The following is a 112,048-nucleotide window of genomic DNA, read 5'->3' as shown; positions in this document are numbered from 1 at the left end:
ACGCCATATTATTTCTTGATCTATGGGTAGACTACACCAAGGAATTACCAGAAAGTCAGAGGTGGCCCGCAGCTGGGACCTGGGATGCAGATTGCATTGTGAAAGTAGAGGAAGAATTATGGAAAAGGAAAGCTAGACAGTCACAGAAAGACGCCATTGAATTATGGCGTAAAGAATCGTATAGACGTACAGAAAAAGCACGTAGACAGGAAGAGAAGAGTAAGGAGAATTCAAATAAAGTTCGAGAAAGTGTATTAATTGAAGAAGGTACTCGAGTAAAGTCAGAACAAACAGACAGACAAAGAAATGCCCTTGTGAATGGTATGTATCCTCTTCTGGCCGAAGGACTACCTAAGGCTACTCCGGAAATACCAAAAGACTTGCCACCCCCATTGTTTCCGATAAAAGTACATCCCAAAGGGCATCCCAGAACCGCAGAAGATGTTTTTCTTTCCTCTTATTTAGACGACGCAGCTCCCGAGTATGCTATTGCTGCGCCACATAGACCGTCTGCCGAGGGGGTTCAACGCCAAGACCCTCCTTCGTCTGTGCCTCTACAACAGCACACCCCGACACAAGTTCCGGCAAGCACATCTGTTTCTACATCTGCATCCACACCTATGGTTGCTATATCACGTTCAACGAATCCTTTCACATCCAGCACCCCAGGTGGTGCTACCGGAGGTGCATCAAGCATTTTTTCTACGCCACCCAGAACAAATAAACTTTCCTTTCAAGAATTAGCCCACCAACGTACGCCCAAACTAGTAACTCCCAGCACGCTCAAGGAACTTCTAATAGACTGCAGATATGACCCTGTGCCCGGAAAAGGGGACGAAATGATGCTGGCATCATTACGTATCCGACGAGCTGCAATATATTTAGGGAAGCTACCAGGAATGACTGCCCATTTAGAAAATATATATCATTTTGTTCAGTCAGGGCGAGACCCTGAGAGTATTAACAGAGCCATGGAGTATCAAAAGGTGGAAATACAGGGGGAACTGTTACGTTTCCTCATAAACTGTGTGATCAGAAATCAAGATCAACCAGGGGTAAATCCGGACGAAATGCAGATCCTCACCACATGGGGTAAGAATATATCAGAGGGGAGACACGATAAACGATCATCTATAGTAGCTATGAGCCGAAAGATCAGCAAAGAAATAGAACGAATACACGAGGAAAGATTAGCAGTAGACGAACCAGAACAAAACGAGGACGAGGAAGAATTAGAACTGCCCACAGGACAGTTAGAAACTATGGCCTATGTAGGTAGAGGAAGATCTTGCAATAATACTAGATGCTTTACTGATCCGATATGTCCGATACGTCCTGATAATAACAGAAAATTCCAAACTCCTATAATAAATATAAGGTCCCCCGAACATTCATTCCAAGCCGCTGACAAATTACTCCGAGAACGAAGGGGTTATCATATACTCGATTCTATGGACGAACAAGAATTAGCCAGGTCAGCCGTTCACTGGGTTGATAGTCCTGGAAAATATGGTGATGATACACTAGCACATACGTTTTTGAACCTCGCCCCAGATGAACAGCGTTTAGCTGGTATCTATATGATTCAACAACTCCTTATATTGTATAAAAGCCAACACTCCGATCCTGGTCCCTTACCTGATATATTGACTGAATTACTCACGAATAAATGGAGAGGGTCCGGTACTAAGTTAATTAGAGAAATACTAGAATCTAGAAGGCAGTACATTCTTTTTGTATGTCCTGAACATGTCTCACTGCCCATCAAGGAAAGAACGACGTATTACATGGATAGACAGAATCCCTTACGCGAAGTGCATCCGATAAAGGGTGATGACAATGAGTTTAAACGTGTGTTTGTATACACACCCATATCTAAAATAGAACTATTAGAAATGAAGAAAGTGGTACCCAGTCATGATAAAGACCCAGCAGGTTTCCATCGTGAAATTAAAGATATGTTACTCATGGGAGAATATACCTACCCCGACATTATGACAATATTGAAGGTATTAATGCCCGCGGGCATTTACGAAAAACTCAAGGAAAAGGATTGGGAGGTGGGAGACCAGAAGATAGATTGGACAGCATTAGAAAACGAAGAAAAAGCTTGAGGTCCAGGTTCAGGGCTCGGGGACAAGATCAAAGCGCTACCAGGTCTACTAGTACAGGTACTGCCACGTTTATTAACTACGAAAAAGGAAGACTGGGGTGCAATCTCAGCCTGTAAACAAAAATCAGATGAAGACACTAGTGATTTCTACTCCCGATTTGAGAAATGTTTCGGTATAAATAGTGGAATAAAAGCAAGTAGCGAGTCGTATCCACATCTGTTTGTGACAAAGTTAGTTGAAAATGCCTTGCCCCAAGTTAAGAATAGAGTATTGAAGTTCGAGAGTACCTGGCAAGGTAACACTCCGTCACAAATGTTACAAATGCTACAGTACCATCACAATAGAATTAGAGAAGAACAAGAACATGAACATAGACGCATGAAAGACACGAAAATGAAAATGCTAGTTTCCCAGACAGTGCCAGTTGACGGTCATAAGAAGGGTATAACACAGTCCAGCGGTTCAACAGGTCCTGTGAAAGGGACGTGCAACTATTGTAAACAGCCAGGTCATTATGTACACGATTGTCCAGTTTTAAAACACAATATTGCCATAGGTAACGCAAAAGAAAGACCACGACCAATTAGACAGGATCAGAACCAACCAGGAGCTCCGCAGCATGCACAGGCCATGCCAGTTCCGCAACAGTCTATGCCAGCTCCGCCATCGCAGCCTATTGCTGCCACACAAACAACGACACGACAGATGTATCAGACCGCACAGTATGACTATCCTGATTATCAACGATACTCATGAAACAGCCTAGAGAGGGAAGTTGGCTTACCCCTTATTGAGGTCCCTGTAGATCAAGAAGGACCTTATGTACACAGTGAACTATTAGGCCAAGATAGAAAATTCTTACTTGATACAGGGGCAAGCCGAACAACAATAAAACGTAGTGAAGTTCCAGGGGCACCCCTCTCAGGCACACAGAATATTTCCCTTGGTTTTTCAGGAAAACCTATCATTAATGAAGTATCACAGCCTCTTCCACTTACGATCGGTCCCTTGACACGAACTACAGATTTGTTACTTACTAAATCATGTCCAGAAAACTTGTTAGGCATAAAAACTTTGAAAGCTCTAGGAGCTATTATATGTTGTTCTCCGGAAGGAGTAAGATTATTTTTACGTGATTTCAAAGGGCACTACGTGTCCCGAGACATGGATCACCGACTACAGACTTTACCGACACATTTATGGGCGCAAGGCCCTACAGATGTTGGTTGCATGAACATTACACCATATCGAGTCACACTAAAGGCAGGAGTGGTACTTCCACGAATGCGACAATACAAGTTACCCCCAGACGCTGTAGTGGCTTTACTACAAATCATTGACGAGCTTATTACCCAAGGAGTGGTTGTGGAAACTGACTCCAATGTATGTAATTCACCGATAATTCCGATTCTTAAACGAACCGATCCAACAGCCCCGCCAGTATATCGATTGGTTATTGATCTGCGCGAATTAAATAAATGCATAGTACCACAATACCCCGTAGTCCCAGATATTTCTTCATTACTGACAGCCATTGATTCCGAAGCAACATTCTTTACTGTAATTGATCTCAAGAATGCCTTTTTCAGCGTCCCAATAGATCCGGAAAGCCAATACTTGTTCGGATTTAGTTTAAATGGACGAAGCTTTAAATTCACACGCGCACCTCAAGGATTTACAGAAAGCCCCAGCATTTATAGCCAAGCACTGAAACGAGAACTCGACAGTATCCACATGCCAGTCAACACTGCCCTGCTTCAATATGTCGATGATCTGTTGATCACCGCTAGAAGCGAACCTGAATGTGAGAAAGCCTCACTGACGGTATTACAATTTTTGGCCGAAAAGGGGCACAAGGTGTCCCCTTCTAAGCTGCAATTCTGTGTCCAGCGAGTTGTTTACCTTGGTCACTCGCTGTCCAAGGAGGGAAGGCAGCTTACATCAGATCGCATCCAGCTAATTGCAAATATGCCGATACCCAAGACACAAAAGGAGGTGCGAGCTTTCATAGGCCTCACTTCATATTGTAGGCAGTGGATCCCTCAGTATGCATTTCTAGCAAAACCACTCATTCAATTGACAACACAGGAGGCAGCCACATCAACTGTTCTCCCTTGGACTCAGGAACATACACAAGCTTTTGAAAGCCTAAAGAAAGCCTTATGCCAAGCACCTGTTTTAGCAACACCATGTTACTATAAACAGTTTACACTCTTCGTTACAGAACGCGAAGGTACTGCCTTGTCAGTACTCACACAGGAACAAGCAGGATCACACAAACCATGTGCTTATTTTTCTAGTACATTAGATCCCGTAGCTCAGGCTTTGCCTGCGTGCCTGAAATCAGTGGCAGCAACAGCTTTAGCAATCAGACAAAGCGATGCCATAGTATTAGGACATCCATTAACAGTACAAGTACCACATGCAGTAGAGGTTCTCTTGAACCGCACACAAACACAACACTTGACTATAGCACGACTTACTGGTTACGAATTAACATTGTTTCAGCCACATATAGAAATCAGACGTTGTAGTACATTGAATCCTGCCACACTGTTACCTGTAAATGGAACAGACCCACTTGCACATGATTGTATTGAAGTTATCACTATCACGACGAAACCCAGACAAGACTTGACAGACGTCCCATTGTCAGACCCAGACCTGACGTTGTATGTAGATGGTTCATGTATGAGAACAGGTACAGGAGAGCTAGTGGCCGCTTACGCAGTCACAACAGACACTGAAATCATTGAAACAAATTGCATAAATACCTTGTCAGCTCAAGCCGCAGAGCTCATCGCTCTGACACAAGCCTGTATTCAAGCCACAAATAAAAAAGTCAACATATACACTGATTCACGTTATGCATTCGGAGTTGTACATGACTTCGGCGTGCTGTGGCGAGAGAGAGGTTATTTAACTTCTCACGGTGCCCACATTCAGCACGGACCCCTTATTCATGCCTTATTAGATGCAATACATCTACCCACTGCAATATCAATTATGAAATGTAAAGCTCATACGAAAGTTACTGATATCATTTCTCAAGGCAATGATCTAGCTGACAGAACAGCTAAACAGACTGCTCAAACTCAAACATCCGACATGACAAAGACAATAGTCCCGACACCAACACATTGCATGATGGTTAAGGATCCCGCTCTTGACGTAATTGACATACAGACACATGCTACACCAGACGAAATAAAGAAATGGACTGAGTTAGGAGGGATCCAAACGGATCAAGGATGGATGACGAAGGAAAAATCTGTGTGGTTCCTTCCTGATTCAATGGTCCAAGTCGTTATTAACACTGTACATAGTCCAGCACATCTAGGAGAAAAAGCTATGCTAGACAGCATTCAACACATTTGGTTCAACAAACATTTACGAGCAGCAGCTAAACAAAAAGTCCGTACCTGTATGATCTGTTGTCAGTTTAACCCAGGTAAAAGCATTCCCGTAGAACAGGGTGGATTTCAGCCTCCTGATCACCCTTTTGAAGTCCTCCAGATGGATTATATCCAGATGGAACGATGTCGGGGATTCAAATATGTTCTCGTAGTTGTCTGTGCTCTTTCCCGTTGGACAGAGGCATACCCGGTTTCAGATTACACTGCCCCGACTACTGCCAAACAGTTAGTTCGAGAATTCTTCCCACGATACGGTTTACCACGTGTTGTCTACTCAGATAACGGCCAGCCGTTCTCATCCGAACTAATGAAACACGTTTCACTTTTGTTAGGTTATCAGTGGAAGTTTCACTGTGTCCGACACCCCGAGGCAGCCGGTCTCGTGGAACGACATAACCAGACCCTGAAAATTAGATTGTCCAAAATTTGTAGAGAGAAAGGTGTCGACTGGGTAGTAGCCTTACCCGTTGCACTCTTTTACATGAGAATGGTAGCACACTCTCGAACAGGGCTATCCCCGTATGAGGTGATCTTCGGTAGACCACCAAATATGTGGGGGACGCCTATACCACGCAAAATAACTGATATTGACTGTAATATGCTGACAGATTACTTGGCTTCCTTGATGTCTGCACTACAATCTTGTCGTTCACAGGTAGCTGCAGCCTTTCCCGACAACACCGAGGTGAAACCCCATGACGTACTTCCAGGGGATTTAGTTCTAGTGAGGAACTTTGATCGGAAGTCTCAGCTGGATCCTAGGTGGAAGTCGCCTCAGCTCGTACTGCTAACGACGAGGACAGCCGTAAAGATCGAAGGACGGAAAGGCTGGATACATTCAAGTCATATCAAGAAATTTCATGGACTCCCGTCAGACGTAAACGACACACCTTGCGTGTCTTCCCCGATTGACTCAAAACTTCCTTTGGTTGAACTGAATAGCCATGAACTATATAAACTAAAACTTAGGTCTAACCAGTCAGGCAATTTGATTGTTTAAGTCCTCTCCAAGGTGAAGCGGTCGAATTTGTCTCTGACATGTATCCCTTAGACCTGTATAGAGAAAGAAACAAAAGGATAAAGTTGAAACGACATGCGTACTGTAAATCACTGCGTAGTCATTGCACAGTGACGTTATTAATTTTGTTTTTCTTAAGTCTTTTAGTAATTACTGCAAGTATATTGTTGCACACATATTATCCTATTTCTAGACATGTTTACAATGTTACTGCTGAACATTCTTTTAGTAAATTACCTCCGCATGAATTGTCTTATAGATTTGCGCTGCGCAATAACACTTTTATTAGTATGTTACATCATTCCCATCAGGTTAGCAATGCTACAAATTGTTGGATATGTGGTCGACTCCCTCCCTATCAGAACTATAAAGGAATTCTACCTCTCTTTCCATACCCGTTCACACACAACGGCTCCTGTGGAGCATGGTTTAGTTTAATTAATTCCCTAGATTCGAATTCTGCAGTTTACCAGAAAAACTGGGTATGGGGAAATCTGAACTTAGTTTTACTCAAAGTCTGCCACCCCAACAAGGAGGGACTTCCCAAAAGAACAGGAACTGATCTAGAAAATGAAGTGTATGGATTAGGTAATGTTACGCTCAATCTCATGATCTTGAATGTCGAATCCGAAGCTACTCCAATTTTGCCCGCCATGTCAGTATTTCCAGTTAAAGGTGAATTATGTGTAAGAAAGAATGGTTCCATACATATGGGCCATAGTAGATGCACCACTGTAATAGAATTTAGTGATCAAGGCAAGTCTACATTTAGAGCTTCCCGCCATTCCTACTTCATATGTGGTCAGACGGCATACATACGTTTGCCACTAGATTGGGATGGTACCTGCTACATCGGATTCCTTTTGCCACCTGTTTTCCTAGCTCCTCCTGATTATCACAGAAATACTCATTTAGTACACAATAGAGAAAGGAGAGATCTCCCAATAGTCGATTATACTGAGACCGCATGGGAAAAATACACAGATTTCAATAAAGGTCTCTTTCCCTATATAGGTACAGTTACCAATAGTAAGCTGATACGTAGATTAACTAGAACACTTGAAGCAGTAGTGAACGAAACTATTTCCGCCTTAGGCAATTTAACAGAAGAGCAGTCTGCTATGCGGATTGTTGTGCTTCAAAATCGTCTTGTCCTTGACGTCATCCTGGCCGATAGGGGCGGAGCTTGTAGGGTCATCGGATCAAGTTGTTGCATTTTCATACCAGAAAATTCGCCATCTGTATATAAAGCCATAACTCGCCTTCATAAGATTGTAAGCCAGATACACCAGAATCCAGGCACCTGGACTTGGTCCGGTTGGTTTTGGAGTGTATTATCTACCTTTGGATGGAAGGTCCTATCCTTCCTAGGTATTGGCTTCCTCATATTATTCAGTTGCTGTCTATGTCTACAATGTGGACCAGCGATCTGTGGTCTGTGTGCCACATCGTGTATTCCACCACCAAGATTTCATTCATCACGGAAGAAGAAAGAAGAACAAATGATGCTATATGAACAGATCGATGGATTAATGAAGATTGATATCTCTTGACGGGCAAGTAGGGGACAAGGAGGGAATGTGGAAATATGGATTTTTCTGGTCAGTTATGTCCCCTATCTTGGACCCCAACGGTTTCATGTATAAATCACAAGTACATGTATGTTCCCTCCAGTTCCAGTTATGAAGACGCAAACACATGTGCGTCCACCGCCAACATGTCCTCTTTCAGATCCGCCATAAATGGGCCGGATATTCCATTCCTAAGTATGAAAGGCCACCGGCTTTATATGGTTCACTTATGCCATTTTACAGTCCAGGCAAGTAGGCCCTGATTCTGCCATCAAGCTTTTCCTGCCTTCTGCCTCTGAAAGCTCCAGTCTGAGCTCGCATCTGTATCCATGAACTTTGTCCTCATTCTCTGCGCAGCTAACGGTGCCTGACATCAGCCTGTTGCCTGCCAAAAACTGTATTTCACCTTCGAAATTATCTGCTCCGCTCCCTACCCAATGCATTCCTGTCTAGTAGTTTAAGTAAACATTCTTCCAGCTGCCGAGCAAAGGGCCCGGCTTCTCTGTCTTTATGCAAGTAATTCATAGCCCTGTCACTATGGAAGATTCCTGCCCCCGCATCTAGTGTGGACACTTAGACGCTTGTACACGCACTAACAGTCAGTATAGTCAGTATAGAATAAGATTCTACTCCAAGAAGGCCTCTCTTTTGGATAACACAGTTCTTTAAACATAGGATGTTAGATATGATTTGGGATTAGGTTGACTTGACTCTCCAGACTTCTGTCGCCACATGTAGAGCTAAATGTCAAGTCCCCTTCACCCCCTAGTTGCACGTCAATCACACGTCATGCTGCTGCGCGCGCATTTCTGCCAAGTATTTCTGCTGACATTGCGAAATTCTTTCATGGAACCACCCTATTATGACATCATACCTGATGACGTTCTTTAGTTACGCCCAGTTACACCCACTTTTGCTACGCATGTATGTTTTATCTTTACTATCAATTGTTACGCCTCCTCCATTTGTTTCACTGTAATGCCTATTGTATAAATATGATTACCTATCAATAAAGTACGGTCTTCACTTCCTGAACCTTCGTGGTGATGGAATCTGGAGCTCATCGATTTAAATTGATTATGGAATAAAGCCCGTTCCGAACCTCTAATACCACGGATTCTGCCTCTTATTTTACTGAGCTATTGTTATAGATTTTCCGCATCAAATTAAGTCCCGGTAATTAAATTATTTACCAAATTATTTGAGTGAATATCCTTTTTAGGGGACAAGGTAGGTAGAATTTTTTTTTCTAAACTCTGAATTGACTTATACTCTGAAACACTGACCTATATGGCCAGGGTGTACAAGCTATGTCATCTGACTACTGACAGTTTTGTATAAGGGGAATTGGAGGCTGATGCAGGCAAAGCTTTACTTTAAAATAAAGCAAGAAGTTGCAAATACATGAGGCATAGTTGAATACAAGAGAGGTGGAAGCAAGTTTGAAAGGAAGACAGAAAGTAAATAATATGTTGAATTGATTGTGTTGTTGATCAGATTGATAAAAGGTTTTGATAAAGAAGAGCGTTGATTTAACTCCAAACAGCTTTTGTGACATGAAAAGCAGAAGTTGAAATTGTGCCGAAACCCAGGATTGAACAAGGGACCTTTAGATCTTCAGTCTAACGCTCTCCCAACTGAGCTATTTCGGCCTGCTGGTAGTTTGGGTCTTCATCCTTTCTTTTAAACTTCCCAAGAAAATAGATGCTCAACCTCATGCTAGAGCTATGTTTTAAGATGTCCTGTATCAATTATCAGTTAACGGGTGCAATAGGTAAATAGCATTTTTCGGATCCAGGTTAGGTAGCTTTTTTTTTTACTCTGAATGGACTAGCACCATATTACACAGAGGTATTTGGCCTGAGTAGGTAAGCTATGTCATCTGAATACTGAAATCTGTGTTCAAGGAGAAGTGGAAGCTGATGCAGACAAGAGTTTACTTTACAAAAAAGCATGAAATAGGAAACATTTGTAGTCGAAGCTGAATGCAAGAGAGGTGGAAGCAAATTTAGAAGGAGGACAGAAAGACAATCCTATGTTGAATTGATCATGTTGTCGATCAGTTGATCAAATATTTTGATAAATAAAGAAAGAAAAACTTGAGCTGATACCAAGAAATATTTTGTGAGAAGCAAGAAACCTCTCAGACTTTTCCGAAACCCAGCATTGAACAAGGGACTTTTAGATTTTCAATCTAACACTCTCCCAACTGAGCTATTTCATCCAGCTGGCCATTTTGGCTTTCTGTTGTATTTTTGATAATTGTTAAAGATAAATGCAGACCCTGGTCATTCTATCTGCATGTGCAGTTATGTGTTAAATTGTCCAATATTATTCAGCAGCTAAATTGGTCTGATGGGTGAATTTCCTTTTTAGGAGCCAAGTTAGTTAGAAGATGTTTGTAAACTATGAATGGACTTATACTCAGACACACAGACCTATATGGCGAGGGTAGGCAAACTAGGTCATCTGACTACTAACAGTTTTGTATAAGGGGAACTCGAGGCTGATGCAGGCAAAGCTTTACTTTCAATTAAAGGAAGAATTGGCAAATAAAGCAGGTAAAGTTGAATACAAGAGAGGTGGAAGCAAGTTTGACAGAAAGACAGAATGTAAAAAATATGTTGAAATGGTTGTCTTATCGATCAGCTTGATAAAAGGTTTTGATCATTATAAACAACGTCAATATGAGTTGACTCCAAATAGCATTTGTGGCATGCAAAGCAGAAGTTCAAAATGTGCCTAAACTCGGGATTGAACCAGGGACCTTTAGATCTTCAGTCTACTGCTCTCCCAACTGAGCTATTTCATCCAGCTGGCAATTTTGGCTTTCTGTTGTATTTTTTATAATTGTTAAAGATAAATGCAGAACCTTGTCACTCTATCTGCATGTGCAGTTATGTGTTAAATTGTCCAGTATTATTCAGTAGCTAAATTGGTCTGATGGGTGAATTTCCTTTTTAGGAGCCAAGTTAGTTAGATGATGTTTGTAAACTATGAATGGACTTGTACTCAGAAACACAGACCTATATGGCGAGGGTCGGCAAGCTAGGTCATCTGACTACTAACAGTTTTGTATAAGGGGAACTGGAGGCTGATGCAGGCAAAGCTTTACTTTCAATTAAAGGAAGAATTGGGAAATAAAGGAGGCAAAGTTGAATACAAGAGAGGTGGAAGCAAGTTTGAAAGAAAGACAGAAAGTAAATAATATGTTGAATTAATTGTATTGTTGATTATCTTGATAAAAGGTTTTGATCATTATAAACAAAGTCAATATGAGTTGACTCAAAATAGTCTTTGTGGCATGCAAAGCAGAAGTTCAAAATGTGCCGAAACCCGGGATCGAACCAGGGACCTTTAGATCTTCAGTCTAACGCTCTCCCAACTGAGCTATTTCGGACTGCCAGCAGCTATAGTATTCAGCCTCTTTTTTTGAACAATCCCAGAACAGAGATGCAGAACCTGGATTTTCAATCTGAGGTTAGAGCTGTGTTTTAATGTGTCCTGCATTGTTCAGCAGCTAACTGGTGAAATGGGTGAGTAGCATTTTTGGGATAAATGTTAGGTCGTTTTTCTTTTAAAACTCTGAGTGGACCAGCACTGTATTACACAGACGTATGTCGCCTGAGTAGGTAAGCTATGTCATCTGAATACTGACAACTTTGTTCAAGGAGAAGTGAAAGCTGATGCAGACAAGAGTTTACTTTGAAAAAAGTATAAAATGGGATAAATTTGTCATCAAAGCTGATGGCAAGAGAGGTGGGAGCAAGTTTAGAAGGAGGACAGAAAGACAACTTTTTGTTGAAGTTATCATGTTGTTGATCAGTTGATAAAATATTTTGAGAAATAAAGAAAAAAAAACTAGAGCTGATTTCAAGAAATATTTTTCAAGAATGTAGGATCCCCTCGCACTGTGCTGAAAGTCAGGATTGAATCAGGTACCTTAAGCTCTTCAGTCTAACGATCTCCCAACTGAGATATTTCAGCCAACAAGTCCCTGTGGCCTCCTGATGTATTATTAATAATTGTAGACGATACATACAGAACCTGGTCATTCTATTTTCGTTGATAGTTATGTGTTAAAGTGTCCAGTATCATTCAGCAGGTAACTTGGTCTGATGAGTGAATATCCTTTTTAGGGGACAAGGTAGGTAGAATTTTTTTTTCTAAACTCTGAATTGACTTATACTCTGAAACACAGACCTATATGGCCAGGGTGTACAAGCTATGTCATCTGACTACTGACAGTTTTGTATAAGGGGAATTGGAGGCTGATGCAGGTAAAGCTTTACTTTAAAATAAAGCAAGAAGTTGCAAATAAATGAGGCATAGTTGAATACAAGAGAGGTGGAAGCAAGTTTGAAAGGAAGACAGAAAGTAAATAATATGTTGAATTGATTGTGTTGTTGATCAGATTGATAAAAGGTTTTGATAAAGAAGAGCGTTGATTTAACTCCAAACAGCTTTTGTGACATGAAAAGCAGAAGTTGTGCCGAAACCCGGGATTGAACCAGGGACCTTTAGATCTTCAGTCTAACGCTCTCCCAACTGAGCTATTTCAGCCTGCTGGTAGTTTGGGTCTTCATTCTTTCTTTTAAACTTCCCAAGAAAATAGATGCTCAACCTCATGCTAGAGCTATGTTTTAAGATGTCCTGTATCATTCATCAGTTAACGGGTGCAATAGGTAAATAGCATTTTTCGGATCCAGGTTAGGTAGCTTTTTTTTTTACTCTGAATGGACTAGCACCATATTACACAGAGGTATTTGGCCTGAGTAGGTAAGCTATGTCATCTGAATACTGAAATCTGTGTTCAAGGAGAAGTGGAAGCTGATGCAGACAAGAGTTTACTTTACAAAAAAGCATGAAATAGGAAACATTTGATGTCGAAGCTGAATGCAAGAGAGGTGGAAGCAAATTTAGAAGGAGGACAGAAAGACAATTCTTTGTTGAATTGATCATGTTGTCGATCAGTTGATCAAATATTTTGATAAATAAAGAAAGAAAAACTTGAGCTGATACCAAGAAATATTTTGTGAGAAGCAAGAAACCTCTCAGACTTTTCCGAAACCCAGCATTGAACAAGGGACTTTTAGATTTTCAATCCAACACTCTCCCAACTGAGCTATTTCATCCAGCTGGCCATTTTGGCTTTCTGTTGTATTTTTGATAATTTTTAAAGATAAATGCAGACCCTGGCCATTCTATCTGCATGTGCAGTTATGTGTTAAATTGTCCAATATTATTCAGCAGCTAAATTGGTCTGATGGGTGAATTTCCTTTTTAGGAGCCAAGTTAGTTAGAAGATGTTTGTAAACTATGAATGGACTTATACTCAGACACACAGACCTATATGGCGAGGGTAGGCAAACTAGGTCATCTGACTACTAACAGTTTTGTATAAGGGGAACTCGAGGCTGATGCAGGCAAAGCTTTACTTTCAATTAAAGGAAGAATTGGCAAATAAAGCAGGTAAAGTTGAATACAAGAGAGGTGGAAGCAAGTTTGACAGAAAGACAGAATGTAAAAAATATGTTGAAATGGTTGTCTTATCGAATAGCTTGATAAAAGGTTTTGATCATTATAAACAACGTCAATATGAGTTGACTCCAAATAGCATTTGTGGCATGCAAAGCAGAAGTTCAAAATGTGCCTAAACCCGGGATTGAACCAGGGACCTTTAGATCTTCAGTCTACTGCTCTCCCAACTGAGCTATTTCATCCAGCTGGCAATTTCGGCTTTCTGTTGTATTTTTTATAATTGTTAAAGATAAATGCAGAACCTGGTCACTCTATCTGCATGTGCAGTTATGTGTTAAATTGTCCAGTATTATTCAGTAGCTAAATTGGTCTGATGGGTGAATTTCCTTTTTAGGAGCCAAGTTAGTTAGATGATGTTTGTAAACTATGAATGGACTTATACTCAGAAACACAGACCTATATGGCGAGGGTCGGCAAGCTAGGTCATCTGACTACTAACAGTTTTGTATAAGGGGAACTGGAGGCTGATGCAGGCAAAGCTTTACTTTCAATTAAAGGAAGAATTGGGAAATAAAGGAGGCAAAGTTGAATACCAGAGAGGTGGAAGCAAGTTTGAAAGAAAGACAGAAAGTAAATAATATGTTGAATTAATTGTATTGTCGATTATCTTGATAAAAGGTTTTGATCATTATAAACAAAGTCAATATGAGTTGACTCAAAATAGTCTTTGTGGCATGCAAAGCAGAAGTTCAAAATGTGCCGAAACCCGGGATCGAACCAGGTACCTTTAGATGTTCAGTCTAACGCTCTCTCAACTGAGCTATTTCGGCCTGCCAGCAGCTATAGTATTCAGCCTCTTTTTTTGAACAATCCCAGAACAGAGATGCAGAACCTGGATATTCAATCTGAGGTTAGAGCTGTGTTTTAATGTGTCCTGCATTGTTCAGCAGCTAACTGGTGAAATGGGTGAGTAGCGTTTTTGGGATAAATGTTAGGTCGTTTTTCTTTTAAAACTCTGAGTGGACCGGCACTGTATTACACAGACGTATGTCGCCTGAGTAGGTAAGCTATGTCATCTCAATACTGACAACTTTGTTTAAGGGGAAGTGAAAGCTGATGCAGACAAGAGTTTACTTTGAAAAAAGTATAAAAAAGGATAAATTCGTCATCAAAGCTGATGGCAAGAGAGGTGGAAGCAAGTTTAGAAGGAGGACAGAAAGACAACTTTTTGTTGAAGTTATCATGTTGTTGATCAGTTGATAAAATATTTTGACAAATAAAGAAAAAAAAACTAGAGCTGATTTCAAGAAATATTTTGCAAGAATGTAGGATCCCCTCGCACAGTGCCGAAACCCGGGATTGAACCAGGGACCTTAATCTCTTCAGTCTAACGATCTCCCAACTGAGATATTTCAGACAACATGTCCCTGTGGCCTCCTGATGTATTATTAATAATTGTAGACGATACATACAGAACCTGGTCATTCTATTTTCGTTTATAGTTATGTGTTAAAGTGTCCAGTATCATTCAGCAGGTAACTTGGTCTGATGAGTGAATATCCTTTTTAGGGGACAAGGTAGGTAGAATTTTTTTTCTAAACTCTGAATTGACTTATACTCTGAAACACAGACCTATATGGCCAGGGTGTACAAGCTATGTCATCTGACTACTGACAGTTTTGTATAAGGGGAATTGGAGGCTGATGCAGGCAAAGCTTTACTTTAAAATAAAGCAAGAAGTTGCAAATAAATGAGGCATAGTTGAATACAAGAGAGGTGGAAGCAAGTTTGAAAGGAATACAGAAAGTAAATAATATGTTGAATTGATTGTGTTGTTGATCAGATTGATGAAACGTTTTGATAAAGAAGAGCGTTGATTTAACTCCAAACAGCTTTTGTGACATGAAAAGCAGAAGTTGAAATTGTGCCGAAACCCGGGATTGAACCAGGGACCTTTAGATCTTCAGTCTAACGCTCTCCCAACTGAGCTATTTCGGCCTGCTGGTAGTTTGGGTCTTCATCCTTTCTTTTAAACTTCCCAAGAAAATAGATGCTCAACCTCATGCTAGAGCTATGTTTTAAGATGTCCTGTATCATTCATCAGTTAACGGGTGCAATAGGTAAATAGCATTTTTCGGATCCAGGTTAGGTAGCTTTTTTTTTTACTCTGAATGGACTAGCACCATATTACACAGAGGTATTTGGCCTGAGTAGGTGAGCTATGTCATCTGAATACTGAAATCTGTGTTCAAGGAGAAGTGGAAGCTGATGCAGACAAGAGTTTACTTTACAAAAAAGCATGAAATAGGAAACATTTGTAGTCGAAGCTGAATGCAAGAGAGGTGGAAGCAAATTTAGAAGGAGGACAGAAAGACAATTCTATGTTGAATTGATCATGTTGTCGTTCAGTTGATCAAATATTTTGATAAATAAAGAAAGAAAAACTTGAGCTGATACCAAGAAATATTTTGTGAGAAGCAAGAAACCTCTCAGACTTTTCCGAAACCCAGCATTGAACAAGGGACTTTTAGATTTTCAATCTAACACTCTCCCAACTGAGCTATTTCATCCAGCTGGCCATTTTGGCTTTCTGTTGTATTTTTGATAATTGTTAAAGATAAATGCAGACCCTGGTCATTCTATCTGCATGTGCAGTTATGTGTTAAATTGTCCAATATTATTCAGCAGCTAAATTGGTCTGATGGGTGAATTTCCTTTTTAGGAGCCAAGTTAGTTAGAAGATGTTTGTAAACTATGAATGGACTTATACTCAGACACACAGACCTATATGGCGAGGGTAGGCAAACTAGGTCATCTGACTACTAACAGTTTTGTATAAGGGGAACTCGAGGCTGATGCAGGCAAAGCTTTACTTTCAATTAAAGGAAGAATTGGCAAATAAAGCAGGTAAAGTTGAATACAAGAGAGGTGGAAGCAAGTTTGACAGAAAGACAGAATGTAAAAAATATGTTGAAATGGTTGTCTTATCGAATAGCTTGATAAAAGGTTTTGATCATTATAAACAACGTCAATATGAGTTGACTCCAAATAGCATTTGTGGCATGCAAAGCAGAAGTTCAAAATGTGCCTAAACCCGGGATTGAACCAGGGACCTTTAGATCTTCAGTCTACTGCTCTCCCAACTGAGCTATTTCATCCAGCTGGCAATTTGGGCTTTCTGTTGTATTTTTTATAATTGTTAAAGATAAATGCAGAACCTGGTCACTCTATCTGCATGTGCAGTTATGTGTTAAATTGTCCAGTATTATAGTATTATTCAGTAGCTAAATTGGTCTGATGGGTGAATTTCCTTATTAGGAGCCAAGTTAGTTAGATGATGTTTGTAAACTATGAATGGACGTATACTCAGAAACACAGACCTATATGGCGAGGGTCGGCAAGCTAGGTCATCTGACTACTAACAGTTTTGTATAAGGGGAACTGGAGGCTGATGCAGGCAAAGCTTTACTTTCAATTAAAGGAAGAATTGGGAAATAAAGGAGGCAAAGTTGAATACAAGAGAGGTGTAAGCAAGTTTGAAAGAAAGACAGAAAGTAAATAATATGTTGAATTAATTGTATTGTCGATTATCTTGATAAAAGGTTTTGATCATTATAAACAAAGTCAATATGAGTTGACTCAAAATAGTCTTTGTGGCATGCAAAGCAGAAGTTCAAAATGTGCCGAAACCCGGGATCGAACCAGGGACCTTTAGATCTTCAGTCTAACGCTCTCCCAACTGAGCTATTTCGGCCTGCCAGCAGCTATAGTATTCAGCCTCTTTTTTTGAACAATCCCAGAACAGAGATGCAGAACCTGGATTTTCAATCTGAGGTTAGAGCTGTGTTTTAATGTGTCCTGCATTGTTCAGCAGCTAACTGGTGAAATGGGTGAGTAGCGTTTTTGGGATAAATGTTAGGTCGTTTTTCTTTTAAAACTCTGAGTGGACTGGCACTGTATTACACAGACGTATGTCGCCTGAGTAGGTAAGCTATGTCATCTCAATACTGACAACTTTGTTTAAGGAGAAGTGAAAGCTGATGCAGACAAGAGTTTACTTTGAAAAAAGTATAAAAAAGGATAAATTCGTCATCAAAGCTGATGGCAAGAGAGGTGGAAGCAAGTTTAGAAGGAGGACAGAAAGACAACTTTTTGTTGAAGTTATCATGTTGTTGATCAGTTGATAAAATATTTTGACAAATAAGGAAAAAAAAACTAGAGCTGATTTCAAGAAATATTTTGCAAGAATGTAGGATCCCCTCGCACTGTGCCGAAACCCGGTATTGAACCAGCGACCTTAATCTCTTCAGTCTAACGATCTCCCAACTGAGATATTTCAGACAACAAGTCCCTGTGGCCTCCTGATGTATTATTAATAATTGTAGACGATACATACAGAACCTGGTCATTCTATATTCGGTTATAGTTATGTGTTAAAGTGTCCAGTATCATTCAGCAGGTAACTTGGTCTGATGAGTGAATATCCTTTTTAGGGGACAAGGTAGGTAGAATTTTTTTTTCTAAACTCTGAATTGACTTATACTCTGAAACACAGACCTATATGACCAGGGTGTACAAGCTATGTCATCTGACTACTGACAGTTTTGTATAAGGGGAATTGGAGGCTGATGCAGGCAAAGCTTTACTTTAAAATAAAGCAAGAAGTTGCAAATAAATGAGGCATAGTTGAATACAAGAGAGGTGGAATCAAGTTTGAAAGGAAGACAGAAAGTAAATAATATGTTGAATTGATTGTGTTGTTGATCAGATTGATGAAAGGTTTTGATAAAGAAGAGCGTTGATTTAACTCCAAACAGCTTTTGTGACATGAAAAGCAGAAGTTGTGCCGAAACCCAGAATTGAACCAGGGACCTTTAGATCTTCAGTCTAACGCTCTCCCAACTGAGCTATTTCGGCCTGCTGGTAGTTTGGGTCTTCATCCTTTCTTTTAAACTTCCCAAGAAAATAGATGCTCAACCTTATGCTAGAGCTATGTTTTAAGATGTCCTGTATCATTCATCAGTTAACGGGTGCAATAGGTAAATAGCATTTTTCGGATCCAGGTTAGGTAGCTTTTTTTTTTACTCTGAATGGACTAGCACCATATTACACAGAGGTATTTGGCCTGAGTAGGTAAGCTATGTCATCTGAATACTGAAATCTGTGTTCAAGGAGAAGTGGAAGCTGATGCAGACAAGAGTTTACTTTACAAAAAAGCATGAAATAGGAAACATTTGTAGTCGAAGCTGAATGCAAGAGAGGTGGAAGCAAATTTAGAAGGAGGACAGAAAGACAATTCTATGTTGAATTGATCATGTTGTCGATCAGTTGATCAAATATTTTGATAAATAAAGAAAGAAAAACTTGAGCTGATACCAAGAAATATTTTGTGAGAAGCAAGAAACCTCTCAGACTTTTCCGAAACCCAGCATTGAACAAGGGACTTTTAGATTTTCAATTTAACACTCTCCCAACTGAGCTATTTCATCCAGCTGGCCATTTTGGCTTTCTGTTGTATTTTTGATAATTGTTAAAGATAAATGCAGACCCTGGTCATTCTATCTGCATGTGCAGTTATGTGTTAAATTGTCCAATATTATTCAGCAGCTAAATTGGTCTGATGGGTGAATTTCCTTTTTAGGAGCCAAGTTAGTTAGAAGATGTTTGTAAACTATGAATGGACTTATACTCAGACACACAGACCTATATGGCGAGGGTAGGCAAACTAGGTCATCTGACTACTAACAGTTTTGTATAAGGGGAACTCGAGGCTGATGCAGGCAAAGCTTTACTTTCAATTAAAGGAAGAATTGGCAAATAAAGCAGGTAAAGTTGAATACAAGAGAGGTGGAAGCAAGTTTGGCAGAAAGACAGAATGTAAAAAATATGTTGAAATGGTTGTCTTATCGAATAGCTTGATAAAAGGTTTTGATCATTATAAACAAAGTCAATATGAGTTGACTCAAAATAGTCTTTGTGGCATGCAAAGCAGAAGTTCAAAATGTGCCGAAACCCGGGATCGAACCAGGGACCTTTAGATCTTCAGTCTAACGCTCTCCCAACTGAGCTATTTCGGCCTGCCACCAGCTATAGTATTCAGCCTCTTTTTTTGAACAATCCCAGAACAGAGATGCAGAACCTGGATTTTCAATCTGAGGTTAGAGCTGTGTTTTAATGTGTCCTGCATTGTTCAGCAGCTACCTGGTGAAATGGGTGAGTAGCGTTTTTGGGATAAATGTTAGGTCATTTTTCTTTTAAAACTCTGAGTGGACTAGCACTGTATTACACAGACGTATGTCGCCTGAGTAGGTAAGCTATGTCATCTCAATACTGACAACTTTGTTTAAGGAGAAGTGAAAGCTGATGCAGACAAGAGTTTACTTTGAAAAAAGTATAAAAAAGGATAAATTCGTCATCAAAGCTGATGGCAAGAGAGGTGGAAGCAAGTTTAGAAGGAGGACAGAAAGACAACTTTTTGTTGAAGTTATCATGTTGTTGATCAGTTGATAAAATATTTTGACAAATAAAGAAAAAAAAACTAGAGCTGATTTCAATAAATATTTTGCAAGAATGTAGGATCCCCTCGCACTGTGCCGAAACCCGGGATTGAACCAGGGACCTTAATCTCTTCAGTCTAACGATCTCCCAACTGAGATATTTCAGACAACAAGTCCCTGTGGCCTCCTGATGTATTATTAATAATTGTAGACGATACATACAGAACCTGGTCATTCTATTTTCGTTTATAGTTATGTGTTAAAGTGTCCAGTATCATTCAGCAGGTAACTTGGTCTGATGAGTGAATATCCTTTTTAGGGGACAAGGTAGGTAGAATTTTTTTTCTAAACTCTGAATTGACTTATACTCTGAAACACAGACCTATATGGCCAGGGTGTACAAGCTATGTCATCTGACTACTGACAGTTTTGTATAAGGGGAATTGGAGGCTGATGCAGGCAAAGCTTTACTTTAAAATAAAGCAAGAAGTTGCAAATAAATGAGGCATAGTTGAATACAAGAGAGGTGGAATCAAGTTTGAAAGGAAGACAGAAAGTAAATAATATGTTGAATTGATTGTGTTGTTGATCAGATTGATGAAAGGTTTTGATAAAGAAGAGCGTTGATTTAACTCCAAACAGCTTTTGTGACATGAAAAGCAGAAGTTGAAATTGTGCCGAAACCCGGGATTGAACCAGGGACCTTTAGATCTTCAGTCTAACGCTCTCCCAACTGAGCTATTTCTGCCTGCTGGTAGTTTGGGTCTTCATCCTTTCTTTTAAACTTCCCAAGAAAATAGATGCTCAACCTCATGCTAGAGCTATGTTTTAAGATGTCCTGTATCATTCATCAGTTAACGGGTGCAATAGGTAAATAGCATTTTTCGGATCCAGGTTAGGTAGATTTTTTTTTACTCTGAATGGACTAGCACCATATTACACAGAGGTATTTGGCCTGAGTAGGTAAGCTATGCCATCTGAATACTGAAATCTGTGTTCAAGGAGAAGTGGAAGCTGATGCAGACAAGAGTTTACTTTACAAAAAAGCATGAAATAGGAAACATTTGTAGTCGAAGCTGAATGCAAGAGAGGTGGAAGCAAATTTAGAAGGAGGACAGAAAGACAATTCTATGTTGAATTGATCATGTTGTCGATCAGTTGATCAAATATTTTGATAAATAAAGAAAGAAAAACTTGAGCTGATACCAAGAAATATTTTGTGAGAAGCAAGAAACCTCTCAGACTTTTCCGAAACCCAGCATTGAACAAGGGACTTTTAGATTTTCAATCTAACACTCTCCCAACTGAGCTATTTCATCCAGCTGGCCATTTTGGCTTTCTGTTGTATTTTTGATAATTGTTAAAGATAAATGCAGACCCTGGTCATTCTATCTGCATGTGCAGTTATGTGTTAAATTGTCCAATATTATTCAGCAGCTTAATTGGTCTGATGGGTGAATTTCCTTTTTAGGAGCCAAGTTAGTTAAAAGATGTTTGTAAACTATGAATGGACTTATACTCAGACACACAGACCTATATGGCGAGGGTAGTCAAACTAGGTCATCTGACTACTAACAGTTTTGTATAAGGGGAACTCGAGGCTGATGCAGGCAAAGCTTTACTTTCAATTAAAGGAAGAATTGGCAAATAAAGAAGGTAAAGTTGAATACAAGAGAGGTGGAAGCAAGTTTGACAGAAAGACAGAATGTAAAAAATATGTTGAAATGGTTGTCTTATCGAATAGCTTGATAAAAGGTTTTGATCATTATAAACAACGTCAATATGAGTTGACTCCAAATAGCATTTGTGGCATGCAAAGCAGAAGTTCAAAATGTGCCTAAACCCAGGATTGAACCAGGGACCTTTAGATCTTCAGTCTACTGCTCTCCCAACTGAGCTATTTCATACAGCTGGCAATTTCGGCTTTCTGTTGTATTTTTTATAATTGTTAAAGATAAATGCAGAACCTGGTCACTCTATCTGCATGTGCAGTTATGTGTTAAATTGTCCAGTATTATTCAGTAGCTAAATTGGTCTGATGGGTGAATTTCCTTTTTAGGAGCCAAGTTAGTTAGATGATGTTTGTAAACTATGAATGGACTTATACTCAGAAACACAGACCTATATGGCGAGGGTCGGCAAGCTAGGTCATCTGACTACTAACAGTTTTGTATAAGGGGAACTGGAGGCTGATGCAGGCAAAGCTGTACTTTCAATTAAAGGAAGAATTGGGAAATAAAGGAGGCAAAGTTGAATACAAGAGAGGTGGAAGCAAGTTTGAAAGAAAGACAGAAAGTAAATAATATGTTGAATTAATTGTATTGTCGATTATCTTGATAAAAGGTTTTGATCATTATAAACAAAGTCAATATGAGTTGACTCAAAATAGTCTTTGTGGCATGCAAAGCAGAAGTTCAAAATGTGCCGAAACCCGGGATCGAACCAGGGACCTTTAGATCTTCAGTCTAACGCTCTCCCAACTGAGCTATTTCGGCCTGTCAGCAGTTATAGTATTCAGCCTCTTTTTTTGAACAATCCCAGAACAGAGATGCAGAACCTGGATTTTCAATCTGAGGTTAGAGCTGTGTTTTAATGTGTCCTGCATTGTTCAGCAGCTAACTGGTGAAATGGGTGAGTAGCGTTTTTGGGATAAATATTAGGTCGTTTTTCTTTTAAAACTCTGAGTGGACCAGCACTGTATTACACAGACGTATGTCGCCTGAGTAGGTAAGCTATGTCATCTCAATACTGACAACTTTGTTTAAGGAGAAGTGAAAGCTGATGCAGACAAGAGTTTACTTTGAAAAAAGTAGAAAAAGGATAAATTCGTCATCAAAGCTGATGGCAAGAGAGGTGGAAGCAAGTTTAGAAGGAGGACAGAAAGACAACTTTTTGTTGAAGTTATCATGTTGTTGATCAGTTGATAAAATATTTTGACAAATAAAGAAAAAAAAACTAGAGCTGATTTCAAGAAATATTTTGCAAGAATGTAGGATCCCCTCGCACTGTGCCGAAACCCGGGATTGAACCAGGGAGCTTAATCTCTTCAGTCTAACGATCTCCCAACTGAGATATTTCAGACAACAAGTCCCTGTGGCCTCCTGATGTATTATTAATAATTGTAGACGATACATACAGAACCTGGTCATTCTAGTTTCGTTTATAGTTATGTGTTAAAGTGTCCAGTATCATTCAGCAGGTAACTTGGTCTGATGAGTGAATATCCTTTTTAGGGGACAAGGTAGGTAGAATTTTTTTTATAAACTCTGAATTGACTTATACTCTGAAACACAGACCTATATGGCCAGGGTGTACAAGCTATGTCATCTGACTACTGACAGTTTTGTATAAGGGGAATTGGAGGCTGATGCAGGCAAAGCTTTACTTTAAAATAAAGCAAGAAGTTGCAAATAAATGAGGCATAGTTGAATACAAGAGAGGTGGAAGCAAGTTTGAAAGGAAGACAGAAAGTAAATAATATGTTGAATTGATTGTGTTGTTGATCAGATTGATAAAAGGTGTTGATAAAGAAGAGCGTTGATTTAACTCCAAACAGCTTTTGTGACATGAAAAGCAGAAGTTGAAATTGTGCCAAAACCCAGGATTGAAACAGGGACCTTTAGATCTTCAGTCTAACGCTCTCCCAACTGAGCTATTTCGGCCTGCTGGTAGTTTTGGTCTTCATCCTTTCTTTTAAACTTCCCAAGAAAATAGATGCTCAACCTCATGCTAGAGCTATGTTTTAAGATGTCCTGTATCATTCATCAGTTAACGGGTGCAATAGGTAAATAGCATTTTTCGGATCCAGGTTAGGTAGCTTTTTTTTTTACTCTGAATGGATTAGCACCATATTACACAGAGGTATTTGGCCTGAGTAGGTAAGCTATGTCATCTGAATACTGAAATCTGTGTTCAAGGAGAAGTGGAAGCTGATGCAGACAAGAGTTTACTTTACAAAAAAGCATGAAATAGGAAACATTTGTAGTCGAAGCTGAATGCAAGAGAGGTGGAAGCAAATTTAGAAGGAGGACAGAAAGACAATTCTATGTTGAATTGATCATGTTGTCGATCAGTTGATCAAATATTTTGATAAATAAAGAAAGAAAAACTTGAGCTGATACCAAGAAATATTTTGTGAGAAGCAAGAAACCTCTCAGACTTTTCCGAAACCCAGCATTGAACAAGGGACTTTTAGATTTTCAATCTAACACTCTCCCAACTGAGCTATTTCATCCAGCTGGCCATTTTGGCTTTCTGTTGTATTTTTGATAATTGTTAAAGATAAATGCAGACCCTGGTCATTCTATCTGCATGTGCAGTTATGTGTTAAATTGTCCAATATTATTCAGCAGCTCTGATGGGTGAATTTCATTTTTAGGAGCCAAGTTAGTTAGAAGATGTTTGTAAACTATGAATGGACTTATATTCAGACACACAGACCTATATGGCGAGGGTAGGCAAACTAGGTCATCTGACTACTAACAGTTTTGTATAAGGGGAACTCGAGGCTGATGCAGGCAAAGCTTTACTTTCAATTAAAGGAAGAATTGGCAAATAAAGAAGGTAAAGTTGAATACAAGAGAGGTGGAAGCAAGATTGACAGAAAGACAGAATGTAAAAAATATGTTGAAATGGTTGTCTTATCGATCACCTTGATAAAAGGTTTTGATCATTATAAACAACGTCAATATGAGTTGACTCCAAATAGCATTTGTGGCATGCAAAGCAGAAGTTCAAAATGTGCCTAAACCCGGGATTGAACCAGGGACCTTTAGATCTTCAGACTATTGCTCTCCCAACTGAGCTATTTCATTCAGCTGGCATTTTTGGCTTTCTGTTGTATTTTTTATAATTGTTAAAGATAAATGCAGAACCTGGTCACTCTATCTGCATGTGCAGTTATGTGTTAAATTGTCCAGTATTATTCAGTAGCTAAATTGGTCTGATGGGTGAATTTCCTTTTTAGGAGCCAAGTTAGTTAGATGATGTTTGTAAACTATGAATGGACTTATACTCAGAAACAAAGACCTATATGGCGAGGGTCGGCAAGCTAGGTCATCTGACTACTAACAGTTTTGTATAAGGGAACTGGAGGCTGATGCAGGCAAAGCTTTACTTTCAATTAAAGGAAGAATTGGGAAATAAAGGAGGCAAAGTTGAATACAAGAGAGGTGGAAGCAAGTTTGAAAGAAAGACAGAAAGTAAATAATATGTTGAATTAATTGTATTGTCGATTATCTTGATAAAAGGTTTTGATCATTATAAACAAAGTCAATATGAGTTGACTCAAAATAGTCTTTGTGGCATGCAAAGCAGAAGTTCAAAATGTGCCGAAACCCGGGATCGAACAAGGGACCTTTAGATCTTCAGTCTAACGCTCTCCCAACTGAGCTATTTCAGCCTGCCAGCAGCTATAGTATTCAGCCTCTTTTTTTGAACAATCCCAGAACAGAGATGCAGAACCTGGATTTTCAATCTGAGGTTAGAGCTGTGTTTTAATGTGTCCTGCATTGTTCAGCAGCTAACTGGTGAAATGGGTGAGTAGCGTTTTTGGGATAAGTGTTAGGTCGTTTTTCTTTTAAAACTCTGAGTGGACCAGCACTGTATTACACAGACGTATGTCGCCTGAGTAGGTAAGCTATGTCATCTCAATACTGACAACTTTGTTCAAGGAGAAGTGAAAGCTGATGCAGACAAGAGTTTACTTTGAAAAAAGTATAAAATGGGATAAATTCGTCATCAAAGCTGATGGCAAGAGAGGTTGAAGCAAGTTTAGAAGGAGGACAGAAAGACAACTTTTTGTTGAAGTTATCATGTTGTTGATCAGTTGATAAAATATTTTGAGAAATAAAGAAAAAAAAACTAGAGCTGATTTCAAGAAATATTTTGCAAGAATGTAGGATCCCCTCGCACTGTGCTGAAAGTCAGGATTGAATCAGGTACCTTAAGCTCTTCAGTCTAACGATCTCCCAACTGAGATATTTCAGCCAACAAGTCCCTGTGGCCTCCTGATGTATTATTAATAATTGTAGACGATACATACAGAACCTGGTCATTCTATTTTCGTTTATAGTTATGTGTTAAAGTGTCCAGTATCATTCAGCAGGTAACTTGGTCTGATGAGTGAATATCCTTTTTAGGGGACAAGGTAGGTAGAATTTTTTTTCTAAACTCTGAATTGACTTATACTCTGAAACACAGACCTATATGGCCAGGGTGTACAAGCTATGTCATCTGACTACTGACAGTTTTGTATAAGGGGAATTGGAGGCTGATGCAGGCAAAGCTTTACTTTAAAATAAAGCAAGAAGTTGCAAATAAATGAGGCATAGTTGAATACAAGAGAGGTGGAAGCAAGTTTGAAAGGAAGACAGAAAGTAAATAATATGTTGAATTGATTGTGTTGTTGATCAGATTGATGAAAGGTTTTGATAAAGAAGAGCGTTGATTTAACTCCAAACAGCTTTTGTGACATGAAAAGCAGAAGTTGAAATTGTGCCGAAACCCGGGATTGAACCAGGGACCTTTAGATCTTCAGTCTAACGCTCTCCCAACTGAGCTATTTCGGCCTGCTGGTAGTTTGGGTCTTCATCCTTTCTTTTAAACTTCCCAAGAAAATAGATGCTCAACCTCATGCTAGAGCTATGTTTTAAGATGTCCTGTATCATTCATCAGTTAACGGGTGCAATAGGTAAATAGCATTTTTCGGATCCAGGTTAGGTAGATTTTTTTTTACTCTGAATGGACTAGCACCATATTACACAGAGGTATTTGGCCTGAGTAGGTAAGCTATGTCATCTGAATACTGAAATCTGTGTTCAAGGAGAAGTGGAAGCTGATGCAGACAAGAGTTTACTTTACAAAAAAGCATGAAATAGGAAACATTTGTAGTCGAAGCTGAATGCAAGAGAGGTGGAAGCAAATTTAGAAGGAGGACAGAAAGACAATTCTATGTTGAATTGATCATGTTGTCGATCAGTTGATCAAATATTTTGATAAATAAAGAAAGAAAAACTTGAGCTGATACCAAGAAATATTTTGTGAGAAGCAAGAAACCTCTCAGACTTTTCCGAAACCCAGCATTGAACAAGGGACTTTTAGATTTTCAATCTAACACTCTCCCAACTGAGCTATTTCATCCAGCTGGCCATTTTGGCTTTCTGTTGTATTTTTGATAATTGTTAAAGATAAATGCAGACCCTGGTCATTCTATCTGCATGTGCAGTTATGTGTTAAATTGTCCAATATTATTCAGCAGCTTAATTGGTCTGATGGGTGAATTTCCTTTTTAGGAGCCAAGTTAGTTAAAAGATGTTTGTAAACTATGAATGGACTTATACTCAGACACACAGACCTATATGGCGAGGGTAGGCAAACTAGGTCATCTGACTACTAACAGTTTTGTATAAGGGGAACTCGAGGCTGATGCAGGCAAAGCTTTACTTTCAATTAAAGGAAGAATTGGCAAATAAAGAAGGTAAAGTTGAATACAAGAGAGGTGGAAGCAAGTTTGACAGAAAGACAGAATGTAAAAAATATGTTGAAATGGTTGTCTTATCGAATAGCTTGATAAAAGGTTTTGATCATTATAAACAACGTCAATATGAGTTGACTCCAAATAGCATTTGTGGCATGCAAAGCAGAAGTTCAAAATGTGCCTAAACCCAGGATTGAACCAGGGACCTTTAGATCTTCAGTCTACTGCTCTCCCAACTGAGCTATTTCATCCAGCTGGCAATTTCGGCTTTCTGTTGTATTTTTTATAATTGTTAAAGATAAATGCAGAACCTGGTCACTCTATCTGCATGTGCAGTTATGTGTTAAATTGTCCAGTATTATTCAGTAGCTAAATTGGTCTGATGGGTGAATTTCCTTTTTAGGAGCCAAGTTAGTTAGATGATGTTTGTAAACTATGAATGGACTTATACTCAGAAACACAGACCTATATGGCGAGGGTCGGCAAGCTAGGTCATCTGACGACTAACAGTTTTGTATAAGGGGAACTGGAGGCTGATGCAGGCAAAGCTGTACTTTCAATTAAAGGAAGAATTGGGAAATAAAGGAGGCAAAGTTGAATACAAGAGAGGTGGAAGCAAGTTTGAAAGAAAGACAGAAAGTAAATAATATGTTGAATTAATTGTATTGTCGATTATCTTGATAAAAGGTTTTGATCATTATAAACAAAGTCAATATGAGTTGACTCAAAATAGTCTTTGTGGCATGCAAAGCAGAAGTTCAAAATGTGCCGAAACCCGGGATCGAACCAGGGACCTTTAGATCTTCAGTCTAACGCTCTCCCAACTGAGCTATTTCGGCCTGCCAGCAGTTATAGTATTCAGCCTCTTTTTTTGAACAATCCCAGAACAGAGATGCAGAACCTGGATTTTCAATCTGAGGTTAGAGCTGTGTTTTAATGTGTCCTGCATTGTTCAGCAGCTAACTGGTGAAATGGGTGAGTAGCGTTTTTGGGATAAATGTTAGGTCGTTTTTCTTTTAAAACTCTGAGTGGACCAGCACTGTATTACACAGACGTATGTCGCCTGAGTAGGTAAGCTATGTCATCTCAATACTGACAACTTTGTTTAAGGAGAAGTGAAAGCTGATGCAGACAAGAGTTTACTTTGAAAAAAGTATAAAAAAGGATAAATTCGTCATCAAAGCTGATGGCAAGAGAGGTGGAAGCAAGTTTAGAAGGAGGACAGAAAGACAACTTTTTGTTGAAGTTATCATGTTGTTGATCAGTTGATAAAATATTTTGACAAATAAAGAAAAAAAAACTAGAGCTGATTTCAAGAAATATTTTGCAAGAATGTAGGATCCCCTCGCACTGTGCCGAAACCCGGGATTGAACCAGGGAGCTTAATCTCTTCAGTCTAACGATCTCCCAACTGAGATATTTCAGACAACAAGTCCCTGTGGCCTCCTGATGTATTATTAATAATTGTAGACGATACATACAGAACCTGGTCATTCTAGTTTCGTTTATAGTTATGTGTTAAAGTGTCCAGTATCATTCAGCAGGTAACTTGGTCTGATGAGTGAATATCCTTTTTAGGGGACAAGGTAGGTAGAATTTTTTTTCTAAACTCTGAATTGACTTATACTCTGAAACACAGACCTATATGGCCAGGGTGTACAAGCTATGTCATCTGACTACTGACAGTTTTGTATAAGGGGAATTGGAGGCTGATGCAGGCAAAGCTTTACTTTAAAATAAAGCAAGAAGTTGCAAATAAATGAGGCATAGTTGAATACAAGAGAGGTGGAAGCAAGTTTGAAAGGAAGACAGAAAGTAAATAATATGTTGAATTGATTGTGTTGTTGATCAGATTGATAAAAGGTGTTGATAAAGAAGAGCGTTGATTTAACTCCAAACAGCTTTTGTGACATGAAAAGCAGAAGTTGAAATTGTGCCAAAACCCTGGATTGAAACAGGGACCTTTAGATCTTCAGTCTAACGCTCTCCCAACTGAGCTATTTCGGCCTGCTGGTAGTTTTGGTCTTCATCCTTTCTTTTAAACTTCCCAAGAAAATAGATGCTCAACCTCATGCTAGAGCTATGTTTTAAGATGTCCTGTATCATTCATCAGTTAACGGGTGCAATAGGTAAATAGCATTTTTCGGATCCAGGTTAGGTAGCTTTTTTTTTTACTCTGAATGGATTAGCACCATATTACACAGAGGTATTTGGCCTGAGTAGGTAAGCTATGTCATCTGAATACTGAAATCTGTGTTCAAGGAGAAGTGGAAGCTGATGCAGACAAGAGTTTACTTTACAAAAAAGCATGAAATAGGAAACATTTGTAGTTGAAGCTGAATGCAAGAGAGGTGGAAGCAAATTTAGAAGGAGGACAGAAAGACAATTCTATGTTGAATTGATCATGTTGTCGATCAGTTGATCAAATATTTTGATAAATAAAGAAAGAAAAACTTGAGCTGATACCAAGAAATATTTTGTGAGAAGCAAGAAACCTCTCAGACTTTTCCGAAACCCAGCATTGAACAAGGGACTTTTAGATTTTCAATCTAACACTCTCCCAACTGAGCTATTTCATCCAGCTGGCCATTTTGGCTTTCTGTTGTATTTTTGATAATTGTTAAAGATAAATGCAGACCCTGGTCATTCTATCTGCATGTGCAGTTATGTGTTAAATTGTCCAATATTATTCAGCAGCTTAATTGGTCTGATGGGTGAATTTCCTTTTTAGGAGCCAAGTTAGTTAAAAGATGTTTGTAAACTATGAATGGACTTATACTCAGACACACAGACCTATATGGCGAGGGTAGGCAAACTAGGTCATCTGACTACTAACAGTTTTGTATAAGGGGAACTCGAGGCTGATGCAGGCAAAGCTTTACTTTCAATTAAAGGAAGAATTGGCAAATAAAGAAGGTAAAGTTGAATACAAGAGAGGTGGAAGCAAGTTTGACAGAAAGACAGAATGTAAAAAATATGTTGAAATGGTTGTCTTATCGAATAGCTTGATAAAAGGTTTTGATCATTATAAACAACGTCAATATGAGTTGACTCCAAATAGCATTTGTGGCATGCAAAGCAGAAGTTCAAAATGTGCCTAAACCCAGGATTGAACCAGGGACCTTTAGATCTTCAGTCTACTGCTCTCCCAACTGAGCTATTTCATCCAGCTGGCAATTTCGGCTTTCTGTTGTATTTTTTATAATTGTTAAAGATAAATGCAGAACCTGGTCACTCTATCTGCATGTGCAGTTATGTGTTAAATTGTCCAGTATTATTCAGTAGCTAAATTGGTCTGATGGGTGAATTTCCTTTTTAGGAGCCAAGTTAGTTAGATGATGTTTGTAAACTATGAATGGACTTATACTCAGAAACACAGACCTATATGGCGAGGGTCGGCAAGCTAGGTCATCTGACTACTAACAGTTTTGTATAAGGGGAACTGGAGGCTGATGCAGGCAAAGCTGTACTTTCAATTAAAGGAAGAATTGGGAAATAAAGGAGGCAAAGTTGAATACAAGAGAGGTGGAAGCAAGTTTGAAAGAAAGACAGAAAGTAAATAATATGTTGAATTAATTGTATTGTCGATTATCTTGATAAAAGGTTTTGATCATTATAAACAAAGTCAATATGAGTTGACTCAAAATAGTCTTTGTGGCATGCAAAGCAGAAGTTCAAAATGTGCCGAAACCCGGGATCGAACCAGGGACCTTTAGATCTTCAGTCTAACGCTCTCCCAACTGAGCTATTTCGGCCTGCCAGCAGTTATAGTATTCAGCCTCTTTTTTTGAACAATCCCAGAACAGAGATGCAGAACCTGGATTTTCAATCTGAGGTTAGAGCTGTGTTTTAATGTGTCCTGCATTGTTCAGCAGCTAACTGGTGAAATGGGTGAGTAGCGTTTTTGGGATAAATGTTAGGTCGTTTTTCTTTTAAAACTCTGAGTGGACCAGCACTGTATTACACAGACGTATGTCGCCTGAGTAGGTAAGCTATGTCATCTCAATACTGACAACTTTGTTTAAGGAGAAGTGAAAGCTGATGCAGACAAGAGTTTACTTTGAAAAAAGTATAAAAAAGGATAAATTCGTCATCAAAGCTGATGGCAAGAGAGGTGGAAGCAAGTTTAGAAGGAGGACAGAAAGACAACTTTTTGTTGAAGTTATCATGTTGTTGATCAGTTGATAAAATATTTTGACAAATAAAGAAAAAAAAACTAGAGCTGATTTCAAGAAATATTTTGCAAGAATGTAGGATCCCCTCGCACTGTGCCGAAACCCGGGATTGAACCAGGGAGCTTAATCTCTTCAGTCTAACGATCTCCCAACTGAGATATTTCAGACAACAAGTCCCTGTGGCCTCCTGATGTATTATTAATAATTGTAGACGATACATACAGAACCTGGTCATTCTATTTTCGTTTATAGTTATGTGTTAAAGTGTCCAGTATCATTCAGCAGGTAACTTGGTCTGATGAGTGAATATCCTTTTTAGGGGACAAGGTAGGTAGAATTTTTTTTCTAAACTCTGAATTGACTTATACTCTGAAACACAGACCTATATGGCCAGGGTGTACAAGCTATGTCATCTGACTACTGACAGTTTTGTATAAGGGGAATTGGAGGCTGATGCAGGCAAAGCTTTACTTTAAAATAAAGCAAGAAGTTGCAAATAAATGAGGCATAGTTGAATACAAGAGAGGTGGAAGCAAGTTTGAAAGGAAGACAGAAAGTAAATAATATGTTGAATTGATTGTGTTGTTGATCAGATTGATGAAAGGTTTTGATAAAGAAGAGCGTTGATTTAACTCCAAACAGCTTTTGTGACATGAAAAGCAGAAGTTGAAATTGTGTCGAAACCCGGGATTGAACCAGGTGAGGAAATATGAATTTTATGATCAGTTATGTCCCCTATCTTAGACCCCAACGGCTCCATGTATATGCTACAAGTACATGTATGTTCCCTCTAGTTCTAGTTATGAAGACGCAAATACATGTGCGTCCACCGTTAACATGTCCTCTTTCAGATCCGCCATGAATGGGTCGGATATTCCGTTCCTAAGTATGAAAGGCCACCGACTTTATGTGGTTCACTTTCCACGTTTTACAGTTCAGGCGAGTAGGCCCTGAATCCTGTCACCAAGTCTTTTCCTGCCTTTTGTCTCTAAAAGCTCCAGCCTGAGCCTGCATCTGTATCCATGAACTTTGTCCTACTCCCTGCGCGGCTAACGGTGCCTGACGCGGCCTGTTGCCTGCCAGAAACTGTATTTCACCTTCAAGTTATCTGCTCCGCTCCTCATCCAATGCATTCCTGTCTAGTAGTTTAGGTAAACATTCTTCCAGCTACCGAGCGAAGGGCCTGGCCTTGCTGTCTCCATGCAAGTAATTCATAGCCCCTGTTACCATGGAAGATTCCTGCCCCCTCGCATCTCACGTAGACACTTAGACGCTTGTACACACACTAACAGTCAGTATAGAATAGATTCTGCCCGAGAGACCTTTCCTTTTGGATAATACAGTTCCTAAAACATAAGATATTAGATATGATTTGGGATTAGGTTGACATGAACCCCAGACTTCTGTCTCCACATGTAGAGCTAAATGTCAAGTCTCCTTCACCCTCTAGTTGCACGTCAATCACACGTCATGCGGCTGCGTACGCATCTCTGCCAAGTATTTCTGCTGACATTGCAGGATTCTTTTATGGATCCACCCACCTGTGACATCATGTTTAATGACGTTTCTAGTCTACGCCTATGTTTACGCCTTTATTCATTACGTATGTGTATTATTATCTATATTATCAGCTGTTACGCCTCCTGCATCTGTCTTAATGTAATGCTTTTCATATAAATATCTTTACTTGTCAATAATGTATTGCCTATCCTTCCTGAACCTTCGTGGTGATGGAATTTGATGCCATGATTCGAATCATAATTCCTTTGCAAGGAATAAAGTCCTTTCAGAACTTCTAATACCACGGATTCTGCCTCTTATTTTGCTGAGTTATTCTTATTGTATTTTACCGCATCAAAAATAGTACAGGTAATTAAAATATTTACCACATAAATTGGCGCCCGAACAGGGACACTTTCTCATCTCACGCGCCGGAGGTGCGTTGCAGGCCCGGTCTCCTGCCACAGCTGGACGGACAACTACGCGTACCCGCAGGATTTCCTGTATCTCCCTCCGGCCAAGCGGGGGTGACTAAGGCTGCGATCAACACCCAGACGAGGCGGTGAGAAGTGCGAAGTATCCCGACCAGAGCCTAGCTGAGAGAGCAAGATCCGAGGTATACAGAGGCCCACCAGGTTCCGAAGTTCCAAGTCGAGTCGAGTCCAGTCCGGTCCAGTCTAGTTCAGTTCCGAGGCCTTCCGTTCCGAGCTACCCGGTGAGTACCGTTGCCGGGGAGGCGTTCAGACGTGCACATAGTTCGTGCCGGTCAAGACGGGTTTGGGTACACAGATCCGGTCTGCACTGTTTCAGCAGTGTATCTGTACTGTTTAGCAGTATATCCAGTATGTCTCGTATATAATTCAGTATTATCTAGTATTAAGTATTATGCCAGTAACTAGTTTTCTTCTAATCGTCATTGTCCGTCAAATGTTAAATGTTAAACGTTAAATGTTTTAATATGTTTTAAAAATTTTGGTATGAATGAGTGTTCATTATTATTGTGTTCATCGTATTTAATTGTGTTCAAGTCCAAGTATTAAGAGTAAGAATCAAGTAGCAAGGTTTAAAGATGCCGCTCTTTTCAAAATTAAGACAGATCAAAACCAGAAAGGGGGTACTCGAAGAAGCCGTTCCCATTCCACCTAGGGACACTCCAGGGTACTTTATGTACCACAAACATGGCCTAGATGCCGTATTATATCTTGATTTATGGGTGGACTACACCAAGGATTTAGCAGAAAGTCAGAGATGGCCCGCAGCTGGGAAATGGGATGCTGATTGCATCATGAGAGTAGAAGAAGAATTATGGAAAAAGAAAACTAGACAGTCACAGAAAGATGCCATTGAATTATGGCGTAAAGAATCGCATAGGCGCACAGAGAAAGCGCTCAGACAAGAAGAGAAAAGTAGGGAGAATTCAAATAAAGCCCGAGAAAGTATATTAATTGAGGAAGGTACCCGAGTAAAAACAGAACAAGTAGACAGACAAAGAAACACACTTATGAATGGTATGTATCCTCTTCTGGCTGAGGGTTTACCTAAGGCTACCCCGGAAATACCGAAAGACTTGACACCTCCATTACTCCCGATTAAAGCACATCCCAAGACCGCCAAAGATATTTTCCTGTCCTCCTATTTAGACGATGTAGCTCCCGAATATGTTAATGCTCCGCCGCACACACCGCCTGTCGATGGTGCTCAACGCCAAGAGCATCCGCCCCCACCTCCGCAACAACAAACTCCTACGCACATTCCAATAGGCCCATCTGTTTCTACCGCTTTTCCTGCATCTGCAGTTTCTACCTTACATCCAACAAATCCTTTCGTGCCCAGCACCTCAGATGGTACTACAGGAGGTACTACAGAAATTTTTGCCACGCCACCGCGAGGAAATAAATTATCTTTCAGAGATTTAGCATACCAACGTACACCCCAACTAGCAACTTCCAACATGTTCAAGGAACAACTAGTGGATTGTAGATATGATCCAGTGCCCGGTAAACAGGACAGAATGCTGCTGTCATCACTACGTATACGACGAGCTTCACTGTATTTAACGACGCTACCAGGAATGATGACACATTTAGACAAAATATATCACTTTGTCCAATCAGGGCAAGGCCCTGAAAGTATTGACGAAGCCATGGAATACCAGAAAGTAGATATACAGAGACAACTGCTACGCTTCTTCATAAACTGCGTGATCAGAAACAGAGATCGGCCTGAGGTAGATCAGGATGAAATGCAAGTACTTACCCGATGGGGTCAGAATATATCAGAAGAAAAACATGATAAACAGAAATGTATAGTAGTTATGTGCCGAAAGATCCGCAAAGAAGTAGAACGGATACATAAAGAAAGAGTAGAGGCAGACAAAACTGAATCAGAGGGAGAGGAGGAGGAAGAATCAGAAATGCCCACAGGACAATTAGAAACGATGGCTTATGTAGGTAAGGGAAGGCCTTTTAGTAATACCAGATGCTTTAATGATCTAATACGTCCGATACGTCCAGAATGTAACAGAAATTTCCAAGCCCCTATGTTAAATACAAGGTCTCCTGAACACCTATTCCAAGCTGCTGATAAATTACTCCGAGACCGAAGGGGGTATCATATGCTCAATTCTATGGATGAACAAGAATTAGCCAGGTCAGCAGTACAATGGGCTGACAGTTCTGAAAAATACAGTGATGATGCGCTAGCACACACGTTTTTGAATCTCAACCCAGACGAACAGCGATTAGCTGGTATATACATGATTCAACACCTCCTTATATTATATAAAAGCCAACACTCCGATCCTGGACCCCTCCCAGAAATACTGATAGAATTACTCACGAATAAATGGAGAGGTTCAGGTACTGATTTAATTAAAGAAATTCTAGAATTTCGAAATCAGTATATAGTTTTTGTATACCCAGAACATGTTTCAGTTCCCACTATGGGAAGAAAAATGTATCACATAGATAGACAGAATCCCTTACGTGAAGTGCACCCAATTAAAGGAGACGACAATAATTTTAAACGCGTGTTTGTGTACACGCCTATAACTAAAATTGAATTATTAGAAATGAAGAAAGTAGTACCCAGCCATGACAAAGACCCAGCAGGTTTCCACCGTGAGATAAAAGACATGTTACTCATGGGAGAGTATACCTACCCTGACATTATGAAAATATTGAAAGTATTAATGCCTGCCGGTATTTACGAGAAACTCAAAGAAAAGGAATGGGAGGTGGGAGACCAAAAGATAGATTGGACAGCGTTAGAAAACGAAGAAAAGGCCCGAGCTGCAGGATCAGGGCTGGGGGAAAAGACTACAGCACTACCAGGACTACTAGTGCAAGTACTGCCACGTTTATTAACTACGAAAAAGGAAGACTGGGGTGAAATTTCAGCCTGTAAACAAAAACAAGATGAAGACACTAGTGATTTCTATTCCCGATTTGAAAAATGTTTTGGTATTAATAGTGGTATAAAAGCAAATAGCGAGTCGTATCCTCATCTGTTTGTGACAAAATTAGTTGAAAATTCCCTGCCCCAAGTTAAGAGTAGAGTATTGAAATTTGAAAGTACCTGGCAAGGTAACACCCCGTCACAGATGTTACAAATGTTACAATATCACCACAATAGAATTAGAGAGGAACAAGAACATGAACATAGACGTATGAAAGACACGAAAATGAAAATGCTCGTTGCCCAGTCAGTTCCAGCTGACAGCCATAAAAAGGGTGCGACACAGTCCAGTAACTCAGCGATTCCTGTTAAAGGGACATGCAACTATTGTAAAAAGCCAGGTCATTATATACATGATTGTGCAGTCCTGAAATATAATATCTCTATTGGAAAAACTCAGGAGAGACCACGTCCACCTAGACAGGATCAGATCCAACAACAAGTATCCCAGAATGTACAGCCTATGCCAGCTCCACAACAGACCGTAGCAACTTCACAGGCGCAGCCTATTGCTGCAACACAAGCAACGACACAACAGATGTATCAGTATGCACAAGCTGACTATCCCGATTATCAGCGATACACATGAAATAGCCTAGAGAAGGAAGTTGGCTTACCCCTTATTGAGGTTCCTGTAGATCAGGAAGGTCCTTATGTACATAGTGAAATATTAGGAAAAGATAGAAAGTTTTTACTTGATACAGGGGCAAGCAGAACAACTATAAGTCACAGCGAAGTTCCAGGGGCACCTCTCTCAGGCTCACAGAATATTTCCCTTGGATTCTCAGGAAAGCCTATTATTAATGAAGTATCACTACCTCTTTCACTTACGGTTGGTCCATTGACACGAACTACAGATTTATTGCTTACTAAATCCTGTCCAGAAAACTTGTTAGGAATAAAAACACTGAAAGCTCTAGGAGCTATAATATGTTGTTCTCCGGAAGGAGTACGATTAGTTTTACGTGACTTTAAAGGTCACTACGTGTCCAGAGACATGGATCACCGGTTACAGAATTTACCGACACATTTATGGGCACAAGGCCCCACTGATGTAGGTCGTATGCACATTACACCATATCGAGTAACACTTAAAACAGGAGTGGTATTACCACGAATACGACAATACAAGTTACCTCCAGATGCTGTAGTGGCTTTGCTGCAAATCATTGACGAGCTCATTGCACAAGGAGTGGTTGTGGAAACTGACTCCAATATATGTAACTCTCCGATCATTCCAATTCTTAAAAGAACGGATCCAAAGGCATCTCCAGTTTATCGATTAGTTATTGATCTGCGCGAATTAAATAAATGTATTGTACCACAATATCCTGTGGTCCCAGATATCTCTTCATTACTAACAGCCATTGATTCAGAAGCCACGTTCTTTACTGTAATTGACCTCAAGAACGCCTTCTTTAGCGTCCCAATCGATCCGGAAAGCCAATATTTGTTCGGATTTAGTTTAAACGGACGAAGCTTTAAATTCGCACGCGCACCTCAAGGATTCACAGAAAGCCCCAGCATCTATAGCCAAGCATTAAAACGAGAACTTGACAGTATCCATATGCCTGTTAACACGGCCCTGCTTCAATATGTCGATGATCTGCTGATCACCGCCCGAAGCGAACCTGAATGTGAAAAAGCATCACTGACGGTTTTACAATTTCTAGCCGACAAGGGGCACAAAGTGTCCCCTTCAAAGCTGCAATTCTGTGTCCAGCAAGTTGTGTACCTTGGGCACTTGCTGTCCAAGGAGGGAAGACAGCTTACACCCGACCGCATCCAGTTAATTGCTAACATACCACCACCCAAGACACAAAAGGAGGTACGGGCCTTCATAGGTCTCACTTCATACTGTAGACAGTGGATCCCTCAATATGCATTTCTAGCAAAACCACTCATTCAGTTGACAACCCAGGAGGCAGTCACATCGACTGTCCTCCCTTGGACTCAAGAACATACGCAAACTTTTGAAAGCTTAAAAAAAGCTTTATGTCAAGCACCGGTTTTAGCGACACCATGTTATAGTAAGCCTTTTACACTTTTCGTTACAGAACGTGAAGGTACTGCCTTGTCAGTACTCACTCAGGAACAAGCAGGATCACACAAACCGTGTGCTTATTTTTCTAGCACATTAGATCCCGTAGCTCAAGCTCTCCCTGCGTGCCTGAAATCAGAGGCAGCAACAGCTTTAGCAATCAGACAAAGCGATGCCATAGTGTTAGGACATCAATTGACAGTACAAGTACCACACGCAGTAGAGGTTCTCTTGAACCGTACACAAACACAACACTTGACTATAGCAAGACTCACCGGTTATGAATTAACATTGTTTCAGCCACACATAGAAATCAGACGTTGTAGTACATTAAATCCTGCCACACTTTTACCAGTAAGTGGAACAGACCCATTAACACATGATTGTATTGAAGTCATTACTATCACGACAAAACCCAGACAAGACTTGACTGACGTTCCATTATCAGATCCAGACCTGACATTGTATGTAGATGGTTCATGTATGAGAACAAGTACAGGAGAGTTAGTGGCCGCTTATGCAGTCACAACAGACACTGAAGTCATTGAAACAAATTGTATTAACACTTTGTCAGCTCAAGCAGCAGAGCTCATCGCTCTTACACAAGCCTGTATTCAAGCCAAAAATAAGAAAGTTAACATATACACAGATTCACGTTATGCATTCGGAGTTGTACACGACTTCGGAGTCCTTTGGCAAGAGAGAGGTTATTTAACTTCCCATGGTGCTAACATTCAACACGGTCCCCTCATTCAAGCTCTACTAGATGCAATACATTTGCCTACTGCAATATCTATCATGAAGTGCAAGGCCCATACAAAAGTCACCGATATCATTTCTCAGGGTAACGACCTAGCTGACAGAACAGCTAAACAGACTGCTCAGAATCAGACTCATACAACTGACACGACAAAGACAATAGTTCCGACACCAACACATTGCATGACAGTTAAGGATCCCGCTCTTGATGTAATTGACATACAGACACATGCTACACCAGATGAAATAAAGAAATGGACTAAATTAGGAGGGATCCAAACGGATCAAGGATGGATGACGAAGGGAAAATCTATATGGTTTCTTCCCGACTCCATGGTTCAAGTCATCATTAACACAATACATAGTCCAGCGCACCTAGGAGAAAAAGCCATGCTAGATAGCATTCAACACATTTGGTTCAACAAACATTTGCGAGCAGCGGCTAAACAAAAAGTACGTACCTGTATGATATGTTGTCAGTTTAATCCAGGTAAAAGCATTCCCGTAGAGCAAGGTGGATTTCAACCTCCCGATCACGCTTTTGAAGTCCTCCAGATGGATTATATCCAGATGGAACGATGTCGAGGATTCAAATATGTTCTCGTAGTTGTATGCGCTCTTTCCCGTTGGACAGAGGCATATCCCGTCTCAGATTACACTGCCCCGACTACTGCCAAACAGTTAGTTCGAGAATTCTTCCCACGGTATGGCTTGCCACGTGTTGTATACTCAGATAACGGCCAGCCTTTCTCATCCGAGCTAATGAAACACGTTTCACTCTTATTAGGCTATCAATGGAAATTTCACTGTGTCCGGCATCCCGAGGCAGCAGGTTTCGTGGAACGCCATAATCAAACTCTGAAAATTAGATTGTCCAAAGTATGTAGAGAAAAAGGTGTCGATTGGATAGTAGCCTTACCAGTTGCGCTCTTTTACATGAGAATGGTAGCACATTCTCGAACAGGGCTATCCCCGTATGAGGTGATCTTCGGTAGACCACCAAATATGTGGGGGACGCCTATACCTCGTAAAATCACTGATGTTGACTGTAATATGCTGACAGATTACCTGGCTTCCTTGATGTCTGCACTACAATCTTGTCGTTCACAGGTAGCTGCAGCTTTTCCCGATAACACTGAGGTGAAGCCCCATGACGTGGTTCCAGGTGATCTGGTTCTTGTGAGGAATTTCGACCGGAAGACCCAGCTGGAGCCCAGGTGGCAGTCGCCCAAGCTCGTCTTGCTGACCACAAGGACAGCCGTGAAGATTGAGGGACGTAAAGGGTGGTTGCACTCGAGCCATATAAAGAAATTTTATGGACTACTGTCCGATGTGAACACTCAGCCCTGCATTCCTTCACAGACAGACTCAAAGCTCCCCTTGGTTGAAAGGACGGAGAACGAACTCTATAAACTGAAACTAAGGTCTAGCAAGTCAGACAATTTGATTGTTTAAGTCCTCTCCAAGGTGAATCGGTTGAATCTGTTTCTGACATGTATCCTCTAGACCGAAATAGAGAGAGAAATAGACAGATACAGCTTAAAAAACATGCGTACTGTAAATCGCTTCGTAGTCACTGCATAGTGACATTATTAATTTTGTTTTTTCTAAGTCTTCTGATCATCATTTCTAGTGTATTGCTACATATGTATTACCCTATTTCTAAGCGTGCTTACAATGCTACTGCTGAACATTCCTTTAGCGAACTACCTCCGCATGAATTGTCCTATAGATTTGCGCTGCGCAACAACACTTTCATTAGTATGTTACATCATTCCCATCAGACTAGCAATGCTACAAATTGTTGGATATGTGGCCGACTCCCTCCCTATCAGAAATACAAGGGAGTTCTACCTCTTTTTCCGTATCCATTCACACACAATGGCTCCTGTGGAGCATGGTTTAGTTTGATCAATTCCCTAGATTCAAATTCAGTAGTTTATCAAGATAACTGGGTATGGGGAAACCTGAACTTAGTTTTGCTTAAAGTCTGCTACCCTAACAAGGAGGGACTTCCCAAAAGAACAGGAAGTGATCTAGAAAATGAAGTATATGGATTAGGTAATTTTACCATTAATCTCATGATTCTGAATGTTGAATCCGAAGCTACACTAGTCTTGCCTACCATGTCAGTATTTCCAGTTAAAGGTGAATTATGTGTAAGAAAGAATGGTTCAATACACATGGGCCATAGTAAATGTACCACTGTAATAGAATTCAGTGATCAAAGCAAGTCGACATTTAGAGCTTCTCGTCATTCCTACTTCATATGTGGTCATACCGCATATATACGCTTACCTCTAGATTGGGATGGTACCTGTTACATTGCATTCCTTCTGCCACCTGTTTTCCTAGCACCTCCTGATTATCATAGGAATATCCATCTAGTACACAATAGACCTCAAAGGGATATCCCGATTGTCGACTACACTGAAACGGCATGGGAACAATACACAGATTTCAACAAAGGTTTCTTTCCCTACTTAGGTGTTGTCACTAATAGTAAGCTGATACGTAGATTAACAAGAACTCTTGAAGCAGTAGTGAATGAAACTACCTCTGCCCTAGGCAACTTAACAGAGGAGCAGTCTGCGATGCGGATTGTTGTTCTCCAAAATCGTCTTGTCCTTGACGTCATCCTGGCCGATAGGGGCGGAGCTTGTAGGGTCATCGGATCAAGTTGCTGTGTTTTCATACCAGAAAACGCGCCGTCAGTATATAAAGCCATAACTCGCCTTCATAAGATTATAAGCCAGATACACCAGAGTCCAGGCACCTGGACTTGGTCCGGTTGGTTCTGGAGCGTGTTGTCAGCCTGGGGATGGAGGATTCTATCCTTCCTAGGTATTGGCTTTCTCATACTATTCAGTTGCTGCTTGTGTCTACAATGTGGACCAGCGATCTGCGGCCTGTGTGCCACATCGTGTATTCCACGTCCAAGTTTTCATTCAAAATCCCGGAAGAAGAAAGAAGAACAGATGATGTTATATGAACAGATTGATGGATTACTGAAGATCGATATTTCATGAAGGGTCCGTAGGGGACAAGGAGGGAATGAGGAAATATGAATTTTATGATCAGTTATGTCCCCTATCTTAGACCCCAACGGCTCCATGTATATGCTACAAGTACATGTATGTTCCCTCTAGTTCTAGTTATGAAGACGCAAATATATGTGCGTCCACCGTTAACATGTCCTCTTTCAGATCCGCCATGAATGGGTCGGATATTCCGTTCCTAAGTATGAAAGGCCACCGACTTTATGTGGTTCACTTTCCACGTTTTACAGTTCAGGCGAGTAGGCCCTGAATCCTGTCACCAAGTCTTTTCCTGCCTTTTGTCTCTAAAAGCTCCAGCCTGAGCCTGCATCTGTATCCATGAACTTTGTCCTACTCCCTGCGCGGCTAACGGTGCCTGACGCGGCCTGTTGCCTGCCAGAAACTGTATTTCACCTTCAAGTTATCTGCTCCGCTCCTCATCCAATGCATTCCTGTCTAGTAGTTTAGGTAAACATTCTTCCAGCTACCGAGCGAAGGGCCTGGCCTTGCTGTCTCCATGCAAGTAATTCATAGCCCCTGTTACCATGGAAGATTCCTGCCCCCTCGCATCTCACGTAGACACTTAGACGCTTGTACACACACTAACAGTCAGTATAGAATAGATTCTGCCCGAGAGACCTTTCCTTTTGGATAATACAGTTCCTAAAACATAAGATATTAGATATGATTTGGGATTAGGTTGACATGAACCCCAGACTTCTGTCTCCACATGTAGAGCTAAATGTCAAGTCTCCTTCACCCTCTAGTTGCACGTCAATCACACGTCATGCGGCTGCGTACGCATCTCTGCCAAGTATTTCTGCTGACATTGCAGGATTCTTTTATGGATCCACCCACCTGTGACATCATGTTTAATGACGTTTCTAGTCTACGCCTATGTTTACGCCTTTATTCATTACGTATGTGTATTATTATCTATATTATCAGCTGTTACGCCTCCTGCATCTGTCTTAATGTAATGCTTTTCATATAAATATCTTTACTTGTCAATAATGTATTGCCTATCCTTCCTGAACCTTCGTGGTGATGGAATTTGATGCCATGATTCGAATCATAATTCCTTTGCAAGGAATAAAGTCCTTTCAGAACTTCTAATACCACGGATTCTGCCTCTTATTTTGCTGAGTTATTCTTATTGTATTTTACCGCATCAAAAATAGTACAGGTAATTAAAATATTTACCTTTAGATCTTCAGTCTAACGCTCTCCCAACTGAGCTATTTCTGCCTGCTGGTAGTTTGGGTCTTCATCCTTTCTTTTAAACAAGAGAATAGATGCTCAACCTCATGCTAGAGCTATGTTTTAAGATGTTTTGTATCATTCATCAGTTAACGGGTGCAATAGGTAAATAGCATTTTTCGGATCCAGGTTAGGTAGCTTTTTTTTTTACTCTGAATGGACTAGCACCATATTACACAGAGGTATTTGGCCTGAGTAGGTAAGCTATGTCATCTGAATACTGAAATCTGTGTTCAAGGAGAAGTGGAAGCTGATGCAGACAAGAGTTTACTTTACAAAAAAGCATGAAATAGGAAACATTTGTAGTCGAAGCTGAATGCAAGAGAGGTGGAAGCAAATTTAGAAGGAGGACAGAAAGACAATTCTATGTTGAATTGATCATGTTTTCGATCAGTTGATCAAATATTTTGATAAATAAAGAAAGAAAAACTTGAGCTGATACCAAGAAATATTTTGTGAGAAGCAAGAAACCTCTCAGACTATTCCGAAACCCAGCATTGAACAAGGGACTTTTAGATTTTCAATCTAACACTCTCCCAACTGAGCTATTTCATCCAGCTGGCCATTTTGGCTTTCTGTTGTATTTTTGATAATTGTTAAAGATAAATGCAGACCCTGGTCATTCTATCTGCATGTGCAGTTATGTGTTAAATTGTCCAATATTATTCAGCAGCCAAATTGGTCTGATGGGTGAATTTCCTTTTTAGGAGCCAAGTTAGTTAGAAGATGTTTGTAAACTATGAATGGACATATACTCAGACACACGGACCTATATGGCGAGGGTAGGCAAACTAGGTCATCTGACTACTAACAGTTTTGTATAAGGGGAACTCGAGGCTGATGCAGGCAAAGCTTTACTTTCAATTAAAGTAAGAATTGGCAAATAAAGCAGATAAAGTTGAATACAAGAGAGGTGGAAGCAAGTTTGACAGAAAGACAGAATGTAAAAAATATGTTGAAATGGTTGTCTTATCGATCAGCTTGATAAAAGGTTTTGATCATTATAATCAACGTCAATATGAGTTGACTCCAAATAGCATTTGTGGCATGCAAAGCAGAAGTTCAAAATGTGCCTAAACCCGGGTTTGAACCAGGGACCTTTAGATCTTCAGTCTACTGCTCTCCCAACTGAGCTATTTCATCCAGCTGGCAATTTTGGCTTTCTGTTGTATTTTTTATAATTGTTAAAGATAAATGCAGAACCTGGTCACTCTATCTGCATGTGCAGTTATGTGTTAAATTGTCCAGTATTATTCAGTAGCTAAATTGGTCTGATGGGTGAATTTCCTTTTTAGGAGCCAAGTTAGTTAGATGATGTTTGTAAACTATGAATGGACTTATACTCAGAAACACAGACCTATATGGCGAGGGTCGGCAAGCTAGGTCATCTGACTACGAACAGTTTTGTATAAGGGGAACTGGAGGCTGATGCAGGCAAAGCTGTACTTTCAATTAAAGGAAGAATTGGGAAATAAAGGAGGCAAAGTTGAATACAAGAGAGGTGGAAGCAAGTTTGAAAGAAAGACAGAAAGTAAATAATATGTTGAATTCATTGTATTGTCGATTATCTTGATAAAAGGTTTTGATCATTATAAACAAAGTCAATATGAGTTGACTCAAAATAGTCTTTGTGGCATGCAAAGCAGAAGTTCAAAATGTGCCGAAACCCGGGATCGAACCAGGGACCTTTAGATCTTCAGTCTAACGCTCTCCCAACTGAGCTATTTCGGCCTGCCAGCAGCTATAGTATTCAGCCTCTTTTTTTGAACAATCCCAGAACAGAGATGCAGAACCTGGATTTTCAATCTGAGGTTAGAGCTGTGTTTTAATGTGTCCTGCATTGTTCAGCAGCTAACTGGTGAAATGGGTGAGTAGCGTTTTTGGGATAAATGTTAGGTCGTTTTTCTTTTAAAACTCTGAGTGGACCAGCACTGTATTACACAGACGTATGTCGCCTGAGTAGGTAAGCTATGTCATCTCAATACTGACAACTTTGTTCAAGGAGAAGTGAAAGCTGATGCAGACAAGAGTTTACTTTGAAAAAAGTATAAAATGGGATAAATTCGTCATCAAAGCTGATGGCAAGAGAGGTGGAAGCAAGTTTAGAAGGAGGACAGAAAGACAACTTTTTGTTGAAGTTATCATGTTGTTGATCAGTTGATAAAATATTTTGAGAAATAAAGAAAAAAAAACTAGAGCTGATTTCAAGAAATATTTTGCAAGAATGTAGGATCCCCTCGCACTGTGCTGAAAGTCAGGATTGAATCAGGTACCTTAAGCTCTTCAGTCTAACGATCTCCCTACTGAGATATTTCAGCCAACAAGTCCCTGTGGCCTCCTGATGTATTATTAATAATTGTAGACGATACATACAGAACCTGGTCATTCTATTTTCGTTTATAGTTATGTGTTAAAGTGTCCAGTATCATTCAGCAGGTAACTTGGTCTGATGAGTGAATATCCTTTTTAGGGGACAAGGTAGGTAGAATTTTTTTTCTAAACTCTGAATTGACTTATACTCTGAAACACAGACCTATATGGCCAGGGTGTACAAGCTATGTCATCTGACTACTGACAGTTTTGTATAAGGGGAATTGGAGGCTGATGCAGGCAAAGCTTTACTTTAAAATAAAGCAAGAAGTTGCAAATAAATGAGGCATAGTTGAATACAAGAGAGGTGAAAGCAAGTTTGAAAGGAAGACAGAAAGTAAATAATATGTTGAATTGATTGTGTTGTTGATCAGATTGATGAAAGGTTTTGATAAAGAAGAGCGTTGATTTAACTCCAAACAGCTTTTGTGACTTGAAAAGCAGAAGTTGAAATTGTGCCGAAACCCGGGATTGAACCAGGGACCTTTAGATCTTCAGTCTAACGCTCTCCCAACTGAGCTATTTCTGCCTGCTGGTAGTTTGGGTCTTCATCCTTTCTTTTAAACTTCCCAAGAAAATAGATGCTCAACCTCATGCTAGAGCTATGTTTTAAGATGTTTTGTATCATTCATCAGTTAACGGGTGCAATAGGTAAATAGCATTTTTCGGATCCAGGTTAGGTAGCTTTTTTTTTTACTCTGAATGGACTAGCACCATATTACACAGAGGTATTTGGCCTGAGTAGGTAAGCTATGTCATCTGAATACTGACATCTGTGTTCAAGGAGAAGTGGAAGCTGATGCAGACAAGAGTTTGCTTTACAAAAAAGCATGAAATAGGAAACATTTGTAGTCGAAGCTGAATGCAAGAGAGGTGGAAGCAAATTTAGAAGGAGGACAGAAAGACAATTCTATGTTGAATTGATCATGTTGTCGATCAGTTGATCAAATATTTTGATAAATAAAGAAAGAAAAACTTGAGCTGATACCAAGAAATATTTTGTGAGAAGCAAGAAACCTCTCAGACTTTTCCGAAACCCAGCATTGAACAAGGGACTTTTAGATTTTCAATATAACACTCTCCCAACTGAGCTATTTCATCCAGCTGGCCATTTTGGCTTTCTGTTGTATTTTTGATAATTGTTAAAGATAAATGCAGACCCTGGTCATTCTATCTGCAGGTTCAGTTATGTGTTAAATTGTCCAATATTATTCAGCAGCTAAATTGGTCTGATGGGTGAATTTCCTTTTTAGGAGCCAAGTTAGTTAGAAGATGTTTGTAAACTATGAATGGACTTATACTCAGACACACAGACCTATATGGCGAGGGTAGGCAAACTAGGTCATCTGACTACTAACAGTTTTGTATAAGGGGAACTGGAGGCTGATGCAGGCAAAGCTTTACTTTCAATCAAAGGAAGAATTGGCAAATAAAGCAGGTAAAGTTGAATACAAGAGAGGTGGAAGCAAGTTTGACAGAAAGACAGAATGTAAAAAATATGTTGAAATGGTTGTCTTATCGAATAGCTTGATAAAAGGTTTTGATCATTATAAACAACGTCAATATGAGTTGACTCCAAATAGCATTTGTGGCATGCAAAGCAGAAGTTCAAAATGTGCCTAAACCCAGGATTGAACCAGGGACCTTTAGATCTTCAGTCTACTGCTCTCCCAACAGAGCTGTTTCATCCAACTGGCAATTTCGGCTTTCTGTTGTATTTTTTATAATTGTTAAAGATAAATGCAGAACCTGGTCACTCTATCTGCATGTGCAGTTATGTGTTAAATTGTCCAGTATTATTCAGTAGCTAAATTGGTCTGATGGGTGAATTTCCTTTTTAGGAGCCAAGTTAGTTAGATGATGTTTGTAAACTATGAATGGACTTATACTCAGAAACACAGACCTATATGGCGAGGGTCGGCAAGCTAGGTCATCTGACTACTAACAGTTTTGTATAAGGGGAACTGGAGGCTGATGCAGGCAAAGCTTTACTTTCAATTAAAGGAAGAATTGGGAAATAAAGGAGGCAAAGTTGAATACAAGAGAGGTGGAAGCAAGTTTGAAAGAAAGACAGAAAGTAAATAATATGTTGAATTAATTGTCTTGTCGATTATCTTGATAAAAGGTTTTGATCATTATAAACAAAGTCAATATGAGTTGACTCAAAATAGTCTTTGTGGCATGCAAAGCAGAAGTTCAAAATGTGCCGAAACCCAGGATCGAACCAGGGACCTTTAGATCTTCATTCTAACGCTCTCCCAACTGAGCTATTTCGGCCTGCCAGCAGCTATAGTATTCAGCCTCTTTTTTGAACAATCCCAGAACAGAGATGCAGAACCTGGATTTTCAATCTGAGGTTAGAGCTGTGTTTTAATGTGTCCTGCATTGTTCAGCAGCTAACTGGTGAAATGGGTGAGTAGCGTTTTTGGGGTAAATGTTAGGTCGTTTTTCTTTTAAAACTCTGAGTGGACCAGCACTGTATTACACAGACGTATGTCGCCTGAGTAGGTAAGCTATGTCATCTCAATACTGACAACTTTGTTTAACCCCTTCCATGCTCATGACGGAACGATTCCGTCATGAGCATCGGTTGAGCTGTGCTCATGACGGAACCGTTCCGTCATGGCCCCGCCCGCGCTCGAACCCTTCAGCACCGCGGGGGAATCCGCGCAGCGCTGAAGGGGTTAAGGAGAAGTGAAAGCTGATGCAGACAAGAGTTTACTTTGAAAAAAGTATAAAAAAGGATAAATTCGTCATCAAAGCTGATGGCAAGAGAGGTGGAAGCAAGTTTAGAAGGAGGACAGAAAGACAACTTTTTGTTGAAGTTATCATGTTGTTGATCAGTTGATAAAATATTTTGACAAATAAAGAAAAAAAAACTAGAGCTGATTTAAAGAAATATTTTGCAAGACTGTAGGATCCCTTCGCACTGTGCCGAAACCCGGGATTGAACCAGGGACCTTAATCTCTTCAGTCTAACGATCTCCCAACTGAGATATTTCAGACAAGAAGTCCCTGTGGCCTCCTGATGTATTATTAATAATTGTAGACGATACATACAGAACCTGGTCATTCTATTTTCGTTTATAGTTATGTGTTAAAGTGTCCAGTATCATTCAGCAGGTAACTTGGTCTGATGAGTGAATATCCTTTTTAGGGGACAAGGTAGGTAGAATTTTTTTTCTAAACTCTGAATTGACTTATACTCTGAAACACAGACCTATATGGCCAGGGTGTACAAGCTATGTCATCTGACTACTGACAGTTTTGTATAAGGGGAATTGGAGGCTGATGCAGGCAAAGCTTTACTTTAAAATAAAGCAAGAAGTTGCAAATAAATGAGGCATAGTTGAATACAAGAGAGGTGGAAGCAAGTTTGAAAGGAAGACAGAAAGTAAATAATATGTTGAATTGATTGTGTTGTTGATCCGATTGATAAAAGGTTTTGATAAAGAAGAGCGTTGATTTAACTCCAAACAGCTTTTGTGACATGAAAAGCAGAAGTTGTGCCGAAACCCGGGATTGAACCAGGGACCTTTAGATCTTCTGTCTAACGCTCTCCCAACTGAGCTATTTCAGCCTGCTGGTAGTTTGGGTCTTCATCCTTTCTTTTAAACTTCTCAAGAAAATAGATGCTCAACCTCATGCTAGAGCTATGTTTTAAGATGTCCTGTATCATTTATCAGTTAACGGGTGCAATAGGTAAATAGCATTTTTCGGATCCAGGTTAGGTAGCTTTTCTTTTTACTCTGAATGGACTAGCACCATATTACACAGAGGTATTTGGCCTGAGTAGGTAAGCTATGTCATCTGAATACTGAAATCTGTGTTCAAGGAGAAGTGGAAGCTGATGCAGACAAGAGTTTACTTTACAAAAAAGCATGAAATAGGAAACATTTGTAGTCGAAGCTGAATGCAAGAGAGGTGGAAGCAAATTTAGAAGGAGGACAGAAAGACAATTCTATGTTGAATTGATCATGTTGTCGATCAGTTGATCAAATATTTTGATAAATAAAGAAAAAAAAACTTGAGCTGATACCAAGAAATATTTTGTGAGAAGCAAGAAACCTCTCAGACTTTTCCGAAACCCAGCATTGAACAAGGGACTTTTAGATTTTCAATCTAACACTCTCCCAACTGAGCTATTTCATCCAGCTGGCCATTTTGGCTTTCTGTTGTATTTTTGATAATTGTTAAAGATAAATGCAGACCCTGGTCATTCTATCTGCATGTGCAGTTATGTGTTAAATTGTCCAATATTATTCAGCAGCTCTGATGGGTGAATTTCCTTTTTAGGAGCCAAGTTAGTTAGAAGATGTTTGTAAACTATGAATGGACTTATACTCAGACACACAGACCTATATGGCGAGGGTAGGCAAACTAGGTCATCTGACTACTAACAGTTTTGTATAAGGGGAACTCGAGGCTGATGCAGGCAAAGCTTTACTTTCAATTAAAGGAAGAATTGGCAAATAAAGAAGGTAAAGTTGAATACAAGAGAGGTGGAAGCCAGTTTGACAGAAAGACAGAATGTAAAAAATATGTTGAAATGGTTGTCTTATCGATCAGCTTGATAAAAGGTTTTGATCATTATAAACAACGTCAATATGAGTTGACTCCAAATAGCATTTGTGGCATGCAAAGCAGAAGTTCAAAATGTGCCTAAACCCGGGATTGAACCAGGGACCTTTAGATCTTCAGTCTACTGCTCTCCCAACTGAGCTATTTCATCCAGCTGGAAATTTTGGCTTTCTGTTGTATTTTTTATAATTGTTAAAGATAAATGCAGAACCTGGTCACTCTATCTGCATGTGCAGTTATGTGTTAAATTGTCCAGTATTATTCAGTAGCTAAATTGGTCTGATGGGTGAATTTCCTTTTTAGGAGCCAAGTTAGTTAGATGATGTTTGTAAACTATGAATGGACTTATACTCAGAAACACAGACCTATATGGCGAGGATCGGCAAGCTAGGTCATCTGACTACTAACAGTTTTGAATAAGGGGAACTGGAGGCTGATGCAGGCAAAGCTTTACTTTCAATTAAAGGAAGATTTGGGAAATAAAGGAGGCAAAGTTGAATACAAGAGAGGTGGAAGCAAGTTTGAAAGAAAGACAGAAAGTAAATAATATGTTGAATTAATTGTATTGTCGATTATCTTGATGAAAGGTTTTGATCATTATAAACAAAGTCAATATGAGTTGACTCAAAATAGTCTTTGTGGCATGCAAAGCAGAAGTTCAAAATGTGCAGAAACCCGGGATCGAACCAGGGACCTTTAGATCTTCAGACTAACGCTCTCCCAACTGAGCTATTTCAGCCTGCCAGCAGCTATAGTATTCAGCCTCTTTTTTTGAACAATCCCAGAACAGAGATGCAGAACCTGGATTTTCAATCTGAGGTTAGAGCTGTGTTTTAATGTGTCCTGCATTGTTCAGCAGCTAACTGGTGAAATGGGTGAGTAGCGTTTTTGGGATAAATGTTAGGTCGTTTTTCTTTTAAAACTCTGAGTGGACCAGCACTGTATTACACAGACGGATGTCGCCTGAGTAGGTAAGCTATGTCATCTCAATACTGACAACTTTGTTCAAGGAGAAGTGAAAGCTGATGCAGACAAGAGTTTACTTTGAAAAAAGTATAAAATTGGATAAATTCGTCATCAAAGCTGATGGCAAGAGAGGTTGAAGCAAGTTTAGAAGGAGGACAGAAAGACAACTTTTTGTTGAAGTTATCATGTTGTTGATCAGTTGATAAAATATTTTGAGAAATAAAGAAAAAAAAACTAGAGCTGATTTCAAGAAATATTTTGCAAGAATGTAGGATCCCCTCGCACTGTGCTGAAAGTCAGGATTGAATCAGGTACCTTAAGCTCTTCAGTCTAACGATCTCCCAACTGAGATATTTCAGCCAACAAGTCCCTGTGGCCTCCTGATGTATTATTAATAATTGTAGACGATACATACAGAACCTGGTCATTCTATTTTCGTTTATAGTTATGTGTTAAAGTGTCCAGTATCATTCAGCAGGTAACTTGGTCTGATGAGTGAATATCCTTTTTAGGGGACAAGTTAGGTAGAAGTTTTTTTTCTAAACTCTGAATTGACTTATACTCTGAAACACAGACCTATATGGCCAGGGTGTACAAGCTATGTCATCTGACTACTGACAGTTTTGTATAAGGGGAATTGGAGGCTGATGCAGGCAAAGCTTTACTTTAAAATAAAGCAAGAAGTTGCAAATAAATGAGGCATAGTTGAATGCAAGAGAGGTGGAAGCAAGTTTGAAAGGAAGACAGAAAGTAAATAATATGTTGAATTGATTGTGTTGTTGATCAGATTGATGAAAGGTTTTGATAAAGAAGAGCGTTGATTTAACTCCAAACAGCTTTTGTGTCATGAAAAGCATAAGTTGAAATTGTGCTGAAACCCGGGATTGAACCAGGGACCTTTAGATCTTCAGTCTAACGCTCTCCCAACTGAGCTATTTCGGCCTGCTGGTAGTTTGGGTCTTCATCCTTTCTTTTAAACTTCCCAAGAAAATAGATGCTCAACCTCATGCTAGAGCTATGTTTTAAGATGTCCTGTATCATTCATCAGTTAACGGGTGCAATAGGTAAATAGCATTTTTCGGATCCAGGTTAGGTAGCTTTTTTTTTTACTCTGAATGGACTAGCACCATATTACACAGAGGTATTTGGCCTGAGTAGGTAAGCTATGTCATCTGAATACTGAAATCTGTGTTCAAGGAGAAGTGGAAGTTGATGCAGACAAGAGTTTACTTTACAAAAAAGCATGAAATAGGAAACATTTGTAGTCGAAGCTGAATGCAAGAGAGGTGGAAGCAAATTTAGAAGTAGGACAGAAAGACAATTCTATGTTGAATTGATCATGTTGTCGATCAGTTGATCAAATATTTTGATAAATAAAGAAAGAAAAACTTGAGCTGATACCAAGAAATATTTTGTGAGAAGCAGGAAACCTCTCAGACTTTTCCGAAACCCAGCATTGAACAAGGGACTTTTAGATTTTCAATCTAACACTCTCCCAACTGAGCTATTTCATCCAGCTGGCCATTTTGGCTTTCTGTTGTATTTTTGATAATTGTTAAAGATAAATGCAGACCCTGGTCATTCTATCTGCATGTGCAGTTATGTGTTAAATTGTCCAATATTATTCAGCAGCTAAATTGGTCTGATGGGTGAATTTCCTTTTTAGGAGCCAAGTTAGTTAGAAGATGTTTGTAAACTATGAATGGACTTATACTCAGACACACAGACCTATATGGCGAGGGTAGGCAAACTAGGTCATCTGACTACTAACAGTTTTGTATAAGGGGAACTCGAGGCTGATGCAGGCAAAGCTTTACTTTCAATTAAAGGAAGAATTGGCAAATAAAGCAGGTAAAGTTGAATACAAGAGAGGTGGAAGCAAGTTTGACAGAAAGACAGAATGTAAAAAATATGTTGAAGTGGTTGTCTTATCGAATAGCTTGATAAAAGGTTTTGATCATTATAAACAATGTCAATATGAGTTGACTCCAAATAGCATTTGTGGCATGCAAAGCAGAAGTTCAAAATGTGCCTAAACCCGGGATTGAACCAGGGACCTTTAGATCTTCAGTCTACTGCTCTCCCAACTGAGCTATTTCATCCAGCTGGCAATTTCGTCTTTCTGTTGTATTTTTTATAATTGTTAAAGATAAATGCAGAACCTGGTCACTCTATCTGCATGTGCAGTTATATGTTAAATTGTCCAGTATTATTCAGTAGCTAAATTGGTCTGATGGGTGAATTTCCTTTTTAGGAGCCAAGTTAGTTAGATGATGTTTGTAAACTATGAATGGACTTATACTCAGAAACACAGACCTATATGGCGAGGGTCGGCAAGCTAGGTCATCTGACTACTAATAGTTTTGTATAAGGGGAACTGGAGGCTGATGCAGGCAAAGCTTTACTTTCAATTAAAGGAAGAATTGGGAAATAAAGGAGGCAAAGTTGAATACAAGAGAGGTGGAAGCAAGTTTGAAAGAAAGACAGAAAGTAAATAATATGTTGAATTAATTGTATTGTCGATTATCTTGATAAAAGGTTTTGATCATTATAAACAAAGTCAATATGAGTTGACTCAAAATAGTCTTTGTGGCATGCAAAGCAGAAGTTCAAAATGTGCCGAAACCCGGGATCGAACCAGGGACCTTTAGATCTTCAGTCTAACGCTCTCCCAACTGAGCTATTTCGGCCTGCCAGCCGCTATAGTATTCAGCCTCTTTTTTTGAACAATCCCAGAACAGAGATGCAGAACCTGGATTTTCAATCTGAGGTTAGAGCTGTGTTTTAATGTGTCCTGCATTGTTCAGCAGCTAACTGGTGAAATGGGTGAGTAGCGTTTTTGGGATAAATGTTAGGTCGTTTTTCTTTTAAAACTCTGAGTGGACCAGCACTGTATTACACAGACGTATGTCGCCTGAGTAGGTAAGCTATGTCATCTCAATACTGACAACTTTGTTTAAGGAGAAGTGAAAGCTGATGCAGACAAGAGTTTACTTTGAAAAAAGTATAAAAAAGGATAAATTCGTCATCAAAGCTGATGGCAAGAGAGGTGGAAGCAAGTTTAGAAGGAGGACAGAAAGACAACTTTTTGTTGAAGTTATCATGTTGTTGATCAGTTGATAAAATATTTTGACAAATAAAGAAAAAAAAACTAGAGCTGATTTCAAGAAATATTTTGCAAGAATGTAGGATCCCCTCGCACTGTGCCGAAACCCGGAATTGAACCAGGGACCTTAAACTCTTCAGTCTAACGATCTCCCAACTGAGATATTTCAGGCAACAAGTCCCTGTGGCCTCCTGATGTATTATTAATAATTGTAGACGATACACACAGAACCTGGTCATTCTATTTTCGTTTATAGTTATGTGTTAAAGTGTCCAGTATCATTCAGCAGGTAACTTGGTCTGATGAGTGAATATCCTTTTTAGGGGACAAGGTAGGTAGAATTTTTTTTCTAAACTCTGAATTGACTTATACTCTGAAACACAGACCTATATGGCCAGGGTGTACAAGCTATGTCATCTGACTACTGACAGTTTTGTATAAGGGGAATTGGAGGCTGATGCAGGCAAAGCTTTACTTTAAAATAAAGCAAGAAGTTGCAAATAAATGAGGCATAGTTGAATACAAGAGTGGTGGAAGCAAGTTTGAAAGGAAGACAGAAAGTAAATAATATGTTGAATTGATTGTGTTGTTGATCAGATTGATGAAAGGTTTTGATAAAGAAGAGCGTTGATTTAACTCCAAACAGCTTTTGTGACATGAAGAGCAGAAGTTGAAATTTTGCCAAAACCCGGGATTGAACCAGGGACCTTTAGATCTTCAGTCTAACACTCTCCCAACTGAGATATTTCGGCCTTCTGGTAGTTTGGGTCTTCATCCTTTCTTTTAAACTTCCCAAGAAAATAGATGCTCAACCTCACGCTAGAGCTATGTTTTAAGATGTCCTGTATCATTCATCAGTTAACGGGTGCAATAGGTAAATAGCATTTTTCGGATCCAGGTTAGGTAGCTTTTTTTTTTACTCTGAATGGACTAGCACCATATTACACAGAGGTATTTGGCCTGAGTAGGTAAGCTATGTCATTTGAATACTGAAATCTGTGTTCAAGGAGAAGTGGAAGCTGATGCAGACAAGAGTTTACTTTACAAAAAAGCATGAAATAGGAAACATTTGTAGTCGAAGCTGAATGCAAGAGAGGCGGAAGCAAATTTAGAAGGAGGACAGAAAGACAATTCTATGTTGAATTGATCATGTTGTCGATTAGTTGATCAAATATTTTGATAAATAAAGAAAGAAAAACTTGAGCTGATACCAAGAAATATTTTGTGAGAAGCAAGAAACCTCTCAGACTTTTCCAAAACCCAGCATTGAACAAGGGACTTTTAGATTTTCAATCTAACACTCTCCCAACTGAGCTATTTCATCCAGCTGGCCATTTTGGCTTTCTGTTGTATTTTTGATAATTGTTAAAGATAAATGCAGACCCTGGTCATTCTATCAGCATGTGCAGTTATGTGTTAAATTGTCCAATATTATTCAGCAGCTAAATTGGTCTGATGGGTGAATTTCCTTTTTAGGAGCCAAGTTAGGTAGAAGATGTTTGTAAACTATGAATGGACTTATACTCAGACACACAGACCTATATGGCGAGGGTAGGCAAACTAGGTCATCTAACTACTAACAGTTTTGTATAAGGGGAACTCGAGGCTGATGCAGGCAAAGCTTTACTTTCAATTAAAGTAAGAATTGGCAAATAAAGCAGGTAAAGTTGAATACAAGAGAGGTGGAAGCAAGTTTGACAGAAAGACAGAATGAAAAAAATATGTTGAAATGGTTGTCTTATCGATCAGCTTGATAAAAGGTTTTGAACATTATAAACAACGTCAATATGAGTTGACTCCAAATAGCATTTGTGGCATGCAAGGCAGAAGTTCAAAATGTGCCTAAACCCGGGATTGAACCAGGGACCTTTAGATCTTCAGTCTACTGCTCTCCCAACTGAGCTATTTCATCCAGCTGGCAATTTTGGCTTTCTGTTGTATTTTTTATAATTGTTAAAGATAAATGCAGAACCTGGTCACTCTATCTGCATGTGCAGTTATGTGTTAAATTGTCCAGTATTATTCAGTAGCTAAATTGGTCTGATGGGTGAATTTCCTTTTTAGGAGCCAAGTTAGTTAGATGATGTTTGTAAACTATGAATGGACTTATACTCAGAAACACAGACCTATATGGCGAGGGTCGGCAAGCTAGGTCATATGACTACTAACAGTTTTGTATAAGGGGAACTGGAGGCTGATGCAGGCAAAGCTGTACTTTCAATTAAAGGAAGAATTGGGAAATAAAGGAGGCAAAGTTGAATACAAGAGAGGTGGAAGCAAGTTTGAAAGAAAGACAGAAAGTAAATAATATGTTGAATTAATTGTATTGTCGATTATCTTGATAAAAGGTTTTGATCATTATAAACAAAGTCAATATGAGTTGACTCAAAATAGTCTTTGTGGCATGCAAAGCAGAAGTTCAAAATGTGCCGAAACCCGGGATCGAACTAGGGACCTTTAGATCTTCAGTCTAACGCTCTCCCAACTGAGCTATTTCGGCCTGCCAGCAGCTATAGTATTCAGCCTCTTTTTTTGAACAATCCCAGAACAGAGATGCAGAACCTGGATTTTCAATCTGAGGTTAGAGCTGTGTTTTAATGTGTCCTGCATTGTTCAGCAGCTAACTGGTGAAATGGGTGAGTAGCGTTTTTGGGATAAATGTTAGGTCGTTTTTCTTTTAAAACTCTGAGTGGACCAGCACTGTATTACACAGACGTATGTCGCCTGAGTAGGTAAGCTATGTCATCTCAATACTGACAACTTTGTTCAAGGAGAAGTGAAAGCTGATGCAGACAAGAGTTTACTTTGAAAAAAGTATAAAATGGGATAAATTCGTCATCAAAGCTGATGGCAAGAGAGGTGGAAGCAAGTTTAGAAGGAGGACAGAAAGACAACTTTTTGTTGAAGTTATCATGTTGTTGATCAGTTGATAAAATATTTTGAGAAATAAAGAAAAAAAAACTAGAGCTGATTTCAAGAAATATTTTGCAAGAATGTAGGATCCCCTCGCACTGTGCTGAAAGTCAGGATTGAATCAGGTACCTTAAGCTCTTCAGTCTAACGATCTCCCAACTGAGATATTTCAGCCAACAAGTCCCTGTGGCCTCCTGATGTATTATTAATAATTGTAGACGATACATACAGAACCTGGTCATTCTATTTTCGTTTATAGTTATGTGTTAAAGTGTCCAGTATCATTCAGCAGGTAACTTGGTCTGATGAGTGAATATCCTTTTTAGGGGACAAGGTAGGTAGAATTTTTTTTCTAAACTCAGAATTGACTTATACTCTGAAACACAGACCTATATGGCCAGGGTGTACAAGCTATGTCATCTGACTACTGACAGTTTTGTATAAGGGGAATTGGAGGCTGATGCAGGCAAAGCTTTACTTTAAAATAAAGCAAGAAGTTGCAAATAAATGAGGCATAGTTGAATACAAGAGAGGTGGAAGCAAGTTTGAAAGGAAGACAGAAAGTAAATAATATGTTGAATTGATTGTGTTGTTGATCAGATTGATGAAAGGTTTTGATAAAGAAGAGCGTTGATTTAACTCCAAACAGCTTTTGTGACATGAAAAGCAGAAGTTGAAATTGTGCCGAAACCCGGGATTGAACCAGGGACCTTTAAATCTTCAGTCTAACGCTCTCCCAACTGAGCTATTTCCGCCTGCTGGTAGTTTGGGTCTTCATCCTTTCTTTTAAACTTCTCAAGAAAATAGATGCTCAACCTCATGCTAGAGCTATGTTTTAAGATGTCCTGTATCATTCATCAGTTAACGGGTGCAATAGGTAAATAGCATTTTTCGGATCCAGGTTAGGTAGCTTTTTTTTTTACTCTGAATGGACTAGCACCATATTACACAGAGGTATTTGGCCTGAGTAGGTAAGCTATGTCATCTGAATACTGAAATCTGTGTTCAAGGAGAAGTGGAAGCTGATGCAGACAAGAGTTTACTTTACAAAAAAGCATGAAATAGGAAACATTTGTAGTCGAAGCTGAATGCAAGAGAGGTGGAAGCAAATTTAGAAGGAGGACAGAAAGACAATTCTATGTTGAATTGATCATGTTGTCGATCAGTTGATCAACTATTTTGATAAATAAAGAAAGAAAAACTTGAGCTGATACCAAGAAATATTTTGTGAGAAGCAAGAAACCTCTCAGACTTTTCCGAAACCCAGCATTGAACAAGGGACTTTTAGATTTTCAATCTAACACTCTCCCAACTGAGCTATTTCATCCAGCTGGCCATTTTGGCTTTCTGTTGTATTTTTGATAATTGTTAAAGATAAATGCAGACCCTGGTCATTCTATCAGCATGTGCAGTTATGTGTTAAATTGTCCAATATTATTCAGCAGCTAAATTGGTCTGATGGGTGAATTTCCTTTTTAGGAGCCAAGTTAGGTAGAAGATGTTTGTAAACTATGAATGGACTTATACTCAGACACACAGACCTATATGGCGAGGGTAGGCAAACTAGGTCATCTAACTACTAACAGTTTTGTATAAGGGGAACTCGAGGCTGATGCAGGCAAAGCTTTACTTTCAATTAAAGTAAGAATTGGCAAATAAAGCAGGTAAAGTTGAATACAAGAGAGGTGGAAGCAAGTTTGACAGAAAGACAGAATGAAAAAAATATGTTGAAATGGTTGTCTTATCGATCAGCTTGATAAAAGGTTTTGATCATTATAAACAACGTCAATATGAGTTGACTCCAAATAGCATTTGTGGCATGCAAAGCAGAAGTTCAAAATGTGCCTAAACCCGGGATTGAACCAGGGACCTTTAGATCTTCAGTCTACTGCTCTCCCAACTGAGCTATTTCATCCAGCTGGCAATTTTGGCTTTCTGTTGTATTTTTTATAATTGTTAAAGATAAATGCAGAACCTGGTCACTCTATCTGCATGTGCAGTTATGTGTTAAATTGTCCAGTATTATTCAGTAGCTAAATTGGTCTGATGGGTGAATTTCCTTTTTAGGAGCCAAGTTAGTTAGATGATGTTTGTAAACTATGAAAGGACTTATACTCAGAAACACAGACCTATATGGCGAGGGTCGGCAAGCTAGGTCATCTGACTACTAACAGTTTTGTATAAGGGGAACTGGAGGCTGATGCAGGCAAAGCTGTACTTTCAATTAAAGGAAGAATTGGGAAATAAAGGAGGCAAAGTTGAATACAAGAGAGGTGGAAGCAAGTTTGAAAGAAAGACAGAAAGTAAATAATATGTTGAATTAATTGTATTGTCGATTATCTTGATAAAAGGTTTTGATCATTATAAACAAAGTCAATATGAGTTGACTCAAAATAGTCTTTGTGGCATGCAAAGCAGAAGTTCAAAATGTGCCGAAACCCGGGATCGAACTAGGGACCTTTAGATCTTCAGTCTAACGCTCTCCCAACTGAGCTATTTCGGCCTGCCAGCAGCTATAGTATTCAGCCTCTTTTTTTGAACAATCCCAGAACAGAGATGCAGAACCTGGATTTTCAATCTGAGGTTAGAGCTGTGTTTTAATGTGTCCTGCATTGTTCAGCAGCTAACTGGTGAAATGGGTGAGTAGCGTTTTTGGGATAAATGTTAGGTCGTTTTTCTTTTAAAACTCTGAGTGGACCAGCACTGTATTACACAGACGTATGTCGCCTGAGTAGGTAAGCTATGTCATCTCAATACTGACAACTTTGTTCAAGGAGAAGTGAAAGCTGATGCAGACAAGAGTTTACTTTGAAAAAAGTATAAAATGGGATAAATTCGTCATCAAAGCTGATGGCAAGAGAGGTGGAAGCAAGTTTAGAAGGAGGACAGAAAGACAACTTTTTGTTGACGTTATCATGTTGTTGATCAGTTGATAAAATATTTTGAGAAATAAAGAAAAAAAAACTAGAGCTGATTTCAAGAAATATTTTGCAAGAATGTAGGATCCCCTCGCACTGTGCTGAAAGTCAGGATTGAATCAGGTACCTTAAGCTCTTCAGTCTAACGATCTCCCAACTGAGATATTTCAGCCAACAAGTCCCTGTGGCCTCCTGATGTATTATTAATAATTGTAGACGATACATACAGAACCTGGTCATTCTATTTTCGTTTATAGTTATGTGTTAAAGTGTCCAGTATCATTCAGCAGGTAACTTGGTCTGATGAGTGAATATCCTTTTTAGGGGACAAGGTAGGTAGAATTTTTTTTCTAAACTCAGAATTGACTTATACTCTGAAACACAGACCTATATGGCCAGGGTGTACAAGCTATGTCATCTGACTACTGACAGTTTTGTATAAGGGGAATTGGAGGCTGATGCAGGCAAAGCTTTACTTTAAAATAAAGCAAGAAGTTGCAAATAAATGAGGCATAGTTGAATACAAGAGAGGTGGAAGCAAGTTTGAAAGGAAGACAGAAAGTAAATAATATGTTGAATTGATTGTGTTGTTGATCAGATTGATGAAAGGTTTTGATAAAGAAGAGCGTTGATTTAACTCCAAACAGCTTTTGTGACATGAAAAGCAGAAGTTGAAATTGTGCCGAAACCCGGGATTGAACCAGGGACCTTTAAATCTTCAGTCTAACGCTCTCCCAACTGAGCTATTTCCGCCTGCTGGTAGTTTGGGTCTTCATCCTTTCTTTTAAACTTCTCAAGAAAATAGATGCTCAACCTCATGCTAGAGCTATGTTTTAAGATGTCCTGTATCATTCATCAGTTAACGGGTGCAATAGGTAAATAGCATTTTTCGGATCCAGGTTAGGTAGCTTTTTTTTTTACTCTGAATGGACTAGCACCATATTACACAGAGGTATTTGGCCTGAGTAGGTAAGCTATGTCATCTGAATACTGAAATCTGTGTTCAAGGAGAAGTGGAAGCTGATGCAGACAAGAGTTTACTTTACAAAAAAGCATGAAATAGGAAACAATTGTAGTCGAAGCTGAATGCAAGAGAGGTGGAAGCAAATTTAGAAGGAGGACAGAAAGACAATTCTATGTTGAATTGATCATGTTGTCGATCAATTGATCAACTATTTTGATAAATAAAGAAAGAAAAACTTGAGCTGATACCAAGAAATATTTTGTGAGAAGCAAGAAACCTCTCAGACTTTTCCGAAACCCAGCATTGAACAAGGGACTTTTAGATTTTCAATCTAACACTCTCCCAACTGAGCTATTTCATCCAGCTGGCCATTTTGGCTTTCTGTTGTATTTTTGATAATTGTTAAAGATAAATGCAGACCCTGGTCAATCTATCTGCATGTGCAGTTATGTGTTAAATTGTCCAATATTATTCAGCAGCTAAATTGGTCTGATGGGTGAATTTCCTTTTTAGGAGCCAAGTTAGTTAGAAGATGTTTGTAAACTATGAATGAACTTATACTCAGACACACATACCTATATGGCGAGGGTAGGCAAACTAGGTCATCTGACTACTAACAGTTTTGTATAAGGGGAACTCGAGGCTGATGCAGGCAAAGCTTTACTTTCAATTAAATGAAGAATTGGCAAATAAAGCAGGTAAAGTTGAATACAAGAGAGGTGGAAGCAAGTTTGACAGAAAGACAGAATGTAAACAATATGTTGAAATGGTTGTCTTATCGAATAGCTTGATAACAGGTTTTGATCATTATAAACAACGTCAATATGAGTTGACTCCAAATAGCATTTGTGGCATGCAAAGCAGATGTTCAAAATGTGCCTAAACCCGGGATTGAACCAGGGACCTTTACATCTTCGGTCTACTGCTCTCCCAACTGAGCTATTTCATACAGCTGGCAATTTCGGCTTTCTGTTGTATTTTTTATAATTGTTAAAGATAAATGCAGAACCTGGTCACTCTATCTGCATGTGCAGTTATGTGTTAAATTGTCCAGTATTATTCAGTAGCTAAATTGGTCTGATGGGTGAATTTCCTTTTTAGGAGCCAAGTTAGTTAGATGATGTTTGTAAACTATGAATGGACTTATACTCAGAAACACAGACCTATATGGCGAGGGTCGGCAAGCTAGGTCATCTGACTACTAACAGTTTTGTATAAGGGGAACTGGAGGCTGATGCAGGCAAAGCTTTACTTTCAATTAAAGGAAGAATTGGGAAATAAAGGAGGCAAAGTTGAATACAAGAGAGGTGGAAGCAAGTTTGAAAGAAAGACAGAAAGTAAATAATATGTTGAATTAATTGTATTGTCGATTATCTTGATAAAAGGTTTTGATCATTATAAACAAAGTCAATATGAGTTGACTCAAAATAGTCTTTGTGGCATGCAAAGCAGAAGTTCAAAATGTGCCGAAACCCGGGATCGAACCAGGGACCTTTAGATTTTCAGTATAACGCTCTCCCAACTGAGCTATTTCAGCCTGCCAGCAGCTATAGTATTCAGCCTCTTTTTATGAACAATCCCAGAACAGAGATGCAGAACCTGGATTTTCAATCTGAGGTTAGAGCTGTGTTTTAATGTGTCCTGCATTGTTCAGCAGCTAACTGGTGAAATGGGTGAGTAGCGTTTTTGGGATAAATGTTAGGTCGTTTTTCTTTTAAAACTCTGAGTGGACCAGCACTGTATTACACAGACGTATGTCGCCTGAGTAGGTAAGCTATGTCATCTCAATACTGACAACTTTGTTTAAGGAGAAGTGAAAGCTGATGCAGACAAGAGTTTACTTTGAAAAAAGTATAAAAAAGGATAAATTCGTCATCAAAGCTGATGGCAAGAGAGGTGGAAGCAAGTTTAGAAGGAGGACAGAAAGACAACTTTTTGTTGAAGTTATCATGGTGTTGATCAGTTGATAAAATATTTTGACAAATAAAGAAAAAAAAACTAGAGCTGATTTCAAGAAATATTTTGCAAGAATGTAGGATCCCCTCGCACTGTGCCGAAACCCGGGATTGAACCAGGGACCTTAATCTCTTCAGTCTAACGATCTCCCAACTGAGATATTTCAGACAACAAGTCCCTGTGGCCTCCTGATGTATTATTAATAATTGTAGACGATACATACAGAACCTGGTCATTCTATTTTCGTTTATAGTTATGTGTTAAAGTGTCCAGTATCATTCAGCAGGTAACTTGGTCTGATGAGTGAATATCCTTTTTAGGGGACAAGGTAGGTAGAATTTTTTTTCTAAACTCTGAATTAACTTATACTCTGAAACACAGACCTATATGGCCAGGGTGTACAAGCTATGTCATCTGACTACTGACAGTTTTGTATAAGGGGAATTGGAGTCTGATGCAGGCAAAGCTTTACTTTAAAATAAAGCAAGAAGTTGCAAATAAATGAGGCATAGTTGAATACAAGAGAGGTGGAAGCAAGTTTGAAAGGAAGACAGAAAGTAAATAATATGTTGAATTGATTGTGTTGTTGATCAGATTGATAAAAGGTTTTGATAAAGAAGAGCGTTGATTTAACTCCAAACAGCTTTTGTGACATGAAAAGCAGAAGTTGAAATTATGCCGAAACCCGGGATTGAACCAGGGACCTTTAGATCTTCAGTCTAACGCTCTCCCAACTGAGCTATTTCGGCCTGATGGTAGTTTGGGTCTTCATCCTTTCTTTTAAACTTCCCAAGAAAATAGATGCTCAACCTCATGCTAGAGCTATGTTTTAAGATGTCCTGTATCATTCATCAGTTAACGGGTGCAATAGGTAAATAGCATTTTTCGGATCCAGGTTAGGTAGCTTTTTTTTTTAATCTGAATGGACTAGCACCATATTACACAGAGGTATTTGGCCTGAGTAGGTAAGCTATGTCATCTGAATACTGAAATCTGTGTTCAAGGAGAAGTGGAAGCTGATGCAGACAAGAGTTTACTTTACAAAAAAGCATGAAATAGGAAACATTTGTAGTCGAAGCTGAATGCAAGAGAGGTGGAAGCAAATTTAGAAGGAGGACAGAAAGACAATTCTATGTTGAATTGATCATGTTGTCGATCAGTTGATCAACTATTTTGATAAATAAAGAAAGAAAAACTTGAGCTGATACCAAGAAATATTTTGTGAGAAGCAAGAAACCTCTCAGACTTTTCCGAAACCCAGCATTGAACAAGGGACTTTTAGATTTTCAATCTAACACTCTCCCAACTGAGCTATTTCATCCAGCTGGCCATTTTGGCTTTCTGTTGTATTTTTGATAATTGTTAAAGATAAATGCAGACCCTGGTCAATCTATCTGCATGTGCAGTTATGTGTTAAATTGTCCAATATTATTCAGCAGCTAAATTGGTCTGATGGGTGAATTTCCTTTTTAGGAGCCAAGTTAGTTAGAAGATGTTTGTAAACTATGAATGGACTTATACTCAGACACACAGACCTATATGGCGAGGGTAGGCAAACTAGGTCATCTGACTACTAACAGTTTTGTATAAGGGGAACTCGAGGCTGATGCAGGCAAAGCTTTACTTTCAATTAAATGAAGAATTGGCAAATAAAGCAGGTAAAGTTGAATACAAGAGAGGTGGAAGCAAGTTTGACAGAAAGACAGAATGTAAACAATATGTTGAAATGGTTGTCTTATCGAATAGCTTGATAACAGGTTTTGATCATTATAAACAACGTCAATATGAGTTGACTCCAAATAGCATTTGTGGCATGCAAAGCAGATGTTCAAAATGTGCCTAAACCCGGGATTGAACCAGGGACCTTTACATCTTCGGTCTACTGCTCTCCCAACTGAGCTATTTCATACAGCTGGCAATTTCGGCTTTCTGTTGTATTTTTTATAATTGTTAAAGATAAATGCAGAACCTGGTCACTCTATCTGCATGTGCAGTTATGTGTTAAATTGTCCAGTATTATTCAGTAGCTAAATTGGTCTGATGGGTGAATTTCCTTTTTAGGAGCCAAGTTAGTTAGATGATGTTTGTAAACTATGAATGGACTTATACTCAGAAACACAGACCTATATGGCGAGGGTCGGCAAGCTAGGTCATCTGACTACTAACAGTTTTGTATAAGGGGAACTGGAGGCTGATGCAGGCAAAGCTTTACTTTCAATTAAAGGAAGAATTGGGAAATAAAGGAGGCAAAGTTGAATACAAGAGAGGTGGAAGCAAGTTTGAAAGAAAGACAGAAAGTAAATAATATGTTGAATTAATTGTATTGTCGATTATCTTGATAAAAGGTTTTGATCATTATAAACAAAGTCAATATGAGTTGACTCAAAATAGTCTTTGTGGCATGCAAAGCAGAAGTTCAAAATGTGCCGAAACCCAGGATCGAACCAGGGACCTTTAGATTTTCAGTATAACGCTCTCCCAACTGAGCTATTTCAGCCTGCCAGCAGCTACAGTATTCAGCCTCTTTTTTTGAACAATCCCAGAACAGAGATGCAGAACCTGGATTTTCAATCTGAGGTTAGAGCTGTGTTTTAATGTGTCCTGCATTGTTCAGCAGCTAACTGGTGAAATGGGTGAGTAGCGTTTTTGGGATAAATGTTAGGTCGTTTTTCTTTTAAAACTCTGAGTGGACCAGCACTGTATTACACAGACGTATGTCGCCTGAGTAGGTAAGCTATGTCATCTCAATACTGACAACTTTGTTTAAGGAGAAGTGAAAGCTGATGCAGACAAGAGTTTACTTTGAAAAAAGTATAAAAAAGGATAAATTCGTCATCAAAGCTGATGGCAAGAGAGGTGGAAGCAAGTTTAGAAGGAGGACAGAAAGACAACTTTTTGTTGAAGTTATAATGTTGTTGATCAGTTGATAAAATATTTTGACAAATAAAGAAAAAAAAACTAGAGCTGATTTCAAGAAATATTTTGCAAGAATGTAGGATCCCCTCGCACTGTGCCGAAACCCGGGATTGAACCAGGGACCTTAATCTCTTCAGTCTAACGATCTCCCAACTGAGATATTTCAGACAACAAGTCCCTGTGGCCTCCTGATGTATTATTAATAATTGTAGACGATACATACAGAACCTGGTCATTCTATTTTCGTTTATAGTTATGTGTTAAAGTGTCCAGTATCATTCAGCAGGTAACTTGGTCTGATGAGTGAATATCCTTTTTAGGGGACAAGGTAGGTAGAATTTTTTTTCTAAACTCTGAATTAACTTATACTCTGAAACACAGACCTATATGGCCAGGGTGTACAAGCTATGTCATCTGACTACTGACAGTTTTGTATAAGGGGAATTGGAGTCTGATGCAGGCAAAGCTTTACTTTAAAATAAAGCAAGAAGTTGCAAATAAATGAGGCATAGTTGAATACAAGAGAGGTGGAAGCAAGTTTGAAAGGAAGACAGAAAGTAAATAATATGTTGAATTGATTGTGTTGTTGATCAGATTGATAAAAGGTTTTGATAAAGAAGAGCGTTGATTTAACTCCAAACAGCTTTTGTGACATGAAAAGCAGAAGTTGAAATTATGCCGAATCCCGGGATTGAACCAGGGACCTTTAGATCTTCAGTCTAACGCTCTCCCAACTGAGCTATTTCGGCCTGATGGTAGTTTGGGTCTTCATCCTTTCTTTTAAACTTCCCAAGAAAATAGATGCTCAACCTCATGCTAGAGCTATGTTTTAAGATGTCCTGTATCATTCATCAGTTAACGGGTGCAATAGGTAAATAGCATTTTTCGGATCCAGGTTAGGTAGCTTTTTTTTTTACTCTGAATGGACTAGCACCATATTACACAGAGGTATTTGGCCTGAGTAGGTAAGCTATGTCATCTGAATACTGAAATCTGTGTTCAAGGAGAAGTGGAAGCTGATGCAGACAAGAGTTTACTTTACAAAAAAGCATGAAATAGGAAACATTTGTAGTCGAAGCTGAATGCAAGAGAGGTGGAAGCAAATTTAGAAGGAGGACAGAAAGACAATTCTATGTTGAATTGATCATGTTGTCGATCAGTTGATCAACTATTTTGATAAATAAAGAAAGAAAAACTTGAGCTGATACCAAGAAATATTTTGTGAGAAGCAAGAAACCTCTCAGACTTTTCCGAAACCCAGCATTGAACAAGGGACTTTTAGATTTTCAATCTAACACTCTCCCAACTGAGCTATTTCATCCAGCTGGCCATTTTGGCTTTCTGTTGTATTTTTGATAATTGTTAAAGATAAATGCAGACCCTGGTCAATCTATCTGCATGTGCAGTTATGTGTTAAATTGTCCAATATTATTCAGCAGCTAAATTGGTCTGATGGGTGAATTTCCTTTTTAGGAGCCAAGTTAGTTAGAAGATGTTTGTAAACTATGAATGGACTTATACTCAGACACACAGACCTATATGGCGAGGGTAGGCAAACTAGGTCATCTGACTACTAACAGTTTTGTATAAGGGGAACTCGAGGCTGATGCAGGCAAAGCTTTACTTTCAATTAAATGAAGAATTGGCAAATAAAGCAGGTAAAGTTGAATACAAGAGAGGTGGAAGCAAGTTTGACAGAAAGACAGAATGTAAACAATATGTTGAAATGGTTGTCTTATCGAATAGCTTGATAACAGGTTTTGATCATTATAAACAACGTCAATATGAGTTGACTCCAAATAGCATTTGTGGCATGCAAAGCAGATGTTCAAAATGTGCCTAAACCCGGGATTGAACCAGGGACCTTTACATCTTCGGTCTACTGCTCTCCCAACTGAGCTATTTCATACAGCTGGCAATTTCGGCTTTCTGTTGTATTTTTTATAATTGTTAAAGATAAATGCAGAACCTGGTCACTCTATCTGCATGTGCAGTTATGTGTTAAATTGTCCAGTATTATTCAGTAGCTAAATTGGTCTGATGGGTGAATTTCCTTTTTAGGAGCCAAGTTAGTTAGATGATGTTTGTAAACTATGAATGGACTTATACTCAGAAACACAGACCTATATGGCGAGGGTCGGCAAGCTAGGTCATCTGACTACTAACAGTTTTGTATAAGGGGAACTGGAGGCTGATGCAGGCAAAGCTTTACTTTCAATTAAAGGAAGAATTGGGAAATAAAGGAGGCAAAGTTGAATACAAGAGAGGTGGAAGCAAGTTTGAAAGAAAGACAGAAAGTAAATAATATGTTGAATTAATTGTATTGTCGATTATCTTGATAAAAGGTTTTGATCATTATAAACAAAGTCAATATGAGTTGACTCAAAATAGTCTTTGTGGCATGCAAAGCAGAAGTTCAAAATGTGCCGAAACCCGGGATCGAACCAGGGACCTTTAGATTTTCAGTATAACGCTCTCCCAACTGAGCTATTTCAGCCTGCCAGCAGCTATAGTATTCAGCCTCTTTTTTTGAACAATCCCAGAACAGAGATGCAGAACCTGGATTTTCAATCTGAGGTTAGAGCTGTGTTTTAATGTGTCCTGCATTGTTCAGCAGCTAACTGGTGAAATGGGTGAGTAGCGTTTTTGGGATAAATGTTAGGTCGTTTTTCTTTTAAAACTCTGAGTGGACCAGCACTGTATTACACAGACGTATGTCGCCTGAGTAGGTAAGCTATGTCATCTCAATACTGACAACTTTGTTTAAGGAAAAGTGAAAGCTGATGCAGACAAGAGTTTACTTTGAAAAAAGTATAAAAAAGGATAAATTCGTCATCAAAGCTGATGGCAAGAGAGGTGGAAGCAAGTTTAGAAGGAGGACAGAAAGACAACTTTTTGTTGAAGTTATCATGGTGTTGATCAGTTGATAAAATATTTTGACAAATAAAGAAAAAAAAACTAGAGCTGATTTCAAGAAATATTTTGCAAGAATGTAGGATCCCCTCGCACTGTGCCGAAACCCGGGATTGAACCAGGGACCTTAATCTCTTCAGTCTAACGATCTCCCAACTGAGATATTTCAGACAACAAGTCCCTGTGGCCTCCTGATGTATTATTAATAATTGTAGACGATACATACAGAACCTGGTCATTCTATTTTCGTTTATAGTTATGTGTTAAAGTGTCCAGTATCATTCAGCAGGTAACTTGGTCTGATGAGTGAATATCCTTTTTAGGGGACAAGGTAGGTAGAATTTTTTTTCTAAACTCTGAATTAACTTATACTCTGAAACACAGACCTATATGGCCAGGGTGTACAAGCTATGTCATCTGACTACTGACAGTTTTGTATAAGGGGAATTGGAGTCTGATGCAGGCAAAGCTTTACTTTAAAATAAAGCAAGAAGTTGCAAATAAATGAGGCATAGTTGAATACAAGAGAGGTGGAAGCAAGTTTGAAAGGAAGACAGAAAGTAAATAATATGTTGAATTGATTGTGTTGTTGATCAGATTGATAAAAGGTTTTGATAAAGAAGAGCGTTGATTTAACTCCAAACAGCTTTTGTGACATGAAAAGCAGAAGTAGAAATTATGCCGAAACCCGGGATTGAACCAGGGACCTTTAGATCTTCAGTCTAACGCTCTCCCAACTGAGCTATTTCGGCCTGATGGTAGTTTGGGTCTTCATCCTTTCTTTTAAACTTCCCAAGAAAATAGATGCTCAACCTCATGCTAGAGCTATGTTTTAAGATGTCCTGTATCATTCATCAGTTAACGGGTGCAATAGGTAAATAGCATTTTTCGGATCCAGGTTAGGTAGCTTTTTTTTTTACTCTGAATGGACTAGCACCATATTACACAGAGGTATTTGGCCTGAGTAGGTAAGCTATGTCATCTGAATACTGAAATCTGTGTTCAAGGAGAAGTGGAAGCTGATGCAGACAAGAGTTTACTTTACAAAAAAGCATGAAATAGGAAACATTTGTAGTCGAAGCTGAATGCAAGAGAGGTGGAAGCAAATTTAGAAGGAGGACAGAAAGACAATTCTATGTTGAATTGATCATGTTGTCGATCAGTTGATCAACTATTTTGATAAATAAAGAAAGAAAAACTTGAGCTGATACCAAGAAATATTTTGTGAGAAGCAAGAAACCTCTCAGACTTTTCCGAAACCCAGCATTGAACAAGGGACTTTTAGATTTTCAATCTAACACTCTCCCAACTGAGCTATTTCATCCAGCTGGCCATTTTGGCTTTCTGTTGTATTTTTGATAATTGTTAAAGATAAATGCAGACCCTGGTCAATCTATCTGCATGTGCAGTTATGTGTTAAATTGTCCAATATTATTCAGCAGCTAAATTGGTCTGATGGGTGAATTTCCTTTTTAGGAGCCAAGTTAGTTAGAAGATGTTTGTAAACTATGAATGGACTTATACTCAGACACACAGACCTATATGGCGAGGGTAGGCAAACTAGGTCATCTGACTACTAACAGTTTTGTATAAGGGGAACTCGAGGCTGATGCAGGCAAAGCTTTACTTTCAATTAAATGAAGAATTGGCAAATAAAGCAGGTAAAGTTGAATACAAGAGAGGTGGAAGCAAGTTTGACAGAAAGACAGAATGTAAACAATATGTTGAAATGGTTGTCTTATCGAATAGCTTGATAACAGGTTTTGATCATTATAAACAACGTCAATATGAGTTGACTCCAAATAGCATTTGTGGCATGCAAAGCAGATGTTCAAAATGTGCCTAAACCCGGGATTGAACCAGGGACCTTTACATCTTCGGTCTACTGCTCTCCCAACTGAGCTATTTCATACAGCTGGCAATTTCGGCTTTCTGTTGTATTTTTTATAATTGTTAAAGATAAATGCAGAACCTGGTCACTCTATCTGCATGTGCAGTTATGTGTTAAATTGTCCAGTATTATTCAGTAGCTAAATTGGTCTGATGGGTGAATTTCCTTTTTAGGAGCCAAGTTAGTTAGATGATGTTTGTAAACTATGAATGGACTTATACTCAGAAACACAGACCTATATGGCGAGGGTCGGCAAGCTAGGTCATCTGACTACTAACAGTTTTGTATAAGGGGAACTGGAGGCTGATGCAGGCAAAGCTTTACTTTCAATTAAAGGAAGAATTGGGAAATAAAGGAGGCAAAGTTGAATACAAGAGAGGTGGAAGCAAGTTTGAAAGAAAGACAGAAAGTAAATAATATGTTGAATTAATTGTATTGTCGATTATCTTGATAAAAGGTTTTGATCATTATAAACAAAGTCAATATGAGTTGACTCAAAATAGTCTTTGTGGCATGCAAAGCAGAAGTTCAAAATGTGCCGAAACCCAGGATCGAACCAGGGACCTTTAGATTTTCAGTATAACGCTCTCCCAACTGAGCTATTTCAGCCTGCCAGCAGCTATAGTATTCAGCCTCTTTTTTTGAACAATCCCAGAACAGAGATGCAGAACCTGGATTTTCAATCTGAGGTTAGAGCTGTGTTTTAATGTGTCCTGCATTGTTCAGCAGCTAACTGGTGAAATGGGTGAGTAGCGTTTTTGGGATAAATGTTAGGTCGTTTTTCTTTTAAAACTCTGAGTGGACCAGCACTGTATTACACAGACGTATGTCGCCTGAGTAGGTAAGCTATGTCATCTCAATACTGACAACTTTGTTTAAGGAGAAGTGAAAGCTGATGCAGACAAGAGTTTACTTTGAAAAAAGTATAAAAAAGGATAAATTCGTCATCAAAGCTGATGGCAAGAGAGGTGGAAGCAAGTTTAGAAGGAGGACAGAAAGACAACTTTTTGTTGAAGTTATAATGTTGTTGATCAGTTGATAAAATATTTTGACAAATAAAGAAAAAAAAACTAGAGCTGATTTCAAGAAATATTTTGCAAGAATGTAGGATCCCCTCGCACTGTGCCGAAACCCGGGATTGAACCAGGGACCTTAATCTCTTCAGTCTAACGATCTCCCAACTGAGATATTTCAGACAACAAGTCCCTGTGGCCTCCTGATGTATTATTAATAATTGTAGACGATACATACAGAACCTGGTCATTCTATTTTCGTTTATAGTTATGTGTTAAAGTGTCCAGTATCATTCAGCAGGTAACTTGGTCTGATGAGTGAATATCCTTTTTAGGGGACAAGGTAGGTAGAATTTTTTTTCTAAACTCTGAATTAACTTATACTCTGAAACACAGACCTATATGGCCAGGGTGTACAAGCTATGTCATCTGACTACTGACAGTTTTGTATAAGGGGAATTGGAGTCTGATGCAGGCAAAGCTTTACTTTAAAATAAAGCAAGAAGTTGCAAATAAATGAGGCATAGTTGAATACAAGAGAGGTGGAAGCAAGTTTGAAAGGAAGACAGAAAGTAAATAATATGTTGAATTGATTGTGTTGTTGATCAGATTGATAAAAGGTTTTGATAAAGAAGAGCGTTGATTTAACTCCAAACAGCTTTTGTGACATGAAAAGCAGAAGTTGAAATTATGCCGAATCCCGGGATTGAACCAGGGACCTTTAGATCTTCAGTCTAACGCTCTCCCAACTGAGCTATTTCGGCCTGATGGTAGTTTGGGTCTTCATCCTTTCTTTTAAACTTCCCAAGAAAATAGATGCTCAACCTCATGCTAGAGCTATGTTTTAAGATGTCCTGTATCATTCATCAGTTAACGGGTGCAATAGGTAAATAGCATTTTTCGGATCCAGGTTAGGTAGCTTTTTTTTTTACTCTGAATGGACTAGCACCATATTACACAGAGGTATTTGGCCTGAGTAGGTAAGCTATGTCATCTGAATACTGAAATCTGTGTTCAAGGAGAAGTGGAAGCTGATGCAGACAAGAGTTTACTTTACAAAAAAGCATGAAATAGGAAACATTTGTAGTCGAAGCTGAATGCAAGAGAGGTGGAAGCAAATTTAGAAGGAGGACAGAAAGACAATTCTATGTTGAATTGATCATGTTGTCGATCAGTTGATCAACTATTTTGATAAATAAAGAAAGAAAAACTTGAGCTGATACCAAGAAATATTTTGTGAGAAGCAAGAAACCTCTCAGACTTTTCCGAAACCCAGCATTGAACAAGGGACTTTTAGATTTTCAATCTAACACTCTCCCAACTGAGCTATTTCATCCAGCTGGCCATTTTGGCTTTCTGTTGTATTTTTGATAATTGTTAAAGATAAATGCAGACCCTGGTCAATCTATCTGCATGTGCAGTTATGTGTTAAATTGTCCAATATTATTCAGCAGCTAAATTGGTCTGATGGGTGAATTTCCTTTTTAGGAGCCAAGTTAGTTAGAAGATGTTTGTAAACTATGAATGGACTTATACTCAGACACACAGACCTATATGGCGAGGGTAGGCAAACTAGGTCATCTGACTACTAACAGTTTTGTATAAGGGGAACTCGAGGCTGATGCAGGCAAAGCTTTACTTTCAATTAAATGAAGAATTGGCAAATAAAGCAGGTAAAGTTGAATACAAGAGAGGTGGAAGCAAGTTTGACAGAAAGACAGAATGTAAACAATATGTTGAAATGGTTGTCTTATCGAATAGCTTGATAACAGGTTTTGATCATTATAAACAACGTCAATATGAGTTGACTCCAAATAGCATTTGTGGCATGCAAAGCAGATGTTCAAAATGTGCCTAAACCCGGGATTGAACCAGGGACCTTTACATCTTCGGTCTACTGCTCTCCCAACTGAGCTATTTCATACAGCTGGCAATTTCGGCTTTCTGTTGTATTTTTTATAATTGTTAAAGATAAATGCAGAACCTGGTCACTCTATCTGCATGTGCAGTTATGTGTTAAATTGTCCAGTATTATTCAGTAGCTAAATTGGTCTGATGGGTGAATTTCCTTTTTAGGAGCCAAGTTAGTTAGATGATGTTTGTAAACTATGAATGGACTTATACTCAGAAACACAGACCTATATGGCGAGGGTCGGCAAGCTAGGTCATCTGACTACTAACAGTTTTGTATAAGGGGAACTGGAGGCTGATGCAGGCAAAGCTTTACTTTCAATTAAAGGAAGAATTGGGAAATAAAGGAGGCAAAGTTGAATACAAGAGAGGTGGAAGCAAGTTTGAAAGAAAGACAGAAAGTAAATAATATGTTGAATTAATTGTATTGTCGATTATCTTGATAAAAGGTTTTGATCATTATAAACAAAGTCAATATGAGTTGACTCAAAATAGTCTTTGTGGCATGCAAAGCAGAAGTTCAAAATGTGCCGAAACCCGGGATCGAACCAGGGACCTTTAGATTTTCAGTATAACGCTCTCCCAACTGAGCTATTTCAGCCTGCCAGCAGCTATAGTATTCAGCCTCTTTTTTTGAACAATCCCAGAACAGAGATGCAGAACCTGGATTTTCAATCTGAGGTTAGAGCTGTGTTTTAATGTGTCCTGCATTGTTCAGCAGCTAACTGGTGAAATGGGTGAGTAGCGTTTTTGGGATAAATGTTAGGTCGTTTTTCTTTTAAAACTCTGAGTGGACCAGCACTGTATTACACAGACGTATGTCGCCTGAGTAGGTAAGCTATGTCATCTCAATACTGACAACTTTGTTTAAGGAAAAGTGAAAGCTGATGCAGACAAGAGTTTACTTTGAAAAAAGTATAAAAAAGGATAAATTCGTCATCAAAGCTGATGGCAAGAGAGGTGGAAGCAAGTTTAGAAGGAGGACAGAAAGACAACTTTTTGTTGAAGTTATCATGGTGTTGATCAGTTGATAAAATATTTTGACAAATAAAGAAAAAAAAACTAGAGCTGATTTCAAGAAATATTTTGCAAGAATGTAGGATCCCCTCGCACTGTGCCGAAACCCGGGATTGAACCAGGGACCTTAATCTCTTCAGTCTAACGATCTCCCAACTGAGATATTTCAGACAACAAGTCCCTGTGGCCTCCTGATGTATTATTAATAATTGTAGACGATACATACAGAACCTGGTCATTCTATTTTCGTTTATAGTTATGTGTTAAAGTGTCCAGTATCATTCAGCAGGTAACTTGGTCTGATGAGTGAATATCCTTTTTAGGGGACAAGGTAGGTAGAATTTTTTTTCTAAACTCTGAATTAACTTATACTCTGAAACACAGACCTATATGGCCAGGGTGTACAAGCTATGTCATCTGACTACTGACAGTTTTGTATAAGGGGAATTGGAGTCTGATGCAGGCAAAGCTTTACTTTAAAATAAAGCAAGAAGTTGCAAATAAATGAGGCATAGTTGAATACAAGAGAGGTGGAAGCAAGTTTGAAAGGAAGACAGAAAGTAAATAATATGTTGAATTGATTGTGTTGTTGATCAGATTGATAAAAGGTTTTGATAAAGAAGAGCGTTGATTTAACTCCAAACAGCTTTTGTGACATGAAAAGCAGAAGTAGAAATTATGCCGAAACCCGGGATTGAACCAGGGACCTTTAGATCTTCAGTCTAACGCTCTCCCAACTGAGCTATTTCGGCCTGATGGTAGTTTGGGTCTTCATCCTTTCTTTTAAACTTCCCAAGAAAATAGATGCTCAACCTCATGCTAGAGCTATGTTTTAAGATGTCCTGTATCATTCATCAGTTAACGGGTGCAATAGGTAAATAGCATTTTTCGGATCCAGGTTAGGTAGCTTTTTTTTTTACTCTGAATGGACTAGCACCATATTACACAGAGGTATTTGGCCTGAGTAGGTAAGCTATGTCATCTGAATACTGAAATCTGTGTTCAAGGAGAAGTGGAAGCTGATGCAGACAAGAGTTTACTTTACAAAAAAGCATGAAATAGGAAACATTTGTAGTCGAAGCTGAATGCAAGAGAGGTGGAAGCAAATTTAGAAGGAGGACAGAAAGACAATTCTATGTTGAATTGATCATGTTGTCGATCAGTTGATCAACTATTTTGATAAATAAAGAAAGAAAAACTTGAGCTGATACCAAGAAATATTTTGTGAGAAGCAAGAAACCTCTCAGACTTTTCCGAAACCCAGCATTGAACAAGGGACTTTTAGATTTTCAATCTAACACTCTCCCAACTGAGCTATTTCATCCAGCTGGCCATTTTGGCTTTCTGTTGTATTTTTGATAATTGTTAAAGATAAATGCAGACCCTGGTCAATCTATCTGCATGTGCAGTTATGTGTTAAATTGTCCAATATTATTCAGCAGCTAAATTGGTCTGATGGGTGAATTTCCTTTTTAGGAGCCAAGTTAGTTAGAAGATGTTTGTAAACTATGAATGGACTTATACTCAGACACACAGACCTATATGGCGAGGGTAGGCAAACTAGGTCATCTGACTACTAACAGTTTTGTATAAGGGGAACTCGAGGCTGATGCAGGCAAAGCTTTACTTTCAATTAAATGAAGAATTGGCAAATAAAGCAGGTAAAGTTGAATACAAGAGAGGTGGAAGCAAGTTTGACAGAAAGACAGAATGTAAACAATATGTTGAAATGGTTGTCTTATCGAATAGCTTGATAACAGGTTTTGATCATTATAAACAACGTCAATATGAGTTGACTCCAAATAGCATTTGTGGCATGCAAAGCAGATGTTCAAAATGTGCCTAAACCCGGGATTGAACCAGGGACCTTTACATCTTCGGTCTACTGCTCTCCCAACTGAGCTATTTCATACAGCTGGCAATTTCGGCTTTCTGTTGTATTTTTTATAATTGTTAAAGATAAATGCAGAACCTGGTCACTCTATCTGCATGTGCAGTTATGTGTTAAATTGTCCAGTATTATTCAGTAGCTAAATTGGTCTGATGGGTGAATTTCCTTTTTAGGAGCCAAGTTAGTTAGATGATGTTTGTAAACTATGAATGGACTTATACTCAGAAACACAGACCTATATGGCGAGGGTCGGCAAGCTAGGTCATCTGACTACTAACAGTTTTGTATAAGGGGAACTGGAGGCTGATGCAGGCAAAGCTTTACTTTCAATTAAAGGAAGAATTGGGAAATAAAGGAGGCAAAGTTGAATACAAGAGAGGTGGAAGCAAGTTTGAAAGAAAGACAGAAAGTAAATAATATGTTGAATTAATTGTATTGTCGATTATCTTGATAAAAGGTTTTGATCATTATAAACAAAGTCAATATGAGTTGACTCAAAATAGTCTTTGTGGCATGCAAAGCAGAAGTTCAAAATGTGCCGAAACCCGGGATCGAACCAGGGACCTTTAGATTTTCAGTATAACGCTCTCCCAACTGAGCTATTTCAGCCTGCCAGCAGCTATAGTATTCAGCCTCTTTTTTTGAACAATCCCAGAACAGAGATGCAGAACCTGGATTTTCAATCTGAGGTTAGAGCTGTGTTTTAATGTGTCCTGCATTGTTCAGCAGCTAACTGGTGAAATGGGTGAGTAGCGTTTTTGGGATAAATGTTAGGTCGTTTTTCTTTTAAAACTCTGAGTGGACCAGCACTGTATTACACAGACGTATGTCGCCTGAGTAGGTAAGCTATGTCATCTCAATACTGACAACTTTGTTTAAGGAGAAGTGAAAGCTGATGCAGACAAGAGTTTACTTTGAAAAAAGTATAAAAAAGGATAAATTCGTCATCAAAGCTGATGGCAAGAGAGGTGGAAGCAAGTTTAGAAGGAGGACAGAAAGACAACTTTTTGTTGAAGTTATCATGTTGTTGATCAGTTGATAAAATATTTTGACAAATAAAGAAAAAAAAAACTAGAGCTGATTTCAAGAAATATTTTGCAAGAATGTAGGATCCCCTCACACTGTGCCGAAACCCGGGATTGAACCAGGGACCTTAATCTCTTCAGTCTAACGATCTCCCAACTGAGATATTTCAGACAACAAGTCCCTGTGGCCTCCTGATGTATTATTAATAATTGTAGACGATACATACAGAACCTGGTCATTCTATTTTCGTTTATAGTTATGTGTTAAAGTGTCCAGTATCATTCAGCAGGTAACTTGGTCTGATGAGTGAATATCCTTTTTAGGGGACAAGGTAGGTAGAATTTTTTTTCTAAACTCTGAATTGACTTATACTCTGAAACACAGACCTATATGGCCAGGGTGTACAAGCTATGTCATCTGACTACTGACAGTTTTGTATAAGGGGAATTGGAGTCTGATGCAGGCAAAGCTTTACTTTAAAATAAAGCAAGAAGTTGCAAATAAATGAGGCATAGTTGAATACAAGAGAGGTGGAAGCAAGTTTGAAAGGAAGACAGAAAGTAAATAATATGTTGAATTGATTGTGTTGTTGATCAGATTGATAAAAGGTTTTGATAAAGAAGAGCGTTGATTTAACTCCAAACAGCTTTTGTGACATGAAAACCAGAAGTTGAAATTGTGCCGAAACCCGGGATTGAACCAGGGACCTTTAGATCTTCAGTCTAACGCTCTCCCAACTGAGCTATTTCGGCCTGATGGTAGTTTGGGTCTTCATCCTTTCTTTTAAACTTCCCAAGAAAATAGATGCTCAACCTCATGCTAGAGCTATGTTTTAAGATGTCCTGTATCATTCATCAGTTAACGGGTGCAATAGGTAAATAGCATTTTTCGGATCCAGGTTAGGTAGCTTTTTTTTTTACTCTGAATGGACTAGCACCATATTGCACAGAGGTATTTGGCCTGAGTAGGTAAGCTATGTCATCTGAATACTGAAATCTGTGTTCAAGGAGAAGTGGAAGCTGATGCAGACAAGAGTTTACGTTACAAAAAAGCATGAAATAGGAAACATTTGTAGTCGAAGCTGAATGCAAGAGAGGTGGAAGCAAATTTAGAAGGAGGACAGAAAGACAATTCTATGTTGAATTGATCATGTTGTCGATCAGTTGATCAAATATTTTGATAAATAAAGAAAGAAAAACTTGAGCTGATACCAAGAAATATTTTGTGAGAAGCAAGAAACCTCTCAGACTTTTCCGAAACCCAGCATTGAACAAGGGACTTTTAGATTTTCAATCTAACACTCTCCCAACTGAGCTATTTCATCCAGCTGGCCATTTTGGCTTTCTGTTGTATTTTTGATAATTGTTAAAGATAAATGCAGACCCTGGTCATTCTATCTGCATGTGCAGTTATGTGTTAAATTGTCCAATATAATTCAGCAGCTAAATTGGTCTGAAGGGTGAATTTCCTTTTTAGGAGCCAAGTTAGTTCGAAGATGTTTGTAAACTATGAATGGACTTATACTCAGACACACAGACCTATATGGCGAGGGTAGGCAAACTAGGTCATCTGACTACTAACAGTTTTGTATGAGAGGAACTCGAGGCTGATGCAGGCAAAGCTTTACTTTCAATTAAATAAAGAATTGGCAAATAAAGCAGGTAAAGTTGAATACAAGAGAGGTGGAAGCAAGTTTGACAGAAAGACAGAATGTAAACAATATGTTGAAATGGTTGTCTTATCGAATAGCTTGATAACAGGTTTTGATCATTATAAACAACGTCAATATGAGTTGACTCCAAATAGCATTTGTGGCATGCAAAGCAGAAGTTCAAAATGTGCCTAAACCCAGGATTGAACCAGGGACCTTTAGATCTTCAGTCTACTGCTCTCCCAACTGAGCTATTTCATACAGCTGGCAATTTCGGCTTTCTGTTGTATTTTTTATAATTGTTAAAGATAAATGCAGAACCTGGTCACTCTATCTGCATGTGCAGTTATGTGTTAAATTGTCCAGTATTATTCAGTAGCTAAATTGGTCTGATGGGTGAATTTCCTTTTTAGGAGCCAAGTTAGTTAGATGATGTTTGTAAACTATGAATGGACTTATACTCAGAAACACAGACCTATATGGCGAGGGTCGGCAAGCTAGGTCATCTGACTACTAACAGTTTTGTATAAGGGGAACTGGAGGCTGATGCAGGCAAAGCTTTACTTTCAATTAAAGGAAGAATTGGGAAATAAAGGAGGCAAAGTTGAATACAAGAGAGGTGGAAGCAAGTTTGAAAGAAAGACAGAAAGTAAATAATATGTTGAATTAATTGTATTGTCGATTATCTTGATAAAAGGTTTTGATCATTATAAACAAAGTCAATATGAGTTGACTCAAAATAGTCTTTGTGGCATGCAAAGCAGAAGTTCAAAATGTGCCAAAACCCGGGATCGAACCAGGGACCTTTAGATCTTCAGTCTAACGCTCTCCCAACTGAGCTATTTCGGCCTGCCAGCAGTTATAGTATTCAGCCTCTTTTTTTGAACAATCCCAGAACAGAGATGCAGAACCTGGATTTTCAATCTGAGGTTAGAGCTGTGTTTTAATGTGTCCTGCATTGTTCAGCAGCTAACTGGTGAAATGGGTGAGTAGCGTTTTTGGGATAAATGTTAGGTCGTTTTTCTTTTAGAGCTCTGAGTGGACCAGCACTGTATTACACAGACGTATGTCGCCTGAGTAGGTAAGCTATGTCATCTCAATACTGACAACTTTGTTTAAGGAGAAGTGAAAGCTGATGCAGACAAGAGTTTACTTTGAAAAAAGTATAAAAAAGGATAAATTCGTCATCAAAGCTGATGGCAAGAGAGGTGGAAGCAAGTTTAGAAGGAGGACAGAAAGACAACTTTTTGTTGAAGTTATCATGTTGTTGATCAGTTGATAAAATATTTTGACAAATAAAGAAAAAAAACTAGAGCTGATTTCAAGAAATATTTTGCAAGAATGTAGGATCCCCTCGCACTGTGCCGAAACCCGGGATTGAACCAGGGACCTTAATCTCTTCAGTCTAACGATCTCCCAACTGAGATATTTCAGACAACAAGTCCCTGTGGCCTCCTGATGTATTATTAATAATTGTAGACGATACATACAGAACCTGGTCATTCTATTTTCGTTTATAGTTATGTGTTAAAGTGTCCAGTATCATTCAGCAGGTAACTTGGTCTGATGAGTGAATATCCTTTTTAGGGGACAAGGTAGGTAGAATTTTTTTTCTAAACTCTGAATTGACTTATACTCTGAAACACAGACCTATATGGCCAGGGTGTACAAGCTATGTCATCTGACTACTGACAGTTTTGTATAAGGGGAATTGGAGGCTGATGCAGGCAAAGCTTTACTTTAAAATAAAGCAAGAAGTTGCAAATAAATGAGGCATAGTTGAATACAAGAGAGGTGGAAGCAAGTTTGAAAGGAAGACAGAAAGTAAATAATATGTTGAATTGATTGTGTTGTTGATCAGATTGATAAAAGGTTTTGATAAAGAAGAGCGTTGATTTAACTCCAAACAGCTTTTGTGACATGAAAAGCAGAAGATGAAATTGTGCCGAAACCCGGGATTGAACCAGGGACCTTTAGATCTTCAGTCTAACGCTCTCCCAACTGAGCTATTTCTGCCTGCTGGTCGTTTGGGTCTTCATCCTTTCTTTTAAACTTCCCAAGAAAATAGATGCTCAACCTCATGCTAGAGCTATGTTTTAAGATGTCCTGTATCATTCATCAGTTAACGGGTGCAATAGGTAAATAGCATTTTTCGGATCCAGGTTAGGTAGCTTTTTTTTTTACTCTGAATGGACTAGCACCATATTACACAGAGGTATTTGGCCTGAGTAGGTAAGCTATGTCATCTGAATACTGAAATCTGTGTTCAAGGAGAAGTGGAAGCTGATGCAGACAAGAGTTTACTTTACAAAAAAGCATGAAATAGGAAACATTTGTAGTCGAAGCTGAATGCAAGAGAGGTGGAAGCAAATTTAGAAGGAGGACAGAAAGACAATTCTATGTTGAATTGATCATGTTGTCGATCAGTTGATCAAATATTTTGATAAATGAAGAAAGAAAAACTTGAGCTGATACCAAGAAATATTTTGTGAGAAGCAAGAAACCTCTCAGACTTTTCCGAAACCCAGCATTGAACAAGGGACTTTTAGATTTTCAATCTAACACTCTCCCAACTGAGCTATTTCATCCAGCTGGCCATTTTGGCTTTCTGTTGTATTTTTGATAATTGTTAAAGATAAATGCAGACCCTGGTCATTCTATCTGCATGTGCAGTTATGTGTTAAATTGTCCAATATTATTCAGCAGCTAAATTGGTCTGATGGGTGAATTTCCTTTTTAGGAGCCAAGTTAGTTAGAAGATGTTTGTAAACTATGAATGGACTTATACTCAGACACACAGACCTATATGGCGAGGGTAGGCAAACTAGGTCATCTGACTACTAACAGTTTTGTATAAGGGGAACTCGAGGCTGATACAGGCAAAGCTTTACTTTCAAATAAAGGAAGAATTGGCAAATAAAGAAGGTAAAGTTGAATACAAGAGAGGTGGAAGCAAGTTTGACAGAAAGACAGAATGTAAAAAATATGTTGAAATGGTTGTCTTATCGATCAGCTTGATAAAAGGTTTTGATCATTATAAACAACGTCAATATGAGTTGACTCCAAATAGCATTTGTGGCATGCAAAGCAGAAGTTCAAAATGTGCCTAAACCCGGGATTGAACCAGGGACCTTTAGATCTTCAGTCTACTGCTCTCCCAACTGAGCTATTTCATCCAACGGGCAATTTTGGTTTTCTGTTGTATTTTTTATAATTGTTAAAGATAAATGCAGAACCTGGTCACTCTATCTGCATGTGCAGTTATGTGTTAAATTGTCCAGTATTATTCAGTAGCTAAATTGGTCTGATGGGTGAATTTCCTTTTTAGGAGCCAAGTTAGTTAGATGATGTTTGTAAACTATGAATGGACTTATACTCAGAAACACAGACCTATATGGCGAGGGTCGGCAAGCTAGGTCATCTGACTACTAACAGTTTTGTATAAGAGGAACTGGAGGCTGATGCAGGCAAAGCTTTACTTTCAATTAAAGGAAGAATTGGGAAATAAAGGAGGCAAAGTTGAATACAAGAGAGGTGGAAGCAAGTTTGAAAGAAAGACAAAGTAAATAATATGTTGAATTAATTGTATTGTCGATTATCTTGATAAAAGGTTTTGATCATTATAAACAAAGTCAATATGAGTTGACTCAAAATAGTCTTTGTGGCATGCAAAGCAGAAGTTCAAAATGTGCCGAAACCCAGGATCGAACCAGGGACCTTTAGATCTTCAGTCTAACGCTCTCCCAACTGAGCTATTTCGGCCTGCCAGCAGCTATAGTATTCAGCCTCTTTTTTTTAACAATCCCAGAACAGAGATGCAGAACCTGGATTTTCAATCTGAGGTTAGATCTGTGTTTTAATGTGTCCTGCATTGTTCAGCAGCTAACTGGTGAAATGGGTGAGTAGCGTTTTTGGGATAAATGTTAAGTCGTTTTTCTTTTAAAACTCTGAGTGGACCAGCACTGTATTACACAGACGTATGTCGCCTGAGTAGGTAAGCTATGTCATCTCAATGCTGACAACTTTGTTCAAGGAGAAGTGAAAGCTGATGCAGACAAGAGTTTACTTTGAAAAAAGTATAAAATGGGATAAATTCGTCATCAAAGCTGATGGCAAGAGAGGTTGAAGCAAGTTTAGAAGGAGGACAGAAAGACAACTTTTTGTTGAAGTTATCATGTTGTTGATCAGTTGATAAAATATTTTGAGAAATAAAGAAAAAAAAACTAGAGCTGATTTCAAGAAATATTTTGCAAGAATGTAGGATCCCCTCGCACTGTGCTGAAAGTCAGGATTGAATCAGGTACCTTAAGCTCTTCAGTCTAACGATCTCCCAACTGAGATATTTCAGCCAACAAGTCCCTGTGGCCTCCTGATGTATTATTAATAATTGTAGACGATACATACAGAACCTGGTCATTCTATTTTCGTTTATAGTTATGTGTTAAAGTGTCGAGTATCATTCAGCAGGTAACTTGGTCTGATGAGTGAATATCCTTTTTAGGGGACAAGGTAGGTAGAATTTTTTTTTCTAAACTCTGAATTGACTTATACTCTGAAACACAGACCTATATGGCCAGGGTGTACAAGCTATGTCATCTGACTACTGACAGTTTTATATAAGGGGAATTGGAGGCTGATGCAGGCAAAGCTTTACTTTAAAATAAAGCAAGAAGTTGCAAATAAATGAGGCATAGTTGAATACAAGAGAGGTGGAAGCAAGTTTGAAAGGAAGACAGAAAGTAAATAGTATGTTGAATTGATTGTGTTGTTGATCAGATTGATGAAAGGTTTTGATAAAGAAGAGCGTTGAATTAACTCCAAACAGCTTTTGTGACATGAAAAGCAGAAGTTGAAATTGTGCCGAAACCCGGGATTGAACCAGAGAACTTTAGATCTTCAGTCTAACGCTCTCCCAACTGAGCTATTTCGGCCTGTTGGTAGTTTGGGTCTTCATCCTTTCTTTTAAACTTCCCAAGAAAATAGATGCTCAACCTCATGCTAGAGCTATGTTTTAAGATGTCCTGTATCATTCATCAGTTAACGGGTGCAATAGGTAAATAGCATTTTTCGGATCCAGGTTAGGTAGCTTTTTTTTTTACTCTGAATGGACTAGCACCATATTGCACAGAGGTATTTGGCCTGAGTAGGTAAGCTATGTCATCTGAATACTGAAATCTGTGTTCAAGGAGAAGTGGAAGCTGATGCAGACAAGAGTTTACGTTACAAAAAAGCATGAAATAGGAAACATTTGTAGTCGAAGCTGAATGCAAGAGAGGTGGAAGCAAATTTAGAAGGAGGACAGAAAGACAATTCTATGTTGAATTGATCATGTTGTCGATCAGTTGATCAAATATTTTGATAAATAAAGAAAGAAAAACTTGAGCTGATACCAAGAAATATTTTGTGAGAAGCAAGAAACCTCTCAGACTTTTCCGAAACCCAGCATTGAACAAGGGACTTTTAGATTTTCAATCTAACACTCTCCCAACTGAGCTATTTCATCCAGCTGGCCATTTTGGCTTTCTGTTGTATTTTTGATAATTGTTAAAGATAAATGCAGACCCTGGTCATTCTATCTGCATGTGCAGTTATGTGTTAAATTGTCCAATATAATTCAGCAGCTAAATTGGTCTGAAGGGTGAATTTCCTTTTTAGGAGCCAAGTTAGTTCGAAGATGTTTGTAAACTATGAATGGACTTATACTCAGACACACAGACCTATATGGCGAGGGTAGGCAAACTAGGTCATCTGACTACTAACAGTTTTGTATGAGAGGAACTCGAGGCTGATGCAGGCAAAGCTTTACTTTCAATTAAATAAAGAATTGGCAAATAAAGCAGGTAAAGTTGAATACAAGAGAGGTGGAAGCAAGTTTGACAGAAAGACAGAATGTAAACAATATGTTGAAATGGTTGTCTTATCGAATAGCTTGATAACAGGTTTTGATCATTATAAACAACGTCAATATGAGTTGACTCCAAATAGCATTTGTGGCATGCAAAGCAGAAGTTCAAAATGTGCCTAAACCCAGGATTGAACCAGGGACCTTTAGATCTTCAGTCTACTGCTCTCCCAACTGAGCTATTTCATACAGCTGGCAATTTCGGCTTTCTGTTGTATTTTTTATAATTGTTAAAGATAAATGCAGAACCTGGTCACTCTATCTGCATGTGCAGTTATGTGTTAAATTGTCCAGTATTATTCAGTAGCTAAATTGGTCTGATGGGTGAATTTCCTTTTTAGGAGCCAAGTTAGTTAGATGATGTTTGTAAACTATGAATGGACTTATACTCAGAAACACAGACCTATATGGCGAGGGTCGGCAAGCTAGGTCATCTGACTACTAACAGTTTTGTATAAGGGGAACTGGAGGCTGATGCAGGCAAAGCTTTACTTTCAATTAAAGGAAGAATTGGGAAATAAAGGAGGCAAAGTTGAATACAAGAGAGGTGGAAGCAAGTTTGAAAGAAAGACAGAAAGTAAATAATATGTTGAATTAATTGTATTGTCGATTATCTTGATAAAAGGTTTTGATCATTATAAACAAAGTCAATATGAGTTGACTCAAAATAGTCTTTGTGGCATGCAAAGCAGAAGTTCAAAATGTGCCAAAACCCGGGATCGAACCAGGGACCTTTAGCTCTTCAGTCTAACGCTCTCCCAACTGAGCTATTTCGGCCTGCCAGCAGTTATAGTATTCAGCCTCTTTTTTTGAACAATCCCAGAACAGAGATGCAGAACCTGGATTTTCAATCTGAGGTTAGAGCTGTGTTTTAATGTGTCCTGCATTGTTCAGCAGCTAACTGGTGAAATGGGTGAGTAGCGTTTTTGGGATAAATGTTAGGTCGTTTTTCTTTTAGAGCTCTGAGTGGACCAGCACTGTATTACACAGACGTATGTCGCCTGAGTAGGTAAGCTATGTCATCTCAATACTGACAACTTTGTTTAAGGAGAAGTGAAAGCTGATGCAGACAAGAGTTTACTTTGAAAAAAGTATAAAAAAGGATAAATTCGTCATCAAAGCTGATGGCAAGAGAGGTGGAAGCAAGTTTAGAAGGAGGACAGAAAGACAACTTTTTGTTGAAGTTATCATGTTGTTGATCAGTTGATAAAATATTTTGACAAATAAAGAAAAAAAACTAGAGCTGATTTCAAGAAATATTTTGCAAGAATGTAGGATCCCCTCGCACTGTGCCGAAACCCGGGATTGAACCAGGGACCTTAATCTCTTCAGTCTAACGATCTCCCAACTGAGATATTTCAGACAACAAGTCCCTGTGGCCTCCTGATGTATTATTAATAATTGTAGACGATACATACAGAACCTGGTCATTCTATTTTCGTTTATAGTTATGTGTTAAAGTGTCCAGTATCATTCAGCAGGTAACTTGGTCTGATGAGTGAATATCCTTTTTAGGGGACAAGGTAGGTAGAATTTTTTTTCTAAACTCTGAATTGACTTATACTCTGAAACACAGACCTATATGGCCAGGGTGTACAAGCTATGTCATCTGACTACTGACAGTTTTGTATAAGGGGAATTGGAGGCTGATGCAGGCAAAGCTTTACTTTAAAATAAAGCAAGAAGTTGCAAATAAATGAGGCATAGTTGAATACAAGAGAGGTGGAAGCAAGTTTGAAAGGAAGACAGAAAGTAAATAATATGTTGAATTGATTGTGTTGTTGATCAGATTGATAAAAGGTTTTGATAAAGAAGAGCGTTGATTTAACTCCAAACAGCTTTTGTGACATGAAAAGCAGAAGATGAAATTGTGCCGAAACCCGGGATTGAACCAGGGACCTTTAGATCTTCAGTCTAACGCTCTCCCAACTGAGCTATTTCTGCCTGCTGGTCGTTTGGGTCTTCATCCTTTCTTTTAAACTTCCCAAGAAAATAGATGCTCAACCTCATGCTAGAGCTATGTTTTAAGATGTCCTGTATCATTCATCAGTTAACGGGTGCAATAGGTAAATAGCATTTTTCGGATCCAGGTTAGGTAGCTTTTTTTTTTACTCTGAATGGACTAGCACCATATTACACAGAGGTATTTGGCCTGAGTAGGTAAGCTATGTCATCTGAATACTGAAATCTGTGTTCAAGGAGAAGTGGAAGCTGATGCAGACAAGAGTTTACTTTACAAAAAAGCATGAAATAGGAAACATTTGTAGTCGAAGCTGAATGCAAGAGAGGTGGAAGCAAATTTAGAAGGAGGACAGAAAGACAATTCTATGTTGAATTGATCATGTTGTCGATCAGTTGATCAAATATTTTGATAAATGAAGAAAGAAAAACTTGAGCTGATACCAAGAAATATTTTGTGAGAAGCAAGAAACCTCTCAGACTTTTCCGAAACCCAGCATTGAACAAGGGACTTTTAGATTTTCAATCTAACACTCTCCCAACTGAGCTATTTCATCCAGCTGGCCATTTTGGCTTTCTGTTGTATTTTTGATAATTGTTAAAGATAAATGCAGACCCTGGTCATTCTATCTGCATGTGCAGTTATGTGTTAAATTGTCCAATATTATTCAGCAGCTAAATTGGTCTGATGGGTGAATTTCCTTTTTAGGAGCCAAGTTAGTTAGAAGATGTTTGTAAACTATGAATGGACTTATACTCAGACACACAGACCTATATGGCGAGGGTAGGCAAACTAGGTCATCTGACTACTAACAGTTTTGTATAAGGGGAACTCGAGGCTGATACAGGCAAAGCTTTACTTTCAAATAAAGGAAGAATTGGCAAATAAAGAAGGTAAAGTTGAATACAAGAGAGGTGGAAGCAAGTTTGACAGAAAGACAGAATGTAAAAAATATGTTGAAATGGTTGTCTTATCGATCAGCTTGATAAAAGGTTTTGATCATTATAAACAACGTCAATATGAGTTGACTCCAAATAGCATTTGTGGCATGCAAAGCAGAAGTTCAAAATGTGCCTAAACCCGGGATTGAACCAGGGACCTTTAGATCTTCAGTCTACTGCTCTCCCAACTGAGCTATTTCATCCAACGGGCAATTTTGGTTTTCTGTTGTATTTTTTATAATTGTTAAAGATAAATGCAGAACCTGGTCACTCTATCTGCATGTGCAGTTATGTGTTAAATTGTCCAGTATTATTCAGTAGCTAAATTGGTCTGATGGGTGAATTTCCTTTTTAGGAGCCAAGTTAGTTAGATGATGTTTGTAAACTATGAATGGACTTATACTCAGAAACACAGACCTATATGGCGAGGGTCGGCAAGCTAGGTCATCTGACTACTAACAGTTTTGTATAAGAGGAACTGGAGGCTGATGCAGGCAAAGCTTTACTTTCAATTAAAGGAAGAATTGGGAAATAAAGGAGGCAAAGTTGAATACAAGAGAGGTGGAAGCAAGTTTGAAAGAAAGACAAAGTAAATAATATGTTGAATTAATTGTATTGTCGATTATCTTGATAAAAGGTTTTGATCATTATAAACAAAGTCAATATGAGTTGACTCAAAATAGTCTTTGTGGCATGCAAAGCAGAAGTTCAAAATGTGCCGAAACCCAGGATCGAACCAGGGACCTTTAGATCTTCAGTCTAACGCTCTCCCAACTGAGCTATTTCGGCCTGCCAGCAGCTATAGTATTCAGCCTCTTTTTTTTAACAATCCCAGAACAGAGATGCAGAACCTGGATTTTCAATCTGAGGTTAGATCTGTGTTTTAATGTGTCCTGCATTGTTCAGCAGCTAACTGGTGAAATGGGTGAGTAGCGTTTTTGGGATAAATGTTAAGTCGTTTTTCTTTTAAAACTCTGAGTGGACCAGCACTGTATTACACAGACGTATGTCGCCTGAGTAGGTAAGCTATGTCATCTCAATGCTGACAACTTTGTTCAAGGAGAAGTGAAAGCTGATGCAGACAAGAGTTTACTTTGAAAAAAGTATAAAATGGGATAAATTCGTCATCAAAGCTGATGGCAAGAGAGGTTGAAGCAAGTTTAGAAGGAGGACAGAAAGACAACTTTTTGTTGAAGTTATCATGTTGTTGATCAGTTGATAAAATATTTTGAGAAATAAAGAAAAAAAAACTAGAGCTGATTTCAAGAAATATTTTGCAAGAATGTAGGATCCCCTCGCACTGTGCTGAAAGTCAGGATTGAATCAGGTACCTTAAGCTCTTCAGTCTAACGATCTCCCAACTGAGATATTTCAGCCAACAAGTCCCTGTGGCCTCCTGATGTATTATTAATAATTGTAGACGATACATACAGAACCTGGTCATTCTATTTTCGTTTATAGTTATGTGTTAAAGTGTCGAGTATCATTCAGCAGGTAACTTGGTCTGATGAGTGAATATCCTTTTTAGGGGACAAGGTAGGTAGAATTTTTTTTTCTAAACTCTGAATTGACTTATACTCTGAAACACAGACCTATATGGCCAGGGTGTACAAGCTATGTCATCTGACTACTGACAGTTTTATATAAGGGGAATTGGAGGCTGATGCAGGCAAAGCTTTACTTTAAAATAAAGCAAGAAGTTGCAAATAAATGAGGCATAGTTGAATACAAGAGAGGTGGAAGCAAGTTTGAAAGGAAGACAGAAAGTAAATAGTATGTTGAATTGATTGTGTTGTTGATCAGATTGATGAAAGGTTTTGATAAAGAAGAGCGTTGAATTAACTCCAAACAGCTTTTGTGACATGAAAAGCAGAAGTTGAAATTGTGCCGAAACCCGGGATTGAACCAGAGAACTTTAGATCTTCAGTCTAACGCTCTCCCAACTGAGCTATTTCGGCCTGTTGGTAGTTTGGGTCTTCATCCTTTCTTTTAAACTTCCCAAGAAAATAGATGCTCAACCTCATGCTAGAGCTATGTTTTAAGATGTCCTGTATCATTCATCAGTTAACGGGTGCAATAGGTAAATAGCATTTTTCGGATCCAGGTTAGGTAGCTTTTTTTTTTACTCTGAATGGACTAGCACCATATTACACAGAGGTATTTGGCCTGAGTAGGTAAGCTATGTCATCTGAATACTGAAATCTGTGTTCAAGGAGAAGTGGAAGCTGATGCAGACAAGAGTTTACTTTACAAAAAAGCATGAAATAGGAAACATTTGTAGTCGAAGCTGAATGCAAGAGAGGTGGAAGCAAATTTAGAAGGAGGACAGAAAGACAATTCTATGTTGAATTGATCATGTTGTCGATCAGTTGATCAAATATTTTGATAAATAAAGAAAGAAAAACTTGAGCTGATACCAAGAAATATTTTGTGAGAAGCAAGAAACCTCTCAGACTTTTCCGAAACCCAGCATTGAACAAGGGACTTTTAGATTTTCAATCTAACACTCTCCCAACTGAGCTATTTCATCCAGCTGGCCATTTTGGCTTTCTGTTGTATTTTTGATAATTGTTAAAGATAAATGCAGACCCTGGTCATTCTATCTGCATGTGCAGTTATGTGTTAAATTGTCCAATATTATTCAGCAGCTAAATTGGTCTGATGGGTGAATTTCCTTTTTAGGAGCCAAGTTAGTTAGAAGATGTTTGTAAACTATGAATGGACTTATACTCAGACACACAGACCTATATGGCGAGGGTAGGCAAACTAGGTCATCTGACTACTAACAGTTTTGTATAAGGGGAACTCGAGGCTGATGCAGGCAAAGCTTTACTTTCAATTAAAGTAAGAATTGGCAAATAAAGCAGGTAAAGTTGAATACAAGAGAGGTGGAAGCAAGTTTGACAGAAAGACAGAATGTAAAAAATATGTTGAAATGGTTGTCTTATCGATCAGCTTGATAAAAGGTTTTGATCATTATAAACAACGTCAATATGAGTTGACTCCAAATAGCATTTGTGGCATGCAAAGCAGAAGTTAAAAATGTGCCGAAACCCGGGATCAAACCAAGGACCTTTAGATCTTCATTCTAATGCTCTCCCAACTGAGCTATTTCGGCCTGCCAGCAGCTATAGTATTCAGCCTCTTTTTTTGAACAATCCCAGAACAGAGATGCAGAACCTGGATTTTCAATCTGAGGTTAGAGCTGTGTTTTAATGTGTCCTGCATTGTTCAGCAGCTAACTGGTGAATTGGGTGAGTAGCGTTTTTGGGATAAATGTTAGGTCGTTTTTCTTTTAAAACTCTGAGTGGACCAGCACTGTATTACACAGACGTATGTCGCCTGAGTAGGTAAGCTATGTCATCTCAATACTGACAACTTTGTTTAAGGAGAAGTGAAAGCTGATGCAGACAAGAGTTTACTTTGAAAAAAGTATAAAAAAGGATAAATTCGTCATCAAAGCTGATGGCAAGAGAGGTGGAAGCAAGTTTAGAAGGAGGACAGAAAGACAACTTTTTGTTGAAGTTATCATGTTGTTGATCAGTTGATAAAATATTTTGACAAATAAAGAAAAAAAAACTAGAGCTGATTTCAAGAAATATTTTGCAAGAATGTAGGATCCCCTCGCACTGTGCCGAAACCCAGGATTGAACCAGGGACCTTAATCTCTTCAGTCTAACGATCTCCCAACTGAGATATTTCAGCCAACAAGTCCATGTGGCCTCCTGATGAATTATTAATAATTGTAGACGATACATACAGAACCTGGTCATTCTATTTTCGTTTATAGTTATGTGTTAAAGTGTCCAGTATCATTCAGCAGGTAACTTGGTCTGATGAGTGAATATCCTTTTTAGGGGACAAGGTAGGTAGAATTTTTTTTTCTAAACTCTGAATTGACTTATACTCTGAAACACAGACCTATATGGCCAGGGTGTACAAGCTATGTCATCTGACTACTGACAGTTTTGTATAAGGGGAATTGGAGGCTGATGCAGGCAAAGCTTTACTCTAAAATAAAGCAAGAAGTTGCAAACAAATGAGGCATAGTTGAATACAAGAGAGGTGGAAGCAAGTTTGAAAGGAAGACAGAAAGTAAATAATATGTTGAATTGATTGTGTTGTTGATCAGATTGATAAAAGGTTTTGATAAAGAAGAGCGTTGATTTAACTCCAAACAGCTTTTGTGACATGAAAAGCAGAAGTTGAAATTGTGCCGAAACCCAGGACTGAACCAGGGACCTTTAGATCTTCAGTCTAACGCTCTCCCAACTGAGCTATTTCGGCCTGCTGGTAGTTTGGGTCTTCATCCTTTCTTATAAACTTCCCAAGAAAAGAGATGCTCAACCTCATGCTAGAGCTATGTTTTAAGATGTCCTGTATCATTCATCAGTTAACGGGTGCAATAGGTAAATAGCATTTTTCGGATCCAGGTTAGGTAGCTTTTTTTTTTACTCTGAATGGACTAGCACCATATTACACAGAGGTATTTGGCCTGAGTAGGTAAGCTATGTCATCTGAATACTGAAATCTGTGTTCAAGGAGAAGTGGAAGCTGATGCAGACAAGAGTTTACTTTACAAAAAAGCATGAAATAGGAAACATTTGTAGTCGAAGCTGAATGCAAGAGAGGTGGAAGCAAATTTAGAAGGAGGACAGAAAGACAATTCTATGTTGAATTGATCATGTTGTCGATCAGTTGATCAAATATTTTGATAAATAAAGAAAGAAAAACTTGAGCTGATACCAAGAAATATTTTGTGAGAAGCAAGAAACCTCTCAGACTTTTCCGAAACCCAGCATTGAACAAGGGACTTTTAGATTTTCAATCTAACACTCTCCCAACTGAGCTATTTCATCCAGCTGGCCATTTTGGCTTTCTGTTGTATTTTTGATAATTGTTAAAGATAAATGCAGACCCTGGTCATTCTATCTGCATGTGCAGTTATGTGTTAAATTGTCCAATATTATTCAGCAGCTAAATTGGTCTGATGGGTGAATTTCCTTTTTAGGAGCCAAGTTAGTTAGAAGATGTTTGTAAACTATGAATGGACTTATACTCAGACACACAGACCTATATGGCGAGGGTAGGCAAACTACGTCATCTGACTACTAACAGTTTTGTGTAAGGGGAACTCGAGGCTGATGCAGGCAAAGCTTTACTTTCAATTAAAGTAAGAATTGGCAAATAAAGCAGGTAAAGTTGAATACAAGAGAGGTGGAAGCAAGTTTGACAGAATGACAGAATGTAAATAATATGTTGAATTAATTGTATTGTCGATTATCTTGATAAAAGGTTTTGATCATTATAAACAAAGTCAATATGAGTTGACTCAAAATAGTCTTTGTGGCATGCAAAGCAGAAGTTCAAAATGTGCCGAAACCCGGGATTGAACCAGGGACCTTTAGATCTTCAGTCTACTGCTCTCCCAACTGAGCTATTTCATCCAGCTGGCAATTATGGCTTTCTGTTGTATTTTTTATAATTGTTAAAGATAAATGCAGAACCTGGTCACTCTATCTGCATGTGCAGTTATGTGTTAAATTGTCCAGTATTATTCAGTAGCTAAATTGGTCTGATGGGTGAATTTCCTTTTTAGGAGCCAAGTTAGTTAGATGATGTTTGTAAACTATGAATGGACTTATACTCAGAAACACAGACCTATATGGCGAGGGTCGGCAAGCTAGGTCATCTGACTACTAACAGTTTTGTATAAGGGGAACTCGAGGCTGATGCAGGCAAAGCTTTACTTTCAATTCAAGGAAGAATTGGGAAATAAAGGAGGCAAAGTTGAATACAAGAGAGGTGGAAGCAAGTTTGACAGAAAGACAGAATGTAAAAAATATGTTGAAATGGTTGTCTTATCGATCAGCTTGATAAAAGGTTTTGATCATTATAAACAACGTCAATATGAGTTGACTCCAAATAGCATTTGTGGCATGCAAAGCAGAAGTTCAAAATGTGCCTAAACCCGGGATTGAACCAGGGACCTTTAGATCTTCCGTCTACTGCTCTCCAAACTGAGCTATTTCATCCAGCTGGCAATTTTGGCTTTCTGTTGTATTTTTTATAATTGTTAAAGATAAATGCAGAACCTGGTCACTCTATCCGCATGTGCAGTTATGTGTTAAATTGTCCAGTATTATTCAGTAGCTAAATTGGTCTGATGGGTGAATTTCTTTTTTAGGAGCCAAGTTAGTTAGATGATGTTTGTAAACTATGAATGGACTTATACTCAGAAACACAGACCTATATGGCGAGGGTCTTCATCCTTTCTTTTAAACTTCCCAAGAAAATAGATGCTCAACCTCATGCTAGAGCTATGTTTTAAGATGTCCTGTATCATTCATCAGTTAACGGGTGCAATAGGTAAATAGCATTTTTCGGATCCAGGTTAGGTAGCTTTTGTTTTTACTCTGAATGGACTAGCACCATATTACACAGAGGTATTTGGCCTGAGTAGGTAAGCTATGTCATCTGAATACTGAAATCTGTGTTCAAGGAGAAGTGGAAGCTGATGCAGACAAGAGTTTACTTTACAAAAAAGCATGAAATAGGAAACATTTGTAGTCGAAGCTGAATGCAAGAGAGGTGGAAGCAAATTTAGAAGGAGGACAGAAAGACAATTCTATGTTGAATTGATCATGTTGTCGATCAGTTGATCAAATATTTTGATAAATAAAGAAAGAAAAACTTGAGCTGATACCAAGAAATATTTTGTGAGAAGCAAGAAACCTCTCAGACTTTTCCGAAACCCAGCATTGAACAAGGGACTTTTAGATTTTCAATCTCACACTCTCCCAACTGAGCTATTTCGTCCAGCTGGCCGTTTTGGCTTTCTGTTGTATTTTTGATAATTGTTAAAGATAAATGCAGACCCTGGTCATTCTATCTGCATGTGCAGTTATGTGTTAAATTGTCCAATATTATTCAGCAGCTAAATTGGTCTGATGGGTGAATTTCCTTTTTAGGAGCCAAGTTAGTTAGAAGATGTTTGTAAACTATGAATGGACTTATACTCAGACACACAGACCTATATGGCGAGGGTCGGCAAGCTAGGTCATCTGACTACTAACAGTTTTGTATAAGGGGAACTGGAGGCTGATGCAGGCAAAGCTTTACTTTCAATTAAAGGAAGAATTGGCAAATAAAGAAGGTAAAGTTGAATACAAGAGAGGGGGAAGCAAGTTTGACAGAAAGACAGAATGTAAAAAATATGTTGAAATGGTTGTCTTATCGAATAGCTTGATAAAAGGTTTTGATCATTATAAACAACGTCAATATGAGTTGACTCCAAATAGCATTTGTGGCATGCAAAGCAGAAGTTCAAAATGTGCCGAAACCCGGGATTGAACCAGGGACCTTTAGATCTTCAGTCTACTGCTCTCCCAACTGAGCTATTTCATCCAGCTGGCAATTTCTGCTTTCTGTTGTATTTTTTATAATTGTTAATGATTAATGCAGAACCTGGTCACTCTATCTGCATGTGCAGTTATGTGTTAAATTGTCCAGTATTATTCAGTAGCTAAATTGGTCTGATGGGTGAATTTCCTTTTTAGGAGCCAAGTTAGTTAGATAATGTTTGTAAACTATGAATGGACTTATACTCAAAAACACAGACCTATATGGCGACGGTCGGCAAGCTAGGTCATCTGACTACTAACAGTTTTGTATAAGGGGAACTGGAGGCTGATGCAGGCAAAGCTTTACTTTCAATTAAAGGAAGAATTGGGAAATAAAGGAGGCAAAGTTGAATACAAGAGAGGTGGAAGCAAGTTTGAAAGAAAGACAGAAAGTAAATAATATGTTGAATTAATTGTATTGTCGATTATCTTGATAAAAGGTTTTGATCATTATAAACAAAGTCAATATGAGTTGACTCAAAATAGTCTTTGTGGCATGCAAAGCAGAAGTTCAAAATGTGCCGAAACCTGGGATCGAACCAGTGACCTTTAGATCTTCAGTCTAACGCTCTCCCAACTGAGCTATTTCGGCCTGCCAGCAGCTATAGTATTCAGCCTCTTTTTTGAACAATCCCAGAACAGAGATGCAGAATCTGGATTTTCAATCTGAGGTTAGAGCTGTGTTTTAATGTGTCCTGCATTGTTCAGCAGCTAACTGGTGAAATGGGTGAGTAGCGTTTTTGGGATAAATGTTAGGTCGTTTTTCTTTTAAAACTCTGAGTGGACCAGCACTGTATTACACAGATGTATGTCGCCTGAGTAGGTAAGCTATGTCATCTCAATACTGACAACTTTGTTTAAGGAGAAGTGAAAGCTGATGCAGACAAGAGTTTACTTTGAAAAAAGTATAAAAAAGGATTAATTTGTCATCAAAGCTGATGGCAAGAGAGGTGGAAGCAAGTTTAGAAGGAGGACAGAAAGACAACTTTTTGTTGAAGTTATCATGTTATTGATCAGTTGATAAAATATTTTGACAAATAAAGAAAAAAAAACTAGAGCTGATTTCAAGAAATATTTTGCAAGAATGTAGGATCCCCTCGCACTGTGCCGAAACCCGGGATTGAACCAGGGACCTTAATCTCTTCAGTCTAACGATCTCCCAACTGAGATATTTCAGCCAACAAGTCCATGTGGCCTCCTGATGAATTATTAATAATTGTAGACGATACATACAGAACCTGGTCATTCTATTTTCGTTTATAGTTATGTGTTAAAGTGTCCAGTATCATTCAGCAGGTAACTTGGTCTGATGAGTGAATATCCTTTTTAGGGGACAAGGTAGGTAGAATTTTTTTTTCTGAACTCTGAATTGACTTATACTCTGAAACACAGACCTATATGGCCAGGGTGTACAAGCTATGTCATCTGACTACTGACAGTTTTGTATAAGGGGAATTGGAGGCTGATGCAGGCAAAGCTTTACTCTAAAATAAAGCAAGAAGTTGCAAACAAATGAGGCATAGTTGAATACAAGAGAGGTGGAAGCAAGTTTGAAAGGAAGACAGAAAGTAAATAATATGTTGAATTGATTGTGTTGTTGATCAGATTGATGAAAGGTTTTGATAAAGAAGAGCGTTGATTTAACTCCAAACAGCTTTTGTGACATGAAAAGCAGAAGTTGAAATTGTGCCGAAACCCGGGATCTTTAGATCTTCAGTCTAACGCTCTCCCAACTGAGCTATTTTGGCCTGCTGGTAGTTTGGGTCTTCATCCTTTCTTTTAAACTTCCCAAGAAAATAGATGCTCAACCTCATGCTAGAGCTATGTTTTAAGATGTCCTGTATCATTCATCAGTTAACGGGTGCAATAGGTAAATAGCATTTTTCGGATCCAGGTTAGGTAGCTTTTTTTTTTACTCTGAATGGGCTAGCACCATATTACACAGAGGTATTTGGCCTGAGTAGGTAAGCTATGTCATCTGAATACTGGAATCTGTGTTCAAGGAGAAGTGGAAGCTGATGCAGACAAGAGTTTACTTTACAAAAAAGCATGAAATAGGAAACATTTGTAGTCGAAGCTGAATGCAAGAGAGGTGGAAGCAAATTTAGAAGGAGGACAGAAAGACAATTCTATGTTGAATTGATCATGTTGTCGATCAGTTGATAAAATATTTTGATAAATAAAGAAAGAAAAACTTGAGCTGATACCAAGAAATATTTTGTGAGAAGCAAGAAACCTCTCAGACTTTTCCGAAACCCAGCATTGAAGAAGGGACTTTTAGATTTTCAATCTAACACTCTCCCAACTGAGCTATTTCATCCAGCTGGCCATTTTGGCTTTCTGTTGTATTTTTGATAATTGTTAAAGATAAATGCAGACCCTGGTCATTCTATCTGCATGTGCAGTTATGTGTTAAATTGTCCAATATTATTCAGCAGCTAAATTGGTCTGATGGGTGAATTTCCTTTTTAGGAGCCAAGTTAGTTAGAAGATGTTTGTAAACTATGAATGGACTTATACTCAGACACACAGACCTATATGGCGAGGGTAGGCAAACTAAGTCATCTGACTACTAACAGTTTTGTATAAGGGGAACTCGAGGCTGATGCAGGCAAAGCTTTACTTTCAATTAAAGGAAGAATTGGCAAATAAAGCAGGTAAAGTTGAATACAAGAGAGGTGGAAGCAAGTTTGACAGAAAGACAGAATGTAAAAAATATGTTGAAATGGTTGTCTTATCGAATAGCTTGATAAAAGGTTTTGATCATTATAAACAACGTCAATATGAGTTGACTCCAAATAGCATTTGTGGCATGCAAAGCAGAAGTTCAAAATGTGCCTAAACCCAGGATTGAACCAGGGACCTTTAGATCTTCAGTCTACTGCTCTCCCAACTGAGCTATTTCATCCAGCTGGCAATTTTGGCTTTCTGTTGTATTTTTTATCATTGTTAAAGATAAATGCAGAACCTGGTCACTCTATCTGCATGTGCAGTTATGTGTTAAATTGTCCAATATTATTCAGCAGCTAAATTGGTCTGATGGGTGAATTTCCTTTTTAGGAGCCAAGTTAGTTAGAAGATGTTTGTAAACTATGAATGGACTTATACTCAGACACACAGACCTATATGGCGAGGGTCGGCAAGCTAGGTCATCTGACTACTAACAGTTTTGTATAAGGGGAACTGGAGGCTGATGCAGGCAAAGCTTTACTTTCAATTAAAGGAAGAATTGGCAAATAAAGCAGGTAAAGTTGAATACAAGAGAGGTGGAAGCAAGTTTGACAGAAAGACAGAATGTAAAAAATATGTTGAAATGGTTGTCTTATCGAATAGCTTGATAAAAGGTTTTGATCATTATAAACAACGTCAATATGAGTTGACTCCAAATAGCATTTGTGGCATGCAAAGCAGAAGTTCAAAATGTGCCGAAACCCGGGATTGAACCAGGGACCTTTAGATCTTCAGTCTACTGCTCTCCCAACTGAGCTATTTCATCCAGCTGGCAATTTCTGCTTTCTGTTGTATTTTTTATAATTGTTAATGATTAATGCAGAACCTGGTCACTCTATCTGCATGTGCAGTTATGTGTTAAATTGTCCAGTATTATTCAGTAGCTAAATTGGTCTGATGGGTGAATTTCCTTTTTAGGAGCCAAGTTAGTTAGATAATGTTTGTAAACTATGAATGGACTTATACTCAAAAACACAGACCTATATGGCGACGGTCGGCAAGCTAGGTCATCTGACTACTAACAGTTTTGTATAAGGGGAACTGGAGGCTGATGCAGGCAAAGCTTTACTTTCAATTAAAGGAAGAATTGGGAAATAAAGGAGGCAAAGTTGAATACAAGAGAGGTGGAAGCAAGTTTGAAAGAAAGACAGAAAGTAAATAATATGTTGAATTAATTGTATTGTCGATTATCTTGATAAAAGGTTTTGATCATTATAAACAAAGTCAATATGAGTTGACTCAAAATAGTCTTTGTGGCATGCAAAGCAGAAGTTCAAAATGTGCCGAAACCTGGGATCGAACCAGTGACCTTTAGATCTTCAGTCTAACGCTCTCCCAACTGAGCTATTTCGGCCTGCCAGCAGCTATAGTATTCAGCCTCTTTTTTTGAACAATCCCAGAACAGAGATGCAGAACCTGGATTTTCAATCTGAGGTTAGAGCTGTGTTTTAATGTGTCCTGCATTGTTCAGCAGCTAACTGGTGAAATGGGTGAGTAGCGTTTTTGGGATAAATGTTAGGTCGTTTTTCTTTTAAAACTCTGAGTGGACCAGCACTGTATTACACAGACGTATGTCGCCTGAGTAGGTAAGCTATGTCATCTCAATACTGACAACTTTGTTTAAGGAGAAGTGAAAGCTGATGCAGACAAGAGTTTACTTTGAAAAAAGTATAAAAAAGGATAAATTTGTCATCAAAGCTGATGGCAAGAGAGGTGGAAGCAAGTTTAGAAGGAGGACAGAAAGACAACTTTTTGTTGAAGTTATCATGTTATTGATCAGTTGATAAAATATTTTGACAAATAAAGAAAAAAAAACTAGAGCTGATTTCAAGAAATATTTTGCAAGAATGTAGGATCCCCTCGCACTGTGCCGAAACCCGGGATTGAACCAGGGACCTTAATCTCTTCAGTCTAACGATCTCCCAACTGAGATATTTCAGCCAACAAGTCCATGTGGCCTCCTGATGAATTATTAATAATTGTAGACGATACATACAGAACCTGGTCATTCTATTTTCGTTTATAGTTATGTGTTAAAGTGTCCAGTATCATTCAGCAGGTAACTTGGTCTGATGAGTGAATATCCTTTTTAGGGGACAAGGTAGGTAGAATTTTTTTTTCTGAACTCTGAATTGACTTATACTCTGAAACACAGACCTATATGGCCAGGGTGTACAAGCTATGTCATCTGACTACTGACAGTTTTGTATAAGGGGAATTGGAGGCTGATGCAGGCAAAGCTTTACTCTAAAATAAAGCAAGAAGTTGCAAACAAATGAGGCATAGTTGAATACAAGAGAGGTGGAAGCAAGTTTGAAAGGAAGACAGAAAGTAAATAATATGTTGAATTGATTGTGTTGTTGATCAGATTGATGAAAGGTTTTGATAAAGAAGAGCGTTGATTTAACTCCAAACAGCTTTTGTGACATGAAAAGCAGAAGTTGAAATTGTGCCGAAACCCGGGATCTTTAGATCTTCAGTCTAACGCTCTCCCAACTGAGCTATTTTGGCCTGCTGGTAGTTTGGGTCTTCATCCTTTCTTTTAAACTTCCCAAGAAAATAGATGCTCAACCTCATGCTAGAGCTATGTTTTAAGATGTCCTGTATCATTCATCAGTTAACGGGTGCAATAGGTAAATAGCATTTTTCGGATCCAGGTTAGGTAGCTTTTTTTTTTACTCTGAATGGGCTAGCACCATATTACACAGAGGTATTTGGCCTGAGTAGGTAAGCTATGTCATCTGAATACTGGAATCTGTGTTCAAGGAGAAGTGGAAGCTGATGCAGACAAGAGTTTACTTTACAAAAAAGCATGAAATAGGAAACATTTGTAGTCGAAGCTGAATGCAAGAGAGGTGGAAGCAAATTTAGAAGGAGGACAGAAAGACAATTCTATGTTGAATTGATCATGTTGTCGATCAGTTGATAAAATATTTTGATAAATAAAGAAAGAAAAACTTGAGCTGATACCAAGAAATATTTTGTGAGAAGCAAGAAACCTCTCAGACTTTTCCGAAACCCAGCATTGAAGAAGGGACTTTTAGATTTTCAATCTAACACTCTCCCAACTGAGCTATTTCATCCAGCTGGCCATTTTGGCTTTCTGTTGTATTTTTGATAATTGTTAAAGATAAATGCAGACCCTGGTCATTCTATCTGCATGTGCAGTTATGTGTTAAATTGTCCAATATTATTCAGCAGCTAAATTGGTCTGATGGGTGAATTTCCTTTTTAGGAGCCAAGTTAGTTAGAAGATGTTTGTAAACTATGAATGGACTTATACTCAGACACACAGACCTATATGGCGAGGGTAGGCAAACTAAGTCATCTGACTACTAACAGTTTTGTATAAGGGGAACTCGAGGCTGATGCAGGCAAAGCTTTACTTTCAATTAAAGGAAGAATTGGCAAATAAAGCAGGTAAAGTTGAATACAAGAGAGGTGGAAGCAAGTTTGACAGAAAGACAGAATGTAAAAAATATGTTGAAATGGTTGTCTTATCGAATAGCTTGATAAAAGGTTTTGATCATTATAAACAACGTCAATATGAGTTGACTCCAAATAGCATTTGTGGCATGCAAAGCAGAAGTTCAAAATGTGCCTAAACCCAGGATTGAACCAGGGACCTTTAGATCTTCAGTCTACTGCTCTCCCAACTGAGCTATTTCATCCAGCTGGCAATTTTGGCTTTCTGTTGTATTTTTTATCATTGTTAAAGATAAATGCAGAACCTGGTCACTCTATCTGCATGTGCAGTTATGTGTTAAATTGTCCAATATTATTCAGCAGCTAAATTGGTCTGATGGGTGAATTTCCTTTTTAGGAGCCAAGTTAGTTAGAAGATGTTTGTAAACTATGAATGGACTTATACTCAGACACACAGACCTATATGGCGAGGGTCGGCAAGCTAGGTCATCTGACTACTAACAGTTTTGTATAAGGGGAACTGGAGGCTGATGCAGGCAAAGCTTTACTTTCAATTAAAGGAAGAATTGGCAAATAAAGCAGGTAAAGTTGAATACAAGAGAGGTGGAAGCAAGTTTGACAGAAAGACAGAATGTAAAAAATATGTTGAAATGGTTGTCTTATCGAATAGCTTGATAAAAGGTTTTGATCATTATAAACAACGTCAATATGAGTTGACTCCAAATAGCATTTGTGGCATGCAAAGCAGAAGTTCAAAATGTGCCGAAACCCGGGATTGAACCAGGGACCTTTAGATCTTCAGTCTACTGCTCTCCCAACTGAGCTATTTCATCCAGCTGGCAATTTCTGCTTTCTGTTGTATTTTTTATAATTGTTAATGATTAATGCAGAACCTGGTCACTCTATCTGCATGTGCAGTTATGTGTTAAATTGTCCAGTATTATTCAGTAGCTAAATTGGTCTGATGGGTGAATTTCCTTTTTAGGAGCCAAGTTAGTTAGATAATGTTTGTAAACTATGAATGGACTTATACTCAAAAACACAGACCTATATGGCGACGGTCGGCAAGCTAGGTCATCTGACTACTAACAGTTTTGTATAAGGGGAACTGGAGGCTGATGCAGGCAAAGCTTTACTTTCAATTAAAGGAAGAATTGGGAAATAAAGGAGGCAAAGTTGAATACAAGAGAGGTGGAAGCAAGTTTGAAAGAAAGACAGAAAGTAAATAATATGTTGAATTAATTGTATTGTCGATTATCTTGATAAAAGGTTTTGATCATTATAAACAAAGTCAATATGAGTTGACTCAAAATAGTCTTTGTGGCATGCAAAGCAGAAGTTCAAAATGTGCCGAAACCTGGGATCGAACCAGTGACCTTTAGATCTTCAGTCTAACGCTCTCCCAACTGAGCTATTTCGGCCTGCCAGCAGCTATAGTATTCAGCCTCTTTTTTTGAACAATCCCAGAACAGAGATGCAGAACCTGGATTTTCAATCTGAGGTTAGAGCTGTGTTTTAATGTGTCCTGCATTGTTCAGCAGCTAACTGGTGAAATGGGTGAGTAGCGTTTTTGGGATAAATGTTAGGTCGTTTTTCTTTTAAAACTCTGAGTGGACCAGCACTGTATTACACAGACGTATGTCGCCTGAGTAGGTAAGCTATGTCATCTCAATACTGACAACTTTGTTTAAGGAGAAGTGAAAGCTGATGCAGACAAGAGTTTACTTTGAAAAAAGTATAAAAAAGGATAAATTTGTCATCAAAGCTGATGGCAAGAGAGGTGGAAGCAAGTTTAGAAGGAGGACAGAAAGACAACTTTTTGTTGAAGTTATCATGTTATTGATCAGTTGATAAAATATTTTGACAAATAAAGAAAAAAAAACTAGAGCTGATTTCAAGAAATATTTTGCAAGAATGTAGGATCCCCTCGCACTGTGCCGAAACCCGGGATTGAACCAGGGACCTTAATCTCTTCAGTCTAACGATCTCCCAACTGAGATATTTCAGCCAACAAGTCCATGTGGCCTCCTGATGAATTATTAATAATTGTAGACGATACATACAGAACCTGGTCATTCTATTTTCGTTTATAGTTATGTGTTAAAGTGTCCAGTATCATTCAGCAGGTAACTTGGTCTGATGAGTGAATATCCTTTTTAGGGGACAAGGTAGGTAGAATTTTTTTTTCTAAACTCTGAATTGACTTATACTCTGAAACACAGACCTATATGGCCAGGGTGTACAAGCTATGTCATCTGACTACTGACAGTTTTGTATAAGGGGAATTGGAGGCTGATGCAGGCAAAGCTTTACTCTAAAATAAAGCAAGAAGTTGCAAACAAATGAGGCATAGTTGAATACAAGAGAGGTGGAAGCAAGTTTGAAAGGAAGACAGAAAGTAAATAATATGTTGAATTGATTGTGTTGTTGATCAGATTGATAAAAGGTTTTGATAAAGAAGAGCGTTGATTTAACTCCAAACAGCTTTTGTGACATGAAAAGCAGAAGTTGAAATTGTGCCGAAACCCGGGATTGAACCAGGGACCTTTAGATCTTCAGTCTAACACTCTCCCAACTGAGCTATTTCGGCCTGATGGTAGTTTGGGTCTTCATCCTTTCTTTTAAACTTCCCAAGAAAATAGATGCTCAACCTCATGCTAGAGCTATGTTTTAAGATGTCCTGTATCATTCATCAGTTAACGGGTGCAATAGGTAAATAGCATTTTTCGGATCCAGGTTAGGTAGCTTTTTTTTTTACTCTGAATGGACTAGCACCATATTACACAGAGGTATTTGGCCTGAGTAGGTAAGCTATGTCATCTGAATACTGAAATCTGTGTTCAAGGAGAAGTGGAAGCTGATGCAGACAAGAGTTTACTTTACAAAAAAGCATGAAATAGGAAACATTTGTAGTCGAAGCTGAATGCAAGAGAGGTGGAAGCAAATTTAGAAGGAGGACAGAAAGACAATTCTATGTTGAATTGATCATGTTGTCGATCAGTTGATCAAATATTTTGATAAATAAAGAAAGAAAAACTTGAGCTGATACCAAGAAATATTTTGTGAGAAGCAAGAAACCTCTCAGACTTTTCCGAAACCCAGCATTGAACAAGGGACTTTTAGATTTTCAATCTAACAATCTCCCAACTGAGCTATTTCATCCAGCCGGCCATTTTGGCTTTCTGTTGTATTTTTGATAATTGTTAAAGATAAATGCAGACCCTGGTCATTCTATCTGCATGTGCAGTTATGTGTTAAATTGTCCAATATTATTCAGCAGCTAAATTGGTCTGATGGGTGAATTTCCTTTTTAGGAGCCAAGTTAGTTAGAAGATGTTTGTAAACTATGAATGGACTTATACTCAGACACACAGACCTATATGGCGAGGGTAGGCAAACTAGGTCATCTGACTACTAACAGTTTTGTATAAGGGGAACTCGAGGCTGATGCAGGCAAAGCTTTACTTTCAATTAAAGTAAGAATTGGCAAATAAAGCAGGTAAAGTTGAATACAAGAGAGGTGGAAGCAAGTTTGACAGAAAGACAGAATGTAAAAAATATGTTGAAATGGTTGTCTTATCGATCAGCTTGATAAAAGGTTTTGATCATTATAAACAACGTCAATATGAGTTGACTCCAAATAGCATTTGTGGCATGCAAAGCAGAAGTTCAAAATGTGCCTAAACCCGGGATTGAACCAGGGACCTTTAGATCTTCAGTCTACTGCTCTCCCAACTGAGCTATTCCATCCAGCTGGCAATTTTGGCTTTCTGTTGTATTTTTTATAATTGTTAAAGATAAATGCAGAACCTGGTCACTCTATCTGCATGTGCAGTTATGTGTTAAATTGTCCAGTATTATTCAGTAGCTAAATTGGTCTGATGGGTGAATATCCTTTTTAGGAGCCAAGTTAGTTAGATGATGTTTGTAAACTATGAATGGACTTATACTCAGAAACACAGACCTATATGGCGAGGGTCGGCAAGCTAGGTCATCTGACTACTAACAGTTTTGTATAAGGGGAACTGGAGGCTGATGCAGGCAAAGCTGTACTTTCAATTAAAGGAAGAATTGGGAAATAAAGGAGGCAAAGTTGAATACAAGAGAGGTGGAAGCAAGTTTGAAAGAAAGACAGAAAGTAAATAATATGTTGAATTAATTGTATTGTCGATTATCTTGATAAAAGGTTTTGATCATTATAAACAAAGTCAATATGAGTTGACTCAAAATAGTCTTTGTGGCATGCAAAGCAGAAGTTCAAAATGTGCCGAAACCCGATATCAAACCAGGGACCTTTAGATCTTCAGTCTAATGCTCTCCCAACTGAGCTATTTCGGCCTGCCAGCAGCTATAGTATTCAGCCTCTTTTTTTGAACAATCCCAGAACAGAGATGCAGAACCTGGATTTTCAATCTGAGGTTAGAGCTGTGTTTTAATGTGTCCTGCATTGTTCAGCAGCTAACTGGTGAATTGGGTGAGTAGCGTTTTTGGGATAAATGTTAGGTCGTTTTTCTTTTAAAACTCTGAGTGGACCAGCACTGTATTACACAGACGTATGTCGCCTGAGTAGGTAAGCTATGTCATCTCAATACTGACAACTTTGTTTAAGGAGAAGTGAAAGCTGATGCAGACAAGAGTTTACTTTGAAAAAAGTATAAAAAAGGATAAATTCGTCATCAAAGCTGATGGCAAGAGAGGTGGAAGCAAGTTTAGAAGGAGGACAGAAAGACAACTTTTTGTTGAAGTTATCATGTTGTTGATCAGTTGATAAAATATTTTGACAAATAAAGAAAAAAAAACTAGAGCTGATTTCAAGAAATATTTTGCAAGAATGTAGGATCCCCTCGCACTGTGCCGAAACCCGGGATTGAACCAGGGACCTTAATCTCTTCAGTCTAACGATCTCCCAACTGAGATATTTCAGACAACAAGTCCCTGTGGCCTCCTGATGTATTATTAATAATTGTAGACGATACATACAGAACCTGGTCATTCTATTTTCGTTTATAGTTATGTGTTAAAGTGTCCAGTATCATTCAGCAGGTAACTTGGTCTGATGAGTGAATATCCTTTTTAGGGGACAAGGTAGGTAGAATTTTTTTTCTAAACTCTGAATTGACTTATACTCTGAAACACAGACCTATATGGCCAGGGTGTACAAGCTATGTCATCTGACTACTGACAGTTTTGTATAAGGGGAATTGGAGGCTGATGCAGGCAAAGCTTTACTGTAAAATAAAGCACGAAGTTGCAAATAAATGAGGCATAGTTGAATACAAGAGAGGTGGAAGCAAGTTTGAAAGGAAGACAGAAAGTAAATATTATGTTGAATTGATTGTGTTGTTGAATAGCTTGATGAAAGGTTTTGATAAAGAAGAGCGTTGATTTAACTCCAAACAGCTTTTGTGACATGAAAAGCAGAAGTTGAAATTGTGCCGAAACCCGGGATTGAACCAGGGACCTTTAGATCTTCAGTCTAACGCTCTCCCAACTGAGCTATTTCGGCCTGCTGGTAGTTAGGGTCTTCATCCTTTCTTTTAAACTTTCCAAGAAAATAGATGCTCAACCTCATGCTAGAGCTATGTTTTAAGATGTCCTGTATCATTCATCAGTTAACGGGTGCAATAGGTAAATAGCATTTTTCGGATCCAGGTTAGGTAGCTTTTTTTTTTACTCTGAATGGACTAGCACCATATTACACAGAGGTATTTGGCCTGAGTAGGTAAGCTATGTCATCTGAATACTGAAATCTGTGTTCAAGGAGAAGTGGAAGCTGATGCAGACAAGAGTTTACTTTACAAAAAAGCATGAAATAGGAAACATTTGTAGTCGAAGCTGAATGCAAGAGAGGTGGAAGCAAATTTAGAAGGAGGACAGAAAGACAATTCTATGTTGAATTGATCATGTTGTCGATCAGTTGATCAAATATTTTGATAAATAAAGAAAGAAAAACTTGAGCTGATACCAAGAAATATTTTGTGAGAAGCAAGAAACCTCTCAGACTTTTCCGAAACCCAGCATTGAACAAGGGACTTTTAGATTTTCAATCTAACACTCTCCCAACTGAGCTATTTCATCCAGCTGGCCATTTTGGCTTTCTGTTGTATTTTTGATAATTGTTAAAGATAAATGCAGACCCTGGTCATTCTATCTGCATGTGCAGTTATGTGTTAAATTGTCCAATATTATTCAGCAGCTAAATTGGTCTGATGGGTGAATTTCCTTTTTAGGAGCCAAGTTAGTTAGAAGATGTTTGTAAACTATGAATGGACTTATACTCAGACACACAGACCTATATGGCGAGGGTAGGCAAACTAGGTCATCTGACTACTAACAGTTTTGTATAAGGGGAACTCGAGGCTGATGCAGGCAAAGCTTTACTTTCAATTAAAGGAAGAATTGGCAAATAAAGCAGGTAAAGTTGAATACAAGAGAGGTGGAAGCAAGTTTGACAGAAAGACAGAATGTAAAAAATATGTTGAAATGGTTGTCTTATCGATCAGCTTGATAAAAGGTTTTGATCATTATAAACAACGTCAATATGAGTTGACTCCAAATAGCATTTGTGGCATGCAAAGCAGAAGTTCAAAATGTGCCTAAACCCGGGATTGAACCAGGGACCTTTAGATCTTCAGTCTACTGCTTTCCCAACTGAGCTATTTCATCCAGCTGGCATTTTTGGCTTTCTGTTGTATTTTTTATAATTGTTAAAGATAAATGCAGAACCTGGTCACTCTATCTGCATGTGCAGTTATGTGTTAAATTGTCCAGTATTATTCAGTAGCTAAATTGGTCTGATGAGTGAATTTCCTTTTTAGGAGCCAAGTTAGTTAGATGATGTTTGTAAACTATGAATGGACTTATACTCAGAAACACAGACCTATATGGCGAGGGTCGGCAAGCTAGGTCATCTGACTACTAACAGTTTTGTATAAGGGGAACTGGAGGCTGATGCAGGCAAAGCTTTACTTTCAATTAAAGGAAGAATTGGGAAATAAAGGAGGCAAAGTTGAATACAAGAGAGGTGGAAGCAAGTTTGAAAGAAAGACAGAAAGTAAATAATATGTTGAATTAATTGTATTGTCGATTATCTTGATAAAAGGTTTTGATCATTATAAACAAAGTCAATATGAGTTGACTCAAAATAGTCTTTGTGGCATGCAAAGCAGAAGTTCAAAATGTGCCAAAACCCAGGATCGAACCAGGGACCTTTAGATCTTCAGTCTAACGCTCTCCCAACTGAGCTATTTCGGCCTGCCAGCAGCTATAGTATTCAGCCTCTTTTTTTGAACAATCCCAGAACAGAGATGCAGAACCTGGATTTTCAATCTGAGGTTAGAGCTGTGTTTTAATGTGTCCTGCATTTTTCAGCAGCTAACTGGTGAAATGGGTGAGTAGCGTTTTTGGGATAAATGTTAGGTTGTTTTTCTTTTAAAACTCTAAGTGGACCAGCACTGTATTACACAGACGTATGTCGCCTGAGTAGGTAAGCTATGTCATCTCAATACTGACAACTTTGTTCAAGGAGAAGTGAAAGCTGATGCAGACAAGAGTTTACTTTGAAAAAAGTATAAAATGGGATAAATTCGTCATCAAAGCTGATGGCAAGAGTGGTGGAAGCAAGTTTAGAAGGAGGACAGAAAGACAACTTTTTGTTGAAGTTATCATGTTGTTGATCAGTTGATAAAATATTTTGAGAAATAAAGAAAAAAAAACTAGAGCTGATTTCAAGAAATATTTTGCAAGAATGTAGGATCCCCTCGCACTGTGCTGAAAGTCAGGATTGAATCAGGTACCTTAAGCTCTTCAGTCTAACGATCTCCCAACTGAGATATTTCAGCCAACAAGTCCCTGTGGCCTCCAGATGTATTATTAATAATTGTAGACGATACATACAGAACCTGGTCATTCTATTTTCGTTTATAGTTATGTGTTAAAGTGTCCAGTATCATTCAGCAGGTAACTTGGTCTGATGAGTGAATATCCTTTTTAGGGCACAATGTAGGTAGAATTTTTTTTTCTAAACTCTGAATTGACTTATACTCTGAACCACAGACCTATATGGCCAGGGTGTACAAGCTATGTCATCTGACTACTGACAGTTTTGTATAAGGGGAATTGGAGGCTGATGCAGGCAAAGCTTTACTTTAAAATAAAGCAAGAAGTTGCAAATAAATGAGGCATAGTTGAATACAAGAGAGGTGGAAGCAAGTTTGAAAGGAAGACAGAAAGTAAATAATATGTTGAATTGATTGTGTTGTTGATCAGATTGATAAAAGGTTTTGATAAAGAAGAGCGTTGATTTAACTCCAAACAGCTTTTGTGACATGAAAAGCAGAAGTTGAAATTGTGCCGAAACCCAGGACTGCACCAGGGATCTTTAGATCTTCAGTCCAACGCTCTCCCAACTGAGCTATTTCGGCCTGCTGTTAGTTTGGGTCTTCATCCTTTCTTTTAAACTTCCCAAGAAAATAGATGCTCAACCTCATGCTAGAGCTATGTTTTAAGATGTCCTGTATCATTCATCAGTTAACGGGTGCAATAGGTAAATAGCATTTTTCGGATCCAGGTTAGGTAGCTTTGTTTTTTAATCTGAATGGACTAGCACCATATTACACAGAGGTATTTGGCCTGAGTAGGTAAGCTATGTCATCTGAATACTGAAATCTGTGTTCAAGGAGAAGTGGAAGCTGATGCAGACAAGAGTTTACTTTACAAAAAAGCATGAAATAGGAAACATTTGTAGTCGAAGCTGAATGCAAGAGAGGTGGAAGCAAATTTAGAAGGAGGACAGAAAGACAATTCTATGTTGAATTGATCATGTTGTCGATCAGTTGATCAAATATTTTGATAAATAAAGAAAGAAAAACTTGAGCTGATACCAAGAAATATTTTGTGAGAAGCAAGAAACCTCTCAGACTTTTCCGAAACCCAGCATTGAACAAGGGACTTTTAGATTTTCAATCTAACACTCTCCCAACTGAGCTATTTCATCCAGCCGGCCATTTTGGCTTTCTGTTGTATTTTTGATAATTGTTAAAGATAAATGCAGACCCTGGTCATTCTATCTGCATGTGCAGTTATGTGTTAAATTGTCCAATATTATTCAGCAGCTAAATTGGTCTGATGGGTGAATTTCCTTTTTAGGAGCCAAGTTAGTTAGAAGATGTTTGTAAACTATGAATGGACTTATACTCAGACACACAGACCTATATGGCGAGGGTAGGCAAACTAGGTCATCTGACTACTAACAGTTTTGTATAAGGGGAACTCGAGGCTGATGCAGGCAAAGCTTTACTTTCAATTAAAGTAAGAATTGGCAAATAAAGCAGGTAAAGTTGAATACAAGAGAGGTGGAAGCAAGTTTGACAGAAAGACAGAATGTAAAAAATATGTTGAAATGGTTGTCTTATCGATCAGCTTGATAAAAGGTTTTGATCATTATAAACAACGTCAATATGAGTTGACTCCAAATAGCATTTGTGGCATGCAAAGCAGAAGTTCAAAATGTGCCTAAACCCGGGATTGAACCAGGGACCTTTAGATTTTCAGTCTACTGCTCTCCCAACTGAGCTATTCCATCCAGCTGGCAATTTTGGCTTTCTGTTGTATTTTTTATAATTGTTAAAGATAAATGCAGAACCTGGTCACTCTATCTGCATGTGCAGTTATGTGTTAAATTGTCCAGTATTATTCAGTAGCTAAATTGGTCTGATGGGTGAATTTCCTTTTTAGGAGCCAAGTTAGTTAGATGATGTTTGTAAACTATGAATGGACTTATACTCAGAAACACAGACCTATATGGCGAGGGTCGGCAAGCTAGGTCATCTGACTACTAACAGTTTTGTATAAGGGGAACTGGAGGCTGATGCAGGCAAAG

General features: G+C 38.6%; 16 non-coding genes across 16 annotated transcripts; all 16 read right to left on the bottom strand.

The window, feature by feature from the left end:
- Positions 1-15,525: 15,525 nt before the first annotated feature.
- TRNAF-GAA (transfer RNA phenylalanine (anticodon GAA)) lies at positions 15,526-15,598 on the bottom strand. Its single transcript has one exon. It is a non-coding gene; the product is annotated as a tRNA-Phe (tRNA).
- A 1,683-nt stretch (positions 15,599-17,281) lies between these two features.
- On the bottom strand, positions 17,282-17,354 carry TRNAF-GAA (transfer RNA phenylalanine (anticodon GAA)). Its single transcript has one exon. It is a non-coding gene; the product is annotated as a tRNA-Phe (tRNA).
- A 2,250-nt stretch (positions 17,355-19,604) lies between these two features.
- Positions 19,605-19,677, bottom strand: TRNAF-GAA (transfer RNA phenylalanine (anticodon GAA)). Its single transcript has one exon. It is a non-coding gene; the product is annotated as a tRNA-Phe (tRNA).
- Positions 19,678-22,519: 2,842 nt separating this feature from the next.
- TRNAF-GAA (transfer RNA phenylalanine (anticodon GAA)) lies at positions 22,520-22,592 on the bottom strand. The gene has a single exon. It is a non-coding gene; the product is annotated as a tRNA-Phe (tRNA).
- Positions 22,593-26,593: 4,001 nt separating this feature from the next.
- TRNAF-GAA (transfer RNA phenylalanine (anticodon GAA)) lies at positions 26,594-26,666 on the bottom strand. The gene has a single exon. It is a non-coding gene; the product is annotated as a tRNA-Phe (tRNA).
- Positions 26,667-28,340: 1,674 nt separating this feature from the next.
- Positions 28,341-28,413, bottom strand: TRNAF-GAA (transfer RNA phenylalanine (anticodon GAA)). The gene has a single exon. It is a non-coding gene; the product is annotated as a tRNA-Phe (tRNA).
- Positions 28,414-31,256: 2,843 nt separating this feature from the next.
- Positions 31,257-31,329, bottom strand: TRNAF-GAA (transfer RNA phenylalanine (anticodon GAA)). The gene has a single exon. It is a non-coding gene; the product is annotated as a tRNA-Phe (tRNA).
- Positions 31,330-45,461: 14,132 nt separating this feature from the next.
- TRNAF-GAA (transfer RNA phenylalanine (anticodon GAA)) lies at positions 45,462-45,534 on the bottom strand. Its single transcript has one exon. It is a non-coding gene; the product is annotated as a tRNA-Phe (tRNA).
- Positions 45,535-54,337: 8,803 nt separating this feature from the next.
- On the bottom strand, positions 54,338-54,410 carry TRNAF-GAA (transfer RNA phenylalanine (anticodon GAA)). Its single transcript has one exon. It is a non-coding gene; the product is annotated as a tRNA-Phe (tRNA).
- A 9,843-nt stretch (positions 54,411-64,253) lies between these two features.
- Positions 64,254-64,326, bottom strand: TRNAF-GAA (transfer RNA phenylalanine (anticodon GAA)). Its single transcript has one exon. It is a non-coding gene; the product is annotated as a tRNA-Phe (tRNA).
- A 5,759-nt stretch (positions 64,327-70,085) lies between these two features.
- TRNAF-GAA (transfer RNA phenylalanine (anticodon GAA)) lies at positions 70,086-70,158 on the bottom strand. The gene has a single exon. It is a non-coding gene; the product is annotated as a tRNA-Phe (tRNA).
- A 5,759-nt stretch (positions 70,159-75,917) lies between these two features.
- Positions 75,918-75,990, bottom strand: TRNAF-GAA (transfer RNA phenylalanine (anticodon GAA)). Its single transcript has one exon. It is a non-coding gene; the product is annotated as a tRNA-Phe (tRNA).
- Positions 75,991-78,834: 2,844 nt separating this feature from the next.
- TRNAF-GAA (transfer RNA phenylalanine (anticodon GAA)) lies at positions 78,835-78,907 on the bottom strand. The gene has a single exon. It is a non-coding gene; the product is annotated as a tRNA-Phe (tRNA).
- Positions 78,908-80,582: 1,675 nt separating this feature from the next.
- On the bottom strand, positions 80,583-80,655 carry TRNAF-GAA (transfer RNA phenylalanine (anticodon GAA)). The gene has a single exon. It is a non-coding gene; the product is annotated as a tRNA-Phe (tRNA).
- Positions 80,656-104,685: 24,030 nt separating this feature from the next.
- TRNAF-GAA (transfer RNA phenylalanine (anticodon GAA)) lies at positions 104,686-104,758 on the bottom strand. Its single transcript has one exon. It is a non-coding gene; the product is annotated as a tRNA-Phe (tRNA).
- A 2,843-nt stretch (positions 104,759-107,601) lies between these two features.
- Positions 107,602-107,674, bottom strand: TRNAF-GAA (transfer RNA phenylalanine (anticodon GAA)). The gene has a single exon. It is a non-coding gene; the product is annotated as a tRNA-Phe (tRNA).
- Positions 107,675-112,048: the final 4,374 nt, after the last annotated feature.

The sequence above is a fragment of the Triturus cristatus genome, chromosome 8, assembly GCF_964204655.1.
Source record: "Triturus cristatus chromosome 8, aTriCri1.1, whole genome shotgun sequence".
Taxonomy (NCBI): Eukaryota; Metazoa; Chordata; class Amphibia; order Caudata; family Salamandridae; genus Triturus; species Triturus cristatus.
The sequence above is the reverse complement of the archived record's forward strand: the minus strand, read 5'-3'. Positions and strand labels throughout refer to the sequence as shown.